Below are 126,248 nucleotides of genomic sequence, written 5' to 3' on the forward strand. Positions count from 1 at the left end.
TTTGCGCTGACGCAGAGGAAGATGGCCATATATGGTCAGTTTCTGCCTAGTGACGTTTTTTGCTGGTCGGGCTCCGTTCCGGGAACCCCCGCCCACGTTGCCAGGCAAAGGGCCTTGGGCGATGTCAATTTCCAGCCAAAGAAGGCAGGGGCTGATGCTTTGGGGCTGGGAATGTCCCAGGGCGCGCGGCAGACCCACAACCCCCCGCGAGCCGAGGCGGGGCGCGGTTGGCCCGCGGAGGCCACGCAAATGCCTCGTTCACACGTTGATCCTGCGGGGAATGACACACACCCAACGTAGGGCACGGTGGTTTTTCGTGGGTGAACTTTCCCGTCACAGCAGTTATCGCTGCCGGTAACTGAAACTATTGCAGACTTGGCACGGACAGTCGCAGTTAAATTGGCTTTTCAATCTCCAGGCCGCGTTTCCAGTACTCGCGTTAGTGACGGGAAATTCTATAGCCCTGGCTTTCGGAGGTTTCCTTTTATAACCAACTTCAGTAAACGGAAATCTGGGACAGTAGTAACACGTTAATCTTGCCTTTGACTACCAACCTAGGCTTCTCTATCTCAAACCCAACATGCGGGTGAATGAAAGGGTTATCTTACTAAAGTTCTGTCCGTGCTTAGATGCTGCCTCTTAATGAGGGCTTGCTCCAAGAGTTGGAGCACATGTTTTTCACTCTTGTGGAAGGGCTGGAGCAAAGCAGTTGCTAGCCAGGTGCCCCTGTGGTAGTGTAAGGGGCAAGTTAAAAGCCCAGATCAGGCCGGAGTGAGTGATAAAGCTGATCTTTATGATTCAAAAGAATATTACCCCTAAAGCTGTCCCTTAAAACATAAACACATTCTGCTCCACCTATTGCTCCTGCCGGAAATGCCATGGAAATGGAGTGGTTGGTCCCACAGGCAGCCTCTGACAGAAATGGGAGGATGCTCAATGAATGCCTTAATTCTTTAGGGGAAATCGATTCAGGTCATTGAGGGCATAGTGGCAGATGTAAATAGATAGCAAAGGTGGGTGTAGTGTGATGTGGTGATTGTGTGGAAGAACAGTTTTTTTCTAAGGGACTTTCAAGAGGTTTCTGTTCTGTCTTGATGTTAATTGGGGGGGGGGGAGCAAAGGGGACCAACAGAGCTGTGTGAGTCAGGTACTATAACATCCCATATAAAAGTGTTTTAAGTTCTGATTTGCTGCTATCCGCCTGCTCTGTTGCTTGCCTGTAAGACCCAGTCTATGAGTTGCTGCTCTTTCAGTCATGGTCATCTGAAAATTCTGTTCAGCAAAGCACTGTGAAAGTTCAGGGAATCTTTGCTTGCTTGTTGGCTTACTAAAACCAGTAGCCTCTGTTGACATCTCTCAATGCCCTGGTGAGAGAGGTGGGAAAGGGTCCTGTCAGTCTGTGAATGTGGTTTGATTTACCTTTTGCCTTGGTATTATCAAGCCAATGCCCAATATAGAACAGTGAAGACAGGAAAGAGTAGGATGGATGGACTACAAAGGAAGAAGTAGCCTGGTTCCTCAGACTGCTGACTGTTGGGTGCTTATAGTACAACCATCCTATATGCAGGGATCAGAAACGTGTGGCCTCCAGATGTTGTTGGACTGCAGGTCCCATCAGCCCTAGCCCATATAGCCAGTGGGGAGGGATGATAGGTATGGCACTCCAAGAACTTGTGGAAGACCACATGTTCCCCATCCCTGCTTTATGGGCAATGAAACTCCAAAGCATTCCATATATGTGGTATGATCTGGCTCAAGATCTAGCAGATGTGTCATTCTGCTGGACATGTGTGAGGGCCATTGCAGAGGCAGGCCAGAACAAGAGAGTGTATGAGGGCAGGATGTGGGATTCAATTTTTTCTTCCCATAGAAGAATACTGGCCCTCAGCTATTTAGCCACAGAGCAAAAGGTCAAGGTGACTCAGATAAGAATTAATGGGACCTTAATCAACTCCCAGGGGCAAGGGCAGAATAAAGGCAGTGTTTGGATTATCCACTTTCTGGACTTGGGACTGCATACAAACTTCATCATAGCAGATCTCAACCTGCTGTAGTTGAACTGAAGTCTCCCATCCACCCTTCTCAGGCCAGTGGGTTCAGATGCAACACTGCAGATGTCAAAGAGAAAATGGTTTTGAGCAATGCAGTGTGTGTGTGTGAGAGAGAGATTTCTTGTATCATTTATGTTGCTGTTGACGAAAGGAGAAGCAACAGCTAGCATTCTCGATCTCTACATGTAGTTTCTTCAAAGGTGTGAAACAAGTTTCAGTGAAAAACATACATACCAGGGGGTTGGGTGGGGGGAAACCAAGTTCTTTATAAATGCTACTAAACTGCCTTGCCAAAAAAGTATATGTCTAATTTAGGAATTCAGATGTAGACAAAATCTTGTCCTATGCATTTTTATTTTATTTTAAAAAAAATTGTCTAAAACATTAAGAGCATACTTTTATGCATGTTTAAATGGGATGGGTGGGAATCCTACAGCTCCTGCATTCACCAGCCACTATGGTTGGCTGGAGAATGTTGGGAGCTGTAGGACTTTTTCTGACCAAACATGCATAGGATTGTGCCCTTCTCAGTTTTATTTCCACACTCTTGTCCTTCCCCCCTCCTTTTCAAAGGTGATAAGTTGCCTTAGATCTCATTGTGGAAGAGCCCTTGAGGCAATGAGACAGAGTTAAGAGATCTGCATTTTAACCATTTCTCTAGAGGAGGAGGAGAGATAACCCATGGAGTGCAACATGAAGTAGTGGGGTAGGAACAGTCGTACTCTTTAATTTTATACTCCAGCTTTTTGTGGGGGAAAGGGGTGTATATAGAAGCCTAGTTAGTTTGGAATGAGTGAAATTTATTTATTTATTTATTTATTTATTTATTTTATTACATTTATATACCGCCCCCCAGCCGAAGCTCTCTGGGCGGTTTACAACAATTAAAAATAGTAAACATTAAAAGTATACAAAAAATTTAAAAAACACAAAAACAGTATAAAAACAACAACAGTATTCATTTAAAACAACAATTCTGGGGTCCATTAAAACAAACTTAACATTATTAAATGCTGTTAAAATGCTGTTAAAATGCCTGGGAGAAGAGAAAGGTCTTGACCTGGCGCCGAAAAGATAACAACGTTGGCGCCAGGCGAGCCTCATCGGGAAGATCATTCCACAGTCGGGGGGCAACCACTGAGAAGGCCCTCTCCCTTGTTGCCATCCTCCGAGCTTCCCTCGGAGTAGGCACTCGGAGGAGGACCTTAGATGTTGAGCGCAGTGTACGGGTAGGTTCTTGTCGGGAGAGGCGTTCCATCAGGTATTGTGGTCCCAAGCCATGTAGGGCTTTATAGGTTAAAACCAGCACCTTGAATTGGGCTCGGAAACATATAGGCAGCCAATGCAAGCGGGCCAGAATCGGTGTTATATGCTCAAATCTTCCTGTTCCAGCTATCAATCTGGCCGCCGCATTTTGCACAAGCTGCAGTTTCCGGACCGTCTGCAAAGGCTGCCCCATGTAGAGGGCGTTGCAGTAATCTAATTTGGAAGTTACCAAAGTATGGACAACTGAAGCTAGGTTATCCCTGTCCAGATAGGGGCGTAGCTGGGCCACCAACCGAAGTTGGTAGAAGGCACTCCGTGCCACCGAGGCCACCTGTGCCTCAAGTGACAAAGATGGTTCTAGGAGAACCCCCAAGCTACGAACCTGCTCCTTCAGGGGAGTGCAATCCCATCCAGAACCGGTTGAACACCCCCCATCCGATCAGAGGAACCACCCACCAGCAGCATCTCAGTCTTGTCTGGATTGAGTTTCAGTTTATTAGCCCTCATCCAGTCCATTGTCGCAGCAATATTTAAGTTAAGATATAAAAGCCCTACAATCAGATTCCATCTCTGGAAGGAGAGAGAGAAATAAGTCTGGAGTGGGGAATGTGTGGCCTATAATTGAACTATAATTCCCATCCTTCCTGCCCTCTGGCTATGCTATCTGGAGCTGAAGTCCAGCAACATCTGGAGGGCCGCAGTTCCCCCAGCCCAGATCTTGTTGGAAAATCACACTCTGAACCAGAGTTGAGCAGAAGTAGCAGCGGCTCTCAGTTTAGGACGCAGCAAAGACTAAATGAGGCAGATCTAAGCTACGGTAGAGTACAGGAGCCAGGAAAACAGCAGATTGAAGGAGATCTAAATAAGTCTCTGAGTCAAGGGGATGAGAGAGGTCTAGCTGTCTCATGAGAATAGCAGTGGAGCTTCTGGCTTCTATTTCCAGCCTTGGATAGGGAGAGCAGTCTGATTGTGGTGGGTGTGGTAGGCCCTCAAAGGGAAACTGGGGACCAGAGTGCCACTAACATCTTCAGCATATTCCCCATCTTCCTCCTTTACGCTGCCTTCTTGTGGGCTTAGCAAAGAATGGCACTACTTGTTGTTATCCTCCAGGGGGGTGGGGCAAGGCCCTTGCCAAACCTGCCCGGGGTTATCATCAAGAACAGCCTGCCATTTCCGGAAGCACGAGAAGATGATGCAAAATGGAATGTAGCCATGGTGCGTGCCACAGCTGAAGGCCGTAGTAGAGCATGTGTGGTGTGAGACACGGCTCGTACTCTGTCCCTAGCCTCGTGTCATACCTCCAGGCAAAAGGGGGGCAGGCAGGGGGAAGGCTATTGTGTCAGCTTCCTCTTCCAGTTCATGTCTGGGTTGTTGAAACCGGAGGCCCAGGAAGGTAAAGCTAGGGATCTGCTTAACACTCTGACATCATAAGGAAAACTTAGAAGTAGAAGGAAAAACAGGTGACTAAGGACACATATCATAGCATAAAAACAGACAGTCAGGAAAGCAAAGACACAAACCAAGCTGTAGCTAACGGGATATTGGAAACAAAGGGAGGGTGGTTTTATTAATGATTGTAATCGAAGCAGGACAAGGTGATAGTGTGAATTCGCTCCGCAACTCCAGTCGAAAGAGACTGAGAGATGGTGTGTTATTGTTTTTAAGGGCAGAATTACTCAATATGTATTTCTGCTTGTCTTTACAAAGCAGGAAACTCTGATGAGACATTTAGTGCTGACAAAAACAAGGATGGGGAAAGATCGAAAGCTAAGATAACAGTTCAAAATACTTGGGCAATCTGAAGTGTTGGATCCTGGTGACATTTGCAGAAGAGTTAGCGGGCAAATCACTGAAGCACTACCTTTCCTAGCTGCAAACTCATGGAAACCAGGTGTGGCTCTAGTAGAGATGTATTTTTAAAAACATTTATCCTGCCCCTTTAAAAGAGCTCAGCCTAGATGGTAACAGGGAAAACCAGAAAGAAAAGAAATCCAATCATGAATCCTGATGCCTCCTTTACTTTGGCTACTGAATGGCGGCTCAGCAAGGGAAGCTTTACCACTCCTCTGGAAAGTATTGAGGCATGGACTTTTAGGGGAAGATAGCTCCACGATTGTGGGGCAGCCCCCTTTGAATGCCTGTACATTCCCATTCCTTTGAAGCGTGGTGGTACAGTCAGAATGCTCTCAGTCACAAATATGTTAATAAGAGGAGGGCTCTGAGGTATGTAGTCCAAGCGATTTATTTTATTTATATGCCACCCTATAACAAAGTTTCCAGGGCAGCTCACACCATAAAATGGATTAAACCTAATAATAAAAATCTAAAATGTCTAAAGCTGTTAAGGGCTTTAAACATCAAAATAACCTTGAATTTTGTCCGGAAAACTGTAGAGAGCCAGTGCAGTTGCCTATGTTTGAAACAGAAGGAAGATTCAAGGAACTTCAAAACTTGACTTATTTATTTAGAAGATTAGGACAAACAAAACAACTCATTTGTAAGATTAGAAAGAAAGCTGAGCAACCAACTTGCCTTTGTTAAAACAAACAAATAACCCCAATTATGGTGCCAACCTAGTTTTTGTATTTGGTACAATAAAATTTTTTAGTAGAATCATAGAATAGCAGAGTTGGAAGGGGCCTACAAGGCCATCGAGTCCAACCCCCTGCTCAATGCAGGAATCCACCCTAAAGCATCCCTGACAGATGCTTGTCCAGCTGCCTCTTGAAGGCCTCTAGTGTGGGAGAGCCCACAACCTCCCTAGGTAACTGATTCCATTGTCGTACTGCTCTAACAGTCAGGAAGTTTTTCCTGATGTCCAGCTGGAATCTGGCTTCCTGTAACTTGAGCCCGTTATTCCGTGTCCTGCACTCTGGGAGGATCGAGAAGAGATCCTGCCCCTCCTCTGTGAGAAAACCTTTCAAGTATTTGAAGAGTGCTCTCATGTCTCCCCTCAATCTTCTCTTCTCCAGGCTAAACATGCCCAGTTCCTTCAGTCTCTCTTCATAGGGCTTTGTTTCTAGACCTCTGATCATCCTCGTTGCCCTCTTCTGAACACGCTCCAGCTTGTCTGCGTCCTTCTTGAATTGTGGAGCCCAGAACTGGACGCAATACTCTAGATGAGGCCTAACCAGGGCTAAATAGAGAGGAACCAGTACCTCACGTGATTTGGAAGCTATACTTCTATTAATGCAGCCCAAAATAGCATTGGCCTTTCTTGCAGCCATATCGCACTGTTGGCTCATATTCAGCTTGCAGTCTACAACAATTCCAAGATCCTTCTTGTTTGTAGTATTGCTGAGCCAAGTATCCCCCATCTTGTAACTGTGCATTTGGTTTCTATTTCCTAAATGTAGAACTTGGCATTTATCCCTATTAAATTTCATCCTGTTGTTTTCAGCCCAGCACTCCATCCTATCAAGATCATTTTGAAGTTTGTTTCTGTCTTCCAGGGTATTAGCTATCCCACCCAATTTTGTGTCATCTGCAAATTTGATAAGCGTTCCCTGCACCTCCTTGTCCAAATCATTAATAAAAATGTTGACGAGCACTGGGCCCCTGGACTGAGCCCTGCGGTACCCCACTCATTGCCTCTCTCCAGTTTGAGAAGGTTCCATTGATAAGTACTCTTTGAGTCCGATTCTGAAGCCAACTGTGGATCCACCTAATAGTTGTTCCATCTAGCCCACTTTTAGCTAGTTTGTTAATCAGAATATCATGGGGCACTTTGTCAAAAGCTTTGCTGAAGTCAAGATATATGTCGTCCACAGCATTCCCACGGTCCACAAGAACTCAGATGGTACAAGGATGACTTCAAAGCTTTTGACTAAATTCCCCTGTGATATGGCATCTTCAGCAGAAAGGTTGACAAATGAGCTCTAGAAGAAATGAATATAGAATCAAAAGTAAATGTAATGATGTAAAAAAAACCCAGTTCAACTATGGAATAAGCTACATAAGGTGTTTATGGAATTTCTTCCTTTGAGGGATTTCAAGAAAGGTTTAGGCCAGATTGATACATTCTGCATTTTGTAAGGATAGGATATTAGGGCTTTCAGTACATCTATTTGGTGCCCTACACATTCCTGCTTCTTTAATGTCATATGTGTATGAGCACAAACTCCCAGGTTTTCACTTCAGTTTCAGAAGGGGCTCTGTTACGTCCTCCAAAGCCTCAGCAGAGGGATGCATGAAGCAGAAGATCATTTAATGAAGATGAGTAGAATGTGGGAGAGAGAATGCTAATTTCGTGGTCCCAAGAAAAGCTAGACAACCAATGCCCTCCACCTTTTCTTGAACTGCAGCCCCCATCAGCACCAGCCAGCATGACTGGGGATTATGGGAGTTGTAGTCCAAAAGAATTGTAGGAGACCAGGTTGCCTAATCCTGAGCTACATTGTGTGAATGTACAGGCAGTAATGAGTTGAGGAATGAGTTTTATTATCAGTTCTAACATGTGTGCCGAACTGAGCCCTCTCTTCCCTTGGTGGCTGCACCTATCTGTAGTTTTTCAGCAGCCATCTGGTTGGGTGTAATGAGTACCAAGACAGGGCTCAGGATGGTCTGAGGCTTTGGGATGCTGTGCGAGGTGGCCCTGTTTAGCCTTGCCCTATGGTGTAAGTATCCAAGCTGTTCAAGTCTTTGGGTTAAAAACATCCTCTCAGTTTCAGAGCCAGCCAATGGCACTCCCTGCTGGCACAACTGTAAACTAATTGTTTGCCTTACTGTAGCAACCCTTCATTTGCACTCATCAGATTTTGCTGCACTTTTCAGTAGAATCGTAGTCATTTTTCTTTGAAGCATATAAAAAGAAGAGGCAACCAAATTAGTACAAAACATGCAAGGGCAGTAAGATAGTATCTTTATTAGGAACCATCATGGCTGACAATGTATGGAAATATATGAGTTTCCATGCAGGGGAAAGTCTGAAGCTCAGTGGTACAGCACACACTTTGCATAGAGAGAGGCCCAGGTTCAATCACTGGCATTTTCAGGTGAGATTGCATAGAACCAGGAGAGTGACTGCCAGCCATTGAAAACAAGAGCAAGCTACCAGAGCCAACAGTCTGACTGGGTAACCCACTTCCTGTGTTAACACCGCCAAGAGGTACTGTTCATGTGGTGTTCTGGACGTGGTGATGAGCTGAAGCACAGATGAGTCAAGTATAAGATGAGAGTAGCAGGAGGGGAACTGACAGTTTGGTAAGAACTTGCTGCAAATTGAAAAGATATGCGTTGTGATGTAGTTTGTATAGTTTGTATTGTTTTTTACCTTTCCCTGTGTGTCTTGTTTTTGTAGAAAATAAATAAAAGTATTAATTGAAAAAAAAAGAAAAGATATGCAGAGGATGTGAAGCCAACCAGAGAGGCCCATACCATGGGTCAGGGATATGTATTTTTCTCTGCATTCTACTGTCACATTTCAGGGGAAAAGCTGTGATGGCATAACTTTCACAGGGGAAGAAAGGTAGCTCACCCACACTTTGCAGACTCCTCCAGTCCAAAGATTTTTCTGTCCAGGGTTTACAGTCATGTTTCTGACCCAAGGTCAGAGAATTAAATCGGGGCTGGCTAATTTTGACATATAAATACATACAGCAGATAATAGTTATGTTATATAAATTTACACCAGTAGAAGTACCTTTTTTCCACCCTGATCATCGGAAGGAGAGTGGAAACCGGTGGCTTAGTGGTCAGTTTTGAAGTGCAGGTGCTCATCATGTGAGTCCTCATAACCACCCCAAGGAGAATTAAATATCCATCAAGGAACAGCAGTAGAGACCATAATATCTGATTTACTAAAATGGGCTGACAGTCATAAAATAGTGAGCTGGCAAATGGTAGTGTATATTGGGCTTTGGCTGGAGAGAACTGAGATTGCATGAGAAAGGGAAAGAGGGACACAATGACCTGATTTGCAGGATCAAATCAGCCTACAGCAACTCATTTAAACCTCAGTGGGTTGCAACACCCCCAGGCACCATTTCACATAACCCACCCCCATGCTGAGGGTTGTCAAATTGTCCAAATGCAGTGGGGGTGGATTATAAATGGGTTAAACAACCCTCACATAAACCTGTGTTCAGCCTTTGCATAAGCCACCACCATTGGGATCAGACAACATGACAACCCACACCCCGCATGGTGGTTGGTTATGCAAAATGATACCCACATGTGGCACAGAAGGCTTGATTTGATCCAGCCCAACATATTTCCAAACAGCTTAAGACCACCAGCTCAAGATTATCTAGGAATCCCTTTTCCCCAACACTATTTGATCTCAAAGTCAACAAACCAGTTCCAGCTGGTTTTGTATGTACTAAGAGCAGGTCTTTTGTAAAGCTGATGGGTTTTAATTTCCCATTCAAGTCCAAGCCAGACCAAAACACTTGGCATTACAATAGGAACAATATATTGTTGCTAGGGAAATCCATTTGCCTCCCAGCTATTGTGAGGACTGCAGCTAACATAAAGGAAACAGTGAAGTGAGGGGTGCGGGAGACAGATGTCATTGTCTCTGCTAATCAAAGTCCTAGGTGAGCCTTGGCTGCACTAGACAATCTACCAATAGTGAAATTGGTGCAATAAGGCAGTGGAGTACAGTAGCAGTCCCCAATGCAATAATAATAATAATAATAATTTTTTTTTTACCTGCCTCTCCCTCTGGATTGAGGCGGGGAACAACATCAAATATAAAAATACTATAAAATACATAAAACTGATTAAAAACATATAAAATTACTATGTTATTAAAATAACAGCCAGACATTTTAAATTTCCACTGGGTAGGCCTGCTGGAAGAGATCAGTCTTTATAGCTTTTTTAAATTCAGAAAGACTGTTGAGTTGGCGGATCTCTCCCGGCAGGCCATTCCACAGTCTGGGTGCGGCAGAAGAGAAGGTCCTCTGGGTAATGGTTGTTAGCCTAGTTTTCACTGACTGAAGTAAATTCTTCCAGAGGACCTGAGTGTGCGAGGCAGATTGTATGGGAGAAGGCGATCCCGCAGGTAACCTGGACCCAAACCATGTAGGGCTTTAAAGGTAATAACCAAGACTTTATACTTTGCCTGGAAACTAATTGGCAGCCAGTGAAGTGATTTTAACATTTGTAAAATGGTCACCCATAAGTGTACTGGTGACCAACCTGGCTGCCATATTTTGAACTAGTTGAAGTTTCTGGACTAGGCACAAAGGTAGCCCTATGTACAGTGCATTGCAGAAGTCAAGCCTTGAAGTTACCAGCGCGTGCACTATGTATGTATGTATTTATTTAAAACATTTGTATCCCGCCCTATATCATAAAGATCTCAGGGCGGCATACGGATAAGAGCATACAGTATAAAACAATAAACATACACAGCTAAAAACAAACTAAACCATGAACTAAGTTAAAACAATATATAATTTAAAAGCAGTAAGAACAATTAAAACAATGTGCCATCTTCGTGAATTTAACCATTAAAGGCTTTGTTTAAAAGCCATGTTTTCACTTGGCACCAGAATAAAATCAGCGTTGGCGCCAGTCGGGCCTCCAAAGGGAGGGCATTCCACAGTTGGGGTGCCACAACAGAGAAAGCCCTCTCCCTTGTCCCATCATAGCATATGTGTTGTGCTGATGGGACGCAGAAAAGGGCTCCTGCAATAGATCTCAAGTCTTGGGCAATGCACTACGGTCTTTAGGTCTTCCAACGCTAATTCTACAGGAAACTGCTGCTCCTAGTTCAAAGGAGCAGAGGCCCTGCCTGACAGAAATTGGCAGGGTGCTTCTAGAAGTCTTCAGAAGTTATACCAAGTGCTTTGCTTTATACTCAACTTACATTAAGTGGAAAAGGGCCTGGCAAATTGGGGTTCTTATACTGTTATTGCTTTATGGACTTCAAAAATATAATGTAGGCAAAAGAGATTACAGAGCGTTTTTCCTGCATGCATTTCATGTTAATGGCAGACCAGGAGGTAGAGAGCCATATAAATGGTGTCGGAATATGTCTCATTACGCACTTTTTAATGTTGCAATCAAGTCTTGCTTTAATGCAAATACACATTCGAAATGAAAAGCTTGTCCAGTGAAGCAATAGCATCCTCTAGTGGCAGAACATGTACAGCAGGATTATAAACAAAAAAACCTCTCCCGTTCAGATTAGACGTACATCTATCTTTAAGTCTAGAAAATGCCCTTTAAACCTACCAGTGTCCCCATGATTTTGATCTAAGGATATTACAAACCTACACCTTAAAGAGCTGACAGCATCTGATCTATATCCTCACTTATCCAAAGCCAGCTGTGTTTCAGCAATCTTGAATGGGCATCATCTTTCCCTCAGATGTTCTAGGGTGCAATTCTATGGATGTTTTAAACAGAAAAGAGGTGGTACAACTCCTAGCATACTATGCTTTCCATACTATGTGCTTTCCATATTTGAGCATTTACTTTGCCAGGGCTTCCATGAGAATATCAGGTCTACTTCATACAGTTAGTACCACAATCCTATTGAATAGATGGCAGCCTAGAACAACCATCTGGTGGATATAAATTCCCCCAATGGCAAAGAGTACATTAGATAGAGACATTTACAAAACCTCAAGTTCTTTCAACTTAAGCCACATCTCAGATTCTGCACCCCAAAATATGCTTGGCAGTGTATTATAGCTGCCCTGTTTGGACTTCTAACCTAGTGTAAGATGGTCATCAGTGTTGGAATGGTATTCCAATGAGTAGTGCTCACTGGAATAGCCTAGTGATAGTTTCTATCCAGTTTACCAATTGCATGTGCATTTTGGGAAAGATTAGTTAACTACATACAGGCAGAGAACCTAGGTACCTTAGGACTAGATCTGCAGAAATACAGGATGGTTCCCCTCACCCCGGCCTTCACATCACTGTAGTAAACATAGATCCTGATTAGCAAATCAGGCCTACTTCATCCTGCAGCAAAGGTTTTCCTTTATCAGAGTACAAATCTCGGATTGCAGTTCAATTATTTTGAATCTGGCTTACAGAATGCTTGGGGGAAAGCCATGTTCTGTAAAAGTAAATTCTTGCTTATCCAAGCTGTTGTGAACTTGTGCAAATTAGCTAGAAAGTGATAGCCCACCATCAGCTTAGCAGCTGCAGCCACCAGAGAAACCCAAGGCAGCGTACATTATCCTCCTCCTCCATTTTATCCTCACAACAACCCTGTGAGGCAGGTTGGGCTGAGAGTCTGTGATTGGCCCAAAGTCACCTAGTGAGGTTCCATGGCTGCGTGGGGACTAGAACCTGGAACTCCTGACTCTCAGTCCAACACCCTTTCCACTACCCCACACTGGCTCTCATTGCGCTCTCTCTCCAGCAGGTGGCATTTGTTCCTCTAGTGAGCCATGCAACAGATCCTCTCCAAACCTTACCTAAGGGGCAGAAATCAATTAGAGACACATCGCAGCAAAACTGATGTTCTGCATTCCCCAACAGCAATGGCAAAGAGAATTGCATGCTCCTTCCTTTCCCCATTTTCTTGCATGAACAATTCAACATCACACTTAGCAGTCTGGCTTCTCTTCCAAGTTGTCTAGGGAATTTCATCTTTATGCACTTAAGAATAGCCATGCTAGACCAGACTAAGGGTCCATCTAGTCCAGCATTCTGTTCACGGAGTGGCCAACCAGCTGTTGAGCAGGAAGCCACAAGCAGGACATGAGTGCAACAGCAACCTCCCACCCGTGTCCCCCAGCAACTAGTGTATACAGGCTTACCACTTCTGCTACTGGAGACCTACTGGGGGGTGGGGGAAGGTAGATTCTCATTTTCCACCCAAAACTCAAGGGCAGGCAAAGTAGTTAAATCATATTTATTGAATGTAGATCCTTTTGGAGTGGAAAAAAAACCCTCTTCCCTTCTCTGACCCCTCATTCCTTGTCAGCCCCTATTTGAGGTGGCACTTGGGGATCATATTCTTCATTTTGGATGCCGGTGGCCGTATTCTTGCTTCAGAACACCTTCAGCAGAACCAGAGAGATCAGGCAAGTTCCATCAGGCTTATTTTAATCACCACTTTTATTGAAGCATAAACACAAGGATGCCCTACTCAAAACTTGTTCGAGTTAACTTCTACAGACGACTATTTATGGGGGACTCTGGTAGCTGAGCTCTCCCAAAGAGCGTTAAATGGGGAAGATTCACCGCGAATAATCCCTTCACATTAGACCAGGCGCCTTCAGTAGGACACGGCAGTCGAGCAAGGCAAAGGGCCTACTGCTGCTTGGCGAAGAAAGCCTTGCTGTCCTTCACTGTGGGCTTGATGGTGTCGGCGCCGGGATGCCAGCCAGCTGGGCACACTGTAGCAAGAGCAAGGGGGGAATGTTAGAACAAGGGAAGCAATTAGGACGGGGAGGGGGGAAAGCAGAATGTCTCAGAACTACAGAGCAAGCAAAGTTAGGGCAACAAGACCCCCAAATCAGCAAGGATATATCATGTATTAAAAAGAGACAGAACTAACAGCAAGATAAGACAGGAGCTTAAGCAAAGTTTCAGAAACTCGTCACTGGCAGCCCAGACCAGTAGACCCCTACCCTGGGGGTTCCTTTTGAGTTATTCTATACATCGCCAGTAAGGGAGAAGACTGGAGACCTAACAACATTAGCAACATTTGAAAGAGTGATATATAGGCACCACTTGTGAATGGATTAAAATTTAAATATTTGGTCTGCTTTTACTGAAGTTTATGTGTAATATATACTTTTCCTTTCTTTCTTAGATAGTTGCAATATTTGAAACTGAGGTCTTTAAAATACATTGTTAAACATGTGGATTTTTGTTTGTTTTGTTGAAACTTACAATAAAAATTGATAAAGAAATCTATAGATTTCAATGTAATGTTGTTAGTGCAGTATTTGGACTATTTGCCACAGATGGCAAAAGGCTTAATACTTCTTGGAACACAGTGTGTTACCCCTACCCTTCTTTAGTTGTAGGTAAGAACCCTGCTGGATCAGAGCAACAGTATATCTAGCCAAGGGGAAGGCAGTGTGGTACCCTATGGACACCAATGCAAGCCCCAGACACCTGCCAAGATGCTCTACTTCTTCCACTGTTTTTGTTTAAGCAACACATTTTCTAACCAGCGGCTGGAATTGCTGTGAAAGGGGTTTCTGTGGGTGCTGAAAATATCAGGTTCAAAGGAATAGTTTAATATGTTGGGGCTCAGGACTCCATCCCTGCCTTATTTGGGGCAGGTTACTTGTCCTTTGCCGTGCTTCCCATAGCAGCCATTTTGTGGCAGCACCCAGGACAATTTCTCAAATTGCTGAATGTGTCCATGACCCCAAAAACTGACCTACCCCTGATCTATGTCAATAACTGCCTCCCACTGTGGCCAGCCAAGGAAGGCAAAAGCCTTCTGCTGCTACTGCTCAACCCCCTCCTCAACCCTTATCCACCATCAACCGTCTCTGAACATTTGCCCATCATCTAGTAGCCCATAGCTCGCCGTACTCTTCAGGCACCATTCTACTCCTCCCTATCTCAGACAGACTCTGCCAACTCACACACTGTGATGTGTCAGGGGCATTTTGTGAAAGCTGTCAGAAAGCCTAACACTTATCTGCCAAGCTAATGACTTGTCATTGCTGGATGTCCACGAACACTGTGTTGGCACTGCTGACAGTTTCTCAGCCATCCAATGTGTCAGGGACAGTCCTGGTTGAAGCAAGTGTCAATTCGGCTGAGAAATGCCACGAGGCCGTTAAGGACAGAAGGATCTGCGTAGGCAGAGAAGAGATGAGATTCCTGAGGAGGAGAGCATGGGACACTTGACAGGATGGACGAATTAAAGGGGGAGGGCCCACAAGACCTGAGGCTAGGAGACGCTGTTGACTGCGAGAGTGGGGAGAAGAGACCAAAATGTTAGGCAGGGAAACTATGTTAGAGACAAGGTTACCTGGAGGTAATAGACCCCTGGGTTTGGTTGTGTAAGAAAACAGTGGTAGGTGGGTGCAGCAAGGAGTCAGAGTGGGGGTGAGAAACCTCTTTGAGCCCGAGGGACAGTTCTATTTCAGAGAAGCTCTTGGGGGTTTAGTGTGGGAGGGGCCAATGGCAAAGGGGGCAGGGCCAAAAATACAGAAGTACCAGCATGTTGTAGCTTAAGGCTCTTATTGCCAATAATGAGGCCTCAGGAAAGACGTTTCAACAGTTTAGAATTAGGGGTGGGGGACTGCACAAAAGCCTGAAGACCATGAAATGATCGTTGTTGGGAGGAAAGGAGGTGGGGCCAGGAGAAGGGGTGCAGCCATCTAAGGAACCCTGGAGGTCTGGATGGGGAGTTCAGGAGGGCCAGATCCGGGTGAGGTTCCCCACCCGAGCTAGAGGAAGCAGGGCTGAGGAAAAAAAAAAAAAATCTCATTGGGCCATCAAATGAAACAGGATGAATAAACAGAGAAGCAGAAAGACAAACAAGGGAAACTGGATTACTGTGGGCTAGGGAAAGGGCATATGTTAGACAGGTTTACATTCCAAGAAGCTCCTGAAAAGGATCCTTAGAGTTGCATTAAAAGGATCTTCTAGGTGTAGCTTGTATCCCACAATGGACCTGCGATAGGGCACAGAACTTATCTTGTAGAATTCACTTCTACTCAACTCGCTAGATTAGACTTCCCCAACCTGGTGCCCTCCAGATGTCTTGGACTATCACTGCCATAAGCCCTAGCCAGCATGGCCAATGGACAGGAATGATGGGAGTTGTAGTCCAAAACATCTAGAGGGCACCTAGTTGGGCAAAGCTTTATTTGACATTGAGGCCTTCTCAAGTGTGCAACAGGACAGCCTGAGGGGAAGCGAAGGTCAATTTAACTTGAACAGCAGCCCTACAAGGAGAGGCCGATACTAGGCTGGGTTGTTCCAGTGAATCCAGTTCTTATGGAGCAGCTGACGTGGCATCAAGCTTTGCTTTAGCTCCCTTTCTCCAAAAATGGTACTGGCACAGCTGCAGATTGTGGGCAAGACTGCAAAACTCAGGCCTCACCTCGCTCCTTCACAGCATTCCAACCCACCACATAGGTTCTTCCTAGCTTTGTGGTTTGTTATCTTGGGCTAAGGCAATTTATGGTAGCGCCTCCTTGCCCCAGAGGGCAAGGTTTGGTTGCCCAGGCACTCTCTTCTTCACCCCTACTGCCCGCACCCCTCAGTTTGGGCTACTAGACATCTTAGACCTAGAGGCTCTTGGCTCCTAGTAAACGGAGCCTATTGGCATGTCTCCCTTTGGGGGAAAGACAGCACTAGATCAAATGCATCACACCCTTAATTTCTTTAATATACTACAGCCTGCCTTAGCCCCCAAGTATTCTTTGAGAGTTGCTTGACTTTTTTTTTACACAGCAATTTGCACTCTTGATTTGTTGTCCAAATTAGAGGGGATTTTTCATTCCGTTTAGCCTATAATTTAGCAGAACCTTTAATTACATTTCTTTCTCTACATGCCATTACCGGATCCACAAGTCAATGCTGCTGCATCAACTTATAGTCATTTCAAGTTCTTTCTTGAAGCCTTCTCCAGGAGATGGCACGAAGAATGAAAGGGTGCCAAGTGTGCTGCAGACGGCTCTAGGCAAAAGAGCCTTCAGAAGCATTGCTAACACAGACATATGGTGAAATTCACATAAGACGGAAGGCTCTACTGCAAGCCAACGTCTCAAGTTAAAGCCACATGTGAGGTACCCAATGCCTTTCATCACTAAACGTGTTTCATACTGTATTGGCCACAGGCATGGCCAGACTCATCTTTGCCCCCTTAGGAAGGGAAAGGCACAGCAGAGCAATCTTGGGTCAATGATAATTTCTAGAGCCATAATGGCCCGCCCTTCTGTGTTCACTCCATTATCCCACCCCCTACTCCCTTACCTTCGCCATGCTGGTCTGTGAATTGGAAGGCCTGAACCAGGCGTAGTGTCTCATCCACAGAACGCCCCACAGGCAAGTCATTCACTGTGATCTGACGCAAGACACCTTTAGTGTCAATTATGAACAAGCCTCTGTGGGAGAGAAGAGGAATTATTATACATTTACCAAGACAGAAGCTCCAAACTTCCTTCTTTAAAAGGAGAGGGCCACAGCAGAGAAGGGGAAGCCTACCGACCATTGGAAACCATGTTCTGCCTCTACTGCCTTTTTCAGTAGTACCAAACTAGTACCAGGACCAAACCTGGATTGCGGGACTTTTGAATGTTCGCACATACACACCACAAATTAAAGATCTAAACTAAAAGGAAGTTTAAGCAAGGACACGTGACCTCCACAGGTTTTTCTAGCTACAGCAGCTACCTTTCCATTCATACATGTCAAGGTGCATGGCTCCATACCCCAGTTAGTGTGGGAAAGCTTTTCTGTATCTTCCTAACCAGCTTGGATTACATGGACCATGTTGGACAGGCCAAACTGATGACCAGGATGGGTATCATGCAGTCCTACAGCATCAGGGATGACTAACCCCCTTCAACCAATCACAGCACTGGAGTCAGGAGCTAACTAGGACTTTTGAGTCAGCCATGCTGAGGGTTTGCTACTAAAAGCAAAAGGGATTGATGCCTGTTGAGATGCTATCAGCCATAGTCCCTTAAAGTCATATCCAGAATTAAAGTCAGTTCTTACCTGTATGTAATGCCATCCTCCTCCTTCAGCACTCCATAGTCCTTGGAAATGCTGTGGTTGACATCTGCCACAAGTGGAATATTTGTGGAACCCAAGCCGCCTTCCTTTCTTGGGGTATTGATCCTATAAGGAAACTGCCATTAATATCTACAACATTGCTACATTTATCATGTAGATTATCTGCAAGCCACTATGCCAGCCACTTCAGAATTAGAAATTGTTGAACTAATTCTTACATCAGAATATGGTAGTGCAAGTCTTATTACTCAAGATCTACCAGACCAATTTTTCTCATTTTTGTTTTATACTAAAGCTTGAGCAGTGTAGACATGCAGAAAATTTTGAAAGTTCAAAAAAGTTCAAAGCTCGAGCTTTAATGGCAATTAATTTTCTCTGCACCAAACAGGAAGGGCAGCTCCTCCATCGGTGGAATGACAGACAGGCCTGCTCAGCCAATCAGTGTGGTGTGAAGACAGGCCCCAGCTGTAACCACATGGTTAGACTGTTGCAGTCAGTGGCGAAGGGGACAAAGGGTGGGCCAACATCACATGTAAATTTTGGAGGAGGGACTGAGGGGAAAAAACAGGAAAGGACCAGACTACTATTTTCTTTCTTTATTTGCAATATTTATATACCACTCCTTATCTGAGGATTTTGGAGTGGTAAACTAATGGGATAAAGGAATAAAAACATGATTAAACATTTTACTTAAAAAAAACAGGTACAGATTGAACCACGGCTGCTCATTCCAGGAAAGCTTCTTGGAACAATATTTTCAGGAAGCGCCGAAAACAATACAATGTTGGCACCTACTTGACCTCCAAAGAAGGGAGTTCTGTAAGAAGTAACACCAATGGCGACATGGGCTTTGAACTAGTTAACCAAGAATGCAACACCAAGTAGTTTTCCTTAGCTTTTTCACCAAGGCTCAATGTGGGACACCCAGATCAAAGCTGTGTCTGAAAACTGCACAAGTTTTCTTCCTCACTAGAAATTTACATTCTCAAGGGAACTGCAGGTGGACTCAGATTAGCAACATCCTGTTTCTCTGACCCAAGAAGAAGATAGCACTGGACACCCATTTAGTGTTCAAAGTTGATCAGGCCCCAACTGCTGTCTGCTTAGCGAGGTGGTTGATAAAGCTCTAGCAACAGCCAGGTTTTCCTAGATAAGGCTGGTGGAGCCCTCCACACCCTTCAGTCAGTTACCACTAGATCCCCACAGACAATTCTTGTGACTTGGGTGTCAACCCTAGTCAGAGCTATTATTTTGAACCTTTCACGTTTACTTTGCACCATGCTCCAGTTGGTGGATCTCAGGGTTCTAACAAAACACAAAGCAGATCGTGCAAACCCGAAATGCAGCCAGAGATCTCCACAAATCATCCACAAATCATTTAGACCAGGTCAGAGCATGCTCTTCGGGATGTGCATTTATTTATTTCACTCAGTTTCCTTTTATTAGCCAGTCTTTAGCATATACTAGCCCTTGAGCACTAGGAGACTCACCAGGCTAAGTGGGTGAACTGGGAGTCAACAGAGGCAGCAATAACCTCACAGTTGATCTTGTGGAATTCCTCAACTCGATCGTTGAAAGCTATGATCTCTGTGGGACAGACGAAGGTGAAATCCAGCGGGTAGAAGAAGAGAACCACGTATTTGCCTGTGTGAAAAGAAGGCCGCTTATCAGCAAAAGCATCACAACAGCTAGAGACCTGGTACTCAATCCGAAGGACTTGGCTGCTCAACTTCTTGAGATATTCCTATTCCAGTTCATGTTAAAAAGAAAGGAGAGAGATCTGGAGTTATAAGGACAGACCCAAGACATGTTTTGTGCTTAGATCAAGGGTGGGTAACTTGCGGACCTCCAGATGTTTTGGCCAACAATTCCCATCTGCTCTAACCAGCATAGCCTACTGTGAAGAATGATGGGAGCTGCAGACCAACAACTTCTAGAGGGCCACAAGTTGTGCACCTCTGGCCTAGACTATGCCACAAACAGTCACCCTTCCTCTGGGAAACACACACACACACGGTCCTTTGTCTGTACACCCCAAAAGAAGAGAAACGGGGGCGGAAATTGGGTGTCGAGAAAATGGCAGTGTGAAGTGAGAGCTCCTCAGCCTGAATGCGAAAAAGCTGCCCTGAAAAACCATAAAATGGCTCAAAAACAATTGGAAAGCTCAGTCTTGGATGGGGAATGACAACAGTCAGAGAACCAGAGAAAGCAACATCAAAAATTATTTTAAACCAAGGGAACCGGGTCCAAAAAATAGCAGAGAAGCTTCAAACAAAGCAGACAAGATGGCTGCCGGAAGCTCAGCAAACACTGCAAACAGCACACAATTAACAAGGGGCAACAGCAATGCAAGCAATTAATGGCAAAAACTCCTAAAGAGCAAATAAATCAGCAACTTACTGCTTTTAAGCAAGAACTAAAGGAAACTTGGACAACAATTTTGGAAACTAAACTGGTGACTTTAAACACAAAGATGGAACAAATGGAAACAGCAACAACAGTAATAAAGATAACACAGCATGATGAGAAACTTAAATATCTTAGAAAGCAAAATGCAGAAATAAAATACAAAATGGAGGAAATTGAGAACCGAAATTGCAGATGTCAGCTGCGCCTGCATGGCCTTGCAGAAGATACAGAAGGAGACAACATAAAACACTTCTTAGCAAAATGGCTCTCTTCTCTGGTCCTGGACTTCCCAATTGCACCAGATGATTTTGAAAGAGCTCACAGAGCTTTGGGGCCAAGGAGGAAGGATGCAAACTCTCCTAGAGATATAATTGTGTGCTTTGCAAGACACAACAAAAAAGAGATCCTGCAGAAAAAACTGAGGGAACTGAAGGAAATCATGGATAATGGTGCAGCTGTAATGATATTGCAAGACTTGGCGCAGAAACATTGCAACGACAGCGGCAACTGAGACCCTACACATTAAAACTGCAAAAGGCAGGCTACATATATTTTCGGGGGGTTCCATTCGGTCTGATGGTGCCAAATAAAGGGAACACACTAATAGCGACAAGCAAGAAAGAAGCAGCTTTAATTTTAAAACAATTTAGACTAGAACTCCCGGAAGGGGTCTCCATCGAAGATGCAGACAGAGAAGAGGATGGTGAGGAGTCTGAAGAAGAAAGAAGCTGGGAAATCATCCACAGGAGATGCAACCAAAGACCCAGGGATAGAGGTCAAATATTGGAAGGCTCAGCCGGTATGCTGAGATCCTTACCAAATAGACGAAAATGAATGGACAAGAAAGCTCATAGCAGATCCAATCCGTAGAATTTTTTTTTTAATTTGCCCAAAAATTCTTTCATGTTCTGAACTCGATCTATGCATAAACCACAGCCACAATTAGATTTAATCATTGGGAAACTCGTAAGATCGATATCCATGCTGGTACAAAACAAGATTGCCCATTCTCCCCGTTACTCTTTACATTAACTATCGAATTTTTGGCAGACAAATCAAGAAGTAATGCTCAAATTAAAGGAGTGCAAAATAATGCTCAAACTCATTTAATCAGTCTACATGCAGATGATATAATTTTAGTAACAGAACACCCTAAAGAAGATGCAATAGCCATAAAAAAAGAATTAGAGACTTTCCAAAACGTATCTGGTCTTAAAGTAAATGTTTCTAAATCTGATTTATTATGTTACAATGTCAATCCCAATACACAATTGGCTACTTCTAAAATACTGGTCATTCCCCTAGTTAATTCAACTTTTTGATATTTGGGAGTCCAATTTAGTAAAAACATCAACAAAACCTTTAGTAATAATTATGGTAAAATTTGGAAGTCCGTGCAAATTGTCCTAAAAAGATGGAATCATTTAAACCTTTCATTATTCAGTAGATTATCAAATGATAATTAAATGATTATAAAATAATGATAGTTCCTTAATTTCTATTATCTATTTTATGTTCTACCAATACATAAATTGATAGCAAATTGAACCTACCTGTATGAGCTCAAAATTATTATTATTTTGTATATTTCTGTATCTTTCTTGCTGAAGTTGAAGAACTTCATAATGAAATGTATTATATCATGTATGGTTTGGTATATTTACCCACGAAGTTGTGTTAAAATTGTAAAATTGATTGAATATTGAAAATCAATAAAAAAAGAAATAATTTAAAAAAAGAAGAAAAACTGAAGAAGACACCATGGGAAATATCAACTCCACTACTTAAGAGTAGAACCACTAAAATGAATGAGACTTAAGTTAGTCACAACTAACAAGTCCCATTCATATCAAAGGGTTTACTCTAAATAGGACTAACACTAGATGCTACCCCATGAATCTTTCACCCAGCTATTCCCTAGAGACAGTGATTCAGGGGCTAGTGATCACCTCTTGATATAAACTTACTTGGTCTCTTCCTTGATGCTTTTGTGCTTCCCAAGCCAGAGCATAACAAGAAAAAGGCTCTTAACTGCTCCAAACCAGCCTCTATACCAAGGTGGGCTTGAGGAACTCTTTTGTTTAGGTATTTACATCATAACTTCTCTGTGAGGCCAAGGCAGTTTACAATACCAATAATCTCACTGAACATGCAGTTACAGAGAAATGGAAGCAGTAGTATCTCTTACCTTTGTAATCTGACAACTTTATTTCCTTAATGGCTCCATCCACCACTGCTGTGGCATGGAAGTCTGGAACTGGCTTCCCAATATAAGCTTTACCGGAGGCCATTTTCTGAAATAATCGTAACAAGGTTTAAGTTGGCTACAAGAGTTCAACTTCTGGAACAAACAAAGATATAATACAGAACAGGGACAATTTACTTTACTTGGGGGATTTAAAAGGAGGTAGCACCATTTCGTCTTAGAACTTCCCCCAACCTTTGCAGTTACAAGTTGCAACCTCAAAGAAAGAATGGTGTCTTCCAATTAGGTGCAGTGTGTGTAGATGGAGCCCGACACATGAATCAATCTGATGAACAACAGAATGTAATACTTTTCAACCTGAAGCAATTCTTGAAGAACACAAGAACAGGCAGCCATGTGCCCCCTCACTCCTTTGAGGAAGGACGTAGGAAGTGTCTTGGCTCAAGTGGTCATTTCCATCTTGGAAAACATAGGGAGAAACATCTTAGCATGAGCAAGTGCTACCAAACCATTAAACAGCTGGTAGATGTTCCACTCACTTTTTAAACCTATTACAGTTCGCTTAAAAACAATCACCTTGGGGGTTCAATTAGACAAGAATTTTCAATGTATCTGTTACAGAAAGTTAGGAAGTGGTAATATAGTGCAGCCTTCCCCAACCTGGTGTTCTCTTGATCTGTTGGGAGAAGAGCTCCCATCACTTCCAGCCTGCATGGCTAATGACTGTGTTGGCTGAGGGGTGATGGGAGCTGTAGTACAACAGATCTACAGGGCACCAGATTGGGGAAGGCTAGCATAATGAATTCACCACCTTTCTGAACACTGCTTCCCATTGCTTGGAAAAAGGTTGCAGAGAAAAATGTACTTGGAGGCATATTTGGTGTTAGCCAAGATCTGATGGGAGTATCTTCACCCGTTCCATTGGCTATAGTGGCTGGGGTTGATGGGAGCTAAAGCCCAAAACACCCAGAGGGTCACAGGTCCGGGATGGCTGCTTAACAGAGAATTTATCCCATTACATAAGCCAAGCCTCATTACTTCACGAGCCCCTTAGGCTCCCCTTGCCTTTTGGCAAAAGACCAATATTTGGGGTGTGTGCAGATGCAGATTTTTCCATGGTGATGCTGAGCTGCTTCCAAGAAGCACCATGTTTGGACATGAAGTTTAATACTAGGAAATTAAAAGACAGAACTAAAAGGCAAACTGCAACAAGTACTTTTCAGATACTGTAGGACGCTGCCATGCCTGGCTTTACAGCAACTTCAGTGATAGGCATGAATGGGCACTAATCTATTAGTAAGTAGCTGTCTAGGCTAGAGACAAATGCAGCTTGTGTTCCAGAGCCACCACCAGAGATAGTATTTCAATAGAATGTAAAGCCAGGCCAAGCAAAGACTAGAAGGGAACAAGCTTTAAGAGACAAGTGGTTCATTCTCCTTGCCCTGTAGTTCAGGTCATGTGATGCAAGCAGGGGCAGTGACCAAGGTGAAGCCAAACATATTTATACCCCAGTTTCCAACCAAAATTGGCTCCTAAAGCAGACTACAATTCAAGTTTATCAGAAGATACATACACTTTCTCCTATGCAGCATGTATAGTACAGGGTACAGGATAGATGTTTGCTTCTTACCGGTGTTACATGTTCTTCACTATATTTTGGGTTTCTCTTGTCCTTGTCTGCTTGTCAATTCCTTCTATGCACTTTAACTAAAGCAAATTGCTGCTCCCCCACCCCCAATCAGTATTGTGAAGACTGCAAAAAGCTGTTGAGCTCCCAATATTTCTACACAAAGAATCCTCAAATACTGCAGCATCTGTTTGGGCCTGGTGCAATGCCAAAAAACTGGTGCTGTCTATTGCTGGAGATGGTGCAGGAGCATCTTCAATGTTCGCAGCTCACCCAACATTCCAGCTGCTGTTTGGACTATAATGCTGCTGGGCCTTATAGCAGAAGTGCACTTTGATACCACAAATTAGGCAAAAGAAATGAGCTTCCATGAGAGGGAGCAGTAGTTGTTAGGTGAAATGTTCCATGTTAACTAATAGGCTGCATATTTAAGATGGTGGCACTGTTTCCGTAAGAATCATCTCCTATGTTATCACTATGCATTGGCTTTCACAAACCTTGCTCACCAGCTACTGGGACAAGCCAGTAGAGAACACGGATTTTCAAACTAGCACATGCATTTGCCACTGTTGTTCTAGTGAGAGTGACAGAGGAGAAAGCGGAATTATGCAGAAGCCTCACGTGTTAGGAACCAATCCCCTTCATCTTATGATCTCTTTAAGAGAACACAGTTTGAACTTCCTTAGACAAGAGGCAACCCAAGACTAGAGACAGGAAGTTTTTGCAGCAGCTGAGAAACTTTATCAGAGTTCCCCAGACCAGCATGGGGTGGTACAGAATGGGTAGCCAGCCTTGAGTTTGGTGATTAAGCTAGAGGAGATGTTAGAATGTGTGAAACATGTAGGAAGAGGACAAGGCAAAAACCCTTGTTTGGATAATCAGTTCTGTAGTTACTGGTGCAGCCACTTAGAACAAAACCTTCTGTCTGTAGCCTTGGTCCCTCTACCTCCTCTCTTCTCAAGTTCGCCATTAGAAGGATAAGATTCAAGAGCTGGATGCTCTGAGGAGCCACAATGCACACCAGATGCTTCCAAGAAGACTTCATTTCATTTGTCTAGCCTAAAAGCGTACTGCATCCTAATCTCTACTAATAATGCATCCTATCTCTACTAAGCCCACTTCTGAACATCGAAACCACGCTTTTTCTTTTTTAAAAAGCAAGAGCTCCACAATTTCAAATCCTGTTCTCACGACGTATTCACTAGACCTACGGGCTTAGATGGCTCTCTTGAAGTCCCCCCACGTGAGCCGATTTGCCCGCACAAAGTTCCCAGGCGAGGCGAAGCTAGAAACCCTCCCACCGCTTTGCAAGATATTTGAGGGTGGATGGGTGAGAAGGAATAAGAGGAGAATGAATGAAGGCGGAGCCGAACGAGCTCCGGAGTCGAATTCCAGGGGCAAACAGAAGCAGACCCGCTGCTACCCCCCCCCCCCATCTCCGCCTCCTTCTCCCCGTACCGCTTGGAGCACAAAGGAGTGTCTGCTACTCGTATGCCAACGAGACAATGGGCGGCATTCAGAGCGCCTTCGAGCGAGAAGCGGCTTTTGAAAAGGAGATTTAGAGGATAACCGGCGAGAAGGACTCTTTGCACCCTTTGTCTTATTCCAACGCAAGCCCACCCCCGCCGACCCCATTGCCCGCCTTTAAAACAAAGGCGCAAGATGTATAGATGCTCAGACGAGGAACCACGACCCCACAACAGATATTAAAGCGTCAATCGCAGACAAAAAGGGGACTCTTCGGTGCCGTTAGAGCCGGCGAAAGCCTGGAGACAGGGAGAAGAAAGCGCTTGAGGGCCTCAGACCCATAGCAGGTCCTGCTGGGCTCCAACTCCAGGCCCGAAGCAACGAGCCCGCGCCTCATGCTTCGCGCGAAGCCCTGCAAAGCTCGACCGCCGCCCCTACCTCTGGGTCCGCGCACAGCCGTCAGCAAAGAGCACCGAGCAAAACCGAGCGGCTCCTGGAGGAGGAGGAGGAGGAGGAGGCGTGGTGCTAGCAGAAGAAGCCGCAGTCGCTGCGGGCTTTTATACTCGGCCTGCTGGAAGTGGGCCGGTTTAGGATGCGTGAGGGCGGTGCGTAATTCCTCTAGCAACGCATATGGGCATGCCGGTCTGCTTGTCTCGCTCGTTCTCCCTCCAGGCTCCAAAGGCAGGCTTTAGTTCGGGAACATAGACGTCCCGCTCGCAAAATATGATCATATTTATAAGGCGAGAACCCCCTACCGCGGGTTGCCATCTCTCTCCTTGCACCCCTCACCTTCCTGACCGGATCTCCCGTTTCTTTAACAGCAGCACGAGGAGCAGACATTCAACAGGTTACACTTTAACCTTTAACGGGGCCATGGCAGGCAGGTATCGAACAGTCAAGCAGCCTAGCACTGAATCTGCATGTCATGGGAAAACAACACACGTTGGAGTTCTGCTTCTTGCACAGAGGCCCAGGAGCTTTTGATACTTCCGAAGAACTTTGTTTGCGAGTCACGATGCCCCCATTCAGGCAACTCCTTCCTTCAGTTCTGCCCCGTGGCCGCTTCATATTACATTGCTCACCCCCGCCGCCCGCATAGCTTTGTGGTCTGCTGCTGTTGCAGTAAATTCAGAGGGAGAAGCCATAGCTCGGAGGTCGAGCTCACGCTTTGCATGGAAAAGGCGCTAGGTTAAATCCCTTGCTTGCATCTCCAGCTAACAGGATCTCAGGGACGTTCGGAGGGAGGGGACAGGAAAACAAACCGATAAACAAAATCGCTGAAAAACTCCGCCAGCCAAAGCAGACAACTTCGGGGCCGGATGGATAAATAGACGGACTCCGTTTCCTTAAGGGGAGGTATAGGGACACACCATAAGTGCTCTAAAGCCCTTACAAAGCGGAGAAGAAAAATACAGGAGCCATGATTAATTTCTTGCTCAATCACTCTATTCAAATTACTAATAGGATCTCCCGCAAGGCGTCTACCGATGTTGCAACGGATTTCTAGAGCGGCTCATCCGTAGACTCACTTCACGAACTACATTTCCCAGAATGCCGTGCGCTCTCAGCGCTTTCCCCCGTTTCCTGTGCTAGGTTTCTCCGGTGCTTCTAGGGCGCGCGCGAATATGGATCTGAGTGCCTTCGAACGGGATAACTCGGTGAATTGTTTGTTGGATTCCGCGGTACCTGCCATTTGCCGGACCGAGCCCTGCAGCCTGGGAATCGATGAAGCAGGCAGGGGTCCAGTGTTGGGTACGAGCCCTTTTGTATCAGGGGAAGGGAAGAGAAGAATCCTTGGGGAGTTTTTAATGCCAGCACTGAATAGTCCTAAAAGCGTCCAAATGGGTGGGTGAGCTAGGTGTTTATCCGTAATATTCGCGTGTATTTATGTGATCTAGTGGATTATATGGATAGTAATCTGGACAGATATTGCAAAGCATTATTGTAAAAATGGTGGTTGATGCAACCCTGATTTGCAAATCTTGTTCTAGTTTTGTGCCAATATGTCTCGATTCAGACCCACAAATGCCTGCTGTGCCGTTTTTCTTAGCTGCAACCTCAACACCCCTCACTGAGAACGCATATGAATATCAGAAGATCATGGTTATTGCTGGAGAGACTTCTCTGGAGGATTCCCCATTGTAGAGCCAGCTTTGTCCTATGGTTTAGACAAAAAAGTCCTACAACTCCCAGTATGGCAGCATTTTCTGTCTAAACAGCCATAAGATTGTGCCCTTAGTGTTGAAAGTATATGGATTGTTCAAAGCATTTCACATATAGTGTCTTGTTCTAACCCGTATAGCAATGCTGTAAGGTAGGCCGAAATTACATTATATTGTAGGCTAAGATTATGTTGATGGCTTTTGCTTTGTTCCCAGGTCCCATGGTCTATGGAATCTGTTACTGTCCTGTGGCCCGGCAGGGAGATCTAGAGAGACTGAAAGTAGCAGGTAAAAGAGGGGTTGGGAAAGGAGGGCCTGATTGGTTTGTAATGCTGTGGTGATGAAGCTGTGTAATGTGAAATGGGATTTGGACAGAAAGTGTAAAGGAAGTGCTAATAGATGTATTTATTTATTACATTTTTATACCGCCCAATAGCCGAAGCTCTCTGGGCGGTTCACAAAAATAGTTGGTTCCTCCCCTCATCCCCACCCAGTACCAGGCTTCACACACAGTCCAGTTTATATTTCTCCTGGGCCACAACTTTTTCATTTTGTTTTTTTCCCTTGCTTGTAGATTCCAAGACCCTGACAGAGACCCAGCGGGAAGAACTCTTTGAGAAACTGGATGCAGCCAAGGATTTTGTTGGCTGGGCCCTCCACATCCTCTCACCTAACTTCATCTCCACTAGCATGCAGAGGAGGTGAGCAGGCTGGGGTCAAGGTATCCTGCCTTAAGAGATGGATTGTAAAGCTGCTAGAACAGGGCTGGCCAGAAAATAGATCTCTAGAGCTTCAACTTCCAGCATTCCTGGCCATGCTGGCAGGGGCTTCTGGGAGTTGAAGTTCAAAACATCTGGAGATCTACCTTCTGCCCACCCCTGCACTAGAATCATAGTGGCAAAAGGATGGCAACATTTCCCCAAGACAATTGCTTTGCCAGTCCTGCATCTAGTTGCAAATCAAGACCTCCTGCCATGTAGATCAGAGTCCACAGTGGTGTCGCAGTACATAATCTTGGCTTGACACCATTGTGGAGTATTGCCAATGTTGGGTGTTGGGTATGCAGTTCATTTCTGAAGAGAAGAGGGCTGGGAACCTGAAACCTGCCACCCATCTCTCATCATGAGTGTCTCAGAAATGTTAGGCTGGCCTCAGGGCTGAACGGGGAGGCAGCGTTGCTATATGCTCACCTTAAGCTGCATCCTTCCTTTCCGTTGTTCCATTCTTGAGACCCATGCTGACTGCTGGGACTTCTTTTTCTGTATTACTGGCTGTGGCAATCAGTAGACCATTCTACTTCTGGCAAGGAACTGGGTTTTGAATTCCTGTTTGGAAGACAGTGCAGTTGCTGCAGCTGCTGATGTGCAAAGGAAGGTGGCTTTCTCTTTTTTCCATTAACAAGCTGGTCTTGGTGAAAGGGGCAGTCTCTCAGTTTCCCAAACCACCCCTTTTCTAATGCTTAGAGTCAGCATTATGTTCGTGAGTCAACGCAGCCTCCTTTCCCTTGCAGAGCAAAATACAATCTGAATGCGCTTTCCCATGACACGGCCATTGGCCTAATCCAGCATGCACTGGACTCTGGAGTGCAGGTTGCAGAGGTGAGCCAGCTCAGCACCCCATGCCTATGCCGGAAGTAGCAGGAAATCCAGCCTCTTAACGTTCTTTGTGCTTCCTTGCTCCTGCAGGTCTTTGTGGACACGGTGGGGCCAGCGGAGAAGTACCAAGAGAAGCTAAAGCAACAGTTCCCAGAGCTGGAGGTTACAGTCAAGCCCAAGGCAGACTCCCTCTTCCCTGTTGTCAGTGCAGCCAGCATCTGTGCCAAGGTGAGTGCCAGGCATAGGACCCCTTTGTCTCCACCTCACCTTGTCCTCTGGTACCTGGTGAGATGCACAGTCCATCAGCCTTAACAGCTAAATGGAATGTCCACGTGCAGAAGCAGAATACCTCTGATTACCAGGCGTGGGGACCAAACAATAGGGGGTAGCTATCGCTGTCATGCTCTGCTTCCCTCAGAAAACTGGCTGTCCACTGTTGGAGACAGAATACTAGACTAGATGGCTCTTTTGTGTGGTGCAGGAAGGCAATCCCTTTGTTCTTTATCTCTCATGATGTTCCCCAGGTAGCAAGGGACCGAGTCGTGAAAGACTGGAAGTTCTTGGAGGATCTGGAAGATGTGGACATGGATTATGGCTCTGGCTATCCCAATGGTAAATTCCAGTCATTCTGCTTAGCTGGGGTGCAGAACCATCCCTATGGATTTACAGCCACCATTAGTGGTGATAGCTTCTAGCTTAGATAACATAAAAAGAAGATTAGACAAACCCATAGATGATAAATGTTGCAGCATGGATTGGGCCTGTTCAGGGTTCCAGCCAACCACGCCCTTTTCCAAGATTCTCCGTGCTGTTCCTCTCCGCACAACGGTCAGCATTCCGTGCCCACTTAGTATTTTCAGTCCTCAGCTGTTTCGGGGGCATTCTCTCCCCCCAAGATTTTTTTTCCTCTAAAGTTTTTTTTTGTACTTGGTTTCCCCCCAAACCTACTGATACTTTCCCCCCTCGTGTGTGGATTGTACCATTTTGGCTACATAAAGATCCACACTTGGAGAATGAGTCTCTTATTAATATATCTAGGTTGGATAGATGCAGCCTCAAAGTTCAAAGGTAGCAGCCTATGAAGACCAGCTGCTGGGGAGGCACGATGGATGCTATTGATTTCAGGCACTGCTTGTGAATTCCCTAGAGGCTTTTGGTTGATTGTGGGACCCAAGATGCTATAAGCCAAATTGCTCCTTTTGGCAATTATGCATCTACATTTTGTTACATTTTCCCCTCCACTCTCATCTTTGAATTACACATTTAGTTTATTTAGCTAAATGAGCTTCTCCCCATGAGATTGTCATTGTTAATTAGGTATTCTCTGCTCCTTCCCCTCCATCTTATTAGGGTGGGCAATTTTGCTGCCCAGAAAATGGCTCTTCTATTGATACCATGGGTTGACCCCTAGGACTAAATTTCCTGTCCCTGCAGCTCAGATGAGATGAAAGGAAGATGTAAAGTGACACAGAAGGTATCACACACATTGCAAGTACAGGAGTGAGTGGAGGTAGAACGGAGAGGTGTCCTGTCTCCATCATGCCATTTATCCCAGCCTCTGTTCCTCTTCCAGAGCTAACTAGAGAACCTGGGAATCTGGGCTAAGAGTCTTAGAAGTAGGGACAACACGGAGCGCTTATTTCCTAGGGGTCTTAGCCAGCCATCCTTTTTCTCCCCCAGATCCCAAGACTAAAGAGTGGCTCGCACAAAGTCTGGACCCCGTCTTCGGCTACCCACAATTTGTGCGATTCAGCTGGAGCACAGCTCAAATCATCCTGGAGAGCAAAGCCGTGCCTGTTCAATGGTATGTGGGGAGGAAAGAACTGTTGGATCTTGTAATGATGGCTGTAGCTTAGGAGTGGAAGATTAAGGACCATAGAGCAAAGGAGGACACGTAGGGTGACCATATGGAACGGAGGACAGGGCTCCTGCATCTTTAACAGATGCATAGAAAAGGGAATTTCAGCAGGGGTCATTTGTATGCATGCTGCACCTGGTGAAATTCCTTTCTTCATCACAACAGTTAAAGCTGCAGGAGCCCTGCCCTCTTTGTATCTGGCTACCAGGTGCTGTATGCCTGCTGAAATTCCCTTTTCTATGCAACTGCTAAAGATACAGGAGCCCTTTCCTCCTTTTCATATGGTCACCTTACAGTTAAAGCTGCAGGAGCTATACTAGAGTGACCAGATACAAAAGAGGGCAGGGCTCCTGCAGCTTTAACAGTTGCAATGAAGAAGGAATTTCACCAGGTACAGCATATATACAACCAATACTTGCTGAAATTCGCTTTTCTATGCAATTGTTAAAGATACAGGAGCCCTGTCCTCCTTTTCATATGGTCACCCTAGGAATCGCCTGCTCCAGACAGTGGCATGTCAGGGTTTCCTTCCTTTTCTCAGAACAGAAAAGGCTTTCAGTAAGGCAGCAGTAGAGTTGGGAAGGCTGTAGGTGACACAGAGATCCCAACAGTGTGATTGGGCAGTGAGCAGGAACATCAGAAGCTGAGTCAGACCCTTGGTCCATCTAACCCAGTATTGTCGACACTGACTGGCAGCAGTGGCTCCCCGGGGTTTCAGGCAGGAGTTTTTCCAGCCTGACCTGGAGATGCCAGGGATTGAACCTGGGACCTTCTGCATGCAAAACAAGTGCTCCACCACTGAGCTATGCCCCTTCCCCCTTGCACAGAGAGACCGTGAAAACGGGTGGCTGGAAGAGTATGGGCTAAGAGTTTGAGCTTCTATATAAGTAGCAGAGCTGGGGAGTGAGATTGTTTGAGCTGCAGGGGTTTGCTCAGTGTTTGGGGGAGCCTTTCCCTTTAAGAGCTCTGGCTTTTGGGTGGTATAGAAATGCAGTAATAGATTCATTGTTTTAAAGGGAAAATCAGCCTTCTGAGTAAGGGGCCTCCTGTCTCACCAAATTCTCACTTTGAGGCTGGCTTGCCCTGCTAACTCCCCCATGCCTTGCTGTCTGTTTGATGTATGTGGGCTGTACAAAGCACTGCAGCGTTCAGGCCGGACTTGCTGATGCCAATGGTTAGTCATGACTCCCTTCGCTAATTCCCACAGGCCTTGGAGAAATCCACTGAGCCACTCCCCCACTTGAGTCCAAGGAGCTGCTGCACAGCCGCTGCCTTCCATCTCGGCAAGACTGACCTTGGCAGACGTGCGAGATCCTACAGGAGAAGCTTGAGATGCAGCCATTTCCCTTTCCCCCAGTTGGGTGGGGGCAGGAATCCTGTACTATCTTAGAATCATAGAATAGCAGAGTTGGAAGGGGCCTACAAGGCCATCGAGTCCAACCCCCTGCTCAATGCAGGAATCCACCCTAAAGCATCCCTGACAGATGCTTGGTTGTTAATAGAGAAAGGGATGCTAAGGCATCTGTTTTCCATCTTAGCTCTTAGAAGGCAGGGAAGTTCCATGGTTGTAGCAAGTGGACAAGGCTGGGATCTAAGACCTTTTGGGTGTAACTCTAAAAAGTGGGAAGATGTGGGGCACAGCATGAGAGTAGGAGTGGGAGAAACTGCTACACCCAGATCCTTCATTTCTCCCCTTCTTTTGCCTCCCTCTCCAGGGACGCTACCGAAGACGACCCATCCCAGAAAAGCGCACAGTCCCTGCTGAGCTACTTTGCCCGGAAAGACACCCCCGCCAAACGCCCTCCCCACCGCTTCTTTTATGAGCGCAAGCTTGAGACGGTGACTAGCCTGTAGGGGGCAGCAGATCATTCCCTTCTTGCTGGAACCATCACCTTGCCTGGATGCCACAGGGAACTTTTCTAATTTGTCAGATTGTTTTTAATTGGAGGTAAATGCTTTTGAGTCACAGCGGCAAAGGGGACATGTGAGCAGACGCTTCGAGAGACAGGTGCAGAATCGGTTAGAGAAAGGGACTCGTAAAGCCTCTCTCTTTCTGGAGGCCTTTGTAAGTAGTCTACTACTTTTTAGTTAATAAATTGAAAACCACCAGCGCCGGCTCCTGGATTTTCGTGGTCTGGGGGCAAGACCCCTTCAGTGAGTCTACTTTCTCACCACCATTGTCACCAGCTGCTATTGCTCCTCATCCTCTTTCTCATCATTGCTACGACTTGCTTGCTTGATGGGCAGAGAGCTAGTGAGCCAGTAGGCAATGGCATCTACTGCTCCTTTTCACCACCACCGTTGCCTGGGCAGATGAATAAGCAGGCTACAATGATGAAGAAGAGGAGCAACTCTAGAGGGCTCTTGTCAGTGGGCCCCTGCTGGGGTGAGAGCCCTTGGCTCGTGGCCCACTGTACCAACCCTGAAAACAAAAACGCCGGAGATCCTTTGTGTGTACATTGATGGCTTCTGGTGGTGTGCATAATAAAAGCAGACCGAAAAAGAGACTGAGGTGCACTGATGTCAGAGGTGCCTGCAACTGAAGGATCAGATTTTTGTGACATTTCAAGTAGCAAAGCCAAATCTCCCCTTCTTTAGCCTCTGCCTAAGGGAGACAATTCCTTAATTATTCCAGTGTGGCAATCACAGTGAACTTCCATGGTGGGGGAACTCAAGCAGGGTAGGGAATCTGTTTTGTGTTTGGCCTGGAAGTGGCTGTGGTCTGCGCATGTGTGCATTTGAGGCTGGGGTGCTTAGAGCTTTCATTGACATGCAAGTAAAACTGTCGTCAGTAAAACCTCCTTAGATAAGAATGCTCTTTCGTTTTGCTTGTGCCATTCACTTCACTCCATTCTGCCCAGCGTTTCCCTTTTAGTTGCAACAGTGTTCCGGTGCTTCAGAATAGAACGAGGGTGGGGGATACATGCCCTCTCTATTGCAGTATCCAAGAGGGTGAAGTGGAAAGTCCCTGGCGGAACTCTCACTTCAGCCATGCGGCACTCACTTCAGGTGTCCTTTCAGCCTCTGTCTACAGTCTGGGGGTGACATTTACCTAACTTCCAGGGTGAGGGTTAATCTGAAACACCATATAAATGCTAAACATCGTTCCCGCTGCTGCTTGATATTGAGATAAAACTGCCTCGGTGGAGGAGAGACTTTTTCTTTTTTGTTGACCGTTACCTTTAGTAAAGTTATATCTCTGGCCAATTATAGCTTCTCCCTCGTCCACCCTTTTTCAAGTGTTGCACAACCTCCTCTACACTTGCCACCCTCTCCTCCTCTCCTTCCCATGTCCTTTGCGTAATATAGCTTCCTCTGTTTGTCAAGCCACTGCTGTTTTCCTTGTAGAGCTTCCTCAAGAGTTGCTTCTTTACCAAAGCCTCTTCTGAACTAATCCAGCATTAGGGTAGGCAACCCAGTGCCCTCCAGAGGTTTTGTACTATAACTCCCATAATTGCTGACTGTTGGCCATGTTGGCTGGGACTGATGGGAGTTGTAGGCCAAAACGTCTGGAGGGTGTCGGGTTGCCTACCTCAGCCTTACCTGCTTCTCAAGAGTCCCATTTCCACTTCTCATCTGTCTGAACAAGCTGCCCCCCCCCCATCTTCTTCCCCTTTGGGCAAAGGCTGTCTCACTTTCGTCATAGCGCTGCCTAGCAGTGTGGAAATGTCTGTTCACCAGCACCTAGCAGGGCCGTTGGGTACTTTTATGCTAACAATTCTGAGCAAGGGAGCGATAGGGATGGCAGAGAAATAGCAAGTGGAGCAATGGTGCAAGATCTTTTGTTTTAGAGAAAACCAGGAGAAAGGTCCTTACTTGATCAGAAATGTTCCATGTGTGATTGTTAACACCATAAATAGAAAACAAGACACGTTGAGGTACGAATAGTAAACATGCCTCGAATTGAACTCTGCCCCTTTCCTTGCCTTTCCCTCCAAGATTGGCTTGCCATTCTATATGGCATGTAGAGTTCTTTGCAGAGCTGCTGTTTCTGTGCTCTTGCTAAGGGGCTAAGTTAGAAGAGGACCAAATCCTACCTATTAATTTCTCTACAAAATTCTTGTATGCACACGTTTCTTTTAATTTTCCCATAAGTATTAACAGGTCTGAACAGATGCATAAAGTACAGTTTGCAACAAACATGACCAAGGGTGAACAAGCGAGAAGAGCATGAGAAGAGAGCTGATAAAGCGGGGTGGGTGACTGGGTCTGTTGTGGACTGTGTTACCAAGGGAATTTGCACAGTGTTTTGAAATTCAAGGAGTGCCACATCTTTTATGCGGCACTCCTTGAATTTCACCAAACCAACCCCGGTGTACTCTAGTACAGAGTACACCGGGGTTGGTTTGGTGAAATTCAAGGAGTGCCGCATAAAAGATGTGGAGGCACGGGGACTCTTGCGCTCTCCAACCCCACCCTTCATTTTCCATTAGATCAGGGGTGCAGAATCTCTCTTTGGCTGAGGGCCAAATCTTGGGGGACTGCATTCCAGTGGGGGGTGGGGGCAAAATTCCCAAAACACCAGCATGTTTTAGCTTAAAGCTCTTTCTGAAACGAAGCCTTAGGGGATTCATTTCAACCTTTTACAATGGAGGAAAGACTGCACAAAAGCAAAAACAAAAAAACGACCCGTGACAGGTGGTTGTGGGGGAAAGGGCATGGCCAGATGGATTTGGACCCCAGGCCTGACTGTCTGCATCCCATCATTAGATGCTTTTCTGACTAGAACATATGCTACATGGCACAGATCGCTTCTTGTTGGACGCTATGCATTTTGTACAGAGTGCTTGAAATGTTTTCCCTGATGCACACATTGCATTATTAAACTTAACAAGCCAGATCTGTACAACCAGCGTTTGGTGGCATAAAAGTTAAAGCGAGTGCTGGGTGTGAGCCAATTTAATGGAGCAGCAGCTATCGGTCCTCATGTAACTGCAGCCTTCCTGACTCCCGGCCTGTAACTATGTCAATGTAGCTCTCTAGCCCCACCTAATGGGCAGTGATTTATCTATTGCCTGCTGCCTCCATGTTGGCTCAACCAGTGGAAGGCCTTCCATTTTGGCTCAGGCCCACTAGCAAATGTACTTGAAACCATATCAGCAGTAGGGGCTAAGTTCTCCAGTGTAGATCATGTCACACCTTTCTTTTCAGCCACACAATCCCTTGTTTTCTCAAGTGTGTTCATTCACCAGAGCCTCTGAGGGGCCCCCAATGAAGGACCCTTCGGGCCAGCTCTTGGAAGGGCACAAAGGGAAGGGAAGGCAGGGCATTGGGAGTGGAGATGTCACATCAACTGCTCTCTAACCAGGCTTTTCTACCTGTACAAAATGGAGAGCTTGAGGAAAGCAGTGGCCATGGACCAGCTCCCAGGAGATGAAGGCGCCCTGGCGGGGTCAGCTCTACCGCTACGGCATGGGACCGGGAGGCCTGTTAAGGTAACAGATCGGCTTCTTTTGCCCCATGACCATATGCCAAGTTGCACAGAGCTAGACAAGGTGGCAAGAAGCTGGTAAGGTGGGACATGACGGATTTGCATAGATCACAAGCGATCCCCCCAAGCCCCCGGCAATCACAGGGGAGGGGGTTATTTTCCCTGGGGAGGGTAGCTGTCTTGGATCAGAACCCACTCCCACTCCCCTCCACATCTTCCATGAAGACCGAACGCTTCTGCATGTTCCTTCTCAGGCGTCGGTAGAGCAGATTGCCCGTACAAATCCTGATGCGGCCTTCTCTTCTGCTGCCCTCCTTCGTGGTGTCGGACTCCTCAATGCTGTCACTGTCTTCAGGGTGGGAATAAGAAGAGGGGAAGGCTGCATCGGAGGCTGCCAGAGTTAGGCACTCACAGGGGTCACTGCTGACAGCAAAAGAATCGTCCCAGATGGTCTCGCACAACTCCTTTCCATCCTTGTACATCTAAGGAAGGAGAGAGGGGATGTTGCTATGAGTGCAAAAGACTCTTTAGTGGGCAGCACTCCAATCCAGTTCTACTTGTCACCTGATTGGTGCAGATTCTTTGGGCTAGAAAGGCCGAGGAACCATCCTAGGAGTGAGGAGGTCTTATTCTGGTTCCGGTAGCTTTTACTGGGTCCAGAGGAAGTCTGTTTCTCCTGGGCAGCCCATTCTCATACCATCCATAGATGAGAATAGAGGCAGCATGTTTAAAAGAATGTTTAATTTTGCCAAGGAGCTGTTTGTGCTTGACTAAATTCCAAACACATTTATCTGGAAAAGTGGTTGCGATTGGGCTGGGGTGGAGGAATAAAAAAAGTAGTGTGCAAATATTGCCTGTTCATTCCAGAACAGCATTCCAGGAGACAGGTAACCTGGCACCCTCCAGATGTTTTGGAGTAAAACTCCCATAATTAGCCCTGCTGGCTGATGGGAGCTGTAGTCCAAGGCATGGAAGGCAACTGGTTTCCTGCTCCTGCAATTTCCTTTCTGTTAGGACAGGTAGACCCTCCAGATGTTTTGGCCTAAAACTCCCATCAGTCCTAACCAGCTTAGCCAATAGTGAGGGATCAGGGGACTTGGGGAACAAAGTATCCAGAAGGCCACAAGTTGCCCAACCCCTGTGTTCAGGAATCACTGAGGAGGTCAGTGTGAGGAGCAGGATCTCCAGATCTACACCAAGCAGGATATGACAACGGTTTGAAAACTGTATATGGAGTGTGTACTGGGCCCTAACAGTAGTCACTACTGTTATAAACTGTTTTAAAGCAGTAGTGTAGTTCCTGCCTAAGACTCAAACCAGCAGAGAAGGGGAACGAGAGCTGTAGAGCAGCTTTCTGGATGCCCTCCAGATGTTTTGGGCTATATCTTCCAGCATTCCCCACCATTGACCATGCTTTCTGGGGCTGATGAGAGCTGAGGTCCAAAACATCTGGAGGGTACCTGGTTGGGGATGGCTGCTCCTGAGTCGCTTGATCATGTCTCTTTCTTCTTTGCAACCTACCAGATATGTCCTGCCCACATAAGAGAGCCTGTTTCATCCCAGCCCAATCCATGTTGCCTGTGTTATCTCCTCCACTCTGCAAAGGACAATTCAACTGCTATCTCACAGCCATTTGCAGTCAATCCTCTGCCTGCTCATTGGGGCCAGACTGCAAGGGAGGGACTTGTTGCTTGGGAGCAGTCCAAAAGAGATAAGGCAGCCTTTTGAAAGGCCACATTCTCCCATAGGAGCATGCCTAGGTTTTAAGATCCTCAGGAGAGGCCCTTCTCTCTGTCCTGCCACCATCAGAAGCATGTTTGGCAGGTACACAAGAGAGGGCCTTCCTGGTGGCTGCTCCAGGCTCTGGAACTCCCTGCCTAGGGAAGCCAAGCCCGCTCCGTCCCTGTTTTCCTCCCCACAGCAGGTAAAGATACCTTTATTCACAGACATTTGGTCTCTAGGCTGATTTGCTGCTGAAGTAGGCCTTAATCAGGTAGGTGCTGCTATTTCTTTCTTAGCGATACATTTTTACTGGACGTGTTTTCATGCTTTAATTATAACTTTATTTTCACTGCATTTTACTGTTAGTTGCCTTGAGCACTATTTTTAGTGGAAAGGTGGGATCTATATTTAATAACTAAAACAAATAATGAGTCATCATGTGACTTATTTGGACTTCGACATGTGTGTTGTTGTTTTGGTAATGAACGTAGACATCTATTCCCATAAAAATGCACACATTTCAGAATTTATGCGTGGTAATGTGGCTTGATTTCTAAAATTAGAGGTGCTGGGGCTGTCATGTTCCTGCCCTCTCCCACCATTCTCCATGTCCCTTGGTGTTCACGGAATAGTTGATCTCTTTCTCTCTGGGGGGGGAGACTATGGCCCTCAGCAAGTGATTAAAGGCAGACTTTGCTTTATAAAGGCAGTGCAATGCCTGGTATGAAGAAGGAGTTAAAAATGACAGCTTCACCCACTCAAAAGGGCACCAGCAACTACCCGCCTCTATAAATTCCTGCCGTCATTCATAGTGGAAAGATTCGGGGGATGAGTCAAATGGGCTTGACGTTGTCGTGCTGTCAGTCAGTCAAACACTTGCTGTGACAGACTTCCAGCCTAGTTGTTGCTGTCTAGAGAGACAGACATTCCTGTCTCTAGACACTGTCTAGGTTAACTGCCCTGAGGTGCAACCTGACTGGCTCAGTGCAAAGCCACCAGCATTCAGCAGGAATTAACTTTGCCCCCAGTGGTTGCGGCTGAGGCCTGTCATATAGAGTTACTGGGGAGATGTTCATCTCTCTTGGCTCTCAGGGCAGAGTAGCACCCTGCCTTTTGGACTGCAGCTGTCTTTGACAAAGCTCTTTCATACAACTTCTTCGATTTCTGTAAACCTTCCATCGGCCCTGACCAGTATGGCTAATGGTGAGGTACAACAACAACTGGAAGGCCCCATCTCTGCTGTAGTCAGTGCCTCCCAAGAAAATTTTATTCCTGCTTTTTACACTTACTTACGCACACACACACACCCCCTCTATTCCTCCTCCACTCATTCATGGCTTAATATAGGCAGCTGTTTGCTGACTCATGCAATTTCAAACCACTTCTCAGGCTGGAGCTGAGGAGGAGGAACAGCACTCATCTTGTGGCGGTTACTTGTCCCCTCACCTGGCCATACGAGAGGCAGTCATGGCTGCAGTTATTCCCATCAGGTCCCCAGTGCCAGTCAGTAAGCCAATTACGAGCGCAGGTCAGGTCTTCTTTGCAAGCGTCATACCTGAGGTGACAACAGGATTGGGCAGTAAGGAAGGCAGCTGAGTTTTCGCTGGGCCTCTTCAGATAATACGCTAAGCTATGGTTAGGCTGCTACTAACCATTTTGCTGCAAATTGTTAGTGGGCATGTTTAAACCACGGTTATGTAGTCACCATGGTTAGGAATGGCTCACACGATACGCTGTCATGGTTCACATGATATGCTAAACTATAATGTTTAGTTCAAAATGCTTAACCATCATGGCTTATCGTGTTGTCTGAACAGGGTCACTGTATTACTGTAATTCCCACCTTTCCACCTAAGGAGCTCAAGTCAGTGTACAGGGCTGGTGTCAAGGACAGGCATGGTTGGGCACCTGCCAAGGCCCACACCTCAGCAGAGGGTCCGCTGACAAGAGCCTCCAGACCTGCTCCTCTGCTTCACTATAGCCACCTGCTTGTTCACTCATCTTCATTCTGGCCCCGAGAGTACAGTGGTGGCATGAAGGAAGAGCAGCCGATGCCATTGCTTGCGTGCTCATTGGCTCTCTACCTGGCAAGCAAGTAAGCAAAGCAGGCAGTAGCAATGGTGAGGAAGAGCAGCAAGTGGTAATGCTGGTGAGGAGGTCGACTCACTGATAAAGCAGGGGCCATTTTGAGGGTGTTTTGCCCAAAGGCCTTCACAGCTCTGGAGCCAGCACTTGGGAATGTCCTTCAAAAGGCTTGTATATACCCTTGATATTCAGTTCCACCTTTGCACTCATCTAGACTTCTCCACATCTGGCTTACTGGCTCCAAAATAGAATGGGAGGTGTTCTAAAAAAGATGCACGTTGCATAGATACTGTTTTTCCAGTGTGTTGAACTGATAGTTCTTCCAAACTTATAAAGGGCTTCTTCAGTGTCAGGGGAAAAATGTATGTCTTTCACTCCTTGTAGCTCTTAAAATGACATAGCATTTTGTTTTATACCACCTACAATGCAACCATATGCGTGTTTATTCAGAATTAAGATCTACTTGGTCAATGGTGTTTACTTTCCAAGTAGGATCACCACTACAGTTGGATTACTCTGCATGCACTTTGATATCTTAACTCAACCTTCCCCAACTTGGTGCCCTCCAGATGTTTTGGATAACAATTCCCATCAGTCCCAGTCTTCTCCAATTTGGCTCCTTCTGGATATTGTGGACTACAACTCCCAGCATGTTGGGAGTTGTAGTCCAAAATGTCCAGAGGTGTTCTTTCCTTTCTTCACCCCCACAGGACACCCACTCTAAAGGAGTCTGAACTCACCATTGGTCACAGAAACTCTGGCAGAGGGGCACAGCCTGCATAGCTGTGGGTCGCTGAGGATGAGGCCACTGGGCAGCAATGGGAGAGCAGCGGTAGAAACATTCCACTTGCTGCATATATTCCTCACATCTTCAGGAGAGAAGGAAACACAGTAGTAAATATAGATACTATGACATCCAAAAGGCAGAGGATTCCATTAAAAAAGTAGGCCAGCCCCAGCCGTATAGTAGCTCAGTCTTAAGAGTGGGTCTCAAGAAAAAAAAGTGAAGCAAGAAAAAGGTTGAGTAAGCAGCAGCTTTTCCCTGCTCCTCCCCTGGTTGTTTGGTAACCACCAAGATTAATTGCAGGGAGCTTCACAAGGGAACGCCGTCCGTCCCCTGTCCCCCTGCCTATTGGCAGGGCCCAAATTTACAGCCCTCTTCACACATGAGGCCTTTCCAGCAGGCTGCAGAGCAGTGGGAGAGAAGAGACAGCAGGTTTATTCCATTGTCTCTGCAAGATCAGTTGTCTTTGGCCTTGGCTCATCTAGCAGCAACTAGCAGCGACAATTCCCTCAGGCTACCTGAAGTGTCTCCATCCCCGCTCCTCATTGTAAGAACGGGTGCCTGAGCTGGCTTCCCTGCCCTCTTTCTTCCCCGTGACTGTCATTTGACTGATCTTCGTAAGCTGCTCTGGGAGCCCTGTTTTGGCTAACGGTTGGGGTAAAAATGCTTTCTGTAGGTACAGGAGCCATGGCTAGCTTCCTTCACCTCTGGAAAGGCTGGGCTCTGACCTGCTGCTGAGGCTTCCACAGCGGTTCCAATAGATGTCATTGGCTTTGGAAAGGTCCTGGGCAACCTCTGGTGAGCAACAGGCACCTGCAGAAAGAAATCTCCCGTCAGCATCTCCAGCCCTTTGGACCAAGATGGACCATTTGCATCCTGGTGATTTTACATGTTATCTTTATTAATGCAGCCATTACTTGGTATGCCGGACAAAATGTGAACATCGACACCATCACTTATCATGTGATGATACAGAAATCCCCGGCATGCAATCTTCAAGGAATCGCTGGCTTGATATATAAAGAAGTTCTCTCTCTGTGCCCCCACACCCTGCTTCTTATCCTATGGTCACAATAGCAGCTTTCCCCAACTTGGTGCCTTCCAGATGTGCTGGACTACAAACTCCATCATCCCCAGCAACCATAGATAGACTGCAGTTAGACTAAGCCGGGAGGTCATTTTTGAGATGTGAAAAATGATGTGATTCTGTAGATTTAAATCAGTCTCTAGGCCCTTTGTGCTTTCATGCTCACAGCTCACACACTCTGTTCCCTTTTATCATGTTCCTGGTTAGAGACAAGCCTGGAAGCTTGTCTGTAACTGGAAAAAGAAGTAGTAATAGTACAGGCACCACTGCCAGATATTACTCTGATCATCATCACATGGGGAAAATCACGTTTGCTTACCGTTGCTTCTCTACCCGCTTGTTTGTCCCTCTTTTGAAAGAGGAAGTAAACAACTTGCAGGTGGCCCATTCAGTGGCCCATTTTGATCCCGCTGCTTCTCCTGCACAGAGCAGGAGATAGTGGCAACTTCCTTCTTTAAAATAAGTCAGACTTATTGGGGTGTTTTTTTGTCACTTAAGAAGGCTAGAAGGCGTGCAGGAGGCAGACGACGTCGTGAGAGGGACCTGTGAAAATCTGAGTGCCCAGCAACGAGCGTGCTATAAAACACTCATCTGATGGAGCTCTATGAAGTGGCAGAAATGCAGGCTTCGCCAGCAGACTACTAACCAGTGAGCTTAGAATAAAAGGGTCCTGTTTGCACCTAATTTTTCCTGGGTTAATAGGGTTGCCAGCTACTACATGACTGGCCTAATTTCTGGGCCTTGAACTGAAGTGCAACACATAGAAGTTTAGCAGGCCAAAAAATAAAATAAAAATAAAAATGGCATAGAGAGAGTGGTACAAAAAGCTTTGTCAGTTAAAATTCTGTGTATTGCACTAGTATTAACCACCGGAGAAGTACAAAGAGGAGAAAAGGTATCTTCCACCCACACACCCCATGCCCTCCCCCGCCCCCGCCCCCCTGGCATGTCTTCTTCTGTGGTGTGAAAGATACAGGGCCAAGAAATAAGGCAGCAACCTGACTTGTAGGGCTTGAAAGTCATGTGCCTGACATATGACTCATGGGACAGAGAAGAAATGGGACCCTCGGGTACTGGCTCATTTATAGAGATGGTTCTTATGTATTGTGTACTTGCTCACAGACCTGGGCAGGATCTACACTACTGCTTTATAACGGTTTATAACAGTTTTGACAACTGTTCAGGCCCAGAACACATTACATATACTGTTTTCAAACCGTTTTCAATGTGTTCTATCCTGCTTGGTGTAGATCTGGCCCTGATAGTTGCATGAGGCATGGAAGGTTTTTCTCATCAATGCTATAAGGCCAGAGTCTCCAATATTAGCTGCCTTGAGTACCATTTTTCTTGGTAGAAAGGCAGGGTACAAATCAAGTTAATCGAATCTCTTAATTGTCACGTAGGAGGTGATATTCAACGGGGATTACAGCCGGAGAGGGAAAGGTTAACCCTTCCTCACATGCTGAAAGACAACCCTGGGCCCAGAAACTTCTGTTTGTCCAGCAGCAACACCCCTGCTCTCCTATCCACATAGGAAGTTCAGATGCCACGGAATATCTCTAAAGCTGCCTTTCCCAAACTTGCATCCTCAGGGGCGGCTGCAACTCCTGTCAACCCTGACCATTGGCATGCTGACTGGGGATGGTGGGAGTTGTAGTCCAATAACCTTTGGGGACACATGGTTGGGAAAGGCTGAATGGCTGGATAGAAGAAGAGATTTTGGCGTGCACCACTTGTCATGCAAGGAAGAGAGAATTATTGCCAGCTGAAATCCCCTCTTCTATACAACGCTTAGTAAAGGTGAAGGAACACAGTTCTGCTTTGCACCTAATCATTCCATTTCTGTAGCTTCATTCACATTTTATCAACCAAAGGGAAGTTTGCTCATCAGCGCTTCTCTGAGAGAGTGTCTTCTTCAAACCTGTGGGGATGCCCCTCAAACCCTGGGATACAGAGCTCAACTTCTCACTTGCCCCCAGCTCTGCAAATCTCATCGCTTCACCCACTGACCTGCCCTTCATGTCCTCAAACAATACTCACTCTCCGCATAGATCTGGCAGATACCCAGCTGTCCTTCTGGGCTTGGACTGGATTTGTGTTTCCCTCCAGATAAGCAGCGGTCCTCTATGCCCTTCGCACTGGCACACAGCACTGTTAATGCCCAGGCCATACCCACTATCCAGATGGTGCCACCACTCATGACTACCTGAGAAGAAGAAGGGGTGGGTGTTAGTAAATCAGTTTGGATGGAATAGATCCTCCTCCATCTCCAAGCATGCCAGCCAGATTATATAAGATGGACTCCCCTTAGTCCGAGCTCCCACCAGTATTCTCCTGGATACACAACGCTTTCATCTCTGTCCCATTCCAACAACTCCTCTCACTTCTTCCTCTCTTTTGAGGGTTACATCCACAGCCCTTCCTTTTGTTCATTGTTTGACTTCAGAGTGAAAAGCCGCCTGCAGCTGCTGTTGCTGCTAACTCCCTCCTCCCGCCAGGTAATTCAAGGCAAGCCAACTGGAGGCAACTCTTCAACACAGGACCAGCTGGCCTGGGTACCACCAGGAGCTCCTGCACACCTTGATTGAAATTATAGTTTGGTCATAAAATGAGCTGAGGGCACATCCCTGTGTGTGTGTTCGTTATATCTTCTGGAACTCCCATCTGCAGGTTTCTGTGAGTGTTTGCAAAGTGTTCCGATATGCCTGGATATGGTCTTGTAATCAGATTGGCCTAGATATTTTGGTGCCTGAGGTAAAGGACAAGAGGCCTCCCCACCAACACTATTCTATGTACAGAAGCTGAATAGACTGGCAGTTGAACTACTTTAACATTAGTGGCAGGATAGCATCTTCCATCACACCTGAAGTCTGTAGGTGTGTTTAGGTGAGTGTAGGGCAGGCTGTCCACCACATATCTCTCTGTCCTTCAACATCTTGACATCTAGAATCTGCAGCATCTGCTGCCTGTGCAGACACCTCACTCCTCCTAATGGTACACTCGGCTCTGATGTTAATATTGTTATATCTGTGTGTCTCTTTGAAAGCTCCTGGATGCACAATAAATATAAGTTGAGATAAGTCAGGAGATATAGTGAAGTTTATGGCACAGCAGCAGCTCAGCCATATTGCTCCATGTGCAAGACCAGGGATGCTGAAAGAACGAAGGCATAACAAGGAAGAAAAAGTTGTAACAACAAAGCCCATTTGACCTGGTTTCCAGCTCCCCTGCTACAGCCTGCTAGGCCCTCTTTCAGATTTGGCTTATGGCACAAGCTCCCCCTCCCTCTTCAAATCTCTTCATCACTTCTTAGAATCTAAGCACCACAGCCACAAAAGGGGATTGAGCCCCCCCCCCTTTCGAAGAACCATGGAAACAGAGTTCTCAATTTTTCTTCTAAGTTGTGGGTACAAAGATTCCCTGCTATTTATTTCCTGGCAGTGAAAGAACAGTGATAGGATTTCTCTTCCAAAAGGACATATTGGAGAGTGAAATCCATTTGATCCTCCATGCACACTGCTGCTTTCACTGCTGTGCCTTTGAGCAAAGGGTGCCAGAGGGCAAAATTGCACCACAGCAAGTACGTTCAGCACAAGGTGACCTCCCCCCACCCCCATCCATTTCTTTGTCGTGTCTAATTTCAGTGAGTTGGCTTAATTTGCACCAATATGAGGCGAAATGCAGGTCTAGATCACCACCTCCCTAGAGAAGGTGTCACCTTGGCTGGACTGCCCTTACTATTAGATAGAGGGAGGCAGCTGCCTCAGGCAGCAGGTTTTGGGTGTCATGAAATGGCAGCAAATTGTTACCTGTTTAATTTGTTATTGCCTTTTACTGCCAGGGATGGAAAGAGGTGCCTGTGAGACTTTCTACCTCATATGCCAAAAATAATTTGGCCAGGTTCCGATACTATGCACCTTGACTTGGAGGGGTGGGGGTGGGGAGTCTTTCTTACAGTTTGAATAGGATCTGCACACCTTTAATGTTTCCAGACAGACAGCTCCTATTGCTAACTATCAAAAGACATTGTGGAACTGCTCCATCTTACTGGATTTTCTGTAGTAAGAAAAAAGAAGCAGCAGTGGGAAAACAATATCTAGACTCCCTGTAAAATTGCACAATAAAATCTCCTCTGGAAGGATGCCTTGTGTTAGTGAAGCATTTGCAATCAAGCTAGCTGTGGACCTGTCATAGTCATTCCACATGTCCCTCAAAATATAGTGCTATAACCCCCCTGACCATCCTGCAGTGCCCATTCCCACAACAAAGGTAAACAGAGGTGGTGTGTTACTGTGCCAACCTCAGCAATCCCAAACCAAAAACTAAACAACAAAACTCAATCTTTTCAATCACTGATTTTCTTTTATGTCTTATTAGTGCACTTGCACTTTAGCACAAAAAGAAAATGAAAAGAATTTAAAGGAAGAAAAAAGCCAAAGCGGGCTGTGGAAAAGTGGGGCGGGCGGGCGGAGAAACCATCTTGTAGGATATGAAGTGCATGAAGCCAATTCCAATAAAAATCCCAGTTTAAACAAAAATCCCAGTGATTATCTGCTTGGTGAGGAAGGGAGAGGAGTGTGGGAAAGTGAATCTACTTCTCCGCTTCCTCTCCCAAGTAGATTAAGTTAACTATGGAATGTTAACTTTTTTTTTAATTGCTCCGTGGGTGCAGGGCAAGTAATAGTGGAAGTGCAGCCAGGAGATGCAGGATAAGCAATAGAGCAAAGGCTTCACTAACAGCCTCCACAGACCATTCTCCTACCAGATACATTAATAATACCCAAAGGTTCACGCATGAGCACTACAATTGCATTAAAAACCATCGGTAGGGAGTGGAATGGCAAAAAGAAGATGGAGGAACAGAGAAAACACTGGAGTGCAACTGTTTGTCAGTTATATCATCTGGATTATTTGGAATAATAACAAAGTGAATGACTGTTGCCAATTCCAGAAAACTACTTGTGTGGAAGCACCCCAGATAAACTTATCACTTCAAACAGGGCTTTCAATGGCTACTAGTCCTGATGGCTAAGTGCAGCCTCCAGTATTAGAGGCAGTAAACCTATCTTCACTAGTTGTTGGGGAACATGGGTGGGAGGGGGACGTTGCACCTGTGTTCTGCTCGTGGGTTCCTGTGTGCATAGAGTGCTGGGCTAGATGGACCCTTGGTCTGATCCAGCATGACTCTTCTTTTGTTCTCTGTAAATTTCCTTTTAAAATCCCCATGTTATCTCAGCTCAAAGCCAGTCTAATGATCCTTTCTCTGTAAAATGAAAATTAATGACACTTTTGATGTACGAAGTGCTTTTTGGTAGTTATTTGGTTTGCTCTTAAAACAATCCTGTGTGGTAAATTGACATTATCTTTAACAGGTTAGGAGCAGGGCCGGTTCCAGACTATTTTGCACCCTAGGCGAGCTACTTGCACACACACATCCAAAAATGGCAACTTTGATTTTTAAGAACAGATGTTTTGTAGAAAAAATAAAAAGCACAAAACTTGAATTTATTATGTTTTTTTCTTAAAACAGCTAATTTGTATAAAGGTCAGTACTGCGCCCCTCTGAGGTCTGTGCCCTAGGCAGCTGCCTAGTTGGCCTAATGGTAGCGCCGTCCCTGGTTAAGAGCTGAAACTGACGGGACACATCCAGTGTCTTCCTCAGGGGCTTTCCAGCATCATAGATTTAAACTCAGTTCTTTCAAGTTCATCCCACATGCACTTTTGTTCTGGTTTACCTCGAATTATCCCATTTCGGTTTTATAGTGCTTATATAGCATATGAAAACTTGTAAACTTACATCTCTGCTGTAGCGCGTTGGGGAGATCCATTGAGGTTCACTCACACATATTGTTATCCCCACCCCCAGATCTTCTTTGTACCTCCTCCTATTGTTTATTGGTTGTTTGAAGTGGGGACAACTCCCCCTCTGACAACAGGGATTGGGATTTGCTTCTCTTGCTACTTAACACCAAAGTAGAACATTACGTAAGACTGCAGTCAACTCTTTTACATGCTTACTCAGTAAATAAATCCCATTGAGTTCAACGGAATGCATTTCCAAATTAGAGCCCCTCAGATTGCAGTCTTAATTTTTGCAACTTTAAAAAGGAAAAAAATGGGGTGGGTGGCTGGGGTGGGGGAGCGAAGCGAGGTAGGAAGTGACCATCTCAACTCCCAGTGTATGGAGGAGGAGACTTCAAACACAGCTCCAGGACCTCCCATGACAGAGAAATTGAGAGGGAAATCACAGTTAGTGAGAGGATTAATCCATCCTTTCCCATGTGGGGGCTCCCAATAAAAACTGGACCCCTCATAGTTAAAAAAAGAAAAAGGTGGGAAATGCAGGGAACCCCCCCCCCCATGGAGAGTGTTTCCATCTCTGCTTCCCCCTGTTTGTGTCTCCTGCCATCCCCCACTCAGCTTCACATGCTCAAAGTAATGGAAGTATGATCTGTGTCCTTCCCCCACCAACACCCGTTCCAATAAGAACAAGAGCAACACATATTTTTAGGGAGACCAATCAATAAGGGACAAGACACACAGCCTATGTCTGTGTTGTTGGGAGGAGCCCCACCCCCATGGAGAGCAAGGAGGGAGTAGGGGAACGGGCAGAATAGGATGGAAAAGGACACACACACGCACACGCACGCACACGCACACACACACTATTCAGAAGCAGCCAAAGGACTTTGCTTGAAACTGACAAGACATTTGGGTGAAACTGACCAGCCTTTGAAGAGCCCTCTTATGGACCTAGGGAGGAACAATGTGTTCCTTTGCAGTGGAAAATGGTTAAAAACACACACAGATCTAAAGAGTCGCTCCCCCCCCCCCGCCCCACCACCTTCCTTTCCTCCCTCACTGTCCTGTCTGCTTGATTTGTATATATGTGGGTGAGGGTTGCTGCTGCTGCTTTTTGTTTGTTCAACTGTGGGTAACCGCTCCTGTTTCCCTGCCAGGAGGGAGCGGGGGAGTTCAGAAGCAGCAGGAGGAAAGGATTTGAATTTGCACACCCCTCTCCTTCATCAGCAATACCGCCCCTTGAAAATATGCCCACAGTACAGCGCATTGAAAATGATGGATGAAAACACATGTTGAAATTTGAGCGATGTGTTTTCGCATGCCTGGAAGAACCAGACTTTCCCTGCACCAAACTATTTCACTTCTTTTGGCTAAGAAGCTAAATTAAAGCAGGATGCACGGGAGTACTTCACAGTAAAAGCAGATTATAAGCTGGAAAACTTCAGAGTCCTTTGCACACAATTCGCAGTGATTGCACAGCATAACGCTGATGTGATGAAGCTCTATGTCAGGATTCTGTCCGTTGGTCCAAAGCCCCCAACTTTCTCAATCTCCTCATTTCTCTTTTAGAAACCCACACCCAATTTGGTGCTAGCCACCTGAACATTGGGAGGAATGTATTCTCTGGCCTTCAGAACCCAGCAGTAGCAGTCATCTTTTCTTGACTGACATTGAACTACGACTCTCGGGTGGCCTCATTCGGATTCATCCTTCTTATTCCCTGGCAAGGAGCCTGGAAAATACTTGTGGCCTCAATCCCAGCAAAGATTAGTGACGGGCCTCAAAGAACACAGCTCCCTGTCCTCCCTTACTTTCCAGGGATGGCCCAAGGTATTTTGCTGCCTGAGGCAAGGGACAAGATAGTACAACCTCCCTCCACCCACTCCCATTCCATCTGCAGAAGCCTCTTGACTGTAAGCCAGTTCTTACTTCAACCCTGCAACGGGAGGATATCCTCCATTCACTAAGGGTAGGCATGGTTGGGCCCCTGCCAAGGGCCCACATTCAAGCAGGGGGCCATTGACATCCACCTCTTCACTATTGCAACCTGCTTGTTCACCTGCCTCTCACTCTGTCCTAGACATCAGTGGGGGTTTCGTAAGAGGAGCAGTAGATGCCACTGCCTCTTTGCTCACTGGCCTTCTGCCTGTCAAGCAAACAAGTGGGAGCTATGATTAGAAGGAGGATGAGAAGCAATAGCAGCTGGTGACAATGGTGGTGAGAAGGTAGGCTCACTGAGGGAGGGGGCCCTTGAGGGTGTCTTTCCTCAAAAACCTGGAGTGGGCATTGCCTCCACTGCACTTAAGGGCAGCAGGCTGGCTTAGGTAGCAGATGGCAGGCTGCACGGCACCCACAGCTCTGCCATCCAAAACCTTGCCACTGCTTCCTGCCCCAACCCCCCAGCATCTGCTACCTGAGGCAGCTTCCTTACTCTGCCTAGTGGTGGGGCCAACCCTGCTCCTTTCTTCTATCATTAGTCTTTGGATGACTGTAGTCAGTGAAACCAAAGACTGCAATGGTTACATGTAAACTTGCCAGTGCACGTGAGAATAATAGAGAAACACTCACCATGGTCTCCTTATGGAGTGCCCTGTAAACAAATGGCCATTTGCAACATGACCTGCAACGATTTGCAAAATAAAACAAAATGAACTACCGTATTTCTTCAATTGTAAGACACCATTGATTGTAAGATGCACACTAATTTCAGTACCACCAACAGAAAAAAAACAACCCTAAGACACACCCGCGATTCTAAGACACACCCCATTTTTAGAGATGTTTATATGGGGGGGGGGGAAGTGTGTCTTAAAATCGAAGAAATAGGGTAGTACTCCTGGGTTCTATCTCCAGCTTTGGAGAGGAGCAGACAGGGCTTAATCTGAACTAGGTTTCAGCTCCAGAGGTATTTTTTTAAAACATCATCAGAGCACAGACATGGGACATAATAATAGAACAAGGTGCTTCTCTGACCATATGCAAAGCGCCTTCCCTGAAAAACCACAGGCATGGGTATGATGTTTCCCTCCTTCTCAAGATAGAGTCATATCTTTTATTATGGTTTTATTATGGTTTTAATTTTTGTGAACTGCCCAGAGAGCTTTGGCTATTGGGTGGTATAAAAATGAAATAAATAAATAAAATATGGATAACCTCAAATAACTCAACCCCGGATCCATGAAACTGTAAAGTGTGTATGTAGCAACTCCTTTTCAAACTGCATGTATTGTACAAGTCTATGTATCCGGGATTTGGAGCTCTCTACCTGTATATGTGGTTTTAAAAAATCATCATTTGTGTGTGGAGACAGAAGAAACAAAGTTTTTGAGTTCTTTAGGCTGCAATCCTATGTACCACTATCTTAAGTCCCATTAAACTCATACTAACTTACTTCTGAGTAGACATGGTTCGGCTCTCATTCTTAGTTCGACAACAACAGCAATTTTCCTGCAGTCAATAGACCATTCCAACAAAAGTTATATACAAAAGGACTGAGCGTACATTTAACTATTAAGAGGACAAGCAATCATAGAGGATCTAATAGAAATGGCCAATTTCAAAAATTTGGCCACTTGCTCAGTGATTGACTTGTCTGAACTCTGAAATAATAGGGCCATTAGGAATTCAGTTGGGTGATCAGGAAAAGATTGTAAAATGGGGTTCAGAAGATCATTCCTAGCCCCTTGATAAAATCTACAGAATGGTAACACATGTGATACAGTTTCCACCTCAGTATTTTTACAGGGACAGGATCTGTTGAGTAGTGGGATTTTGTTGTATCTGCCATGTAAAAGTTTGGAGGGAAGGACATTAAGTCCGGCTAGTGAGAATGCTCTCCTGTATTTGGGAATTGTTAACCAGCGCAGGTAGGGCATCCCGTCTTTGCAAAAGGAAACTGGTAAGCCTAAGGACTGGGGGAGCATGGACCCCGAGCAGCACTCTGAAGGTCTTGCATACCTATGTTGAGCAGCCTTTGTTTCACAATTGATTTGGCGCTTGCTAGATCCCTTGATAGCAACATAGGATATGAGAGCCCTACTGAGTTTATTTTACTTGTCATGGCCTTTGAACAGGGAGATTCAAAATGGTCTGACAGGATCTTGGATACCAGGGAATTTGTTGGAAGTGCCAATTTGCAGTGAAGCCAGAAGTGGATAGCATGGATCCAAGTCAGACAGTTTACAGAATTCAGTCCAGCCTCTAACTTAAGGACAGCTCCAGAGACACACTTGGGAACACCAGATAACGCCGTAAAGAAAGATGACTGCCATTCTTAGTATAAACAGAGAGCTGAACAGAAGTTGGACAAGCAAAAGGAAACCACTTTCCTTATTCACAAAACACAAACACAAAGACATCCATGTTGACCATAATAAAAATTCCAAAACCCATATTAGTAGAATACCTTTATTACGACCAACCTTATTCTTATTTCCCTATTCCTCTTATTCTTTGGACCCTAACAGAGAGTCAAATGCTGTTCAGCAAATTGGTTCAAATAATTTGTCTTTTCCAAGAGTCCTCACCTACCTCAAATACAGCTTTTACTCAAAGCGGTTCAGAATTTATGTGAATGTATGCAACCACCATTGCATTTTAGGAGAGGCTGGGTCACAAAAGAGCTCATTGTCATAGATATGTGTCCCACAGTCTCTGAAGTTTCTCCTTTGCTCCCCAGTTTACATTATTTCAGGTGTATCTTCTCTTCTTTACCCTTAGTTGTATGTTTCCTCCCGGTTTCTACTGGATTAGGGTTGGATCCAGATTTAAACTGGCTCAACTACACTGGTGGAAGTCTAGGTCCTAGACACTGATAGAAATTGGGAGGAACTACACAGCGACTAAAGGTAAAGAACAGAAGATGCTTAGAGCAGTGGAGGAGAGACTGACGGTGGAAGTTAATACAAAGCTTATTTTGAGCAGATAGAGTGACCCGTTGTAAAATAGCAAGATAAAAAGAACACATTAAAAGTCAGTTCATTTTTGATTACATCTTAAATACATCTTTATAAATTAATCATAAGACTTTTAGTTTATTCATAAAATGAACCCTACATTTACTTACAACATATACAAACATATAATTTTGAAGAGAAGAAGCAGACCTACATTGCTTTCAGGCAATGCATGTATATATTTATATATAAAGAGCGACTGATAAGGGCAGAAGCTGAAATGTTTAGCTCTAAATATGTATTTTTAATTCTCTGTTAGTCTATGTCTATCTATAATATAAATTTAACTTTATGAACTATCCAGGGAGAAATGAAATAAATTATATGGGATACATATTTTTTATTTAACCAGAAGATTTTTTTAAAAATCAGTTGAGCTAACCAATTAAGTAAAGGTTGCAGTTGGAGTTTATAGCTAGATCCCCTTTTAGCATATATACCAAAATGAACGAAGCACTCCTGGATCACAATCACACACATGACAATACCAGCGGGTTTTCTCTGTGGAACAATTCAGCTTCTGAGAAGCCCACACCCGCCCTTGGCTATAACTCCTGGGAAGGTAAAGAGCGCAGTCCGCTGCGGCAGGAGGATGCTTTCTCCCACCTCCAGTCTCACCACATCAAATGTGAGTAAGCCCAAGAATACGGTACCTCCTGATGCCCAATGAACCACAACAAAGCAGGAGCTTCTAATTTCTCGTTCCCTGAACTCTCTTTAGGCTCCGTTAATACGCGCAGGATCGCATCCTATTGCTTCAGAATCATCAAGTCGGAAAAACAAACGTCTCCGCCCCATTCACACGACCCCCAAACACGGACTGGAAACCCACCCAAACACCCCGACTGCAGCCGCGAAAAGTGTGAAAGGAAAGCAACACTCCGCACTTCGGGTCGTGTCCAATGTTAGTCTTCGTTGTCCCATTCATTTCTATAGATCTCCTTTAAGTAGGGGCAACGTTAGATACTACTCCGACTGTTAAGGGGGGAGCTAACAACTGAAGAGGGTCGAAGGGAGCTTGTCTCAAGAAGCCCGACTTTCGCCCCGTCGTTGTGGTCGTCGTCACCGCGGGTTTTGCGCGGCGGCGCCCAACACCGCCGTCTTTGGGCTGCGAGCTGATGCGTAATAGAGGCAAACAGTTGCGTCCCCTTTTGGAAACCCCTGCCTTTAGACAAAAGGTGTCCCCCAATGACCATGTACTTTAAGTCCCATTCATTCCAATGGGTCTACTCCAAGTAGGACTAGCATTGCAGTGAGTGGCAGCCTGGAACCAGTGTAGGTTGGTGGCTCCGATTTCGGAGGGGCTGTGAATGCATTCTAAATTTCAGTCAGAACCAGCCAGAACTCTAAAGGAGCTCTCCAAAGTGCTGAACCCTCGGCCAAACTAGGTCCAGCACCTTGGAGAGCTCCTTTAGAGGTCTGGCTGGTTGTGAGGGAAACCCAGAATGGATGCAAAGCCCTACCGAAATCGGAGCCACCAGCCTCCACTGCGTAGGGCACCTCGGCTCCTGGCGGAATCTGCCGCTCCGTTGTCGTGCACGGTCAGGGCTTTTGCAGGCGCCTGCCTGCGTGCCTACCTGAATCCGGCGAGGGCTGCAAGGATGGGCTTGGCAAGGCGAGGAGTAGGATGCTCTCCTTCGTCTAGTCTCGTTCGCCCTTCAGTGGCCCCGATCTGGAGCGTGCTGCTGCTGCTGCTGCTGCTGCTGCTATCACCACACCACGCTCTGCTTCGGAGAGGAATGGAGCGGAGTCTCTGCCTCCGGCTGCTGTTGCTTCTGCAGCAATATACAATCCCTTCCCTCCCCCCTTCACGCCTGCCCTCCCCAATCCGCGCAAGACGCCCATCAGCCCTCGGGTTTGTTGGGGAAGATCACGGGAGCCCCCAGAAGAGCCACGTGTGTGTCCTTGATTCAGGGCAAAGTAGGTCGACCAGAGGTTTCGGGGGGAAATTGCCCATTGCTGCAGCTTCTATGTCGCCTTGACGCGGCGCTGCTGGAAGGTGCTAGACGCTGTCTAGAAAAAATGTAGTGGAAGTTGGTAGCTCAGAGTTCGGCATGGCTCTGAATCTATTCTGGGTTTCCGTCAGAACCGGCCAGACTGCTAAAGCTGAACCTAGTTTGGCATTAGGGTTCAGCACCTTGAGAAACTCATTTGAAATTCCAGCCGGTTCTGACGGAAACCCAGAATGGATTCACAGCCCCACCAGCCTCCACTGGAAAACCCCCCACTAATGGTCCACACAGTCATACCAAGCGGTGCCCCTTCAGTATGAGGCTCTAGTCCCAGAGCTGGACCAAGACATTTTGTTGCCTGAGGCAGAGTACAAAATGGTGGCCCTGCTGCCACCCACCCACATCAAGGGGCTTCTTGATCATCCCAGAGTGCAGGACTCGGAATAATGGGCTCAAGTTACTGGAAGCCAGATTCTGGCTGGACATCAGGAAAAACTTCCTGACTGTTAGAGCAGTATGACAATGGAACCAGTTCCCTAGGGAGGTCGTGGCACCTGCTTCCAAGCCACAATTTGTTGAATCATAGAATCATAGAATCATAGAATAGCAGAGTTGGAAGGGGCCTACAAGGCCATTGAGTCCAACCCCCTGCTCAATGCAGGAATCCACCCTAAAGCATCCACGACAGATGCTTGTCCAGCTGCCTCTTGAAGGCCTCTAGTGTGGGAGAGCCCACGACCTCCCTAGGTAACTGATTCCATTGTCGCACTGCTCTAACAGTCAAGAAGTTTTTCCTGATGTCCAGCTGGAATCTGGCTTCCTTTAACTTGAGAATGCTTGTCCCGTAGGGTCAATTTTGCTGCCACTTTTTGTATCCAATGAAGCTAAATGATGGGAGATTCCGGAGAAATGAAAAGGAAGTACTTTATACAGTGTATACCTAAACTGTGGAATTTGCTACCACAAGTGGTGATGGCCACCAACCTGGATGGCTTTAAACAAGGATTAGAGAAATTCATGGAGGATAAAGCTATCACTGGCTACTAATCGTGATGGCTATATAGTACCTCCAGTATCAGAGACAGTATACTCCTCTATACCAGTTGCTGGTGAACGTGTGTGGGAGGGTGCTGTTGCACTCATGTCTTGCTTGTGGAATCCTATAGGTAGTCCACTGTGGCAAAGAAGATGCTGGACAAGGTAGGCCATTGGTCTAATCCAGCAGGGCTCTTCTTATGTTTTTATAGTCAGATTCTGGGAATATGAATCTCCATCTCTTATGAACTCTAGGACAGTGATCCCCAGCTGCATTAAGACTCAGTGATCATTGGAATTTTATGCAGCTGAGTTGTGTTTTCAGGCTGCTGGCAATGGGAGAGGAAGTCTGGCAGAAAAAATTAGGGGTGAAATAAAATGCAATTAAAGATTAAATCATGTTTTATAAACATACCAAGAGACACTATGGACCAATAAAGATAATAAAGAACCTAAGAAGTATAAATGAAGTAGCTGTTTGTATATTTTATATTTTAAAACTATAACATTTGATTACCTGGCCCCATTGCAAGCCCAAGCTTCTTGGATGTGGGAGGCCTTAATGGAATGACTGCCATTAAATCTGCTTCCTCCCTTTACTCCCTAGAACAGAGTGAAGTCATCCCTGTTCTCTCCCATTCCACATTTTGGGGGTGCCCTCGCTGCTGCTGCTGTCTTCACCCTGCCTGAGGTGACAGCATCTTACTGCTTTTGAGTCTGATTTGCAAAGAGTATTTGTCCCTGGGCCCAAGGAATCCACAATGAGAACAACACAAACAACAAACAAAAGGCAGACACAGAGATGCGGGCAACCCCTTCCATCCTCCATGGCATGTGCAAAGCCTGCCCTAAGCCAAACTAAGCAGCCTTCTAAAAATAATAACAATTGCCTGAGGTGCAATGCATTCCTATCACATTGTTGAACTGTAGAGAGGGGGGGGGCAAGGGACCCCATATCTTTAGAAGTGTAAAAATTGGAGAAGAGAGGAACGAGAAGCAAAAGCCTTTAGTTTCTCCCTTGCAGCCCTTTGCAGGGCGGTGTGTGTGTGTGTGTGTAGGTTACAATCCAGCCTTCCCCAAACTGGTACTCTCCAGATGTGTTGGACTACATCTGCCATCACTTTCATCCAGAATGGCCTGTGAGTTTGTAGTCCAACACATCTGGAGGTTGGGAAGTTGGGGAAGGCTATTATAAGGTGCAATTGAAGGAAGCTGAGTTGGTGAGAAGTTGAACCCATCTTAGTGACTGGGTGTTTTGGATGGATGCCCAATTTTATCTATCAGGATGGCAGGTATTGCCTTGAAAGCAGGGAATGGGGTGGGGAAGGTTCTGAAGCCTGCATTGATTTGTTTGGCTCCCATTCAAGTTCCTATTTTTACATCCCCTCAGTTTATGTGCCACCCTTGTATTTTAGTTTCTACAGATATTACTCAGCTAATTTTACTTTTAGCATATGCCGAGGCTTTTTTTAAAAGGATATTTCTCTCACAGAGTTCCATTACCCTCAAGTAACCCAGGTCAGAGTATTTATGTACATCTAAAGATCCTTTCTAGACAATGAATTGACAGTGCAATAAATCAAAATTGATTGTGTGGGTTCCACAGATACGTTCCCACTGCTGCAGGCATATTGCCTTTTCTCGGCTTGAAAAATGCTTGCTTGGAAACCGCTAGCAACAGGTGACCCAAGCAAGGCCTGTGTCAATGTGCCAAGAGGGTGAGAGGGACTATTTGGGTCAGAGAGTGCTCAGAGCACTAGAATTAGCTTGGAACACAGGATTTGCACCATAATCCAGCCAATGGCATCACAAAACAGTTGTTTACTTCAACACACAAATGACTGAACGCATGTGCGAGACCTGGTTATGTAGAGAGCTGCTCATTGATATCTTGTTGGCAGGACATGCAATGTTAATTTAAAAGGTGTTGACTTTGCATGTGTTGACTGGAATGACATGAAGCCTCCTTCCCCAACCTGACGCCCTTCTGGTGCTCATGCTGACTAGGAATGATAGGGGCTGCAAAGCACCAGGTTGGGGAAGGCTGGTAAAAAAGCCATTCAAGATCAGAGAACTCGTTTGTTATTCTGTATCCACACTGTGTATCCTCGAAGAACATTCCTGATCTTTGGATAAGTCACTTTGTATGGCAATGTTCTCTTTCTCTTTGCCTCCCTTTCTTTTCTCCAAAGATAAAACGCTATTAATCTTCATTGCCATTTGACACATTAATGTGTTGCAGGCTCCTTCAGAGTCTGAGAAAGTGTTCTCTTCTATATCTGGGACATCAGAGCAAGACATGCAGACTCTCCCCTGTCACATTGATTAGGATGTTTACAATGCTTTAAATAGCTAAACAGGCAGGGGAAGAGGCAAGCTTGTTAGCTGAGCTGCAGTCCTTGCTAATCCTCAGGATTGTCAGCTATGTTGGTCTCTCTTTCACCTACCTTCCTTATCATCAGTGAGAAACACACACACCCATCTCGGAATCAGCTCAATTCTCTTCTGGGGGAGCTGGGAACAGGATTGTAGCAAATGGCAGAGATGCCCAAAAATGTCTGACTTCAGCACTCTGTACCTTAAATCTAACTGAAACCAGTCTCTGTTAGAGGCCTAACATAAATGACCTTGAATGAGAACTGGCAGGATGCAATGGCGGAGGGTGTGAGCTGTGAAGTCCATTATTTAATGATCCTTGAACTGTAACCTCACAGAGTACAAACCGTTGGCCCTGTTCAGGTAACATGCTAAACCACGATGGTTAGCATTTTGAGCTAAACATTATGGCTTAGCTAGGGTGACCATATGAAAAGGAGGATAGGGCTTCTGTATCTTTAACAGTTGTATTGAAAAGGAAATTTCAGCAGGTGTCATTTGTATATATGGGGAACCTGGTGAAATTCCCTCTTCATCACAACATTTAAAGCTGCAGGTGCCCTGCCCTCTTTTAAATCTGGCCACTCTAGTATAGCTCCTGCACCTTTAACTGTTGTGATGAAGAGGGAATTTCACCAGGTTCTCCATATATACAAATGACACCTGCTGAAATTCCCTTTTCTATGCAACTGTTAAAGATACAGGAGCCCTGTCCTCCTTTTCATATGGTCACCCTAGCTTAGCGTGTCGTGTGAACCATGACGTAGTGTGTTGAGTGGAGGCTACATAACAATGGTTTAAACATGCTCATTCACCACTTGCTGCAAAAGGGTTAGCGGATTAACGATGGCTTAGCGTGTTGTCTGAACAGGCCCACTGTCTCACATTGCGCCCATCTACATTATGGGGATAATAAGTCTGGCCTACCATACAGCAATGTTGTGAGGCTTACTGGGATGCTGTAGCTTTATATGACTGAGATATTCATGCAGTACACAGCAGGGCTATTGCTCTGAAATCAGGAAGTAAGTTTGAGTTTGGCTTTAGTACATGGGCCTGTAAATTTGCTTCATAAGCAAAGCCTGAGCCTAGGCCAGCCTGGCCAAACCTAGTGTCCTCCAAAGCTTTTGGATTACAACTCTCAGCATTCCTGACTATAGGCCATGCTGACTGGGGCTGATGGGAGTTGAAGTCCAAAACAAGCAGAGGGCACCAGGGTAAAATCCAACATAAGTCCTACTTAGAGTAGACCCATTGAAATGAATGGGACTTCATTTCAATGGGTCTATACTTAGTAGGAATTATGTTGGATTTTACCCCAGGCTGGTGAAGGCTGGCCTAGGGCCATTGCTAGGATAGTTGACATCAAGACCTCCCTGATTCTAGACCAGCCTAGTGTCCATTAAATGCTTTATACTACAACTCATATCATTCCAGACCATTGACCCTGCTGGCTAAGACTGATGGAGTTGTAGTCAGCACCAGGGCTACTCTAGGCTTATGGGTAGTATCCAATGTTAGTCCTATGTAGGGTAGACCTACTGAAAAGCATAGGACCTAAGATAGTTGTGACTAAATTATGTTTCATTCATTTCAATGAGTTGACTCTACATAGGACTAACTAGAGTGACCAGATACAGAAGAGGACAGGGCTCCTGCAGCTTTAACTGTTGTGATGAAGTAGGAATTTCACCAGGTGCTACATGGATAACAATGACACCTGCTGAAATTCCCTTTTCTATACAACTGTTAAAGATCATTCAGGAGCCCTGTCCTCCTTTCCATATGGTTACCTTAACTTTGGATACTGCCCTGTGTGCCCTTGATCTCCTAGCAACAAGAATTAACAAGTTCCAAAACAAAAGGACCTTCAGGGTTGTAATCTGTATCTGCAGACACAGTAGACTAAAAATGGAATCTCACAGCTCTATATCTGCAAGTCTGGAGCATACACAAGCTTGATTGCACAATCCTATATGTGTTTACCCAGAAGTAAACCCCACTGAGTTTACTGCAGCTTACTCCCAGAAAAGTAGGCATGAGGCTGCAGCCTGTAACTTATTTATCATCTGACCTTTTAAAAAAATGAACAGTGCACAAACAAAGGACTTCCTGCATAAGAAAAAATGGTTCCTTGGATGCAGTTTTCTCCACTGGGCACTTAGTAATTTCAACTAAAATTAGCTACACTTAAGCTTTGCTTTCAAGACCAAGTCCCATCAATTACTTTCTAATTTTAGCTTTATTTGCACCTCGTGAGCTATTATACTTACTCCCAGTAATTTCTTCCTAGTTTACATCTCTGGCCTTAGCTACACCTAAGGATTATCCCAGGCAAATAGAGGGGTTGTCCCTGCCTGCTCCCAGGATCCCCGTTGTGTCATTTGGATGCACAGGGAAGATCCCAGGACAATCCCGGGATATAGGCCAGGTCTAGCAATGGCCTCTGTTAACAAAAAGCTGATTCTTACCCTTTGGGGACTTTTGCATTAATATAGCTAAATAACACGGAACATCTTAAAGCAGGGAGCTACCTATATAGTGGCGGGTTGCTCCTGCGATAAGCAACCCCCTGCGCTTTTGTTGCCTTGGGGTGGCAGTCGCTAATCAGGGCTCGCCATCCGCCCCGGCCATGCCTCCACCATAACTCTGGAGCAAAGACAGATGGAGGATGTGCCGTACTTGCCTCGTTCCAGAGGAAAAAGTCACCAACGTTTTTTCTTCATAGCTTCGCAGGAAAGCCCCATGATGACTGTGAGGTGGCTTCTGCATCATAAAATCGACGCAGCATCACCGTGCACCCACCCCAGGGCTTTCACGCATATAGACAGTCCCAGTGGACAATCTTTTTTCTATGGCCGTCTGCATTCCCTTGCGAGTGATCTGTTGGGGTGCAGATGTTGTTGGTGGGCGTGGCCAGAGCCTGAAGTGAGCAAGGCCAGCACCCAATGTGGGTGGATTACCCTTTTTCTCTTTTTTGCTGCTTTCCTTTTAATCAATTAACTAATTTTTCTTTCTCGTCCTCTTTTTTCCCACCCACCAGGCTGCCAGGGAGGCAGATTAATCTTGTCAGACATTCAGAGGACTTTGAAATTAGACAGAGGGGTGCTTGTATGCCCAAGGCTGCATGTTGCCCACCCCTGTGGGAAGCACAGGAAAAAAGGGATTGTTGTAATCATAGACATATTATTATTTCTATATCTATACTATTTCTCTGCAGAGGCCACCAGTGAGGGAGGAAGCAGCAGCCAGGCACCTCTCCATTGTGCCTGGGTACAGCTCCAGCTGAGACCCCCTCCCTCCTGCTGCCAACTGTCACTGCTGAACTTTGCAACTAAGATTGTAGTGCCTGAATTTGCTTTCCCCTCCTCCTCCCTCCCAATCCCCTTTCCTTTTGTGTCATGTCTTTTAGATTGTAAGCCTGTGGACAGGGACTGTCAAGAAATACTTTTGTAAGCCGCCATGAGATCCTTTTTTGGCTGAATGGCGACATAAAAATGCTTAAATAAATAAATAAATTTGGCTACTTAACAGAGAAGTGGTGTGTGTGTATGTGTGTGTGTGTGTGTGTGTGACGGGGGGGGAGGTTTCTCTCAGTAATTTGTTGGGGTTACAGTTAGGCTGTAAAAAGATAGGAAATTACTTGGCATAATCCTGCCATGCTACATTTCTCATTATCAGATCTGTTGATATTTTAAACTGCTTGGGGAAACAATGTCTAGAGGGCTACATATCCAAGAAATCTGATTTATATCCAAATACATTCATTTTTATTTGCACACTCATGCAAAGTAATCTTTGACATCAATAATATTGATGAAAATTAAGTAAGCCAATGCCTCCTTCCTCTAAAGCTGATCTCAGTATGTATATATTCTGGTGAACACTTTATGTAGCATTCTAGGACAAAGATACTTTCTGAAAATTTAAAATATTTTAATAACATATCTTCAATCCAACCAATTAATATGTAGTCTATAACACTCAACGGAATCTAACCATGGTATATTTAAAGGAAACTCTACTTTACAAATTTTCAGCCTGAATCTAAAGATATCCCACTTAGTGCAATGGAGTTTTCTTCCTAGTAACTGTGTTTCAGGTCACTTATTTGAGACAAAGTTCCATTTAAATGAAAGGGATTTTAAATCAAAGGGATTTAAAACTATGTTTGGGATCAGAATACCAGTTATAGCCTGTTATAACACCAATACTCAGTTTTCCTAGATACTCAAATAAATAGGAAGCTTCTTTAAAAGATAATGTTCTGTATGTCCTGTCAGATTTATTTCTCGCATTTCAGATTTTTTACAGCTTATCCATATGTGTTGACATACTTCTAAGCAGCTTTAGGTCTTTTTAAAGAACTTTAGGAACTGATGCAACTGCATATCTTTAAACATTTTGAGCACTCTAGTGGAGTCTGTTTTTGAGGTCTATTTTTTAAAGTTGCAAAGGGGGGGGGAAGGTTGTTGCAGTGTTATGTAGCCGGATGTCTGTTTTTGTCTTTTCCCTTTTGTATATGAGTTAAGAAATCCATAAATACCTCCAAGGTTTGGCACACTTGGGGCAGCTTGCAACTGTTTCCCCTTAACCAGGGATTTAAAGGCCCGCTTCCCCAGCGCGTTAATAGCCAATAAAACACACGAGGCTGGAGAACACACTTAATCCATTTACTTCCGATACTGCAGTATGGGGGTGCTGTCCGGTTCTACAAGATGGAGGCACCAAGAACAAAGGAATCTCACAATATATATAGGCCCTGACTACAAGAGGGTGTTAGTCTCTTTCTAACCCTTCTATTGGTCAGTTCTGGATTAGCAAGTTAAGTTACATTCAATTTTCAAGTTAAGGTACACAATCTCAATGAGTCATAGGTTACATTGGATGCTCTATTGGTCGAAAGTTTTTCCCTTTGTCTGCTAGGACATGATGTCCACCATTAAGGAATGCAAATCTGGCATGTAGCCACATGTAGCCACCCTTTGGCAGAGAAGCCATCTTTAACCCTTGGCACATTACATTCATTACAGAGATGAAACCTCTCTCTGGGGCCATCACAACCACAAATGAAATGTTACTGAAATGTTACTAACCCTTCGGCAATGAAATGGGTATATATTTTATTATTGTGTCCCAATTATCAACAATTGATTTGATACTATAATACAGTATACCAACTTTTTTCAGAGGATCTCACCATAGGAAAAGGGATTCTGCATTTTTAAAAATATATGCTACAGAGATCCAGGACAAATAAAAGGAAGTACTTCTTCACAGAGCGCATAGTTAAATGACGGAACTCACTACCACAAGATGTAGTGATGGCCAACAATTTGGATGGATTTAAAAGGAGGTTGGGTAAATTCCTGGAGGTGAAGGCTATCAATGGCTACTACCTCTGATGGTTGTGTGCTATGCTATTTCCAGTATTTGAGGCAGTAAGCCTGTGTGCCCCAGTTGCTGGGGAACATGGGTGGGAGAGTGCTGTTGCACCATGTCTTGCTTGTTCATCCCTGACCAATGGCTGGTTGGCCACTGTGTGAACAGAGTGCTGGACTAGATGGACCCTTGGTCTGATCCAGCATCGCTCTTCTTATGTTCTTAGATAACAGATATAAGAAATACTCTGGGCATCTTCCCCTCATTTGCTACAGTGTAAAATAATCTTGAAGGAGGTTTCTAAAAATCAAAGGGATGGGGGAATTGGCTGTGTTTGAACCACATAAAGCAGGACCAAAGAATGCAGTAACAGCAGCAGAGCATGCGAGGCACCAGATTAAACCATACTGTTCTGTACGCTTTTGAAATGTTTGTGCACATTTTGGCATATTTTAAGAATGTTGAAAACGGGACAAGAATCAAACGGAAAGTGACAAAGAATTGCACTGTAAGGGTTTGGAACATGTGTGCTTTAAGGTGTAAAGTTTTTTACAGAAAAACTAAAGAGGAAGGCAAGAGATGACATGGTAGCAGTTCCATGTACCTATAAAGCAGACAAAGAAAAGAACGAACTGTTTATTAGGGGGTAATTGAAAGCAGTCCAGAAAGCAAAATAAACGAGTTTCCATGAACTTAAAGCGTGTTTGGTCAGAGATAAATCCCAGGAATTCAGTGGGACTCACAGTTTAAGTATGCTTAGGATAGTCGTTTAAGAATAGTTGGGCTTTGGAACTTACTGGCAAAGTATCTGAATCAACCCTTCCCTACAATGCTGTATAGCACAATCCAGTCTTCAAGAGATTTAAAGGAGGTACTGGACACATATGGCTCCTTGGAATGCTAAAAGTTTAAAGAATCTTGACAAGAGTAGATTGTTGGACTATATAATAATTTAATTCATATTAGAAAGCCCTGTACGTTCTTCAGAGGTTTTTTTTTTAGCTGCTACTCTCAGGAAGAAATCTTGCACATGTTCAGAGGCATGTAACCCTAGCTGTCAAACTTTTTTTTTAAAAAAAAGCTGGTGCCCTGAATTCTTGGCTGCTTGCCGTTCAGCTTTCAGAGAGCCGGGATCCTTCTCATTTCAAGGAAAAGGAAAGCGAACACGCGCCGACCTTAAGCCCTCCCGCCAAGTTATTTCACCATGAATCGCCCAGGTCCAGCAGTAATTTACCACCCATCTTTCCTGCCTCCCCCTCCCCCTCCCCCTCCCCTGCGACTACAATCATAAACGCTTTCCTAGGGAGTAAGCCCCATGAGACACAGTGAAATTTGGCTCGGAGTAAACACACTCATGTCAGCGTAGGTGAAACCCCCGCTGGTACATTGAACGTCTTTCCCGGAAAGAAGCATAACAAAAGCTGCGAACAGCTGTCTCCGCTCGCGGGTTTTGATATCCCGCCTCCGCTGAGGCGATTGGCTCCCTCTGGAGAGTGGCGTGTGACGACACTGCTACTTCATGCCTATGCACGCCTGACCGAAGCCTTACTTTAGCTTTCCGCATCGCCCGACGTCCTCGGCTGCTCATTGGCCCGGCAGAGGAAACAGGAAGTGGCGTATGAGCGCACGGCGCAGCATCAGGAAGTGGTTGAGGTAAAGCGGACTAGAGACGGAGCCTGATTCGGGCGTGAGCGCGGGCCTCTTCGCCTGAGAGAGTGAACGGGGAAGAGGAATCGGGGTGAGAGCGAACTGACGCGTTGGGAAACTTTTGGTTGGGGTGGAAGTCAAAGAGGCCCAGGATGAGCCTTGATGATAATGTACAAGACTGTAGCAAGTGTACTGGGGTGTCGTGGGGGAATGAACTGGTTTGCCAAGGGGAGTCGGGATGCTTCATAACTTGCTTTTTATCAGCTCTGACACTGAAGAGAACTGAAAAAGTCTCTAGTTCCAGACGTTTGGGGTGGTGGTGGTGGGTTTTCTATTTGTTTTGGAGTTTGTTTGTTGTTTTGTGAGGGAGAGCTTGCCAAGGGCTACCTGCTATGATTTGTGGTGGTCTAATCTAGCTTTCCCCAAACTGATGTCCTCCAGATGTTTGAGACTACAATTCCCAGCATTCCTCACGAGGGGGCTGATGGGAGCTGCAGTCAAAAACATTCGGAAGGTGGCAAAGGCTGGTCCGGTTGAATGGTTCTTGCTTCTGGTGTGAGAGGTGGTGGGTTCATTTCTCTGCCATGATGCCAGCTATGTGCTTTTTAGGTCAGGCTTGTTGCTCTTTAAGCCCTAGTCTAGAGGTATGGTTCTCACTTGGGATGTGAGAGGCTATTGGGTTTAATTCAAAAATAAGCCTGTGCCCTGGAAGAAAAGGGGGTATGTTATTTTATTTGGGGGGAAAAATCTAAAAGGTGGGGCATGAATCCATTAAGAAAATAAGTAAAAGATAAAAAATTTGAGGAACCATAATTCATTAGTAGAGTATGCTCTGTGGATGCTACAAGCTGTAGATTTAATTCCTGATGCCTCCAGTGGGGGGAAATGCGCTCAACAACTGTCAGAGTAGAAAATAATGGGCTAGGTCTGACTCAGTATAAGGTAGTTTCATGTTTTAAAACTTTCAGTGACAGGAGAAGTTGCAGCCAGTAACCGTTTTGCATCATGCTGCTGCTAAAGGCATGGGATCACTGTTCAAAATCAGAAATCTTGTGCCTTTAGTAGTAGGATGGTAGGAAGCCACTTGGCTGCAACTTCTCTGTCACTGCAAACTTTAAAATATTAACATTATTTATTTAATACAATTCCACCCTGCTTTTCAGCTGGTAAAGTTCCCAGAGTGACATGAAACGGTCTTATTCTAATACGTTGTCAGTAGGGAAGAGAGTAATGGTTTAGTCCTTGATGGGATTTCTAGTGCAAGGTATGCAATACAGCATTAATTCAGATGAACTGCGATTGTGCAGTAGACATGAAGCTGAATAGAATTAGTTGTTACTAGCCATTATGATCTGTGTTTTTTGGGCAAAACTGATATAATTGTTTTCCTTAATATAGTGCCAAAAGTTAATATAAAACCCCATTTCATAGTTCAGCCTGCTTCATAGAATATTACTATAAGAATGATTTAGTATTCCTTAATGCTTCAAGTATCAAGTTTTAGGTGATTCTACTACTATGTGTTTCAGACTCCCAGCCTTGTTTAAATATTTTTTTATGATGGCTATTGCCGCATATATATTTTTCTTTCTTTGTCTTTGGCAGATAATCATCTTAGGAGGCTCAACATGGAGTCTGAAGATGATGTTTCTCCTGGAAAAATACTTGAGGGTTTGAAACTCTCTGAGGAACAAAAGAATCCTTCAGAATTTGGCTGCAATAGTGCATGTACCCCAAAAATTACCAAAGAAGAGGCGAATCAGTTGCCTGACTCTGTCAAGGAAGATGATGAGCTCTTCCATGACTGTAATGACTCCTTTGAATTGGGAGGGGCAGAAGAGAATCACAATAGCGAGGTTGATCCTTCAGCAAGTCCAGCAGAACCAGATGAAAAAGAATTATTAGAACTGGAGAAAAACATGCCAGAGGAAGAAAAACAGGTATGCTTTAATGAACACATATTCCAGACAGTTGCATGCAGTCTGTGCTTATCTTGGATTCCTGAGTGTATTAGACTCTTCTAGACTTTTAAGTCCATTTCAGTGCAGTTTGTCTAATTGCAATTAAATACAGGATGTGAATAAAACAGGAGCTAAAAGTTAAACAACAAATTGCACTGATTGGTGGGCAAGCACTTCCAATGAAGAGAAGTCTACTCTTGCAGTGTGATTATTCCCAATGGCAGAAGTGCTAACGTAGTTGCCTAGAAGAAGCATGGCTGTTCTTCTTTAGAGCTTATCAAGAATATCCATCTAAAATCAGATGAAAATTTCAAGCATTTTGTTAAGCTCCCCATTCAACAAAAGCAGCAGTGTTTCTGTCAAACAGCTTTAAAGTGCAAATGTGTGAGGGAAGACTGGAATAACTGTTCGTAAAGAGATTTAAAAATGCAGATTTAAATGCATTAAAAGTGCTTAGCAGCTTTTAGGTTTCCTATCTTGAGGCATGGTCAATCTGCTCATGTGTAGAAAGCAGTTTCTCTCTCTTTACATGTTTGTATGGAAGAAAGATGTGCAACAGTGGCTCAGCAAAATGTATTTATAAGTAAGGTCTGTGTTTTGCACTTGAACAAAATTGCTTCTCCATCAAGCCATCAAACAAAGTGTCCAGTAAAGCTGAACTCTTGTACTATAAATATTCAAATAAGCAAATGTATAGATTTGCTTTGCATAATTTTAGTTCAGTTAGTCATTGGTCAAAGCAAGAAGCTACACAGGTACCTGATGCTCTGGCCACTGGGGTTCCTAAACCGTTTACTATGGCCTTGTTCAGAAGACACCTTAAACCATGGCTTTAACCCTGGAGAATAATTCACCATGGTTAAAGCCGTGGTTTAAGGTGTCTTCTGAACAGGGCCTATGTCTAGTTTGATTTTAGCCATGGTGACACCCTTGGGGAGTCACACTCTTGTTCAATTGTTGCTGGTGCTGCACATTTCTTCACTCTTGATTATCTTCCCTGTCTTTTGGTCCTTTTTAATTACCAACAAGACACACCATTATTAGATGTCATTTAATTCCAGTGGATGCTTTCTATATTTGGAGTGGGTGAGTGTTGGAGTAGGGGAAAAACATTCTTGGCTCTTGTCCCTCTAAAAAGAATCAATTGGTTAATATGGTTTGAATTGTTCCTTTAACCTTGGAAATGTATATTCTGAATATTTTTAGAACATAAAGGTTTTTCACAATTAAAACCTGCAAAGCATCTTGGGAAAGGGGTTTTCAACATTAAGGTTTTCCAAATCTGCAAAGCTTCTTGGGAAAGGGTTTTTCAACAGTAAGGACGCAATCCCTTGCTGGCTGGGGCGTGCTGGGAGTTGAAGGACTTTTTTTCTGTCTAAACATGCATAGGATTGCCCCTAAAAGGACAAATTGATCTTGCAGATGGCTTCTATTTATATCTTTGTAGAAAACTCAGTGTTGTGTATGGGTTGTTTTGGGACAGTCAGTTTTATAAGTGGTATCAAACCAGGGAGTATTCAGACTTGCAAAAAGCAATGTCATTTTAATTTTGTGGTTGTATCCATTGTTCTAGTGAAATGCAGGCCTGTTGCCTTGCAAGCCCTCTAGGTGCTGGTTGAGTTCTTATGATGTCACAGGGCCTGAGCTAGGTGGCTGACTTGGGACAGGGGACCAGAAAGTGGGAAGCCTGGCTGTTATGGATGTGAGGATAAAGGGGCATTGAGGGGGGTCTGAGGGAAGTGGGGTGGGTAAAGAATATAGGAGATTAGGAGGAATTGGAGGCCAGTGGAAGAAGGCAGTAGGCGGCCAAGGGAAAGAGGGATGGAGAGTTTACTCCTTGAGTAAAGAGCAAAAAGAGGGTACAAGTGTTGATTGCTGGACATCTTCCTGTCTGCAAGCCCCCTTACCCAACCCATAGGATGAGCTGCTATGATTTCATAGGATAGTTAAAGATGGAAAATTGTAAACACGTCTTGGGGATAGAAAAGTATATGTTTTTAGTAGTAAGTGAAGAGAACTGGGAGGGTGTCATTTTGGAAAACTTGTTTTTTTTCCATGACTGTTAACTGTTTCTTGTCTAACCCAAACAGCAAATATAAGAAATAGTTGTAAACATCAGTGAACATGTTGTGGTACACAAGAAAGCATAATTAAAAGTCACAAATCACAGCTTTCTTCATGGTTTTGTGTGTGTGTGTGTTTGTGTGTGCTGGATGAATAGTCATCGTGGTCTTGGGGCTCCTGATAATGTTCAAATCACCTCTCAACTTTGCCTTTGGAGAAGTCCTTATGTATAAGCCTTAGTGCCCCATCTATAAAATGTGAAGTGTCCTCTCTCACAGGATTATTGAAAGCAAGGAAGATAAGCATTTATAAAGGTTTTTGTATAGTATTACAATATGCAGCTCTTCCTTACTCTGAAGTTACTCTAAGTGGATGTGTCATCCCATATAAGTTAGCAAAATGAAATTGGGTATAGCTGCCATTATTCGACTTAAAAATAGATTTACAAAGCAGGGAGACAAGATATTAAAGAACAAAAAACATTTTGATAGCTACTGCTCATAGTTCAGGTTATTATTTTTTAAGTTTATGTGTTGCTTCCTGTCACATAAATCAATCTCAAAGCGACTTACACACACTTACAGAAAACCATAATTTATGACCACCCACCACCCAAAATCCCAAAATTAATATAAACCATAATCGGCACAATAATACTAATCAACATCATAAACACATAATCTACAAACAATACAATATGAAAACTGTTCATATACAATATAGTTTACAATTACAGTTCTTTCTATTTCCGGTTCCTTTGTTGTACTTGCTCATTTCTGCTAAATATTGTATTAGATGCAGTGTTCTCTGTGTATTGCAGAAGAGACAAAACGAGAGCATAAAATTAAAAGAAGAAGGGAATGAACAATTTAAGAAAGGAGGTAGGTGAGCTACTTCTTATAATATCTAAATTGTGGTCAGTCGTGACAAATGATGCTTAGTCCTCATCTGCTTCAGCCCCTATTTAAAGATAAATCATACGTATTACAGCAGTGATGTCCAACTGTGGGTTCCCAAATGTTGGATTACCACTCCCATCATTTCCAACCAGTGTGGCCAGTGGTCAGGAATGATGGGAGTAACATAATTGCAGTCCTTATGGGAGTAGAAGTGCTGTTGGTTTTGATCAGGAACTCTTGAATAATTTCACCTGGACTATTTCATTTTAGACTATGTAACTGTATTTAGGAATATTTTTTAAGGACTTGGTGAGTTAAAAATCTAGTGACAAAATACAATATTGTATGACAATTGCATTTTTTCATGATAGCTGGGAATATGGGTTTAGTTTTTGTAGCGCCCACTTTCTGGAACTCCCTAGCATTAGAAATTAAACAGGCGGGAATCTTTTTGAATTTTCAGCACCTACTGAAAATCTACATTCCAATAAGTATTACCAAGAAGGTAATCCTGTCTACTGTATACAATAATATTATATAGTATTTCATTATGATATTCTTATTTATTTAAAATATATTTATGTATTGCTTACATTAATAGAAATGTCTAAAGCGATGTACAAAACAATACAGTATAAGATCATGTCATGTAATGTGTTAGTTGAGAGAGACAGTGTGGTGTAGTGGCTAAAGTGTTGGACTGGGAGTTGGGAGTTCTGGGTTCTAGTCCCCACTCAGCCATGAAAACCTGGGTGACTTTGAGGCAGTCACACTTGGCCCAACCTACCTCACAGGGTTGTTGTGAGGATAAAATAGAGAGGAGGAGGATTATGTATGCTGCCTTGGGTTCCTTGGAGAAAAAGAGGTGGGATATAAATGTAATGCAATAATAATAATAGTTGTGGGGCCTCCCAAGTTCTTTTGTGTCTGCTGTAATGGATTGGCACGGCCACCCCTGTAGAGTTTGTCTTTGAATTGCTGTTTTGTACACATGGTTTCTCCTAAAATTTGCAGTCCAAAGTTCTTCCATCTATTGCTTTTTAATTATTGTTTTAACTTGGATCATGGTTTAATTTGTTTTTAACTGTGTATATTTATTGTTTTATACTGTATGTTTTTATCTATACGCCACCCTGAGATCTTAGTGATATAGGGCGGAATATAAATGTTATAAATAAATAAATAAATGTGCTTCTAGGCAACCTGAATACCATCTTTAAATTCTTGAGAATGTTCCCTTATCAGAAGAGAGGAAAGAACATAGTTGCTATTCTTGTAGAGAGAGACACTTGAATAGAGTGGTGTATGATGTACCACTATCAGAAGTCCCAATACTGAACGGCAAACAGGAAAATCTGTAGTGTGATTGTTAGACCTTAGTCTGTGAGAGACTTGCCAAAATTGAGCCTAAGCGTTTTTTGGGAAGTGTCAAGAAACCTTCCATGATCTTATTTTTGGTGGTTTTAAGACCAATGAGCAGAGTTCAGGTAGTAATTCCAGAGACATGGAATAGACAGAGATAGTTGTCGTTGAAGAACTTGTAAATAGTGCTTAATTCCAGTAATTATGTAATATTGTATCCAGGCTTGGTAACCAACAGGTATTTCTAATAGCCCACAGGAAAATAGTAAAAGTGCCTTTGAGCAATTCCAGAGTGTCTTTCCCTTTCCACTGAGCAAATGCAGCCTTCCATGCAGGGCATGGGAGGATGTTTTTGTAAAAAAAAATTAAACAGTGCCCCATCTCCATAGCAAGTACACTATACATAACTAGAAAACACAGGCTCCCTTTCCCAAAAGTCCAGCCCTAGTTTTCCCCTGCTCCCATAAGGACCATACTGGATCAGATCAAGGGTCCATCTAGTCTTGCATTCAGTTCACACAATGGCCAACCAGCTGTTGACCAGGAACCCACAAGCAGGATATGAGCGCAGCAGCAGCAGCACTCTCTCATCTATGTCCCCCAGCAACTGGTGTAAATAGACTTACTGCCTCTGCTACTGGAGGTAGCACATAGCTATCAGGACTAATAGCCATTGATAGCCTTTTCCTCCAGGAATTTATCTAACCCCTTTTAAAGCTATCCGAAGTGGTGGCTGTCACTACATCTTGAGGTAGTGAATTCCATAGTTTAACTTTGTGCTGTGCGAAGACGTACTTCCTTTTATCTGTTCAGAATCTCCCACCAGTCAGCTTCATGGGATGACCCTGGGCTTTAGTATTTTGAGAGAGGGAGAAAAATATCTCCCTGTCCACATTTACCACACCATGCATAATTTTGTAGACCTCTATTATGTCTCCCCTTCTAAAGTACTTCACAACTACAATATTTCTCTCCCCGCACACCTCATTCCCTTATAATAGGCTGACTGCGCTCTTACTCCACCAGTACAGGAGTTCATTTGTCTTCGAGCACAGTCCAGCAGAAATCTGTTTTCAGGGCCAGTGCTAGTGTGTGCATTTTTTCCTCTACAAAATAAATCCATTCCAGGTTTATGGTTTTTTGTTTGCCAGTTGCCTTTCCCTACAAGAGCTCTGTTTAGGTTTCATTGTGTTTTCATTTGGTTTTGGGAGAATAAATCTGTCAGAGTTGATGCAAAAAGTCTCTTTCTGTAAGATCAGAGGCTAGAGAAGGGACTCTGCTAAAAACTAAACAAACAACAACAAGTGAGCAACAGAGGAAGGAAAGCAGAGAAAATTGTTGCTGAGGCACTTGGAGGAAAGTTAAGAAGAATTGAAAACGTTGGTGTCTAGTTGGGCAGTCTTGCAATTGCCTGGCTAAGCAGGGCATGGAAGGGTTAATGGCATAGCAGCCTATCGTGGCAAGCTGATAATACATAAAACAAGTGGGACTGGCAACATTTTGTTGCAATGTGGCGTGCTCCTGTTCAGGATTCATGCCTTTCACCTATGCTTTTCCCCCAGGGTACTCCATTAAACTACTCCTTCCTCTGGTTTTGCTTTATCCCTCCTCCCCCACAGTCAGTCAACATTCAGTGTCCATTCAGCATTCTCAATCCTTATTGAGTTGTTTTAAGGTGTGTGCCTCCCCCACCCCCCGCCTTAAGTTTTTCCCCTAAAGATTTTTGGCACTTTGTTTGTTTATTTTTAAGCTGCCCAACAACCTCTGGGTGGTGTATGATACATTAAAAACCTACACTACAAATATTAAAAATAAAAACAGCGTAGAATAAAAACCACCAGCAAAGAATAAAACCATTGCTGTGTCATAAAACCAGATTAAAAGTAGTAGCAGAACAGAGTAATGGAAGCAGTTCTTAAAATGGCTGGGGGATTAAAAATGTTGTCACCTGGTGTTGAAAAAGCCATAATGTAGGCGCCAGGCGAGCCTCTTGGTGAGAGCATTCCACAAATGGGGTGCCACCACTTAAAAGGCCCTCTTTTTTATAGCCACTGCCTCACCTCATTTGGCGGTAGCATCTGTAGGAGGGTCTCAGACAGTGATTTCAATGTCTGGGTAAGTAAATTTGTGAACTTCGCTTATATCTTGTGCATGGACAATGGCATTTTGGCTATAGAAGGATTGTCACTCGGAGAATGAGTTTGCTATAAATTTTGACTGCCCTTGATAGCTGGCCAGACATTGTGCTTGTCATGACTCTGCCCCCCTCCCCTTATAAAGGAACAGGCAGGGTCTTGTTTGAGATCACACTATGCTCAAGGCCTAGTGTGATTAGTGGCTGGAGCTCCTGTCCTCTTCCCAAGGTAGGATGAGGGTTTGTGCCTGTTCTGCTGAGTCTCAGATACAGTCCAAATGTAGAGAGAAATATTGTTCCTTTCCAAGGATCTCTAAAGCTCAGTACACTGGGGGAGTGTCCCTATCCTTCTCCAGGCTTGGCAGGAATATGGCAGTTTCCCCCTGATGTCATGCTCACTAGCTTAAAAGATCTGCTTGCTAATGGCCTGTGCATTTTTGGTCCCTTAAGTATTAGTGTCTGTCTCTGTTTCTCTAGACATAGATACAGCTCAGCAGTTTTAAAAAGCAGCAGCAAAATATCAAGGCTTTTCCTGGCTGCCGATTGCACTTGCTCACCAGAATTAAATTCTTGGTTGCCATGATGAGCATATCTGTAGAGTCCTCTCATTTTCTCTTACTCTAACTCCTCTTCCCTAACGTTATTCTCCTAACTGCTTTGGAATATTCTTATCTGTTACATGCAGCTCTTCACCAACATTCCACAAGGGCATTACAGACACTTTTATCTCTTTGATTTGGAGACTTTTATATCATGTTATGACTGACATTGAAGTTCTGGAAAGAACTAAGATGTGATTTTGAACATGTAATGCTAAGACTTCTAATTATCCTTAATGACTATAGCTAGAATTCCAGTATTTTGGGCCCAGCCACTCCCCCCACCCAAATCCAGAGTCTTTTGCAGCAAACCAGAAAGAAGCTGACAGTTTTGATGGATCTCTCACGCCACCAGAAAGGTGGGGGAGAATAAAAAACTTCATTATCTAGTCAGTAGGTACAGCTGTGCTGCATTTACCATCTCCTTGCTAGTGCACTTCTTGCTGGTTGAGACTCTAAGATCCCAGCAGTTATTGGTTCATTGGCCAATGGATGTCTCCAAGTTATCCTTGGGCAATTATTAGTAGCTGTGCAGGATCTGGGAACCAGAAGGGTTAGGGTGTTCAATGGTTGCACTTTTGTGTGTGTCTATTGACATGTTTCCAGGCTGCACAAGGAAAGGGGGTGGAGGGGAGAGTACAGTTAGAACATAACATAAGAGTCACGCTGGATCACACCAAAGCCCTGTTTAGTCCAGCAATTCCATTCACATAACATTCAGCCAGATGCCTGTGGGAAGCCCACAAGCAGAACAGAAGCACAAGAGCATTCTTCTGCTCATATTCTTCAGCAACTGGTATTGAAGGGCATAAAGCCTCTGATACTGGAGGTAATATATAGCCATTGTGACTAGTAGCCATTGATAGCCTTATCTTTCATGAATTTGTCTAATCCCCATTCAAAGCCATCCAAGTTGGTGGCCATCATGTGCCAGGAAATTCCAACATTTTAAACTGTGTTGTTTAAAGAAGTATTTCCTTTTATCTGTCCTGAAATTCCCATCAGTCAGGTTCATTAGATGACCTAGAGAAGTTTTCTCCCTATCTGCTTTCTCCATGCTATGCATAATTTTGTACACCTCTTTTTGGTCATCCTTTATATGTCCTTTTTCGAAGCTAAGTTCAGTCATTGTACAATCCCTTTATAATAAAGCGCTACGATAAAAAAAGAGCGAGTCTTTCACAGGTTTTCTGTAAAAACTAAGTTCAGATTTTTATTGAAAATTTTTGATTGTCTGTACATATAGAGGGGCAAACAGGTGGTTTGTGTAAAATTTGTTCAGTTTCAGTAAGGTGATTGTGGAGAGAAACTATGAATGAATTTCACATGTTTTTGTACTACCTTCTGTCCTGGCTTGGAGTACATGAGTCACCTTTCAGGTTACATATTAAAATTACATACATGTGCTTGCTGGAGGTGATCAACATGAAGAACAATAGTTAGCTAATACCCTTGAGCAAGAAATACATGCATCCTGTGTTGATCAAATCATCTTTAAATTTAAACAGTTCAGAAGTTGAGAAGCAGCTTTTCTCACAGTCCCTAATTAATCCTATCAGTTGAGCATTCTAACCTCAGTGGCCACAATCCAAGACAATTAAACACATTGAAACCAATAGACTTAAATGTTCCAAGGTCTGTTTTGATTTTCAGCCAAAGTTTTTTTCAGGAAATGTACCAGTTTCTCAACTAGTACATTCATATCTTTAGCCAGAACAATGATGTTCCTGATAGCTATAGGATTATCTTGTCACAGATTGTGTCTGCAATTCAAAGCAAACTTTGATTGCTTAGACAATAGAATCCTTGTGTAATTGATTGACACTCTAACTGTAGCACTTGATAAGCCTTTTCTTCAAACTCTGGTCATCCCAAGTCATGAGATACTTTAAGATCAAATATAATATAAATATATGGTAAAGGGGTATACATCCAGATTTCATTCCACAACATTTCCACCTATTATTTTTATTATTTTATTTAGTTATTATTGCATTTATATCCCGCCTTTTTTCCTCCAAGGAACCCAAGGCGGTGTACATAATTCTCCTCCTCTTCACTTTATCCTCACAACAACAACCCTGTGAAGTGGGTTAGGCTGAGAGTCTGTGACTGGCCCAAAGTTACCCAGTGGGTTTCCATTACCCAGTGGGGACTAGAACCTGGATCTCCCAACTCCCAGTCCGACACCCTAGCCACTACACCACACTGGCTCCTATTAGCGATGCATAAGTATGTTGTATCTTTCCCTGGCATAATGCACAGTGTATGAATACATAAAAGGTTTTCTCTTAGGTAGTAGAAAGTTACTTCGTGTTTATAGGTTTAATTTGTCTTGTATCTGACCATTTTAAAAGGTGATATGCTAATACCTTGCTTTTAATTCCCAAAGATAATGCCATTTTTAAAAATGATGCTGAAGGAAGCAAGACTGCTTATATTATAACACCCAAATTAGTAGTAACAAGTGTAACTAGCTTTTTTTCTCCTGTCTCTGTACTGCTTTTTTTGTTTTAACAATCTATTTTTCTGAGATAAATTTAAATCTGAGGGAATAGGTAGCTGATATAAAGGTTTCGTTCAAAATACTATTAGTTCTTGTATGTGGCCTTGCTGTCTTCCATCATAACATTTCATTTTAAACTTCAGAGTATAAAGAAGCTGAAGATTCTTATGCAAAAGCCCTGCAGGTTTGTCCAGCCTGTTGTAGCACAGACAGATCCATTTTGTATTCCAACAGAGCTGCAGCAAGAATGAAACAGGTAACACTCATATCCAAGATATTGAATTGGAAAGAACTGGTGTGTCCACTGTGATGTTTGTTCTGTTTTTCAGCTTTAGATAAAATAGATACCTCATAGCTCAAGCCATTGTTTCCAGATTTACTCATTGTGGGAGAAACTTTGAATAGAAAAAGTAAAACCAGGACCTGTGTTCTGAGAAACTAAGCAGGCATGTCAGCACTGTCTATAATCAGGCTTGAACAATTCTACTTGCCATAGCAGGTGTGATGCAGTCAGTTGTTTTCTCTGAAACTGCAAGAGATGGGTGAGATTAGGCAGCTGTGCCCAATCCCTGCGACCTCATCACCTCCAAAACTGGGGGCGGTGGGAAGACTTAGGGAAGAGCCTTGGCCATGCAAGGCCAAACTCACAATACCAACCCACCCCTATTGTCAACCTTTCCCAGAGCAGGAAAGGCCAACAGGGAGGACTGGGTACTTCTACCTGCCAGTTCTTCCCTTAGATAGGCTGGTGGGGGATGTTAGATGCTACTGCTAGAAGGTTGTTGGGGTACCATCAAGCAGTGCTACCCAACCATGCTTGTTTTCCTCTCTGCTGGCCTTTCACTTTGGAAAGGCTGACTGGCACGGGATGCTTGTCTGGAGAGGAGGGTGGCTAGTGTATACCAATAATGAAGAGTAATGGAGTTTCAACATAGTCTATTGTAGTCATGGTTGGTTACCATTAACCAATGTTGTGTCTAGTATGACTTGTTCTGCTTTTATTTTCCAGTAAATGGAAAACTGTTGGTCAGTTCAAATTGTCCTTTAAGCAGTTCAGCACATTTGCATACTGTGGCTTTCTTTATAGGAGAGCTTGCCCACAAATGCTAATCATACTTCCTTTAGCCTCTAGTTCAGCCAGCTCCCTCTCTTGTGGCTGTGGAATAAGACACCAGAATATGCCTTTTGTTTTATGCTGTAAACACAATTTAATATTTGATTAAGTATGAATGTTAGAAAAGAAGTATTTGGTTTCAAATGTTAGTGTCATCTCTTTTCTAGGACAAAAAAGAAACTGCCATAAGTGACTGCAGCAAAGGTACTATTTTCCTGTTTTCATGCTCTCTATACTGAGTGCCTGTTCTGTTATCTTCTTCAGGCTATTATCTACAGTATTGTGTTCATTTCTGGACACAAGATATGGGAGGGGACAGAGATAAACTAGCAACTGTTGTCTGGTATTGATGTATGTGCTTTGAAGGGTGCAGACTAGCCAATGACACTAAAACTTTTTCTCCCCCTCCCCAAATGTTTGGAATGATGTGGTTAGTGCGATTATCGGCATGCCAAGTGACTGCATAGCTGTTGGGCCTGTCACTGAGACTTCAAATAAGAGCAAATATTGGGAATGGGCAACACATGGAAACAACCTTGTCGCCGATTATCCTTTTCTTAAAGAAGAACAGGGGAGGCTGGTTAGTTGGGTAGGATGGAGAGGTGATGTGACTAAGATCATGGTTTCCATGGAATAATTAGGAACAACAGGTCCAACTGGAAGAAGAGGCCACTGTGTTTGCTTATCAAACTACAAAAAGCTTCCAAGCTACAAAAAGAGTTAGGAATTGGAATACGTTGCCTGGAAAACACAATGTTACCATAGAGGATTTTAAAGAGGATATTTCTGTGTTGACATTTTCTGCTGTTGTAGTGGGATAGGCTCTAATCCTAGAGAAATTTTCTCATAGGTTGACGTTTCTATCTCAGGGTGAATTGAATTTGGATCAAGATTCAGTTCAAATTCTTGGCGTTTAATCACCTTTTCAGTTGGTACTGTGGTTATTTTCCAAAGAAATATGCATGCCATTAGATCATAAATCATATTCATTATATGTAATCAACTCTACAGCTCAGTCTTGTGCATGTTTACTCAAAAAATCAATCAGGTTCATGAAGGTGTATGTAGTGTTGCCTTAGATCTCTAAGTAGCAAAAGACTGTAATTATATATTTTGCTTACTTATATTGCTTACTATATTTGCTGCCTAACTGTACATGCCAGCAAAGGTTAAAAATGCTGAATCTACTCAGGTAGAGTCACTAGATAACACTGTCTCCTAACTTAGACATATTAAAGGCAAACTCAACAGCAATTCGCTAGATGTGCTTTAGGTAAAATGTTTCCTACCACTATGTTTATATGATTGCTTTAATTCTGTGTTCTAGCCCTAGAATTAAATCCAAACTATATGAAGGCACTATTGAGGAGAGCGGAACTGTATGAAAAAACAGAAAAGCTAGATGAAGCCTTGGAGGACTACAAAAATTTATTGGAAAAAGATCCATCAATACATCAAGCAAGAGAAGCATGTATGGTAAGCTTTTTCCCCCCTAAGAAAGGAGTACCCCACACCTGGTGAAAACACTGGATGTTAGTCTTTTAAAGCAGAAAGACATCTTAGACACTACCTACCAGGAGCTGCTGAAGGCTAGACCAGCAACAAGATTCTTCAGTCTGTTGTGGTCTTTGTGGCCAAATGTGCCACTTAAGAACTGAAGGACATTGTCCTGGCTCGATTAAGGATTGGTCATGGAGTTCCTACCTGTCAGTATCTGTTGAGCGGGGAGGCCCCATCCATCTGCATGCCTTTTAGTGTTTCACTTACTATTAAAAATGCTTGCTGGCGTGTCCATGATTCTCAAGGACATGGTTGGCCTTTCTACATAGGTCCCTGCCATAAGCTTAGCCTCAGTTCTGGGTGATAGTAGATTTACACACTTTATTTCTGGTTCCTGAGCTCTATTAGCTGGCTGTCTTCTTTTTAAGACTGTTGTAATTATTAGGAACAAGTTGCTGGCAAAAGGACTTTCCAGCATTTCCAACAAATTTTATATATATATGATGCAGTATGGTCTAGCTGCCATGTACTTCAGCCTACCTACCTAGACGTAAATGTCGGTGTACATTTTTTTCTCCTTTTTCTGGTGGAAGTTGATGCTTCTACTTTTTTAAAGATATAGGCTGGAGGATACTACTACAGTTCAAGGAGGATTCTGCTAGACTGAGATTAAAAGAGCAACATTGCAAAAATCAGTGTTCTGTGGGTTTTCAAAGTAGGTGACCAGGTCGTAAGCTCTTTAAAGAAAATTTCCCTTGCAGCTACATTAATTTGGGGGTATTAATTGCTGTGAGATGTGAAAAACTAGCTATATTGAAATTGGTTCGAAAGGGTTTTTCCAGTACTACTGTAGTTCATCATGAAATTCCATGTGGCTGATAGATTCCTGTAGGGACCGGGATTTAATTGGTAAAGGTCTGTAGACTTTTGTCTCCCCCCCCACCCCAACTGTAGCTTGCTCTTTCATTTAAGTAAGGAATCTTGATAACTCTTTAAATACTCTGGCAGGGCGGTGGGTGGATGGGAGATCTGGAAACTTCACCAAAATGGGGATTTATTTTATTGAATAAATGATTATATTTTACTGTTTTGTAACATATCTAATACTTAACTACTAGTTTCTTTACAGGTGGCTTTGAACATGTCGTAATGTTAAACATGTTAAATGTTGTAAACCGCCCAGAGAGCTTCGGCTGTGGGGCGGTATATAAATGTAATTAAATAAATAAATAAATAAATAAACAGCATTTGAGGGGCATCTTTCTATCTCTGAATTGTATGACTTTAAAGAAAAAAGCTAGAAAACTGCTGGCCATAAATACTCAAAATGGCTTAAGGCATAATCCAAGAAGAAAGTGTGGGATCCATCCTTTCCTATGTGCAACCCATTTCCACAGAGCTCAGTGAAGCTCCTATCTTTCCCTCCCCTGCTTAACATGTGTAGTGTTGAATACAGAGCTGTGTGCTGGTTTTTTGGAGTGGGAGCCCCAGTTATTTAACTAAGATGGAGCCTGGCTGCTGGATCACTTTGTGGGTGATGTGCATGAGCCTCCCATTCCAGGCAATGGCCAATTGCATTGCACTGCTGTTGCCTCTTTATGCTCCAGTTGAGCTTCGGCAGTGATTGGGCCCTCTGTGTTCATTCTCTCTCTCTCTCTCTCTCTCTCTCTCTCTCTCTGGGTTTCCATCAAACTGTGTACAGGAAATCATACACATGCTGCCAAAATTGTCTTTGTAAAATTGGTCCTCTGTTTGCTTTCTTAGCGACTGCCAAAACAAATAGAAGAACGTAATGAAAAACTTAAGGACGAGATGTTAGGTAAGTAGCTTTGTTGTCCAGCTTGCTTGTGTGGTAGTTATTCCATGTGCTTGAATAAAACAAGATGGCTTTCCTACGCAACTTTTTTTTGCAGAGAAAGGAATTAATTCCTGTACTTCTCCAGGACTCAGTTTAACTTGTCCTCTTTCTGGGTCCCAGGGAACCTAGTATTTCAGAACTTGAGATCTCATTTCTCAAGCATCCCAGCTCCATAAACATCAGAATGTGTGCCATGTTACTTCTCAGCGGTTGATGGGAACCGTATTGTCCTATTGCTTCCTATAATTGAGTTTTAAGAGTTGTACACAAGTGGAAAATGGCCATTGAGCACATGCCTTCTGATTTAGAGATCCATTGGAGGGCTAGTGTGCATGTGTGTGGCCCTTCAGTTTTCTCTGCCAGAACTTTGGGAAGGGAATGCTTGCAATGGGTCCTCCTGACCCCTGTAGGGGAAGGCTGCACAAAATGCAGCCATAAGTTATGCAGCTTGCTGATGCACACGCAGATCCCTGGTATGTTGGGAAGAGAGCTGCCTGAGTAAGCCAGCTGCTGGCTTGTGGCAGTGGGGGTGACCTGTGTGTGGAGACCATCATTTTGTGTGTGATTCACCACTTACTGGAGCTAGTGTGTCCATGCATACTTGGACGTTATGTAAAAGTATTTAGACAAGCTTGGTTTGGTTTTTTAAGCATATGAGCCTTGATACTAATGTAGTACTTCCATCTTGTAATTTGAACATGTTTAAGGAGGGGAAAAACATATGTGAAAAAATGGTTAGTAAAGCACCTTGAAACATTTTTTTAAAAAATACTTCCTGTTCTAACTTCAAGATACTTTTAAATGGAGAAATTAGGAAAATACCTTGTGTGCACCAGTGGAAATCTCCTTTGAAAATGTCTTATGAAAATTCTCGGACAGCTCTTTTAAAATAGATAAGTAAAGAGCACATTCTGTGGGCAGCACCTTATCAGAAGCTAACGCTGATGAATTTAGATTACTGTGTGCCCCTCCTGATTGAACAGTGATCACCACTCATAATTTGAAAAACAATTGACCAGTTTCCTTCGAACACTCATAGCTCAACAATATACTGAGCAGAGAATTGCCTTCCCCTCATGTGCTGCTGAAAACAATGGGCAGCCATTGAAGATCTACAAAATCTGAGCATCTCATCTAGACTAGTTATGCACTTCTGACTAGGGGTGTGCACGGACCCCCCACTCCGCTTCACTTTAAGATCTGCCATTTTCGGATCGGCCCGCTCCGCCCCGCCCCCACTCCACCTGTGCCCACTCCGCTCCGCTCGGAGCTCCGGTCCCCCCCCATAGGGGGGGTTACCGGGCCCTGCCGCCATTGCCACCCATGCGGCGATGGTGGCAGAGCCCGGTAAGGAGGAGGGGGGGCTTACCTGCCTCCGTCCGTGGTCCGTCGCCGTCTTCAATTGAGCCCGTGGTTCCACCAGGTGCGGCCCAGACTTCCTGCTGGAACCACGGGCTCAATTGGAGACGCTGACGGACCGCGGACGGAGGCAGGTAAGGGAGAGGAGGGCGGGGGGGTTACCGGGCCCTGCTGCCATCGCCGCCCATGCGGCGATGGTGGCAGAGCCCGGTAAGGGACCAAGGGGGAGGGGGGGCCTTACCTGCCTCCGTCCGCGGTCCGTCACCGTCTTCAATTGAGCCCGTGGTTCCACCAGGAAGTCTGGGCCGCAAATGCGGCCCAGACTTCCTGCTGGAACCAAGGGCTCAATTGGAGACGCTGACGGACCGCGGACGGAGGCAGGTAAGGGAGAGGAGGGCGGGGGGCGTTACCGGGCCCTGCTGCTGTCGCCGCATGGGCGACAGTGACAGCGGCAGGGCCCGGTAAACCCCACTTACCTTTCCGGCGGATCTCCAGATCGAGGCGAAGGATCCGCCTTCACCTCGATCCTCTTCGCCACGCTCCGCCGGCCCCCCAATCCTCTTCGCCTCCGCCTTAAGGGCAGGCGAAGCCCCCCGCTCCGCTACTGCTTCTCCGGTCCGATTAGAAGCGGAGCACATCCCTACTTCTGACAATGTGTGATCAGGCTGTCATGATCTCCTTTTTAATGAGATTCTTTGAGCTTGTCTACACCATGCCTTATCCCAATAATATAACAATACATTATGTTACTGAATGAAAACATGTTAGTAAACCTTGACATTAAGTGGATTTTATGAAGAAGGCTAAGTTCTTTTTAGCAAGTAGAGGTGAGGATGACATTTGAAGATGTCCTAACAATAAGATGATTCAGGGTAAAGTCATGCTAGTTCTCTTCTTGAACATCCATGCCTACAATGCTTTAGCTGTAGTCATAGCTGTTCCTTCTAATTCTTAAGCTTCTGGTCCCATGCCAATGTTGTTTTCAATTTATACAAGCTTGAATTGTTTGCTTTATGTGGAACAGGGTATGCTTATCCAACATGCTTAGTTTCATTTTGATACTTTATAGTCTTCAGGCAGGTTTTATTTGGGCAACATTAGGTTTTGATTCTTTACCTGCTTTGTAGTTTCCTGACTAAAAAAACATCTTGAAGGATACCACTCATCCTTTCCAGCACTTTAAAAAATGGGTTTCTAGTAAGAAGTGAGAGTAAACCTGCTTGCCATAAATAATACTGTTCTAAAAGATGAACCACCTTTTGCAGTTAAAATGGAGTCACATATTCAAACCATTTTGAAGAACTAGTCTTGTCTAGAAAAAAATGTGTTGTGCATAACTTCAATATTTGAGCTTATTCCTAAGTAGCTTATGACAGGACTGAACTAGGTTTCAAGCATGTGACACCTTTTCCATAGGAACCTGTTTCTAAATAACCAACCACATACTGTTATGGGGTAGGTGCTGTACGGCAGGAGGTAGATCTCTAGATGTATTGGGTTCAACTCCCAGAAGCCTCTGCCAGCATGGACAATGGTCAGGAATGCTGGGAGTTGAAGTCCAGAATATCTGGAGATCTACTTTCTTTCCATCCCTGCTGTACAGAATATAATCACCCTTGAGTTGGCAACTCTTAAATAGTAGGGTAGTCATAGCCTCTCTTTGTGGAATTCCTCGTTCTAAATTTTATCTATGCAGCAAGGAACACGTTGCTTCCATCTCTATGATCTTGTGTAATTTCTTGCATGTATTTGGAAGTATATTTGTTCATGTGTTGCAGGAAAACTGAAAGATCTTGGGAATTTGGTGCTCCGCCCTTTTGGCCTCTCAACAGAGAACTTCCAGGTGAAACAGGATTCATCAACTGGGTCATACTCAATCAACTTTGTTCAAAATCCAAACAACAACCGATAACATAAGCTCAATCCGCTTCTGAAAAAAGAAATTGGCTTTGAAGCTTAGTGGTGGTGTGTTTTCAATAAATGCAAAAGGGATGAATAAACATCTAATGTACAATGTATCTACATGTAAAGATATTTGAACGTCGTCCTATGCATTTTTCTTCTGTGGGGTACTTTTAACAGGTATGAGCAATAGAGGAAAGTAATCTGGCTTCTGTAGTGATATTTGATGCACTTTATCTGGGCTCTCTGAATCCTCCAATTGGCAAAAAAGGGAGTGCTCCCATACCTGTAATCAAAGTGCTGCCATTTTGTGTTTTGTGAAGTTTGCAAATGTGTGTGTGAATGAGAAGGCATCTCTCTATTGCGAGAGAATACTTTTATCAAGTGTAATAAAACATTGATGGTACTGTGGGCTGCATTTAGTTGCCTTTTTATCCCAAGCAACTGTATTAATGCTTTTCAAATCTATGTAAATATGAGATAAAATAGCATGAATGAATGTTAACATAGTTACTCTTATCAAATACTGTGTTTTATGATGCTTCAGTCCCAGCAGAATTGCCCTCTGCAACCTACCCTTGCAGGTCCTTAAAATAATGGTCTCTAGTGGCTTGCAAGCTAAATTTTGCTCTTTTGGTTCTCTGTAGGCATTATGGACACTGCCCCCCCCCCCCATGTTGTTTCATGAATTGGGGGAGGGCATATGTGGCCTGTGGTACATGTATTGCCTGCCCATGTCCTCATATGTGAAAACACATGGTAGGTTTTTTGTTTGTCGTCCCCCTGGAGTTAGTTGAACAGATCATAGCAAACTATATCAGTGTCATTACAAATACTTAGGATATTTTAATAAGGCTTTAGGCATGCCATCTTGACAGAAAAGGAAGCTGTATGTTTCATTGTCCACAATATAAATGGCAATTGTCCAATTCCTAGTACCCTTCACAGTTGCTGAGGGAGCAGCAGAGTTGCAAACTTAGAACAAACTATCCTGTATGATATCAGATCATAATGGGGACATCAAAACCCTGTACATAGGAAGTGCCCTGCTGGATCAGACCAAGGGTCCATCTAGTCCAGCACTCCAGCCAACCAGCCATCAGCCAGGGATGAACAAGCAAGACATGGTACCACAGCACCCTCCCACCCATGCTCCCCAGCAACTGGTGCACACAGGCTTACTGCCTCGAATGCTGGAGATGGCACACAACCATCAGGGCTGGTAGCCATTGATAGCCTTTGCCTCCAGGAATTTAACCCCATTTTAAAGCCATCCAAATTGGTGGCCATCACTACATCTTGTGATAGTGAGTTCCATCGTTTAACTATGCACTGTGTGAAGAAGTACTTTTATTTGTCCTGCATTCCCCACTAGTTTCATGGGATGACCCCGGGTTCTAGTATTTTGAGATGGGAAGAAAAATGTCTCCCTATCTACATCATGCATAATTTTGTACACTGCTATCACTTCTCCCCTTAGCCTCCTTTTTTCCTGGATCCCTTTTTGAAAATAGGTGTTACATTGGTAATCTTCCAGTCCTCTGGTACAGAGGCTGAGCTTAGGGACATGTTACATATTTTGGTGAAGAGATCTGCAATTTTATATTTGAGTTCTTTGAGAACTCTAGGATGGATACTATCTGGGCCTGGTAATTAATTTGCTTTCAATTTGTCAATAAGGTAGAGAACTTCATCTTTTGTCACCACTATTTGCCTCAGTTCCTCAGGCTCCCTTCCTGAAAACAGTTCAGCCTAAGCAGTGCCCTGGAACATAAAATAATGACTAAGCTATTACCAGCTTTTTTATTTTGAGAACTTTATCCTGCTTTTCAACTAGCTTTCAAGGTAGCTAACTAAACGAACATTTTAATTTCAATTGCTTAACAGTTAAAGACAAAATAAGGCAGTAGGCAAAAGAATTAAAAAGTGGTAGTATAATGAAAACGAAACAGCCCATTTGAAAAATATGGGAGGAAAATTATTTTCACTTAGTATTCAAAGGTGAAGTCGGCACCTGATGTGGTTGTGGAGAAAGCATGAAACAGAGTGCCACCACTCTGTCAACAGTTACCCTATTTCTTCGATTCTTAAGACACACTTTCCCCCCCCCATATAAACATCTCTAAAAATGGGGTACGTCTTAGAATCACAGGTGTGTCTTAGGTTTTTTTTTTCCTGTTGGTGGTACTGAAATTAGTGTGCGTCTTACAATCGAAGAAATACGGTACTGTATTGCTGGAAGTGTGACAGCAGCCACACTGGCACTTAACACTGCAATCCTATGCATGTTTACTCAGATGTGCCATTCTGTCCATTTAAATTATTTCCAGGTAACTAAATAAGACTGCAGCTAAAGTTTACAAAGCTTTTACCATCAAGAAGCAACAAACAAGGCAAAAAGATGGGTTTGGTATAACGTTTTTAAAAGTGCAGAGAGAAAAAAAACAAGGCTTTATTTGAATAGATGGTACACAACATTCTTGAACATTTAATTTCAAGCAAACTGCAAAGTTGAATCATTTTTTTTCTTATTCAAGTCTACTAAACGAAGGAGGCATAGTTACATTGTATACAGATGTAAAAGGTAGCATGGCGCAAAGCTTAAATATTAAGCAACTAAAGCAAAAGGTGAAAAGCAATACATTACTTCTACCACTAAAATTTCCCTGACAATATTATTTCAAGGTGTAAAACAAGGCAGTTGCAGTTCCTCATGAGTAACTATGAAATAGCCAGCTTGTCTATTTTTCAAACTTACCTCCATTTCACTCATAAGGTAAAATCTTGCAGCTCTCCAACATCACACTGTGTTATGGATATAAAACGGGCAGTGTTGGTGCTCTTGAAGAAGGAATAAGAGTGCTTAGCTAAAAGTAGGAAGTTGTTTATGCAGGCACTGCTGGCTCTACCATTATCAATCCAGATATGTACCCTTGTTTGTACAGCCCAAGACCATTTTCCTGAGTAGAAACTATCACTTTGTGCCATGGTTACCCTCCCAAGGTATATGTACCTTCTCCAGCGAAGACACCCCCCCCCAGCCCTTCTTTAAATAAAAAGGATGCATTAAAGCAGCATTTTGTTTCTAGAGGCAAATAACATTACACTGACTCACTCCGGTATCTTTTTTGACCTCCCCAAATTAGTAACCCTCTTGAATGTTAAACTGTGGCGACCGTCTATGCCATTTTTCTTTTGCTTTGCCTGCAAGTAGAAAGAGTACTGCAAAACAATTGCTTGTCATCCTTTAAAAACCACCTATAGTTTTTTGTGAAAAACTGCACTGTTTTATAAATAGTTTTTTTTTTATGATTTCACAGACCATTACTAAATCTTTAATATATAATTATATTGTACTATACTTCATACATCTTTCCCAACTTTAGAATGCTATTTAAAAAATATAAATCTGTTGCCAAATAAAGCCAAAGGGAAAACTTATGATTGCAACAACATGCATGGAAATGATGAAGCTGACACTTCAGTTTGTATTTGCTGGTATGCATAACTTTGGGGAAAAGATTTTTTTTCTGTTAACCTGGCAATAGTTGTCTTAATGCCATGCAAGACTGATACATCTGTGCATAGAAGGGATCTTTATATTTTCATGGCAACTTGATGTTAGTACCAGCCTTGAGATTATGCATTCATTTTGACATCACCCTATCAAGCTCCCTAGTGAATCGTGCTCTGCTCTTAAGAAAATTAAATACAAGTTAAGGTATGCATACCTTGAAAAGAGAAGCAGAATAAAAAAAAATACTGAACAATTATTTCCTTTTGACAGTGAGAATTAGGTATACCCGCAACGATTAGGAATACCTTACACCTGTTGAAATGTGGAACCAAATTGCAGATAAATAAGTCCCATTGAGAGAAAAAAATGATGGGGTGGGGATCCTTCAGTGTAAACCAACTAACCTTGGTAATGCTAAAACCCCATCTAGCTAAAGTTCATTGTGAATAAGTCCCAGTGGAATATATTAGTTATGACTAAGTCATGACTAACTTGAAGTGCAATATATCACTGTGTCAGAAAGGAAATGTTACCACTCCATCTTAGCAATAACTGTTCTTTACGCTGCATACTATGAGATAATCACAGGCAGATAAACGTCCTTTCCCATTGCATTTTAAAAAAATGATCCTCATTGCTGGCCATCCAAGAAACAATTTCCACAAGGGACATCTTTGCCATAACCACTCGAGTTACATACACTATTGCCACCATCTCTATAAAAAAAACTTGGTCTCAAACCAGGACGGTCAGTACTTGTCACCACAGTTGAATCTGGACATGCTTCGAGTAAAAGGTTACAGCTCTGCTAACACCTGCACTAAATACTAACATTTGTTAAGATGTAAAATATAACACGTTAAGAACAAAAGTAAAGGTTCAGAAGTTTACAGCCAACTTTCCAGGTGTCTTGACTCCATCGCTGGGGCCTATTCAGACTATCACATTTGAAGAGTAAGAGTACACTTTGTGATTCTTCATACAAGTAATTCAAGTGGTTCCTTGCATGTTCATTTTGAACAGGCTCCTTGGCTCATGCCTTATTTATTGCAAAAAAAGTTTACAAAATATTTTCTAACACTGCAAATTCCTAAGTGAAATGTACAATTAAGTACAAGTTTCCTGGAAATGGGGTAAGTTTCTTTTAAAAAATGAACACCAATTCTTTCCCAGTGTATACCATGATCTAGATTCCAGAGGAAAATGGAATTTCAGATGTATGTCACTTCTGGTTAGCTTATCCTCTTCATGCCAGTGCAGGGAGGTTCCATAAATACAGCAGGTGACTAATGTCTCTGAGCTGGAAAGGAGAGAAAAATGGTACAAATTAGCAACGAAACCCTATTTCTACACCATCTTAAAAGGACTTTAGAGCAGTTCATATTTCTAATCAGTCACAGCTTATTTGTTTAAGTAGTTGGGGAGGAATTTTTACTATGCCTATACAAATAAATCTGATAGTTAACACACCAAGAGCAGTCAACAGCCCATTTTCATTCTTTTAAATGTCACAGTCCTTGCAACAACCCTGCAAGCTTGGTCAAAATTATCTCCATATTGCAGATGGGTATAAGTATGCCCTGCCCAACAACACCTAATGAGATCATGGCAGAGGTAACATTTGAAAGAGCACCTAACCAAAGCCACACCAGCTCTCATTTCTGTAAGATCTGCTGCCGCCATAGGTTAAAAGTATGTACTCAAGGCATGTCTAACTGATTTAAGTCCATAGTTTGTGGCTTAGTTGCGTATATTTTCATATCATGGTGCGAACTGCATACATGTGCCAAGGTATCAAATTTAATATATAAATGGAAAATTGTCTATCTAACTTCAAAAGAGGGGGTTGCTAAAAAGGAAGTTGCAAGGTGGAGTCAAGAGGGTCTAATCTCTCCAGACCGCTTTGGGGCTTCTGAAAATTACAATAATTGAAGCTCAGCCTGAATGTATACCTGAGGACTAGGTAGCACAAAGTATTTTTAAAGTATTTTTTAAATTTTATTTAAAGTGTTACAGGAAAAAAATGAGTACAAACAATCCCCTAACACTTAATATCAAACCAATAATTATATGTATATTATAATATACAAAGAAAAGGAAATAGAAAAAAAGGTTGATTGATATAATTACAAGGGGAAGGAAGCTTAATCGAATTAGAAAGAAACATTAAAAGGAAAAAGAAGGAAAAGGAAAATTAAAAGGAGAGAAAATAAAATAAAAAATATACATGTGCTGTACAGTATAGGTAGAACAAAGTCCAACAGGGCACCAGCATGGTTAATGAGGTGAGTCAAGGAAGCTATTAAGAGAAAATAAGACTTCCTTGAGAAAATGGAATGACGAGAGAGAAAAAAGGAAAACAAACTTCCACAAAAGGAAATAGCATGTAAGAAATAAGGGTGCAAAAATAAATTTGCATAGCATATTACTAATAATACTAATGCCAACAAAAATGCTTTTAATGGATCAGAAGCAGGAAAACAGCTACAGGAAGTTGCATGCTTGTTAGTGAAACATCTGTTCTAAGTAAATCGGTGGAAAGCATGATCGAAGATAAAATTATCAAGCATAAAGAGGGAACATGGCTTCTGCAAAGGTAAGTCCTGTCTCACTAACCTTTTTCAATTTATTGTGAATATTGACAATGGTTGTCAATAAACATGTGGAAGGCTGATCTGGTAGACACCATGAATATTCAAGCTGTGACTGCAGCTTGTCATGTCACCCAAACACAAGAACCACGGATTATACAAGGATTAAACAACCCTTGTATAATCCTAACACAGATCATGGTTTCTGTGAAGGTTATTTAACCCTTCCATAACCCATGATGTACAGGTTTGGACGACACAACGTGCCACGGTCATGGCTTGAGTATTCAGGATAGCATCTGAGGGCACTGTGGCAAACTCAGTCTGAATCAGAAATATAGTGCTTTGGAATAATTTACTCTGGACAACAGAGATGTCAGAAAATACTGAAACAGAAAGGGGAAAGGTAAAAAGCAACATTTTCTCACACAGCCTCTTCCATTAACTCATTTCTATGAGAAAGATCAAGCTTTTAACGTAAGTCAGGACAGTAGAATCATGTTATATACAGTACTGCCCCCCTCCCCACTGCTACCTGCAGGGGAGGCAGGACAAAGGCAACACAGGAAAGTACTACTGGCCACTAACTGTAGAGCCAAACTGTCAGTTGGATCAAAAATGTGCCTTGAATGATAGACATGCTTGTGCAATGTGCTTCCTGAATTCCCAGTTCCCACATCCTGCTGCAGCCCCCTCCCCGATCCCTGTGCTTGCCTCATCCAATGCCATCCTAGAGCATCCTGTTCCTTAAGAGCAGTTTTTTTTGGAGGGCATAGGGAGGGAGCTTGAAAACCCCACCACATGAACACAACTCCACTTGTGCTTTATTGCATCCAACCCAGTATCCTCAATATCAAAGGGCTCAGAGAAGAGTATGTCCATTCCAGTATGAAAGGATGAATCTGCTAGGAAGACACCATCCATAACAGACTTACCCTTTTAATTTTTTGTTTCAGAATTTGTGCTTGGGAGTGCTACCATGGCATTCCTGTAACACTGGCGTCACTGCTGATATGTCCCATCCTAAGTACTTACATGACGACACAGCAAATCTTGGGATAGGGCTATTAGTCTAGGAACAAACACCATGATCCATTCCTTGGAATCATGCAACATAAAGAATTAAGATTCCACAACACACTGCACTTTTACAGAGCCAAAGCTGCTAAAACAATTCAGTCAGCCAGGACTGGGAACAAAAAGATTTACGCTGTAAGATAGAAGCTGCCAGGAATCCTATTTTGGGGGCACCACAGGGATCTGCAATCCACTCAAAGAAGCAGCCCAACCTGTCCATATAGGATGATTGCATGCACAACACTTTGCCATGCTGCTCAACATTTCCTTCGCACACCATTACCCCTAGACACAGTGACTCCTGCAACTTGACTGTGTTTTTGAGTAGTCCCCTGCAAAAACAGGCCACTTGGGGACAATGAATGGAAGCAAGGGCAGAGCTCTGAATGACATCAGGAATCACAAATTAAGACAGAAGCTCTTCATATCTTCTGGAAGCACCACAGCTCAAATGGGCTCAAGATAATCAAGCCAAGGAAATTAGGAAAACCTAGGCTGCAAACAGAGGGCATTAGAAGACCAGCCCATTGGATGGAAACAAAATTAAAGACAAACAAGAATTCAGCAAGACACCTTCCACAACAAATAGTGGTGAAATGACATTGCTGAGGATTTTCCTTTTGCGTCAACCTTCGTTTCTGATGAAAGTGGGCAGAGGATTCAAGTCTGAAAGAGGGCATCTGATCCATGCTTTTTAACACCCACCTTTTGGCCTCTGTGAGTCTAGTATTCTTGTACTGATACCATATTTCCTTAGTTTGATTCATGGATACACAGCACATCTCTTTAAAGAGGGCATTTTGTATTTAAAAATGTGTAATAATCCTGTATGGCAGAGTCTGTGCTTTTGATCATCATCCATTTTGAGAAGCTAAACGCTGTTTTGGCTGACTTAATGAAAGTCCACTTGCTTCAAAGTATACAACCCACAACATAATGGACTCCTGGCTCTTGAACTACCTTTGGGTATATTTTTAAAAGGCAGAAAAAGCTGGAATTTTCTTCACAGCAGCTTATATTTGATATTATCACTCAGACAGAAAAGACAAGTTTTCATCTCTTTCAGGCTGCAATCCTATTCAAACGTAATGGAGTAAACACCGCTAATTCAGTGGGATTTACTCCTGAGTAAACATATACAGGTTCATGCTATTAGTTAATGAAAGAAGTCAATTCTGACAACGCAATTCTATGTTACTCAGAAGTTAGGCACCAATAGGTTTTAGTCCTAGGAAAGTTTGCATAGGATTGTGGCTTAAAATGACTATTTATCATTCTACCAGCAAATATACTTTACAATAAACAAATTACTTGCCCCACTTTGTATTCTCTGTTTCATGATACAATATAGTCCCATTAATGTTCAAAAAGAAAACACCAAGACTCTTAGGTGAAAGCTCCACCGGAAGACAGCTGGCTGAGCTCTGTCCCTTAAGATAAATAAATTACAGCCAAACTAGATGAGCTAGCAGTCTGCGATTAGATCTTCAGACATATTTTTCTTCGCTTAAAGGCAGTGGGTTGTGTATGTGTGGTGCTGGGGGTTTTAACCCTTTCTTCAACTTAAACTGCCTCTCTGGGAAATTATTTTGGCTGCAGAGAGGAAAGCACAGGTATCTGGATTGTACCTGTCTCCTCCACCCCCAGCTAATAGCAGCTAGGGCGAGACAATTTAAGTCTCCCAGATTGAAGCTATCTATAGCTACATTTTAGCCATTCTTTTCTTCTTCTTTTTTAAAAAATGGAAAATCACATTGTGGTTCTTCTACATCATATCGACTATGGCCTTTAGTGAAGATACCGTATTTCTTCAATTGTAAGACGCACACGAATTTCAGTACCACCAACAGAAAAAAAAAACCCTAAGACACACCCACGATTCTAAGACGCACCCCATTTTTAGAGATGTTTATATGGGGGGAAAAATGTGTCTTAGCATCGAAGAAATAGGGTACAATAGCAGTGGTATAGTTAATTGTAAGACCTGGCATAATTCAGCAAATATTAGTCACAAGTAAGTCCCACTGAAATAAATCTGATGAGTTAGTGGCATTAATTTCTGTTGCATTGCTTTTAATGGGACTTAGTGGTACTGCCAAATTGACCAATTTTGAACAAACTAAATAACTATTTCCACAGGCATGGGAGGGTTGGATTTGTTCCTCTTGAATCATAGCCCTCCATGTCACAATCACATGGCAAAGAGCTTTTGAATCTGAGGCTACAAAGTACCCAACATGATGATGGATGGGCTGGATATGCAGAGGGCATGAATACTGTAACGACCCCTGAGGGTCGTAGTGCGCCATAATGCACAAATATACATTTCACCCTCCTGCAGGACCAGACAGGTCACCAAGCGATGGAAAGTGAGGATTACCCTCCCTGCAACAGCATCTCCAAGTGCATTGCGTTTTCTGATTCATGTCAGCCATTCAAATTATAAGAGACGAGTGCACTCACACCCTACTGGATGGGACTCTCCCTCAGATATGCCCAGCCCACTGAGAAAATGCCTGCTCCTACCTGCATAGTGCTGCATCTTAAGAACATGTACTGGATCAGACCAAAAGCCAATCTAATCCAATATTCAGTTCCAACAGTGACCAATCAGATGCTTATAGGAACCTCCAAACCAGATCATGAATGTAGTGGCACCCACCTACCCACCCATGCATGTTCCTCAGAAACTATACAGACACATATTAGCTTGGACACGGAAGGTCACATATAGCCCTCATGACTAATAGCCATTGGTAGTATTCTCCTTCGTTAATTTGTCTAATCGACTTTGAAAGTTGTCAGCCATAACTAGTTTAACTGTTACTTCATGAACAAATACTTCCTTTTATCTGTCTTGATTCTCCGGCCATTCAGTTTCAAGGGTCATTCACTTTACCAATTGAGGTTTCTATGTTCTCCTGATGCAAATTCAAACTTGTGCTTTATCTCTGTCCCATCAAAGCTTTTTTTGGATTCTTTATGGGGAAAACTTAAATAGCCCAAATAATTCAGCAGCCACAACAAATCCATTATGTATTCCAATTTTACTTCAAATCCAGCACTGCCTGCTTATTACAGATTAATATTAAGTCATCAGTGGAGCAGTATATATGAATTCAAGGCGTATATATGAATTAGGGTGGATTCCTGCATTGAGCAGCGGGTTGGACTCGATGGCCTTATAGGACCCTTCCAACTCTACTATTCTATGATTCTATGAATTCTTCTAAAGCAGCTGCAGCAAGCCCGTTACTTTGTCATTTTTCTTTGTGCTGGCTTACTACTTTCCAGCTGTACAGAAATATTTTTCATCTAATGACTACTTCACCTGCATTTATAGTCTAGGCTGTTTACTACTACTTTTGCAATAGATTACTTCCTTATCACTGAGCTTGGAAGTAGCAGTGATTTCTCATTTGCTTTACACTAATGAATATATGTATCTTTTAAGCTGCCTTTCTGTCATTTGACCTTTCCTAAGTGTGCCTTTGGCCCATTACCAAGCTGTGAGAGGACTTGTCTACAGAGCAGATTAACACGTACTAAAAGGATGCTAAAATAAACATGCTGGTTAATCCTTGTTAAAATTCGTCTTTGTGTAAATTACTAGGGCTGTAATCCAGAGCGGCATGTGCACACATTTCTAAAGTTTGTTCTGAATTCCAAAATTTGTTCTGAATTTTATACTGGCCTCACTCTGCACTGGTCATACAGGAAGATTAATTTAGCTATACATCCTATACTTATTATGCCAGATCTAAGTAATGCCAAGATGTTTATTCATGTGAAGTCTACCTAAAACAAGGGCTACAGACTAAAATTAATCAGAGAATCGTTCCCCACCCCACCCCAAAGGGCTGTTCATTTTAATACATCTCCTTGCACTTCCAAAGCAATCTAATTAAGGCAGCAGCTTTTGTAGACTATATTCCACTTCATTAAATCATAATAAAAGTGTAGTCTAAGGTGCTATAAGGCCTTTGTTGTTTTTACTGCAACAGACTAATACAGCAATCCCTGATAAGTTTTAATACAAGTACTTCATTAAAAACTGCAGGTGGCAAGTGCCATTTTAGAAGAAGCATCTCTCCTATGCAAAAAAGGGGTGTGTGTGATTCTAAGATTGTTTGCTGCCACATGTGTATCATCAAAACACAAGTCCTATGTGTCTCCTCTTTTAGAACTATTCTCGTATGCAAGTTTAAGCAGATTTAAGTCAATCAACAAAAACTTGCATGATTAACATTTCTTTAATCTGGTGACAGCCCTACTTAAATTGTAACTGCAATCCGGCAAAGACCTGGGCATTTGACTTCCACTCAAACGCGAACACACAACTTGTGCAAGACGGTGACCATAAGATTCTTCCCCCCTCCCCCCCCCCAAAAAAAACATGGATAAAAGACAGCAATAAGGGACTTGAGTGCTCCTGTTACCAGCCAGTTGCCTGCAGTTGTTTTCCTTGAGGGAACAAACCAGTCATTCTATCATTAATTCAATTCCATTGCACAATAAATTACCCCATAGTTTTAGATTTGGATGTGAAGCACTAAAAGTTATGCTGAAATAAACCATTTTTAAAAGACAAAACAACTTTCATCAGGTTTTAAGCTTTAGCTTCCTTCGCGTGTGTACAAGGACACATTTAGTGTGTCCTCCATTAAAGAAATAGCTGGTTGAAGTGGAAGAAACTGCCTGAAACCATTTGCCCTCAATAATTTACAAGCCATAGGGTTGCACAGAAATCACAGCAGTGTCTCGATGTCAGAATTTAAACAGAACTTTTTAATCTAACAATTTGATTATTTTAGCCATATTTCAAGTTTGAATACAAAGACACTGATCATGTAGGATGTGTATGTATGCCATCAATTTCTGTCACATTCTCCACTGCAGCTCCCACCACCCATTCCCTCAAAAGCTGCACCAGAAGGTCCTGTAATCCTGAGTCAATTATTCTGGGAAGGGGAACACAGGAGACTGCAGATTGATGAATGTCAGCAAGAGCACTGCCTTGGCAAATGTAAAAATATTCTCTGCTCATACAGCAGGGCCTGGAGTTCAAGCCCGTTTCCCTCCCCCTCCCGGTAGTTTGGTGCCCCTTCTTGAACAGCTGCTTTTGCCTCCACATCTGGAAGCAATATTTAAAATGTCACACTAGTCCATTTGACGCCTTGCAGCAAATGGATTGATAGTTGTTACATATTGCATGACATCTCTATGGTTTATAAAATTAAACCACATAGGCCAAGGAAGCCAGCCAGTTAAGAGTCCTGTGCCAGTCATGTCAGAATGTCAGTAAAGAATTCCAGAATTCAAACAGATCAGAGAAGCAAGTATTTTCAAAATACCAAGTTGAGAGCGCTAGGTAGTTTGAGAAAAACAAGGGTGGCATCTAATTAAGTTATCCTGATAACAGAACTACTTCTGTCAACAGAACAGGGCTAGAGGAGGGGACACAGCTCCCAATCCTCCCTGTAGAGTTCTTCAGCACCCTCAAAATCTGCTCTGGAAGATTGGGACTCTCCAAAGCAGATTGGCTGTGTGTATGGAGGACAAAGCCCACCGCACAAGTGGGCTTCGGCTTGTGTGATGTTGGACTTTGCCCAAACAATTACATTTAAAACGAAGAATAATTTCTGCTTAATACTAGTCTGTTATGTATGACCTGCCAAATTGCAACCTCTGGGCTTAAGTTGGGGATTTCATTCTTCTGTGGAGTTAGAAACATCATCGTTTTAAAGACATGGCGCAATTTAACTCCAGTTCTCACCAAGTCTTGAGAAATCAATTATATTCATAGTAGTACTGTAAATATGGAAGGCTGCATCTATTCAATATGACAGCCTTTCCCAATCTGGTGCCCTCCAGATGTTTGGACTGCAATTCCCAGTATTCTTGACCATTGGATGTGCATAACCAAGCATTAACTTCAAGCTTTGGCCACATGCTCCCTCTGAGAGTTGGTTTGCGCATTATGAAATTAGCGGGCACACCCATGTACACCTATCAATTTCATGTGTATAATGGCCCTGAGTTAAGCTGCATGTTTAAATTTGTAGTAAGCACTAAAAGCAGTCTGCTACATTGTGCATTTTTTAAAAAATCCTGAGTACAGCCTGCATTAAAAGAAACCATAGACTACATTTTTGCTAATTTAGTTAAATACTGCATTTGTTTCTGTTTGCAGGAAAGAATACACAGAACAGGAGTGAAACAGGATTGCATGCTATTAATTTTGTGTGTTTTCTAATTTCAAAAAGCATTGACTGAATGCAAATTTCTCTATAGGTCTGGAAATTTATGATCACGTAAGAATTATTGCAAGGGGTGTTTCAGGAAAGCTGAGAAACTAGTTGGAGCAGGTTTCAAAACTATGTACACAGCATCAGAATAAGCAGCTAAAACTTCGTGATTTTGAATAAAATGAATCAAGTTTGAATATTAGGGAAAAAACCATACCTTAGCATCAAACTGTCCAACAGAGCCTTTAGTCATTAAATCTTTGGAATGTGTATTTGAGATACACAGATCTGAGTTTAGTTTAGCTTCAAGTCTTTTCTTTCTTTTTTTAAAAAAACAAATGCCTACTCATAAAACTGTGATGTGAGTTTCTTGGGAATAAAATTAGGCACTTTTAACAATAGTATAATCAAAACAAGTACAAACTAACTGAGCCCATTAGAAAGTGTGGTGTTTGTGAATCGACTGCATTAAAATGCCCAGTGCATAGCATGAGACATGTGAAGACCGAATAGCAATTTGACACTGAGATTAAGAACCATCAAATGGTAGAAAGTAGTTATATTACTAAAAAAAAATTGGGGTCAGGGGGTAAGTACAATGAAAATGATTTTCTTAGGGGGAACAGACAGCTGAATTAATTTTTCAAAAAGTAGAACCTTATTTATATTTTGAACACCAATAATATTTTATATGCAGTTAGTGAAGCTAGTTTGGATACTGTTGATTGAGAAAAAAATTGTTTCTTTTAAAATATCTCCTAGATAATGTGTAAACAGAAAACAGCCTTGTTTCCTGATTTTTTCAAAGCTTTTTGAGAAACACACACAACTAATTAGATTTAGTCAATTTTATTTACAGGTTTTTTTGTACATTTCAGAGCATTACACAATTACATTTTCCATATTTTCTGACCTGCAAACAGATACCTTAAATGGAAATATTTTTTTAAAAATATGCAGTTCGGTACATCCAAATGCAACAATTACACATCTGACAGTTCACAAAGTGTAATTTACTAGGACGTAACCTAAGAATTTAAGAACAAGTAGTCAGGGGGGAAAATCTGACTTATTTACACAACACAAATTCTCTCAAACTAAAGCCACAGGACAACTGTCCTAGGAGTTCCCCCCACCCCACCCCATAGGAAGTTATGATTCACACCTAATGCAGCATTAACAGCCCTTGATCCCAAATATGGAAGGACTAGCCAGACCTGCCTGTGAGCAAGGGGCTTCCTCTTAACTTGCCAAGTTCATACTTCTGTCCGTGGGTGCATAGCATAACAGTGTTTGGAAAGAAGTTATCACCAAGACCATTTACTAATGATTAGACATTTCTAACAGAGTTCAAATTAAACTGGTTTCTAAAAAGTTTTAAAGTGGCCAGTGGGAATGAAAGTATTTTTTAGGCATAGGCTGAACTCTTTGGGCCCACTCCCACTATTAGGGGTAAAAACTGAAACAACATTCAAGGCTTGGACAGGACCTAGGCATCTGCATTTAAGGTGGACCATCCAGTTCATGTCTTACAACTTCCATTTCTTGTGTTAACTGCCGCTCCCCACCCCTTTCCACACATTGAAATGGTATATATAGTGGGTAGAAACTAGTAAAAATTCCCTGCAAATAAATTGCTCTTCAGCTGAGGTTATGGCTCCTGTGCATGGGGTGATCAGAGGAATTTTAACTTTTACCAAAAAAATGCAAGAGTCCTCTTGAAAAATACTGAGATCTCACTTTAGGTTAAATTTGATTGCATGTACAAGTTGTTAAGTATAACTTTCAGTCAAGACATTGCTACAAATGGAAATTTCAGTATAAAAAAAGCAGCCAACTGAGTGCAATTTTTGTGTTTAATTGGCCAAGTCCTTCATGGTATTTTAACTAGGCTATACATTTCAAGGAGCCTCCACATTTCTTGCCTACCTTACTTTTCATGTTCATGTTTCAAACTGTGTCAGCAGGGCCCGAACTTCAGGAGTTAGCTGCTTAGCAGCCTTGGCTGCTTCTGTAATGGCCTTGCGGTAAAGACCTTTTCTCTTCTTATTAAATCGCGACTGAAAGTTTTCTAAAAAGGGGGAAAGCTGTGAAAGAGCAAGGAAAGATGTTGTTGGGGACCCAAACCATGAAATACGAGCTTCCTGTCGGACTAAAAGACCATTATCTTTTCGGCTCACAGTTATAGTAAGTATACGGGCTGGCCACCATGGGAAGCCATAGATCTTGGCCCACACAATGTCTCCTACACATATGGTCCTGCCATCTGGTGTGACACATTTAGAGACATTTTTTGAAAAGACTTTCATTTTCAAAGAATTACTGAGCTTTTTCTCTTCCTTTGAAGAGGCCGAGGAGGAGGAGGAGGAAGGTGCATGCATGCTGCCTGGAGGAAAATCAAAGCTTTCAGTAGTGCTACACTCAGAGTTGGTGGATTTCAAGTCATCTGTGCTATCACTACTACACACTGATGCACTGGAAGCGTCAGATTTCTTTTTATTAAGGGTCATGTAAACCGTTATATTGCTTTTGCTGCCTCTCTTGCCCAGTGTCTGCTGTTCATCCTGATCAACAGGAACATGCACTTCATTTGTGTCCTGAACCTCACTGCTGGCCTCTTCAGGGCCTTCTGAGGGGCTCTGATTTTCTGAAGGGGCCTCACCTGCTGAGCGGGTAGAGGAGCAGCGAGACTGGGGCTTAGCTGCCATCTTGCCACTCTGCAATTTCTCAAGCCCTGTCTTGAGAGAGGAGTCGTTTTCTTCATTTCGGTACCTTTGTGGCTTTAGACGCAATCGTGGAGGCAGGGAACCTGAGCTGGTGTTCTGAAGACGCCGTGTGAAGTGGACCTTTGAATGTGCATTTTTGGAAGTAGAGGTTGCACTCTGTTTCTTTTGTGCCTTCTCTTTGGCTATTTTCAAAACTTCCCGAGCTTTTGCATGATCCATGTTTTTGCTCTGGAGAACCTTTTTAGTATTTAACTGCATTTTTGATGTATTTGCTTGAGTGGGAACTTTGACTACTCTGCTTCTGCTGGCAACAGTTGCAACTTTGACCACAGAATTCTTTTTCTGGCTTTCATTTTGGCTTTTCCCATCAACTTTATGATCAGTTTTAATTTTTTTATTCACAGTAGTTATGCTCTCGTTCCTTCGTTTTCTATCCTCATACCTTGAGGAGTCACTTGCATTGCTGCCCTTCTTAATTTCTTTTTTTTCTGCAACAATACTGTTCTTACATTTGTCACACAAGACCTGTCTGGGTCGTAGTTTGATAGCATTCATAATAGAAGTGGGTTCCTCCCTGTACATTTTCCGCTTGGGCCGTTTAATTTTCCGAGGTGGAGGCTGAGGTATTGACTGGTTATATGTGTCCCTGATAAACAAAGGAGGAGGATATGGTGCTCCCTCATGGAAAAGTGGAGGTGGCTTGGAAGTCCATAGGCTTTTAGCCAGGCTAGGTTCTGATGGCTGGACGGGGGAAGAGTCTGTGACGACACCATTGGCTTCACACTTCACCTGGGTCTCATCTTGGAATGATTTACTTTGGAGCTGCATTGCTTCAGGTTTATCCTTGTACTCCCTTTTGGGAAATATGGTCACAGGGATTCCATGGGGTCCAAACCTTAATGAGAGAGACATACACAGAGTTAACTGACAATCTACTCAACTTATCCGAACAGTCCATAAAAAGACATTTCTGGATATCATCATTAGCTAACGTTCAGAGTTCATGAAGTCAAGCTTGTTTTAGAACACACATCACCAGGCTTGACCAGAATACCTTCTAAAAAAACAAACCAAGGGTAAGTATTCATCTAGCAAAAAAACCCTGCTTCCCTTTGCTTCCCTTTCTAACTTTTTTCATCCCCCCTAGAGCAGTGATTTTAAAACTTGCTGTCTTGAAGAAACTCCATTCACATTGACATTCATTTATTTATTTATTTATTTATTGCACTTATATACCGCTCCCATAGCCAGGGCTCTCTGGGCAGTTTACAGAAATTCTAAAATTAAGATTAAAACGAGTATACAAAATTTAAAATTCTAAAACACAGAACATGCACACATAATGCATTAAAAACTGTTAAAAACTATAACATGTGGGTAATTAAGATGTGCCGCCATATGCCTGGGCAAAGAGGAAAGTCTTAACCTGGCGCCGGAAAGATAGCAGCGTTGGCGCCAGGCGAGCCTCATCAGGGAGATCATTCCAACCCCTTGTGGGTTGCAGAAGATTCTGGGCCCACTCCAATGCCAGGAGATATTGACTAAGCCTACTGGGTCTCATCCTTGCCATGTAAATTGAGGGTACAATGCAGAATAGCAGAAAAGTTGCCTTTTAGAAAAGTTTGTCCCCAATTACTAGCTTTCTCATGTTTCTATGGATTTTTTTAAAACAACAACAACAACAACCCAATGCTCTAGAGAGGCTAACCATCTGCATCTTGTTCTAAGAGGTTACAGAACTGGAACAGAGTTGAACCAGAGTTGTCTTTCAAATATTCTGTTCTCACATAAGTTTTTTTCTTACATTCTTATCACTTCTGTGATTCCTGTGGTTCAACTGCATGTTTACGCTGCCAAGAAGGGGTGGGGAGGGCATGGAAAGGCAAGAATCCACAGGAAAATATTAATCCGTTTTGCTGGCAAGCCTTAACTATTACCCTAGTCTTTGCGCACGCGCATGTGTGTACACACTATTTTGTATATTGTTTTCAAAGTAGTATGAAGTTGGCAGCTCTGCTCTTTCTTCATCCCTACAGCAAGTCTTTAGAATTGAAAAAACACAGATATGAGGATCACATTATAAAGTATTAGGAATGGGCAGTTCAGACAGATTTACTTTCTGCTCAAGCATTCAGACCTGACCACAAATGAATGAAATACACAGCCTGGGTCAAAAGGATGCTTAGCAACACTTCTTGCATCACCAAGAACCTAAGATAGCATTTCACTGTTCCACTATGGGCTTGCTCATTCCATTTTAGCTTGCAGTGACTTCCCCAATTACTTTTGCTTTGCAAACAGAATTATGCAAAATGTGCATTAATTTTAAAGCTAACCCCACAATTTGATGGGACAAGCCTCACATGCACAGCTCTTACGTTTTAACTGGGGCCTTGTAGTGCAATTCGGCAAAATTGTAGACAGCATGGTTATGGCTATCAAGGCTACAATCCTATGTCCATGACTCTGGCAGTAAACCCCACTGAGCTCAATGAGATTTGATTCAGAGTAGACGTGTATAGGATTATTCGGTAAAAGTATAGCACAGCTTCATTCCCTTCTTGAAGATGTCTCTACTGATTCTGTGGTATGTCCTTACTAGCAACTTTTGCCTCCAGTTCTCCACAGTTCTTGCTTGCAACAACTCCAAAAAACTTTCAAAATATATACTTATTACCAAACCCTTTGCCCAAAGTACAACAAATCAGACAAAACTTTACCAAATTCTTTAAATTCAATACCAACATGAAACTGTTTTTGTAACTTCTGATGTAGCGAAACCAGTATCCTTGATTTTACACTGAACTCTCTGGGCGGGCTGTCATACTGTTGATATGTTAACACTTTGCTACCTTGCATTACTATAAGGACTATTCCATGCTCAGCAAAAGCACAGTGGGGAAGTAGGTACTTCGCATCTTTTGGTCATAGCACAACTTTCTGACTGGCTCTACTCACATATTGCACAAGTTTTGAGCTGCATCTAGTTGTGACCAAACATCTCAATGGATGGCTTATTTACAGTTTCTTATAAAGCAGCTCATTATTTTGCAGTTGTGGTCTGCACTATAGTGAACATATACGGCCTTCTGATACAAAAAAATGCAATACACATCCTGAATTTTCAAATATTCCACTCATGTTCCATATATACCCAAATATACAATAACAGGTAAAGAAATGGGGCTATAAATATGATCAAGGGAAACATCCTTCCCTACAAGGATAGGCTAAAGTATCTGGGCTTTTTTCATTCCGCTCTACTGTCCTTCCATCTGCCTAATATTCCCAGCTGGCATTTGAATTTACTCCTTACTCCATTCCATCTTTGCCTGGTCTTCCACATCTCTCTCCCCTTCCTCACACAAGGAAAGTGAGATGGGTAGGTTGGTTTATCAAATCCCAATTTGGTAATTGCAGAATATAATTCCATTCAATCTTCTCTATTCACATTACATCAAGCACCAAAAAAGCTGACCAATAAATCAAGACAATTTACAGAGGAGAAGGTTGAAGGAACTGCCTGCCACTGCTGAGGATAGGATAGGACGTATTTCGGGCAAAAGGAGACTCATAAATTTATTAAAACGTTGAGCAAATGGCATAAATACTTCCTACTTAGTCTTCCTTTATTATTCTCTCATATCTGAACTTTAACTTTTTAATCTTTCTTGCTGAAGCAATTTTACTAAAAATCTCCATTGAACTTTAGCTATAGACAAATCCATTGTGTCTTGATGAAACGTCTGATGCCATGACAAAATGCTCCTAAGCACAAGGCTATTGTAGCGTTCTTGATGCCCTATCAAGAGATCAAAGATCTTTAAAAAGCAGAGATGAGTAGAAAGTACAAACTCACAAACAGCCATTATTCAGATTAAGATAATGGTAGATGTCAACAGATTCTGACATGACCATTTCTTTCTTCTTCACAGGAATGTGTGTTGTAAATTTCTGGTTAAAAACTGTACTTCTACAATACAAATGAAAGATGAGGCAAATGCATTACTCCAGCATCATCACTGTGCCATATGAGCTCACACATAGCCTTTTAAGAGATGTCTCAGCAACGACCTACTGGAATTAGCAGGTTCATAATACATGTGTTAGCAGTGGCAATATGTGATGTATGGGAATCAGTGGAAAAGACAAACTCAGGAAACGGGTACATTTATGACCCAATTTTCAAGCTTCCTATGAAACAGTGGGCCTAGATCTGGCAATTAGTAGCCCTTTTAGGATAATGCCCTTGATCTCAATTCTGAGCTGCATTGTGTGAAATATAAATGTGCTAGCAAAAACATGACCCCTGTCTTGTGTTAGAACTCCGAGTTGCCATTTACAGAATTTTCAGATTTCAAATTTAGAAAAGCAATAAAATGCCAGATGAACAGATTTTTATGAAAAGTGCTCTTGACTGATAAGTAAAAAAACACCACCTTTGCTTTGTAAGACAATGCACTGTGAACATACCTTTATAACAACCTGCTCCATAATTGTATTGACTTGTTTGCCAAGTTAATGTTTTCGTTGCAATTCTAAATTGTGGGGCTAATTTACTAGGAGAATCATTTTGAGAAAGGGCTAAAAAAGCATACTACATATAGCAAATCTAGTCTGAATATTCTTTCCCTAACGAATATACTACCTCAACTTGCTCTCTACTACAACAAAGCAGAGGTATCTCAGATAGTCCTGCACTGTTCTTTGAAGCAGAAGGAACAGCAGTGCCTCCCACTGTACACCCACTTCAAAGTGACTTATTTATGCAACTTCAAGGGGAAAAGCAGAGGCAAAGTTTTTTACTCTTTGTTAAAAGACGAAATAAAATGTGCTAAAGACAAGCTGGCAATACAACACTGCGTGAACTTAAAATTGCATTGTAACCAACATTCTTGGTTTACAATGATTATGAGAAATAACTTGCTGTCTTTATTTCAGTTCTTTGCTTTTCTGGCTTTGTATTTTTCTTTTCTAGCTAACCTCAGAACACTGACGTTACTTTCCTACTCGACTCTTCCCACATAGATTTCATACCTGCAAAACAGAATGTAATGCAAGACACTTGACTTCATCCCTGAAAGGCATGATTATAAAAACACACACATTATGCGTTAGAAGATGGCCACCTTCAGCCTATTCGCTGAGTGAACAGACCGCTTATATTAAGGTAAGCTGAATAAAGTTGACTGTTCACAAAAAAGCAACATGTGCCAAACTCACTATGGAGCACATGAAATCATATGATAAACTGGTAATCTGGGATAGTGCATGGCAAAGTTTGTACAGAAAAGAAGGTTTTTAAGTCACCCTGTAAACTACTGCAAATGTGTGCCAGTAGAAAGAAGATTCATTATGCCTTGTCAAATGCTACAGTCCCACAATTCGCATACAAGCAGCACCATACTGTAAGATAAACTGTCTTCTATATCCATCAAAGAACAAAACATGGTCCTTACTATTACCCTGTTCACATGTACAAGCAGCAAATCGTGGGTAAATTAATCCATGATTTCATGCAGCCATTTTGAATGTTCAAACCCCAATCAGGCTGATTGGGGATTGCCACATGACATCGAAACCTGAAAATTATAGGATAATTGTAAGTTAAACAACCTAGTTAACCCACAATTAGTAATTAGGTTAACTGTGGGTTGTTTAACGTATGTTTAACCTATACTGTCCAGGTTCAGACATCGCAATTACAGGGGCTAAATATTCAAAAAGGTTGCAGAACCTTCCCAGCACATGCCACAGCAAATTATGGGGTTAATTAACCCAGGATCTACAGTCATTACGTGTGAACAACCCCTATGTCATCCTTTGTTTCTAAAGAAGACTATAAAATGGGAATGTTTTATACCACACCAACTTGATAACCACCAGCAAAAATCCAATGAAATATTCTAATATATCCAAAGCTCTGTACAGGTAGTTAATGTTTCATAACATTTATCAAACTGAGCAAACTACACATTCTACAGTTAATGGGTTGCATTCATTGGTGTCCATCTAATGACAAAAAGGATTCACTCTCCCTACTTCCTTGCAGCCTCCTCCAAATCTGCTCGAGAGGGTATGGGGATCTTCCAGGGAGGATTTGGAGGAAGTGAAATCCCGCTTGCACAATGTTAGTTATCACCCTCTGTTTTAAGGTAAGGGCCAGCATTCTGTATTGGACAGAGCTACTTTTGGACCCAGGTTCAAGTTGCTGTTCAGTAATGACGCACACAGGATAACTTTGACCAAGTTACATCTAAAGTATCTGCTCACAAAAGTATTAGAATTACACATATGAATCTACATTGTAGATGACTATAGGAAATATTCGTTTCAATATACTTGAGAGGACCTCTTCTAACATCTAGATGATTTTCTTTGCCTCAAGAAGTGGTGCCAGGGAACTGCATGTTCCCAAAAGCAAGTTATAAAAGCAACAGTTTTCAAATGAAGGACAAGCAGATTTCTCAGGCTGTTGCACACTGTTGCTAGGGAAAGTCAACTACATCTTTGGCTCTCCGGCCCTCAAAGCAAGCTACACACTCCAACTATTGTGATAACTGGCAGGGTTGTGATTCAACAAGGTGATTTTCTTCCCTGACTTGTTCATTTATTCCTCTTTCTAACCTCTTTTAAAAATGCTTTGTTTCCCCATGGCCCTGATGTCTTACACTAGGGCCCATATTCATGATTTAAGCCTTAAAGCAAGGGAGTTGGCCCTTGTAGAAGACAACAAAAGTGCCTGTCGTTTACAATGAATGAATGCAAAGAATCCCCCCACCCACCCCTCAGTACAGAATTAGTGTTGCAAGGCTCTGCTTATTAACACTGACCTTTTTGGCAAAGTTCTTAGAACCCCTGCTATCAATTCATAGGTTCATCCAAGGCCAGACTGTCACCTCAGAGAACATCTAAGAAACAATTTCTACATACATCAAATGTGCTATTTCTCTATAAATATGGGGAAACTTCTGGCCCTCCCACACAGATAGGCATAAGGCTCTTAAAAATGGAGGACCCAACATTTCCCCCTTTCTTGCTCCCAGCAGTCCTAGGGGCAGCTGCAGGTCCAACTAGTAATCATCACATGACCTGCAGAGCCTAATTTGAACATCTGTAGAGCCCTCCTCTCCCATCTTGGGAGTCTGAACCTGCAAACATTTACTTCACCATCTAGTCAGGTTCCCCCCCTTTCTTTATTCTCCTCCCAACCCCACTTTTTATAACATCTTGCCTAGTGAAAAGGAGACCTCAAAAGCTTTGAGATCTTTCAGTTGAACTAATAAAGCTATTGCACTAATATGCATTTTGGGACATAGGTAAGTGCTTGCATCTGGACACCGTGGAAAAGATAGATGCACTGCATGACTGGAAATCTCAAAATATTTCTCTCTCTCTCTCTCTCTCTCTCATACACACACACACACACACACACACACAAACTCATCATCTAGATGGTGTTGTTGACATGCTTACAAGTGTACTCAAAGATGGTGACCGAAGTACAAGGCCAACGTGATTCTTCTTCAAAACGGAAAAAATATGAATGAATATTTTCGTGCTGGGTGCATGCAGTAGGGAGCCAATATACACAGCAGCATCCTTACATGAGTACCTGTGGCAAAAGATACATTATCATCCAGCAACTCTCCCCCACCCCCAGTACAGAGGTCGATTATTTCTGAGGTGAAGTTAGAAACAATGTGAAAGAGCAGTCAAACACCATCACTACACTTGTCTTGCTTTTTCATAATATAAGTAAAGCCAAGTGCAGTTCTATACAACCACTGGTAGAAAACAGGTGAAAACTATGGGGCAACTCTTTGCTACTGCTACTAAGAGCTGGAGGGATGTGTGTGTCCCAACTTTAAAATTGTACTAAAAACTTAAGAGTGGGATCTGAATAGGGTGATGGCGTTCTGGCACTGGCTCAGTCCAGCAGGGCCAAAGGGTTCCCCTTCCAGTCTCTTCACTTTGGGTGGAACCAAAAGGAAAAACTAAACGAACGACAGGAAATAAGTATTAACAAGGAGTAGATGAGGTTGGAGAAAGACCCGGGATGGGGGGGGGGGCTCTTCTGTTCGCAAGTATCAGAGGAGAGGGAAGTAGACCACGAGGCCACTTGCTACAGGAGCCCTCTGGCCCCCCTTGGAGGAGGCATAAAACCAAACACCTCATGGCTCGCCCCATCTCCTCTACGCAGCCATCCAGAAGGTGATCGAGGAGGCCCTGTTTGGAGGAGAAGTAAAAGGAGAAAGAGCCCTTAGGTCAAAGGAATCCAGGGGCGGGATGGGCTCACTTTCGTAACACGGGGAGGTCCGGCCAGGGCGGGAGGAAAGAGCCGTTGGGGCGCGCACGGCCAAGCTCTCACCTTTTGGAGAGGTCCATGAGGACCCCGGAGAATAGCTTCTCCCCGAACCGGAAAGACACCACCAGCGCGTCCTCGATGATGTGATCCAGAGTGACCAGCACCTCCGAGCCCGGCAGCAACAGCGCCTCTTCCTCCTCTCCATCGGCCACCGCCGGCTCCACAGCCACCGGGAGCTCCTGCGCCACGACGGTGGTGTCGGTACTGATCGTGGCGGCAGCAGTAGCAGCATCCGGCTCCTCCTCCTCCGGCCGCGGCGGCTCCTCCCCGGGCTCCGGCCCCGCGGGGCCCCCAGCTGCAGGCTGCGGCGGCAGCGGCAAGCAGGGCTGCGGCGACTTCTCCTCCTCTTCTTCCCGGGGAAGCTCAGGGAGCCCCGCAGTGAGCGTGCAGGGCTGCGGCGGCTCCCCCACGGGGCCCGGGCTGGGCTGGGCCTGCGGCAGGTCTCGCGTCCCTGCTGGGCTCCTGGGTGGAGGTGGCGGCGGCTCCTCGGCCTCCCCACCCGGAGCTGGTTCCGGCTCCTCCCTGGCGTCAAGCACCGCAGACTCCACGGCGGCCTGAGTGCCGGCAGGGAGTGGGTCTGCGCCGGCCTCACTGCCCGGAATGGGCTCGGCTTCGCCGGCTCCCCCATCACCCGGCACCGCTGCAGTCGCAGCCACGGCCGCCATTTTCTCTGCTATGCCTTCCTCCTCCCTCTACCAGCAGCGGGATCGATAACCGCGGCCTTCTTCGCCCGCCTGGAAAGGGAGGGGGCTACCGCCCACCGAGGGGAGGGCACGTACCTTGCCGCTTCTAAGCGCCTATTGGTAGCACGGGAAATCCATCAAGCCTTGAACGTCGTTCCCATTGGGTAGGAGAGGAAACGTTGATCTTGAGGGCAGGAAGAGAAAACCAGGGGCGGGGCTACTGGTATCTGTGTCGAGAAAGATCAAAAGGGGGCAGGTTAATGAGCAGCTCTTGTTCTATTCGTAGAGGAGAAAAAAATTGGCCCGCCCATCTCGTTGAAGCTGCTCATTGGTTCGGTAAGATGTCTGGTGAAATGTAGGTTTGGGAGCAAGCTAGAAGCCGTGGTCGCGTAGGGCTTGTTAGTTGCTCTCTGATTGGGGGTTTGCAAGATTTCTCTTGATGGAGCTCCTTAAGGAGGGTGGGAGAGAACGGAAGGAAAAAACCCTTCACCCACACATTTACCAGAACGCGGTTGATGGTATCTATTCCTGGCCTTGGAACAGGCAAACAGAAAAATAGAGCGCAACAGGAAGATTGAACGTGCAGTGTGCTTTGAGAGCAAGGGGAGCAGAAAAACTCGAAAGCTCTAAGACCAGGAACTTGTGCAATCGATTATCGGCACTAGCAACAATAAACATAGAGGAACAAGTGGGTAAACCTGTGATATGTAGCGTCAGCTTTCTCTGCCAATCAGAATGCCAGAAATAAAGTGATGAGAACAGAGAAAACCTTAGACCTTCTTTAGACATTTCCCGTGCATGCTTCCTCAAGGAAGCCTGCCTCGTTCTGGAGAAAGGTGGAAAAGGGAGTAAGGCCCTATAGAACCTACTTGGAATGTGTTCAGTTGAGCTTAATGGATTTGCTCCTGAGAACACGAGTGGGAACAGGCTGTATAACAAAAGTAGAAGTGGGAACAGGACAAAAGAGAATTATGGTTGCAAATCCCAAAATTGGGGTGTACATAATTCTCTTTATTATTTTTGTTTCCCTATCTAACTACGTCTGAAACTTTCTAGGTGCATAGAAGTAGGAATCTGTGTCTTGATTTAAAACTTGTGCTATTAATACATAAAGGATAATAACATAATTTATTTTTAAGGAACCTTCTCAAATCACATTTTAAACGTATTGAAAGTTTTATGCCTAAAATGCAAGCAGTGTGAGAATCTTCAAAATGGCTGTCCAGTATTGAGAGCATGTTTCAAGCTGTTCTCAAAAACTACAACATAAAACATGCAGTTGCTGAAGGAAAGGTGTCTACAGGAGTTCCTGGGCCTAGGTCAAAGAAAAGCTTTGGGGGCACGTCAGTATTTGCCTGTGCAAACACACTTCCAAACCTACATACAGATACACACCCAATAACAATACCCCAGACCATGCCAGCTGCTCCCTCTCTGTATAACGGGATTATTTGAGCATCAGAAAGAGACACCCTTCTATGTTTAACAGAATAGTGGAACTTCATTCCTCTTGCCCTGCACCTCCAGAGGATTTTTATAGTTAACGATGAAAACACTGCTCTCCACAGTATTATGAATCATAAATCCTTAGGTCTACAGCCTCCTGCATATAGAACAGCATTAACATTCTGAATAGGCCCTAAATAAGAAATGTGCTGTCGCTACATGTACATAACAATGTTAAAAGAGGTGGAGTGAGACAGAGATGATGAGGAAAATTAACTGGAATAGATCTATTCTGGCAGCTTCTGCCAAAAGTTCTGGAACAATTGCAGCCCCCTTTCTTGCCCGAAAAGATGCTCAAAACTACAAGGTGTGCAGAAATGGTGTGTGAATCCTTGAAAGTGGTTCTTAATTCTGCATTCGTAGAAAGGGTCAGGCGTGATGTCACTCAGAAACCCAATTCTGTTCTGGCCACTTCCCTTGGTCCTGATTTTGTATATTGTTTTTGCATTTGCTCAAATTCATTCCTTGTTGGCCTAATCTCACCTAATTGTTTTGTTATCTATGTTTCTCTTTCTTGCCTCCCTTTGCTATCTCTCCTTTGCCAATTGCCAAGATGCAGAAAGTTATTTGCAAAAGGAAGATTTTTCTTCTTCTTACGTTGCTCTGGAAGGCACCACATATGCTGCGTATGTTCTATATATAAAACAACACTTTTGAATCCTCAGCATGATAGCTGTCACCAACCTGGTGCCCTCCAATACTTGGTGCCCTGGTGTTGGACTACAATTCCCATTGTACCAAGTCAGCATGGCCATTGGGGTGCCAAGGTTGGGGAAGGCTTTTTTTTTTTTTTAAATGACAACTAAAGCCCCTTATTTATTTTGTGAACATTTCTTTTGAAAGTACTGCAAGCTTTTCAGAATTTCAAATTATACTATGAATGAGGTCCTTAAATGACTGAGCCAGGACCATTTTTTTTCAGTTGCTGTCTCTGACAATGAAAAGATTCTGTGACTATGAAAAGATTCTAATTGACTGCCAATGGCCAGTAGGCCTAGATATAACATCTGTATTTAGCATAACAACTGGTGAATTAAAAGATTATGCTCTCAGCATTTGGGTAGCTTATTCATGTAAGATGTTTTTGTGTTGAGGAAAGAGTTGTTGAGCTGTGTAATTTCCAACTCAAAAGAAAAGCAAGAGTGTAATCAATATAACAGGGGAGAGGCCAAGACATATCAAGGTCCTTCCATGATGGAGTTTTGTTTTATTTTTTGCTCAGTAACTAGTTGTTAATCAGTTAGTCTTTCTTCAAGGTTGCACTTCTGTTATGAGAACATTTGGAATCCTATAAATTCTTTCCTTGGACCCCTTGATCTCAACAGGGCTTACTTCTGAGTAGACATGCATTGGAAATCACTTATTTTAGCACTGGTAAAATGGTCCCTCCATTGCTGAGTCAGTGAATTGTAAAAATATTTGCATTTTTTAATGTATGTATTTATGGGAAATTTTAATATCCCATTGATTAGGAGCAGGATAATTGCAGTCCTATGCATAATAATCTGCACTGAACTCAGAGGTATTTATTTCTAACTGCATAAGTTGTATTGTAAACCAGACTGAGCTTTATCAAAAGATCTTCAGCCAGCTGGAATGCAACCTTTAGCTTTTAATTAGAAATTTAAACAATCTTGCAAAGCAGTATTGCATCCAAACTGCTAGAGTGAAGTGGAAACTCCATCTAAGAAAAAGAAATGTCCAACCTCTAATTATTTTTCTCATTCTTTCTCATAAACAATAGTAAAACTTGAAAACCTCATTATCACCTCATCTACTTGTTTTAGAGCAAGGAGGACCCCTCCTTGGTCCTCCAGCAGATGGTGTAATCACTCCTGTTCTGAAAAAGCCCTAGAGCTGTGCCCCCATGTTATAACTCCCACCCCCATCCGCGTGTAGCAATCCTAGTCAGGGAAAGAGGAGCATCAAACTTGCTGAGGGGGATGGTTATAGATTCTACTGTCCCCTGCCAGAAATCCCAATATCTGTCCCATTCCTGCTAATCAGATAGGGTGTGAGGAAATGTGGGTGTGGCTCCCTGAGGTTTCATGGGCTTCACACAGAGCAACCAAAGCCCACTTGTGTCCTGTAAGGTCCACGTTGCCCACTTGTAGGCTAAAAAACAATGATTTGCCAAGACCATCAAATGAGCATCATGACTGAGTGGGGAACTGAATCCAGGGCTCCCGAGCATGTCCACTATGACACCACAATAGGGAGGCAACCCGGTCCCCCCAGATGTTTTAGACTAGAACACCCACAATCCTTAACTCTTGCCCGTGCTGACTGGAAGTTATAGGAGTTGTAGTCCAAAACATCTGGAGGGCACCAGGTTGACTAACCTCTCCCCTCCATGTAACATTGCTGCTCCCCATACATTTTGAGAGGGCAAAATATTGTTCTGGAAGGCACCAATTTAAGGCTTGAAGGAATGTTAAAGTACAAATAAAGTGAGATTTTTATTTTTTAAAAAAGATGTGGTAGAAGGCACCTTCTACATGGTCCTAAATTAGGGGGAGTGCAAGAATGCATTTCACATTATCAGAAAATCACCAAAAATTCATGGGATTAAGCTGGTGTTAAAGTGTTCCGTTTTTGATATTTTTGTTTTTAATCTCTCAGCTTAATCAGGCTATGCTATTAATCATCCCCATAGTTAGCAAAAATGCAGGGTGTTTTGTTTTGCTAAACTATGAATTATGAAAAGTATCTGTAAAATATAGCCTCATGTGCTGCCGCATATATCAGGATCCCTAAATGAATTTGAAAAGCTGGATAGTTAAATTGATATGCTATAGCCAGGATCCAACAAAGGACGCTGCTTGTTCTGCACACTCAAGGAGATTTGACTTTCTGTTTTTCAAACTGCAGACCTCCATTCCGCATGGCAAACCATGTTTTTGGATCTGATTCAAAAGCAGCTTGTAATATGACATGTGGGTGTATGTATTATTATTATTTTAAAAAACAACCTGTCAAAAATCTTACTGGGTGTGCTAAAAGATCTTGGCCTTGCCTAAAATAGCTCTGGATTCTGGCTTATATTTTTGGTGAGAATGTGGTGTGATAGGGGCTTCACATCTAATGTCAATAGCCATTATGAAATGAAATCCTTCTCCCCACAGACATCCAGAGAGAGAAAAAAATGCAAGTGACAAGTATGTACTCAGTGCTGAGTTCCTTTATGCACTTGTGCACCATTTCTCTTATGCTTTTAAGTGACAGCCTGGGGTCTGTCTCTTCTCTCTTCCCTGTTAGAACATCCATCTGTCCATTAAAAAATGGAGATTTTTTAAAGTAGCTATGCTACTCATGTTTGGGATTTATTATTATGCAATGGGATATTTTTTCATTCCAGAATGACAACTGCTACTATAACATCAATAGTTTTTCCTCGTTGTAAGGTCTAAGTTAGATGCCTGTGTGGCAGCTGCGATCCAGTGATTCCAATAGCTAACAAGTTCCACTAGTGTCATGCCTCCCCCAGAGGACGAAGGGGAAAGGCAAGCTTCAGCAGATCCTGGGGAAGGGACTAGCAGCAAAGTAGGACAAGACCCCTTACTTTCAGGGGACAGGTAAGAGCCAGCTGAAGCACCTTTAACAGAGTTGGACATTGATGAAAGGGATCACAAGGCTCCTCCAATCCCAGCTGACTGTAGGTTAATGAGAGTCGGGGATCAGTGTCAGCAGGCTGCCAGAGCTTGAAACCTATGTGGTTAATTGCCAGAACCTGATGTCAGGAGTGAAAATCATAGAATAGCAGAGTTGGAAGGGGCCTACAAGGCCATCGAGTCCAACCCCCTGCTCAATGCAGAAATCCACCCTAAAGCATCCCTGACAGATGGTTGTCCAGCTGCCTCTTGAATACCTCTAGTGTGGGAGAGCCCACAACCTCCCTAGGTAACTGATTCCATTGTCGTACTTCTCTAACAGTCAGGAAGTTTTTCCTGATGTCCAGCTGGAATCTGGCTTCCTTTAACTTGAGCCCATTATTCCATGTCCTGCACTCTGGGAGGATTGAGAAGAGATCCTGGCCCTCCTCTGTGTGACAACCTTTGAAGTATTTGAAGAGTGCTATCATGTCTCCCCTCAATCTTCTCTTCTCCAGGCTAAACATGCCCAGTTCTTTCAGTCTCTCTTCACAGGGCTTTGTTTCTAAACCCCTGATCATCCTGGTTGCCCTCCTCTGAACACGCTCCAGCTTGTCTGCGTCCTTTTTGAATTGTGGAGCCCAGAACTGGACGCAATACTCTAGATGAGGCCTAACCAGGACCGAATAGAGAGGAACCAGGCCAGGGAAGACACTGGAAACAACGTGCAGCCCCCAGTGTTCAGCCCATCCAGCTGGCCATGTGTTTGGACTCTCTGGTGAACCTTGCCCTTTGGACTGCGACCTCAACTCTGCCATCTTCTAAAGCCCTACTCAGTGACTGTTTTATTCAACCCTGTCAGCGTCCCAGGCTACCGAGAATTTCCAGTTGCAGTTCTTTTGGCTTGGCCTCCACATTGATAACAGTAACAAATCTTGTCTTTCAGCCGGCAAATGTGGACAACTTGGATCTGGGAGACCTGTTTGGCATCCCACTTTTGCAATAGGCTCAAGTCACTGGCTCAGTTCAGGCAATCTTCCCCGAATCATGATTTTTAGAGAATTGGAAATATGCTGTGTGGGGGCTTGTGCACCAATTTCCTTCTCCATTTTTGGGTTTCCCCTACTACGACATCTAAATTGGGCAACTGTGGTTACTGGTGATCTCCAAAATCATGGTTTGCAAACCCATTTCAAACGATGGTTTAAAATCCTGGCTTGGCAGTTAGTTAGTACTACCGGTAGCTGTTGTTTTCCCAACTTAGCCATCACTAAACCTTGTTCAGAGGAAATCTGGAAACTGAAGAAGGATGGAAGAAGTTTGACTTAGAGCTTGTAGCACATTCTTGACTCTAAATTTTGTTTTGGAGGCTTAGTATGAGATGTCTAAACAGGACCAGTGTTTCTCACCCTAAATTGTAAAATGGGACTCAAGTCCCGTCAAATGGTAAACAGAGACTGAAGGCATGTTTCTGTACTTCTGCTATCTAAGAGAACTAAATTATTCGTTAACCATGAGGTCTAACATGAGGTTTCTGTGCAAAATACTATTACACTCCAATTTCCAAAGGGTAGACATTTTACTCTGTTGTACCAAAACAAACAAAGAGTTTTGTGGCACCTTAAAGATTAATAAATGTATTCTGGCCTAAGCTTTTGTGGACTGTAGCCCATTGCATCACACAGCTCTTTTGCTATAGTCCATGAAAGCTTATGCAGGAATAAATTTGTTAGTCTTTATGGTGCCACAAGACCCTTTGTCATAAAAGATAAGGCACCTAGGATATCAATATCGCACCCCATGGGGTTCCTGTGCCTTTAACATAGGCCTGCACAACTTGTAGCCCAGAAAGCTGGATTAAGCTTGCCAGCTCACTAGGGGCTCAATAAACCTCCTGGTTTGGCTGCCTGTCTGGAACCACAAAAATGGGTTGTGATGCACCCAGCAGATCACAATTCATACCTGTGGGGCTGCATTCAGTTTATTGCATTAAAAGTGGTGTAGGCCTGCAAAAGTTCACAGAACAAAGTTTCTCCCACTAAAGTGCTTCAGTGAATAGGTGTCTGTCAAATAACTATTTGGTTATGGAGGGCCACAAGTTTCTTTGTTGTAGGACATGAGCTGCTGTCTTCCGTATACTTATGCAGTAATGGACTAGCAGGCAGTTTTTCACATGGTGGTGTACATTTCGAAGTACGTTCCTGCACAAGAGCTGGGTGAGTCAAATGCAGCAAGGATGATCTTCCCCAGCCCAGCGGGCTAATAGCCAAGTTAAACTTTGAATTAAATAATATTTTTCATAATAAAACAAACCCTTTTGATAGCAATATATATCACTTTATAGTATTTCAGTTGCCCCTTCATTATCTAATTGTTGCTAACATCACTATAAAATCTTGAGGATCCAACAGAGTAGAAAATGGTTTGAGCAAGGTACTGCTGATGACTTACATTTTCATTCCTGATGTAGAGGACATTCCGGTCTGGCCTAAATAAGAGGAGGAAGAAACCAATAAACAACAAGAATATTATTGTTCAGGGATGGTTTCTGAAAGAGAAATCAATAAAATGGATCTGAAAGACACCAAGTGTAATCATTAGCAAAGGGGTATAGAGAGCCCCCCAGCATAAAAAGGATGTGAACCTGTATAGTTACCATAGCAATGTTAACCACTCCCTGGCTACTCTTTTATTTTGCAAATATCCGCTTCTCAATTGTAGTGCTGAAATGTTTACTGCTTCCTCTCTACTAATTGCTGAGTAATGTAGTGCTGGCAAGAGGTGTCAGACTGACAGTGGGAACTGAACTTCTCTGTTTATACTCTCTCTCTCTCTCTCTCTCTCTCTCTCTCTCTCTCTCTCTCTCTCTCTCTCTCACACACACACACACACACACACACACACACACACACACTGCTCCTTGGTACTTCAGCCAGGTTTTCTGCCATTTGCAAGGACAACTTTTGAGGGGAGGAATGTAAGTCTACTTTCTGAGGAAGGTACTATGATGGGGAGAGCATTACATTTTTATTTTTATTTTAGCTAGCAGGCTATTCTAAGAAAGAATCAGATATGAATGAAGGTCTGTTTAATTGGAAGCCAAACTCCATTAATACCCAACCTTTAGGCAGTATTTTATAAAGACAGTGACTTTTGCTGCAGCAGGAAAGAGATGGATATCTTTCTTTCTTGATGCTGGTCAATATTAGACAGAAGGTGAAGGAAGGATGGAGAGGCCCAATGGTATTGAGAAGAAATACAACATCCAGAAATGAGGGCTGCCAACTTCATTTTCTTTGCATGCCTACAATTTGTGTCTTTAAAAGGCCAATAAAAATAGAAATTCAGTAAATGAATATTTCCCACCGTGCAGATGGTGCAATAGGAAAATGTTTACTTGCTGGATTTCTGACAGCAGTGCAGCTATTAAAGCAGGGGTAGGCATGTGTGGTCCTTTAGATGTTTTGGCTTACAACTCCTATCAGTTCTAGCCAACATAGCCAATGATATGGATGACAGGAATTGCAGGCCAAAACATCTGGAGGGTCACACATTGCCCAACTGTATATTAAAGGCATAGGAAGCAGGCTAGAAAACAAAGCTGGAACATGGAAAACTGGAAATATATCCTGGTGGAATGGGACAGATGGTAGGAGAAACTCCCATCTGTGGGAAGCTGGCAAATGCCAAACGGTCCAATGAAAGATGTACAGATATTCTTGTATCTGGGATCAACTAATGAGGGGTATATGTTTTCAACTTTTCGCTATTAATTCTTTAGCAATTGCACAATATCTAACAGATAGAGGAAGCCCTCAAAATATGAGGGTTTCAAGAGGCAAGAGCAGTGCCTCTTGGAGCTCTTTGCATGTTATTTTAATCCAAAGATTTCTTTTCTACACACCTGTCTGATTTGCATATTCAGAAAAGCAAAACCTTTCTTGGCCAGTTTTGCCTCTCCCTGGCAGAGATGCTGTTCCTTTTAACAGCTGCAAGGCTTGGCAGGCAAAAATCCAACACTTAACTTACAAAGAAGTCCAAGGGAAGCTTAGACATTATCCCTAGTCTTGTATGACATTCCTTGGAATGCCACACTTGTATGATAATGCATTTTGGGGTATAATGAGATTTGAGGTATAAAAATTTAAATCCAATAACTATGTGGACAATGCTTTTCTGGTGTATCAGATCCTACCCAATCTAATTCAAAGCTCCTAGAATAATGTATCTGCTGCCCAGAAACATGGCCAGCTGGTGAAAACTGGAAATCTTGGGATTGAGCAAATTGGTCTTCTAGCAGCAGATTGGCCATTTAACTGGCAGTCAGATCAACCTAAGGCTCATATAACCTTGCCCCATATATTATTTATTTTATTGAGAATACTTTTATACCACATTTCTAATTCAAATCAGAGCCACTGAAAGTGGTTAGCATAGTGGACTCAAACTCAGACATAAAATAGTCACTAAACACACATAATCAAACAGCCCACCATGGCTTAGCCACAGGGGTTGTGGTGTGTGCCAGTGGCCATTTTGAAAATTCAAGCTGTGACCACAGCTTATCATGTCCAAACCTGGGGACCATAGTTTATTCAAGAGTTGAACAACCCTCAAAGAACCCTAAAACAGGCCATAGGTTCTGTGAGGTTTGTTTAACCCACTGGGTGCCACTGCTTGTCTTAGCTTAAATAAGTTACAATGAACTGTGGCAATCATGCGAACCCGGCCAGAGGATTGCTTCAGACATAGCAGGACTGCTCAACAAACCATATTAGTGCATGGTGTTGGGGACAAGAGTCCTCTAATGTTGTTTCTTATTGTACCTTCTTTTCCTGTTCCATTAAACTCATGTCAAAGGAACACGGGCTTAAATGGTGTTGGGCAAAAGGCTTGTATTGATACTCCGTGGTGACTGGTTTTGGAAATCCATCCTGTAAATAATCTCCTTGCACACCAACCCTTTTCAATCCTGGTAAGTTACTGTGATGAATCCAACCTTCTGTCCTACCTCACAGGGTGAAGGTGCAGATGACGGGCAGAAGTGTGGTCTTCAGTATGGCAACAATCCCAGCTAACAAAAGTTACTGTCTTTTAATATTTTCAGCAAAACATCAAATTGAAAATGTTTAATTGTTCTAATTTTATCCCTCAGGTTAAATATCTACACTTTAACCCCCTGAGGCCCCATAGGAAGAACTAAATGGAGGCCACTGAAGGACAGAAATTAGCTTAAGCATGAGTGATGTCTGAAAAATTAAGAGAAAAAAGAGAGGTTAGCTTGGATTATCCCTGTATGTAGGTCACAGTGAGGCAAACCGATGCAGCGCTGGCAATGCCCAAGCAAAAGTAAACCTTTTCAAACCGGTTGAGTACAAAAGCCAGGTATTTGTTTTAACACAAGAGACTGAACATTTGGAACCAGAAGCAGTGTGTTCCTATCGCTATTTCTACACCCTGTCACTGGAGACAAAATTGTCAAAGAAGAAACAGTGAATCTCTCTACAGACATGTGCCCATTTTGCTCCTACAGGCACATTTTCAGTCTCAAAATGCAGAACCTGTTATCCGGTGCCGGTAGAGCACCAGTTGTGATACACAATAGTAGAACAGTTCACCCCCTGTATGAGGCAGGAGAATGGGTTTGGGTTGGAAGTGTAAACTGTTAAGATGGATGATGAAATCATGACTGTTGAAAGTTCTTTGTGCTCTTCAGGAAGACTGGTTAGACCTCAGGTCTTTGCTGTTTCTGGCTCAGCCCAGCCTCCTACATCACAAAATACCCCCATTCATCAAATGCAGAGGGAGCTTGACATTGTATACAAAAGACTCTTCTTCCTGGCTTTCCAGGCTTGGCTGCCCTCCATATTACGAAAACCCAGCTCAGACCCTGCTCTGTGTGGGTAGAAAGAAAACATCTCAGAGCCAGCTTCAATTGCTTATTTCACCAGGCACTCATTACCATTAAATATTGTACCATTATAGTTCATTCTTTGTATTATTTAATTATCATGCATTTACTCTGGATGATTATCATTGAGAAGCCGTCCTCTCTGGCTCCTATGCTAAGACAGAAAGATCTAGTACTTGTAACATTTACGGTTTATCAGAAACCTTTCAATTAAAAAAAATAATCCAGGTTGTGGTATCAGTTGTCTACGTTTATGTGAAAGTCTCAGTGTTCTATGATTGTATATATATATATATATAATGAGTCCTCCTCAATCCAGATCAGTTTGCTTGGGGAAGTTGGATATCCATACCGGGATATAAACATTGAGTAAGCTTGAGTAATTAACTCTGACCAGCTACTTAATTCCATCATGGGGATTGGGACATATGTATAAAAAGTAGCTAGCAAAGTAGACTATGACCTGGTTCTCATGTAATGATGGGAGAAGGCATTTGGGTGGGAGAAGGCATGAGATTAATCAAAGGGTCAGAATGGCCACCTGGACAAGGTAGTTAAAAGGAGTTGATTTGCCAGTCCCAGTTCAGTTCTGGTTGTGAGACTACAGATTTTCATGGACCCTTTACGGTCATAAAGTAGGTAATTAAGAAATACTATAGGTTAGATCAAGGAAAATCATACAAAGGGTGCTTCCAGATGGATGAGTTTTAGCAGTATCAGTCAAAAGGTATGCAGCTATGTGGAGCAGAGTTAGAGGGCACAGCAGGGGTAGAGATAGACAAAAGTCTCCTTCCGCAAGCACTCCCAATATCATCTGGGCCACCCCCTGTAAATTGCATGATAAAAGCCTCATTCTGAAGCATTCTTAGAGTAGACCCATTGAAATCAATGGGACAAATTAGTCATTATGACTAACTTAAAACTTCTTGACTTCAGTGGGTTTGTTGACTAAGAGCTTTATCACACCAGCGTTATACTGTGCAAATACTGCGAATTGCGTGCAAGGGACTCTGAAGCTTTCCAGCTTATAATCTGCTTTTATTGTGAAGTACTCCCATGCATCCTGCTTTAATTGTGCTTCCTAACCAAAAGAAGTGCAATATTTTGCTACTAGTTTTTGAGCGTATCATTTGTTGTTTTCCAAGGAGCAGGATTTGAAGAAAAATTAAACAAACGCTTACACCTGCATAAGCTTTAAGATAAAGACATCAAAATTGGCACAGTAATAGATATTAAGGAGAGCTTTAATTTCCCCCCTTAAACCCATTTCCTGGTATGCAAAGGATCTAGCCACCCTGTAGCAACAACAACAACAATGGTGACAGCTTAGCGATGTAGGGGATAATTCGAGGAAAACAGGTACGTGGGATGAAGCTTTAAGTCTGGATCCAACCCTTGTAATACTGTCATTACACACAACATGTGATGTGTTGGACAGTACACAATTCCATGAACGGAACATCTCCAAAAAGGCTTGTGAGAAGCAAGTGTAGCATGTATACAGTCACAACAACTCATTTCATATTGTGTATGTGCTGGTGGGTGCACCTGTGGATTCATATCACCTAATGAGATGGATTGAGGCTTAGCCATTTTTAGAGTAGACCTAGTGAAATCAATGGGACAAGACTAACTTAAGTCCCATTGATTTCAGTGGGTCTATTCTAAGAATCTCCTTTCAAAAGTTAATGTGTGGTATTCTTAAAATTGCCAACCATGTGAATTGCCTGTAATCCTCTACTGAATTATCAGTGGACTAAAAGTGGGCTTTATATGTAGGAGTAAACATGGAGAGCCATAGTCTAAGCCTTTAAATCAGGGGCGGGCAACGCATGGCTCAAGGGCCAATTGCATCCCGCCCCCCCCCCCCCCGTCATTTTGCTGCTCCTGCTATTGCTGCCACTGTCAATTTGCTCTGATGGCAAAAATTATGCTGATTTCGCAGGGAATGCAGAATCATGCTCCTGGAAGTGCAATTCTGCTTGGAAACAAGGTGCATGTTTCATGCACGTCTTGTTCCTTTGCTAAATCAGAGTCCTTTTTGCTACTGCACATTTGGCACTGGGTGATAGTAGGGGTGTGACCCCTGGTGAGTTCCAGCAGGTCAGGGCATCCCTTTGTCCCCTGAAAGTTACCCAACCCTGGCCTAAATTGTGTATATAGGCCAAATATTTTGTTTTATAGTTTATTATAAATTCCTGGGGCCAAAATGCATAGCTGAGGGGCTTGCATGTGAAAATCAGCTATGACCATCTTTCTCTTGCAAAATAGCTTGCATAGTAAGCCATTGCAATCGCATTACATCAGTGATCCTGAAGAGGGTTACTTGGAAATAAGTCTTTCAGAAATCAATGTAACCATCATGGATATATGCAGTCTCTCTTCACTTCCTGATCTTTCCCACCAGATGGCACAATTTCATACAGCATAGCCTTATTTTAATTACTACATAAATAATGAGCTCTGAAGGCACATGCAATTTTGAAATTACTTTAAGGTTTTAAACAAAATCAATGACAAGTCTGTTTCAAGCTTAGGTTTGGGCAGGAAAATGAGTTGGTCACCAAGCAGATGACCTATACTGGGAGAGGAATAGAAATATCATGAGGCACAGTGAAGCAGTGGCTTCAGGCGGCAGATGTAGGCGGCAGGGCAGCACCTCCCCACCATTTCCCCTCAGTCCCCTAAGCTAGCCTTCCCTGTTTCCCCTAAGCTAGCCCCCCAATGTGGTGGAGGAAGCTTTCCTGACACCAGTATTTAAATAAGATTCAATTGCCAGTTTAGTTGCATTCTATATGTGGAATGAAGGGTGGATGGACCAACTTGTCCTTAGTCTGGAATGGCAAAATGTTTTGAGCTAGCCCTGTCCTGTTGATACTTCTGGATCTCTTAGGGCGGCTTTCAGTACCATTAACCGTAGTATCCCTTTGGACCGTTTTTCTGGATTGAGGGATAGGAACAATGCTTACGCCCATATCCCCAATGTCCCTATGTTCATATGTATAGTTTTGAACCAAGGAGGTATGTATGAAGGGGTTAGCTGTGAGGAGGAAGATGTGTCCCTTTACTCCCTGCTGAGCCAGAGAAGAGATACTATTCCACCCCCTTTACAGTCAACCCCTTCAAACTTCAGTCCTTGTATCAAAAGGAAACATTTTAAATGTTTACCTCACAAAAAAACTTTCCTCACCATGGTTTTCTAAAGGTCAGAAGATAAGTGTTTGTTTCATTAGTATAAAGTACTTGCAGACATTTCCTTGGATCCAGACTTAGTCATACTTAAGAGTAAACCTTTAAAGTATGCCTGTGTCTGGAGGCAAGATCTTTATCGAATTGTAATTGTCTTCTCACAAGCGTATCCTCAGCAAGCTGCAGTGGTCCCTGTCTGAGACTTCCCTCTCAAGGCTTTCTGTTTGCCTTCCCCAACTGCTTCCCTCTCTAGAACCTAAGCAGGCCTTCTGAAAATGCATAGCTTATATCGTCTCCAGTTTTAAGTAAATTACTTACACTGGGGTGGGGGTGCACAATCTTTATCACAGACACCACAGGCACAGAGGGGAGCCTTATGCAGTGGTGTAATAGAGCCTGAGCTCACTGGGTCGCAACTCATGACTTTCCAATTAGCAGGGACTGATGACTTCATCTGCCATCCCTCTCAGGCTTCCCTATTTATTTATTTATTTATTTATTTATTTATTACATTTTTATACCGCCCAATAGCCGAAGCTCTCTGGGCGGTTCACAAAAATTAAAACCATCATAAAACAACCAACACAAATACAAAATACAGTATAAAAAGCACAACCAGGATAAAACCACGCAGCAAAATTGATATAAGGTTAAAATACAGAGTTAAAACAGTGAAATTTAAATTTAAGTTAAAATTAAGTGTTAAAATACTGAGTGAATAAAAAGGTCTTCAGCTGGCGACGAAAGGAGTACAGTGTAGGCGCCAGGCGGACCTCTCTGGGGAGCTCATTCCACAACCGGGGTGCCACAGCGGAGAAAGCCCTCCTCCTAGTAGCCACCTGCCTTACTTCCTTTGGCAGGGGCTCACGGAGAAGGGCCCCTGTAGATGATCTTAAGGTCCGGGTAGGTACATATGGGAGGAGGCGTTCCTTCAAATAACCTGGCCCCAAACCGTTTAGGGCTTTAAATGTCAATACCAGGACTTTGAATCGGGCCCGGACCTGGACTGGCAGCCAATGAAGTTGTAAAAGGACTGGCGTAATGTGATCTCGCCAGCCAGTCCCTGTTAGTAAGCGTGCTGCCCTGTTTTGTACCAGCTGAAGCTTCCGGACGGTTTTCAAAGGCAGCCCCACGTATAACGCATTGCAGTAATCCAAACGAGAGGTTATCAGAGCATGGATAACTGTAGCTAGGCTATCACTGTCCAGATAAGGGCATAGTTGGTATATCAACCTAAGCTGATAAAAGGTGCTCTTTGCCACTGAGTTCACCTGTGCCTCAAGTGACAGTTCTGGATCGAAGAGCACCCCCAAACTACGGACCCGATCCTTTAGGGAGAGTGCAACCCCGTCCAGGACAGGGCAAACATCACCTCACCGGACAAATGAACCACCCGCTAACAGTACCTCTGTCTTGTCTGGATTGAGTCTCAGTTTGTTAGCCCTCATCCAGTCCATTACCGTGCCCAGGCACTGGTTCAGAACAGTCACTGCCTCACCTGGGTTTGATGAAAAGGAAAGGTAGAGCTGGGTATCATCCGCATATTGATGACACCTCAGTCCACATCTCCGGATAACCTCCCCCAGCGGCTTCATGTATATGTTAAACAGCATAGGGGATAAAATAGAGCCCTGCGGGACCCCATGGCTTAGGAGCCACGGCACAGAGCAATAATCCCCCAGCACCACCTTCTGGAATCGGCCATCCAAGTAGGAGCGGAACCACTGCAAAGCAGTACCTCCAACTCCCAGCTCAGACAACCTATCCAGAAGGATACCATGGTCGATGGTATCAAAGGCCGCTGAGAGGTCTAGGAGAACCAACAGGGTCGCACTCCCCCTGTCTCTCTCCCGACAGAGGTCATCCCACAGGGCGACCAAGGCAGTTTCCATTCCAAAACCAGGCCTGAAGCCAGATTGAAATGGATCTAGATAATCCGTTTCATTCAAGAGTGCCTGGAGTTGTCCTGCAACCACCCACTCAAGCACCTTGCCCAGGAAAGGGATATTAGCCACCGGCCTGTAGTTGTTAACATCCTCCGGGTCCAGATTAGG

General features: G+C 43.4%; 5 protein-coding genes across 7 annotated transcripts; 2 read left to right on the forward strand and 3 right to left on the reverse strand.

Annotated features, from left to right (window-relative positions):
* Positions 1–13,328: 13,328 nt before the first annotated feature.
* On the reverse strand, positions 13,329–26,184 carry PRDX2 (peroxiredoxin 2). The gene is made up of 6 exons (XM_063120527.1): positions 26,096–26,184; positions 22,546–22,651; positions 19,439–19,592; positions 17,931–18,053; positions 17,184–17,314; positions 13,329–13,627 (listed from the first exon to the last, which is right to left on the reverse strand). The coding sequence occupies exons 2-6, from the start codon at positions 22,646–22,648 to the stop codon at positions 13,542–13,544; spliced, it is 597 nt and encodes a 198-aa protein (XP_062976597.1). The 5' UTR covers positions 22,649–22,651; positions 26,096–26,184; the 3' UTR covers positions 13,329–13,541.
* Positions 26,185–27,238: 1,054 nt separating this feature from the next.
* Positions 27,239–33,381, forward strand: RNASEH2A (ribonuclease H2 subunit A). Its single transcript, XM_063123271.1, has 8 exons — positions 27,239–27,409; positions 28,036–28,107; positions 28,394–28,520; positions 29,330–29,417; positions 29,505–29,642; positions 29,939–30,026; positions 31,095–31,218; positions 32,988–33,381. The coding sequence occupies exons 1-8, from the start codon at positions 27,283–27,285 to the stop codon at positions 33,124–33,126; spliced, it is 903 nt and encodes a 300-aa protein (XP_062979341.1). The 5' UTR covers positions 27,239–27,282; the 3' UTR covers positions 33,127–33,381.
* Positions 33,382–35,605: 2,224 nt separating this feature from the next.
* On the reverse strand, positions 35,606–54,882 carry RTBDN (retbindin). The gene is made up of 6 exons (XM_063123277.1): positions 54,716–54,882; positions 44,422–44,587; positions 42,023–42,107; positions 41,251–41,379; positions 39,872–39,980; positions 35,606–37,185 (listed from the first exon to the last, which is right to left on the reverse strand). Exons 2-6 carry the CDS (start codon positions 44,579–44,581, stop codon positions 36,889–36,891), a joined length of 780 nt encoding a protein of 259 aa, XP_062979347.1. The 5' UTR covers positions 44,582–44,587; positions 54,716–54,882; the 3' UTR covers positions 35,606–36,888.
* A 10,646-nt stretch (positions 54,883–65,528) lies between these two features.
* TTC1 (tetratricopeptide repeat domain 1) lies at positions 65,529–85,194 on the forward strand. The gene is made up of 8 exons (XM_063120529.1): positions 65,529–65,621; positions 67,136–67,470; positions 70,376–70,436; positions 77,199–77,311; positions 78,337–78,373; positions 79,497–79,645; positions 81,434–81,488; positions 84,665–85,194. The coding sequence occupies exons 2-8, from the start codon at positions 67,159–67,161 to the stop codon at positions 84,796–84,798; spliced, it is 861 nt and encodes a 286-aa protein (XP_062976599.1). The 5' UTR covers positions 65,529–65,621; positions 67,136–67,158; the 3' UTR covers positions 84,799–85,194.
* A 2,014-nt stretch (positions 85,195–87,208) lies between these two features.
* Positions 87,209–110,047, reverse strand: PWWP2A (PWWP domain containing 2A). 3 transcript variants are annotated; one of them, XM_063120532.1, is made up of 3 exons: positions 109,319–110,047; positions 100,884–101,842; positions 87,209–89,605 (listed from the first exon to the last, which is right to left on the reverse strand). In XM_063120532.1, exons 1-3 carry the CDS (start codon positions 109,978–109,980, stop codon positions 89,592–89,594), a joined length of 1,635 nt encoding a protein of 544 aa, XP_062976602.1. In that variant the 5' UTR covers positions 109,981–110,047; the 3' UTR covers positions 87,209–89,591. The 3 variants fall into 3 exon arrangements, with proteins under 3 accessions (XP_062976602.1, XP_062976601.1, XP_062976600.1); XM_063120531.1 differs by having other exon boundaries at positions 100,151–101,842; XM_063120530.1 differs by lacking the exon at positions 87,209–89,605 and having other exon boundaries at positions 99,055–101,842.
* Positions 110,048–126,248: the final 16,201 nt, after the last annotated feature.

The sequence above is a fragment of the Elgaria multicarinata genome, chromosome 3, assembly GCF_023053635.1.
Source record: "Elgaria multicarinata webbii isolate HBS135686 ecotype San Diego chromosome 3, rElgMul1.1.pri, whole genome shotgun sequence".
NCBI classification, from domain to species: domain Eukaryota; kingdom Metazoa; phylum Chordata; class Lepidosauria; order Squamata; family Anguidae; genus Elgaria; species Elgaria multicarinata.

Bases quoted from the DNA above. Each gene is read 5' to 3' on its own strand.
- PRDX2 (XM_063120527.1), bottom strand. From the start codon at position 22,648: ATGGCCTCCGGTAAAGCTTATATTGGGAAGCCAGTTCCAGACTTCCAT. The intron at 18,054-19,438 runs GTGAGTCTCCTA...GTTTCCTTATAG, and splicing joins CAGTTCACCCACTTAGCCTG to GATCAATACCCCAAGAAAGG. The intron at 13,628-17,183 runs GTAAGGGAGTAG...CTCTTGCTACAG, and splicing joins CACAGACCAGCATGGCGAAG to TGTGCCCAGCTGGCTGGCAT.
- RNASEH2A (XM_063123271.1), top strand. From the start codon at position 27,283: ATGGATCTGAGTGCCTTCGAACGGGATAACTCGGTGAATTGTTTGTTG. The intron at 29,643-29,938 runs GTGAGTGCCAGG...GATGTTCCCCAG, and splicing joins CAGCCAGCATCTGTGCCAAG to GTAGCAAGGGACCGAGTCGT. The intron at 31,219-32,987 runs GTATGTGGGGAG...CTCCCTCTCCAG, and splicing joins AAAGCCGTGCCTGTTCAATG to GGACGCTACCGAAGACGACC.
- RTBDN (XM_063123277.1), bottom strand. From the start codon at position 44,581: ATGAGTGGTGGCACCATCTGGATAGTGGGTATGGCCTGGGCATTAACA. The intron at 39,981-41,250 runs GTGAGTTCAGAC...TTGTCACCTCAG, and splicing joins CAGAGTTTCTGTGACCAATG to GTATGACGCTTGCAAAGAAG. The intron at 37,186-39,871 runs GTGAGGGGACAA...CTCCTTCCTTAG, and splicing joins ACTGCCTCTCGTATGGCCAG to ATGTACAAGGATGGAAAGGA.
- TTC1 (XM_063120529.1), top strand. From the start codon at position 67,159: ATGGAGTCTGAAGATGATGTTTCTCCTGGAAAAATACTTGAGGGTTTG. The intron at 78,374-79,496 runs GTACTATTTTCC...TCTGTGTTCTAG, and splicing joins CATAAGTGACTGCAGCAAAG to CCCTAGAATTAAATCCAAAC. The intron at 79,646-81,433 runs GTAAGCTTTTTC...TTGCTTTCTTAG, and splicing joins AAGCAAGAGAAGCATGTATG to CGACTGCCAAAACAAATAGA.
- PWWP2A (XM_063120531.1), bottom strand. From the start codon at position 109,980: ATGGCGGCCGTGGCTGCGACTGCAGCGGTGCCGGGTGATGGGGGAGCC. The intron at 101,843-109,318 runs GTGAGAGCTTGG...TCTCTCATTAAG, and splicing joins CTCATGGACCTCTCCAAAAG to GTTTGGACCCCATGGAATCC.